This window comes from Oryx dammah, unplaced genomic scaffold (assembly GCF_014754425.2).
Source record: "Oryx dammah isolate SB20612 unplaced genomic scaffold, SCBI_Odam_1.1 HiC_scaffold_3, whole genome shotgun sequence".
NCBI classification, from domain to species: Eukaryota; Metazoa; Chordata; class Mammalia; order Artiodactyla; family Bovidae; genus Oryx; species Oryx dammah.
In genome coordinates this window covers 84,131,370-84,275,548 of record NW_024070187.1, presented here as the reverse complement: position 1 = coordinate 84,275,548, position 144,179 = coordinate 84,131,370, and the positions used below count along the sequence as shown (strand labels likewise).

General features: G+C 37.6%; 1 protein-coding gene and 2 pseudogenes across 3 annotated transcripts; all 3 read left to right on the top strand.

Annotated features, from left to right (window-relative positions):
* Positions 1-32,823: 32,823 nt before the first annotated feature.
* LOC120862205 (UDP-glucuronosyltransferase 2A1) lies at positions 32,824-87,703 on the top strand. 3 transcript variants are annotated; one of them, XM_040238328.1, is made up of 8 exons: positions 32,824-32,854; positions 37,207-37,976; positions 50,087-50,718; positions 69,828-69,976; positions 72,724-72,855; positions 78,953-79,040; positions 79,451-79,670; positions 86,225-87,703. In XM_040238328.1, the coding sequence occupies exons 2-8, from the start codon at positions 37,261-37,263 to the stop codon at positions 86,502-86,504; spliced, it is 2,217 nt and encodes a 738-aa protein (XP_040094262.1). In that variant the 5' UTR covers positions 32,824-32,854; positions 37,207-37,260; the 3' UTR covers positions 86,505-87,703. The 3 variants fall into 3 exon arrangements, with proteins under 3 accessions (XP_040094262.1, XP_040094261.1, XP_040094260.1); XM_040238327.1 differs by lacking the exon at positions 50,087-50,718 and having other exon boundaries at positions 37,207-37,978; XM_040238326.1 differs by lacking the exons at positions 32,824-32,854; positions 37,207-37,976; positions 50,087-50,718 and adding an exon at positions 62,231-62,977 and having other exon boundaries at positions 86,225-86,504.
* Positions 87,704-104,075: 16,372 nt separating this feature from the next.
* Positions 104,076-121,584, top strand: LOC120861606 (annotated as a pseudogene).
* Positions 121,585-129,350: 7,766 nt separating this feature from the next.
* LOC120861604 overlaps positions 129,351-144,179 on the top strand; it is a 17,140-nt pseudogene continuing 2,311 nt past the window's right edge.

Sequence of the window (144,179 nt, the reverse complement as noted above, 5' to 3'; positions counted from 1 at the left end):
ATATTTTTTTGACCTGAATGAGCTTAATCTATAATTAAGGTTTTCATTGTATTATTTTTAACTTAAATAAAAATAACTACTAGTTTTGAATGACATGCAAAGTGGTAGGCCTCTCCTACTTCACAAGAAATAATGAAGTTATTTTAAATGAACTGACTTTCCTCTCCCTACTTTGGAGACTGTATGTGTAAAATGTATAAAGTCAGGTGTCTGCTTGTTTTTGGATGATTAATGCAGTAATTTACTTTTGAAAATAAGATGCTGATTATTGTGTGCAATTAAGTGGTAAAGTAGAATTTTGTGATTGGAATTTGGCTTTTGAAGTGTTTTGTTTGGACAGCAGAATTTTCAGTGCTTTTACTGGTGGGTTTTGTCTGTGTGATCTTCACTTTTTAAAGAATTAATATCTTTAGCTGGGACATATAGTCTCCAGTTCCACATAAGCCCACCTACAGTCTCTTGTTGATTTATGTATTTATGTGATGTGGCAAAGGCCCTAAAAGCATTTTAGTTTTCACTTGTCCAGAAAAGTGTCATCTAGATTTTTCTCTAAGATACATGGTTTCCCTCAAAGTAATATTTTCTGTTTGCACAATTTGGTGTCAGAATTAGTCTGGTATTTGAAGCTAAAATCTATGATTTTTGTTAAACTATCCAGTCTTCTCTGTTATCATTAAACACACACCCATACACACAAATATAAAACAAATAACAAATTGCAAAACAGCAAGATGCAAAAGTAAAATGAATTTAGTCTTTAGATTAAAAAAAAAAAAGCCCCAGGTTAGCATCTGGATGTTCTCAGGTAATAACTACATGACCTTGGCCATCATGACTTATTGAGTGGAGCAGATTTTAAACTTAGTGAATTTAAATTAAATCTTCCTTACTTTACCTTTTCATAGCCCTGAAAGATCTGATGTCCTACAGTGAAACTGGAAGATATCTGAAGACCCTACTCAGTGATAAATGCCTAACTTCTGGGTGTTTTAAATAACATGGTCTTTATCTAATGGTTACCAGTGGGGAGAAGAAAGGGAGGAGGGGCAGTATACGGGTGGGAGGAAGTTTTGTTAAGATATTATATGAAATCTTATTTTGATGCTTTCAAATTGTGGTTCTAGAGAAGACTCTTGAGAGTCCTTTGGACTGCAAGATCAAACCAGCCAATCCTAAAGGAAATCAACCTTGAATACTCACTGGAAGGACGAATGCTGAAGCTGAAGCTCCAATACTTTAGCCACATGATGCGAACAGCCAACTAATTGGAAAAGACACTGATGCCGGGAAAGATTGAAGGCAGATGAGAAGAGGGTGACATGGGATATGATTGGATAGCAGCACCAATTCAATGGACATGAACTAGGGTAAGTCAGGGTATACATAAGGATACATATACATATTTTTTTTCCTTCTTTTTTTCAAAATCCTTAACAGAAAATTATGCGCAAATTATTTTTGAAAAAAATTGAATGGGTGAAATATACTGAGAATATTGCCTTATAATTGTTCTATAAAATTTATCTGTCATATGTATACCAAGGAGTACAAAATTAAATATGATTAATCTGACATAAATACTTAAAACACACACAAAAAAGAAAGAAAAAAAAAAGCAGAGCAAACACAGGCATGCCTAGAACTGGGAGGCAATTATGATCTACCTTAGATAGCATCTCACTTTGTAACTGTGTTAATTCTGCCCCATTCAGCTATTACAGATGTGTTTAGTTCAAAGCATTTACCCAGTGAAATTTCCCAGATAGTGAGAACATTCTGACGTGAGGTGATAATGACATTCTAGGTGACGTGGCTGCCAGGAAAACAACACTGTTCAAGCCAACATTGACACTCACATGGATCTTGCAAAAGGTAATGGAAGTCAAAGAAATAAACAAGAGTCTTATTTTAAGCCAAAACAATGGCTTGTTTATTATAGATGAAATAATTCTTTGATCCTGAAAGCCAGTAAGACAAGTTGGCTATTCTTTCTCCTGAAGTGAGCACAATCATATGTTCATATGAACACAAGCATATGAAGTGAACATAATACAATGTCACTCAAGAGATACAAATGAATTTCAAACTAAATCCACACATATTTTTCATTTTGTCCTGATTTTTAAAGACCATGCAAATTTATTTATAAAGTCATCATACAGTTCAATAAAGGTTTTTTGTAAAAATTCTAAAATGAAAAAAATTTTTTTTCTTCTTTCCCCTCTCAAATTTCCTTCCTCCCACAATAACAGTGTATTCTTTTTCCTTTTATCTTATTATATCTATGTTGGAAAAAATTCCAATAACTTTACTATATGTCCAGATAATTTTGAATTTAGAATCAGTGCATGAAAATCCTACAGACGTGTTCTTTCCTGTGGTTTGGGCTTCCTCATGGCATGGTGACTTCAGTGAAGTTTGACTTATTCCCAGAAACTCAGGGCTCCAAGAACAAGTGTCCTAGAGAACAAGATGACTGTTATATCATATTATGATCTAGCATTAGAAGTTAAAAAGTATCATTTCTCACCTATTCTTTTAATTAAAGCAGTCACAAGTTTATCTATACTCAAGGAGAGGTGACAAAGACCCCTTTTATTGAGAGGGGCATAAAATATTTTACAACCGTGTTTTTTTAAAACCGCCACAATAGTGCTAATGATGAGTGTTTAAACAAAGTTTCCTATTACAGCTGAAATCCTAATTGCCCTTGTTAGGACCAAACGGAAGCCAGGACAGACACTCAGGGGGAGGCTAGGCCGGAGAAAAGCTGAGGCTCTGGGAACTCCCGCAGGCAGTGTAGCTCGACAAATCAGAAAAATCCCCATAGCCCCCGCCTGCGCCAGACCCGAGCCAATCCAGATAGGGATGCGAGGTTTAAAAGTCCCGCACGCGCGTATGGTTTAACCAATCAGCTATGCTGTTACAGAAACAAAGAACCGTCTGTATAAAAGTATATGTGATTCAGAGCTCAGGGCCTTTGTCAGATTCCACTGTGCTGGATGAAACCTAGGCCCTGGCTGGAGCTGGTAATAAACCCCTTTATGCTTTTGCATTGCTGTGGACGTCTTATTCTCTCAGTTTTGGGGACTCGGACTCTGGGCATAACACCCTTAGTTTTATTCATTGGAATAAAATATATCATTTTATTTTAATTTTTACTATTTTTTTTTCTCTATTGGTTTGGTGGTTTAGTCGCTAAGTCATGTTCAACTTTGTGACCCCATGGACTGTAGCCCGCCAGACTCCTCTGTCCATGGGATTCTCCAGGCAAGAATACTGGAGTAGCTTGCCATTTTCTTTTCCATTGTCCCTGTAAAAGAAGGACTGTGGGACCTCTACAAAGGGTATAGATTTCTCCTATGTTTCCTATCTAGTATGTTATGATGTATGTGGTAAACAGTCTTAAGAGAGAGGTATTTGCAAGTAGCTGTAAGACAGCTGATATTTGTGGTTAATAAAGAAAATGCAAAGTCCCGGTTAAAGTATTAGGTGTCTGTTGCAAACATAGGGACAAGAGAGCCAGCCTGTTATAACTAAAATGGAAAAAAAAAAAAAAAAAAGGAAGTAAACAGCTAGAGAATGCCACAAAGTGTAAACTATCCTTCGCTGCTCAGCTCCACCTTCTTCATTATCTGCTAGCCTGGGTTTTCATGGTGCTACCATTCTTTATTTTTCATTCCTCATCTGTCCCCCAAGATCTGCATCCTTCCTCTTAGTCTTACTTTAATTGGAAGAAATATATTCCTGGCTATTATCTGCTTAGAAGCTTTAGAAAGCCATACCCTGGTCCTTGTCTATCTGTACCTCTCTATGGAGTAAGGAGTCCAGGGAGCCAGGAAATCTGTCCTTCCATTTTGACTATGTTTTCACAATCCCCAATCCTGGAGTGGGTTAGTGGGAGCCCTAACCTACTCCCATATCTATGAAGTTTTCTTTCCAGGTCGTTCCTCCTCAGGGCAGACCTCTCTCTATTGCAGGCATGTGTAATCCTAGGCTTGAAAGATGGTCAAGTGGTGACTTTTTGTTTGGAAAAAGGGTGTGGACAGAACTTAAGATTGTGGTTTAGTTTGTCTAAATACATTTATATGAGATACTTTTGGGTGGTAAATGGAGCTAGGTTGGACTCTGGGCCAAGAATTTCATCTGTGCTCTTGTCCTGAACTTGAAAATGTTAGAAGTGGGCCAGTTCCAGCTTGTTTTTTTATTTGTTAAAAATAAAAAACAGTAAAATAAAATGGTTCTCCTTCCTATTCTCTCTTAAGACACACTGACATTTTGACTTATTTTTCTGAGACATGAGTCAGTAGATGTAAATGTCAATATATTTCAGCCTATATGTGTTATTATTTGTTTGAATAAAAGTTACAGGATGTACAATCATCAATAGGGGCCCATACCTAATTTGAGACTACAAGTTGGAACACTGATTACACATTCCAGAGGGTTATTGTTTACAGTGATTAAGACATATAGGATATTTTGTCATGTACAATATTTTGTGAACCTAATTGTTTCTAGGAAGTGTTTTGTGTAGACTGACTGAGAACAGGTCAAAGTATAGAACAGGTAACACTGGAAAATATCTTCCAAAATATATAATCTACAAACGAATTTTTTTAACTGCAATTATTTTTGTTTGTGCTGAGTTTCAGTTCAGTTCAGTCGCTCAGTCATGTCTGACTCTTTGCGACCCCATGAATCACAGCACACCAGGCCTCCCTGTCTATCACCAACTCCCGGAGTTCACTCAGACTCGCTTCCATCGAGTCAGTGATGCCATCCAGCCATCTCATCCTCGGTTGTCCCCTTCGCCTCCTGTCCCCAATCCCTCCCAGCATCAAAGTCTTTTCCAATGAGTCAACTCTTCGCATGAGGTGGCCAAAGTACTGGAGTTTCAGCTTTAGCATCATTCCTTCCAAAGAAATCCCAGGGCTGATCTCCTTCAGAATGGACTGGTTGGATCTCCTTGCAGTCCAAGGGACTCTCAAGTCTTCTCCAACACCACAGTACAAAAGCATCAATTCTTTGGCACTCAACCTTCTTCATAGTCCAACTCTCACATCCATACATGACTACTGGAAAAACCATAGCCTTGACTAGACCGACCTTAGTCGGCAAAGTAATGGCTCTGCTTTTGAATATGCTATCTAGGTTGGAAATGGTCAATTACACTGAAATAGCAAGACAAGTTGACCCCTTAAAATTCTCCTGATTAAAACAGTACCCTTCATTTTTAAAAAAAAATTATTTCTTTATTTTTGTTTGTGCTGAGTTTTCATTGCTGTGTGGGCTTTTCTCTAGCTGCAGGCAACAGGGACCACTCTAGTTACGGTATATGGTCTTCTCATTGTGGTGGCTGCTCCTGTTGTGGAATATGGGCTCTAGTCTAGGGTGCACAGGCTTTAGTAGTTGTGGTGCATGGGATTAGTTGCCTCGTTGAATGTGGGATCTTCCCGGATCAGGGATTGAACCCATATCTCCTGCACTGGCAGGCAGATTCTTTACCACTGAGGCATCAGGGGAGCCCAGTACTATTCATCTTGAATTCATCTTTGTAGAAAAACTCTTCAGAAGACTAGAGTATATAAATGGAGAAAGAAATAATGATATTCAGGTTAAGCCAGCTCATTTAGGTTTGGTTTCTGAGATCTGTGGGAGTCCTTTATGAGAGTCAAAATACTAAGAACTGAATACTTAAAGCTTGTATAACTGTTACTGTCATTACTTGTGACAATAATCAGTTTTTATTAAATTGTTGACTTATCTTTGTGTGATCCTAAATCATATACTTCTTGCAAAATGCTAGAGCTGAGTTTGAGTGATAAAACTTGTTGATACAAGATGATGAAAGAAAGATAATGGGTTTATGTTTAGGAAATTTCAGGGCAATGTTAAATTGTAAAAGAAAGTGCTTTCTCCTTATCCACACTGAAAGATACGATGACAAATATCTACTTCCACTATTGGCACAGGGCATATGCTGTAACTTTTCACTTTTACAAGTGATTTTAACTGAATCTCTTTAGTACTCCAGAACCTATTCCAAGGTGATTGGACTTGATATCTACACTGAACAGTCCCTTGAGAATCCTGAATAAATTTGGACATCTTTACCTGCTACCAGGATGATGAGTAAGAACCTTAACCATAATGTGTATGTCTGGTTTGGTCCCTTGATGGATAAGAAGTCTTACTCAAAGTGCTGACAAATAGCACTAATGTGTATAGTCATTTTAGATTATCATGAAACTCTCACAAAATTGAACTTGGGTAGCCTACACATAAAGGCCATATAAATATACTGGACACATGTTTGAGTTGGCTAAATGTACTATTTAACATATCTGAATAATCTGAATTGCAAGAATACATGCTTAGTTGTGGTCAGCTCTGCAGCTCTATGGACTCTAGCTTGCCAGGCTCCTTTGTCCATGAAATTTTCCAGGCAAGAATACTGGAGCAGGTTGCCATTTCCTCCTCCAATGAGTCTTCCTGATCCAGGGATCAAACCCTCAGTCTCTTGTGGCTCCTGAATTGGCAGGTGAATTCTTTATCAATGCACCACCTGGGAATAATCTGAATAGTGTGGATTAAAACATTTTAACAAAAAGGAAGACCAGAGAGGGAGATTAAACAGTAAGAAAGAAAGAGCAATATGAAATGATTTCATAGAAGATAATAGTGACAGATAGGAAAATACAAAAAGATATCTGGGCTCATAGACATGAGCTTCAATTAGAAGTGAGACCAGGTAGGTACCATGGTAGTGTTGTATTCTCTAGCTTTGTGTAGGCACAAAATAGATGAATTGTTGAACTTAACTATGGTTAGGATTTGGCAAAATAAGTAAGACGGGGAGTGAGAGAGGCAACAAAATTTAGTGAGTTAAAAAGGGGGTGATTAGAATGAAGTGTTTACTGTGTAGGATATGGCTATTAAAATCTTAAATTAAACAATAAGTAAACAGTGTCAAACTTTATTTTTTGGGGCTCCAAAATCACTGCAGATGGTGACTGCAGCCTTGAAATTAAAAGACGCTTACTCCTTGGAAGAAAAGTTATGACCAACCTAGACAGCATATTTAAAAGCAGAGACATTACTTTGCTGACTAAGGTCTCTCTAGTCAAGGCTATGGTTTTTCCAGTAGTCATGTATGGATGTGAGAGTTGGACTATGAAGAAGGCTGAGGTCTGTCTTCATAGAATTGATGTTTGTACTGTGGTGTTGGAGAAGACTCTTGAGGGTCCCTTGGACTGCAAGGAGATCCAACCAGTCCATTATGAAGGAGATCAGCCCTGGGATTTCTTTAGAAGGAATGATGCTAAAGCTGAAACTGCAGTACTTTGGCCACCTCATGCGAAGAGTTGACTCATTGGAAAAGACTTTGATGCTGGGAGGGATTGGGGGCAGGAGGAGAAGGGAACGACCCGGGATGAGATGGCTGGATGTCATCACTGACTCGATGGACGTCAATCTGAGTTGGTGATGGACAGGGAGGCCTGGCGTACTGCGATTCATGGGGTCGCAAAGAGTCGGACATGACTGAGCAACTGAACTGAACATAGATTATTTTCTTTGTGCCAAGCAATGGGCTGATCTTGTATAATTTCATTTAATCTTAAACATTTTCTTTTAAATAGTTACCACTGTTAGCTCCATTTTATAAGTAGACAGACTAAGCAATTAAATACTGTAAATCAGATAATTCATTCATTTAGCTATTAAATAAAACAGTCATAAAAGCTACAGGAAATAGAACTAAGATAAAATCAAGACTAGGTAAAGTTTTAAAATAAATAAATAAGCACAATATATGGGGGTTGCTCACTCACCTAGAGCCAGACATCCTGGAATGTGAAGTCAAGTGGGCCTCAGGAAGCATCTCTACGAACAAAGCTAGTGGAGGTGATGGAATTCCAGTGGAGCTATTTCAAATCCTGAAATATGATGCTGTGAAAGTGTTGCACTCAATATGCCAGCAAATTTGGAAAACTCAGCAGTGGCCACAGGACTGGAAAAGGCCAGTTTTCATTCCAATCCCAAAGAAAGGCAATGCCAAAGAATGCTCAAACTACCGTACTATTGCACTCATCTCACACGCCAGTAAAGTAATGCTCAAAATTCTCCAAACTAGGCTTCAGCTATACGTCAACGATGAACTTCCAGACGTTCAAGATGGTTTTAGAAAAGGCAGAGGAGCCAGAGATCAAATTGCCAACATCCACTGGATCATGGAAGAAAACAAGAGAGTTCCAGAAAAACCTCTATCTCTGCTTTATTGACTATGCCAAAGCCTTTGACTGTGTGGATCACAATAAACTGTGGAAAATTCTGAAAGAGATGGGAATACCAGACCACCTGACCTGCCTCTTGAGAAACCCATATGCAGATCAGGAAGCAACAGTTAGACTGGACATGGAACAACAGACTGGTTCCAAACAGGGAAAAGAATATGTCAAGGCTGTATATTGTCACCCTGCTTATTTAACTTATATGCAGAGAATAGAGCTACAATATGCCACTATTTTCTGTGTATATACCAGAACTTTTACAATCTGTCCTTATTTAATACAGAGAATGAATGTGGGAGAAATGGCTTAATATTTAACAGAAAATGTTGATTTGTCCTTTTTAGGTGAAAAGGGAACCACTCTGACATAACAAAGAGACTTACCAGATTTGGGATAGGTGACAATGACAAGGTCATCTGTTCTTGCCTCAAATTTCTCCACATCATGCCATCTGGTCTTATTTGGGTTTCTCTTACCTTGGACGGCAGCTGAGAGGAGATACCCTGCGTCCGAGGTCAGGGGTGGCGGCAGAGAGTACCAGGCTGCCACAGCACAGGACATGGAAAAACAGACTGGTTCCAAACAGGAAAAGGAGTACGTCAAGGCTGTATATTGTCACCCTGCTTATTTAACTTCTATGCAGAGTACGTCATGAGAAGTGCTGGGCTGGAAGAAACACAAGCTGGAATCAAGATTGCTTGGAGAAAGATCAATAACCTCAGATATGCAGATGACACCTCCTTTATGGCAGAAAGTGAAGAGGAACTAAAAAGCCTCTTGATGAAAGTGAAAGAGGAGAATGAAAAAGTTGGCTTAAAGCTCAACGTTCAGAAAACTAAGATCATGGCATCTGGTCCCATCACTTCATGGCAGATAGATGGGGAAACAGTAGAAACAGTGTCAGGCTTTATTTTGGGGGGCTCCAAAATCAGTGCAGATGGTGACTGCAGCCATGAAATTAAAAGATGCTTACTCCTTGGAAGGAAATTTACGACCAACCTAGATAGCATATTCAAAAGCAGAGACATTACTTTGCCAACAAAAGTCCATCTATTCAAGGGTATGGTTTTTCCAGTGGTTGTGTATGGATGTGAGAGTTGGACTGTGAAGAAAGCTGAGTGCTGAAGAATTGATGCTTTTGAACTGTGGTGCTGGAGAAGACTCTTGAGAGTCCCTTGGACTGCAAGGAGATCCAACCAGACCATCCTAAAGGAGATCAGTCCTGGGTGTTCATTGGAAGGACTGATGCTGAGGCTGAAACTCCAATACTTTGGCCACCTCATGCGAAAAGCTGACTCATTGAAAAGACTCTGATGCTGGGAGGTACTGGGAACAGGAGGAGAAGGGGACAACAGAGGATGAGATGGCTGGATGGCATCACTGACTCTATGGACATGAGTTTGAGTGAACTCCGGGAATTGGTGATGGACAGAGCGGCCTGGCGTGCTGCAGTTCATGGGGTTGTAAAGAGTTGGACACGACTGAGCGACTGCACTGAACTGATGGGGGTTGGAAAGACATATTATAATAAGTGTAGAAAATAGGAATTACAGCAATATTTAGAATACAAACTATTTTTGAAACTAATCAAAGTTTATTTAGAGAATTTGAAGAAAACAGGCAGCCTGATCATCTTAAGTAAGTTGATCCAAAATAACACTTTTGGATATTTACTCTATTCATAAAGGAAGGTGTAGGGAAAGAGCAAATTAGCCAAGTTGGTGTGGTCAGGCTCTCTCACCCCATGCCCTCTCACTCTTTCCCCAAATTTTGTAAATAATGATTTTGTAACAGCTGAGATCACTTATAGCCACTGCACATGCATGTCACAAGGTACTCACTGGGTCACAGGTTGTAAGCAGTACACATATGTGAGCTCCACCTAGAAAGTGGTGGCATTTTACTGCTGTGTCATGGCTGTGTCCATTGGGTCAACCATGAGAGGAGAGAATACAGCATGTCTGCTGCTAGGGATGGTATGTCAGCCAAGAGAGAATACTGCTATGGCTGCTGTGCCACCCAGGAGAGAATAAATGTGCCTGCAGTTCCAATGGCTCCTCCAGTATACTTCCAGCCTCATAGCTCGCACTTTGTGATCCCTGGGTTCAGCAAACAGGGAGGACAGTGAGAACAGCAAGACAATTGGCATCATGAACAGCATGATTAGTGATACAGAAGGTCACATTCACTTCAGTTCAGTTCAGTCACTCAGTCGTGTCCGGCTCTTTGTGATCCCATGTACTACAGCATGCCAGGCTTCCCTGTCCGTTACCAACTCCCAGAGCCTACTGAAACCCAAGTTCACCATGTAGGTGATGCCTCCAACCATGTCATCCTCTGTCGTCCCCTTCTCCTGCCTTCAATCTTTCCCAGTATCAGGGTCTTTTCCAACAAGTCAGTTCTTCGCATTAGATGGCCAAAATATTGGAGCTTCAGCTTTAGCACCAGTCCTTCCAATGAAGATTCAGGACTGATTTCCATTAGGGTTGACAGGTTGGATCTCCTTGCAGTCCAAGGGACTCTCAAGAGTCTTCTCCAACACCACAGCTCAAAAGCATCAATTCTTCAGCGCTCAGCTTTCTTCATAGTCCAACTCTCACATCCATACATGACTACTGGAAAAACCATAGCTTTGACAAGACAGACCTTTGATGGTAAAGTATTGTCTCTGCTTTCTAATATGCTGTCTAGGTTAGTCATAGCTTTTCTTCCAAGGAGCAAGCGTCTTTTACTTTCATGGCTGCAGTCACCATCTCCAGTGATTTTGGAGCCCCCCAAAATAAAGTTTCTCACTGTTTCCATTGTTTCCCCAACTATTTGCCATGAAGTGATGGAACCAGATGCCATGATCTTAGTTTTCTGAATGTTGAGCTTTAAGCCAACGCTTTCACTCTCCTCTTTCACTTTCATCAAGAGGCTCTTCAGTTCTTCTTCACTTTCTGCCATAACAGTGGTGTCATCTGGATATTTGAAGTTATTGATATTTCTCCCAATTTTGATTCCAACTTGTGCTTCATCCAGCCTGGCATTACAAATAATGTACTCTGCATATAAGTTAAATAAGCAGGGTGACAATATAGAACCTTGATGTACTCCTTTCCCAATTTGGAACTAGTCTGTTGTTCCATGTCCAATTTTAACTGTTGCTTCTTGACCTGCATACAGATTTCTCAGGAGGCAGGTCAGGTGTTCTGATATTTCCATCTCTTTCAGAATTTTCCACAGTTTATTGTGATCCCCACTGTCAAAGGCTTTGGCATAGTCAATAAAGCAGAAGTAAATGTTTTTCTGGAACTCTCTTGCTTTTTCAATGATCCACCAGGTATTGGCAATTTGATCTCTGGTTCCTCTGCCTTTTATAAATCCAGCTTGAACACCTGGAAGGTCACATTAAGTACACCAACATGCTCAGTTGTGTTGGACTCTTAGTGGCCTCATGGACTGTTGCCCAAAAAGCTCCTCTGTCCATGGAATTTTTCTAGGCATGAATATTGGAGTAGGGTGGCATTTTCTCTTTCAAGGGATCTTCCAGATCCAAGGACTCAGTCCATGTCTTTCGTGTCTCCTGCATTGGCAGGTAGATTCTTTACCATTAGAGTCACCTGAAAAGTCCAAAATACACCAACAAAAAGATATTATTTACATAATACTAAGAGAAACAACAAAATAGGAAAGTCCTACTTAAGAGAATTAATGAAAAAAGGGGAAATTTTAAAACATTTAAAAATTCTTAGAACTGTAACAAAGAATAATTTAAAAAAATCATACTTTCCAAATTAAAATATTCAATGAAAATGAAAGTAGAAATCACTCAGTCATGTCTGACTTTGCAACTCCATGGACTATACAGTCCATGGAATCCTCCAGGCCAGAATACTGGAATGGGTAGCTTTTCCCTTTACCAGGGGAATCTTCCCAACCCAGGGATTGAACCCAGGTCTCCCATATTGCAGGTAGATTCTTTATCAGTTGAACCACAAATACTGAAACATAAGTAAATACTCACGAAACTGATTTATATTTAAGGATAAACAAAAGAACTGTTTGATAAAGAAAAATGCCAAAAATGGAAAAATATGTCAAGGTAAGGTGTTAGAGAAGTGCAGAACATATCAGAGCACTCTGTAAAGGACAATAAGAGATTCAGAAAAACAGAAGAAAATGAGGAAATGAAACCAATAATCAAAAATTGATTTAAAAAAGTTTTACTGTGATGAATCAATTAAAATTGATTGAAAATGTGCAATAAATTCAAAGTAGGATTTGAGAAACAAAATGCTCACTCTGGGAAGATTTCAGAATTTGAAGAGAAAAACTTTATGTTCTGTCAGATAGAATAAATTAGTTGATTTTATTTCAAAGGGAGAACAATCAGATCGCTACTGGCTTCCTCATCTGTAATAGTGGAAACTATAATGTCTACAGTGTTTTAGAGAAATACATGTTTGTACCTTAAGAATCACATCTACTGTCAAAATACTATTCATGTAGTAAGCCCATGTAAAATATTTGGGGAACATTTAGCAGTTCAAATAGTATTTCATTCATTTACATCTTTGAAAAAATTATTAGAAGTGTTTACAAAGAAAATTCCCTTCTCCTGTACAAATAATAGAATAAATAAAATAAATTAAAAAAAATAGAATAAATTAAAAAAAAATAGCAAGGCCTTTGAGAAAGCCTTTGAAGGTTTTGAGAAAGCCTTCCTCAGCGATCAATGCAAACAAACAGAGGAAAACAATAGAATGGGAAAAACGAGAGATCTCTTCAAGAGAATGAGAAATACCAAGGGAACAGTTCATGCAAAGATGGGCACAATAAAGGACAGAAATGGTAGGGAACCAACAGAAGCAGAAGATATTAAAAAGAGGTGGCAAGAATACCCAGAAGAACTATACAAAAAAAGATTTTCATGACCCAGATAATCATGACAGTGTGATCACTCATTCACCTAGAGCCAGACATCCTGGAATGTGAAGTCAAGTGGGCCTTAGGAAGCATCTCTATGAACAAAGCTAGTGGAGGTGATGGAATTCCAGTGGAGTTATTTCAAATCCTGAAAGATGATGCTGAGAAAGTATTGCACTCAATATGCCAGCAAATTTGGAAAACTCAGCAGTGGCCACAGGACTGGAAAAGGTCAATTTTCATTCCAATCCCAAAGAAAGGCAATGCCAAAGAATGCTTAAACCTCCACACAATTGCACTCATCTCACATGCTAGTATAGTAATGTTCAAAAAACTTCAAGCCAGGCTTCAGCAATACGCGAACCATGAACTTTCAGATGTTCAAGCTGGTTTTAGAAAAGGCAGAGGAACCAGAGATCAAACTGTCAACATCTGCTGGATCATTGAAAAAGCAAGAGAGTTCCAGGAAAACATCTATCTGCTTTATTGACTATGCCAAAGGCTTTGACTGTGTGGATCACAATAAACTGTGGAAAATTCTGAAAGAGATGGGAATACCAGACCACTTGACCTGCCTCTTGAGAAACCTGTATGCAAGTCAGGAAGCAACAGTTAAAACTAGACATGGAACAACAGACTGGTTCCAAATAGGAAAAAGAGTACGTCAAGGCTGTATATTGTCACCCTGCTTATTTAACTTCTATGCAGAGTACATCATGAGAAATCCTGGGCTGGAAGAAGCACAAGCCAGAGTCAAGATTGCTGGGAGAAATATCAATAAATTCAGATATGCATATGACACCACCCTTAAAGCAGAAAGTGAAGAAGAACTAAAGAACTTCTTGATGAAAGTAAAAGAGGAGAGTGAAAAAGTTGGCTTCAAGCTCAACATTCAGAAACTAAGATCATGGCATCCAGTCCCATCACTTCATGGGAAATAGACAGGGAAAACAGTGGCTGACTTTATTATTTTGGGCTCCAAAATCACTGCAGATGGTGACTGCAGCCATGAAATTAAAAGAGGTTTACTCCTTGGAAGAAAAATTATGACCAACCTAGATAGCATATTCAAAAGCAGAGACATTACTTTGCCGACTAAGGTCCGTCTAGTCAAGGCTATGGTTTTTCCTGTGGTCATGTATGGATCTGAGAGTTGGACTGTGAAGAAGGTTGAGCGCCGAAGAATCAAGGCTTTTGAACCATGATGTTGGAGAAGACTCTTGAGAGTCCCTTGGACTGCAAGGAGATCCAACCTGTCAATCCTAATGGAAATCAGTCCTGAATATTCATTGGAAGGACGGAGGCTGAAGCTGAAATTCCAATATTTTGGCCACTGATGCAAACAACTACCTCATTGGAAAAGACCCTGATGCTGGGAAAGATTGAAGGCAGGAGGAGAAGGGGACCATAGGGGATGAGATGGTTGAATAGCATCATCAACTCAATGGACGTGAGTTTGAGCAAGCTCTGGGGATTGGTGATGGATGGGAAAACTTGGCGTGCTGCAATCCATGGGGTTGCAAAAAGCTGGACACAACTGAGCAGCTAAAGTGGCCTCTAAAATATATCCAAAATCAACCTCTTCTCATCACATCTTCCACGATTACCTTTTCCCAAATTTGGGGTATCTATTACTTAGATAATTGCAATAGTTTCCTCAATGATTTTTCAACTTCTCTGACCACCCTATAGTATCTAATAGTCCCCAAGCCATTCCCTTTTCAGTTCAGTTCAGTTCAGTCGCTCAGTTGTGTCCGACTTTTTGTAACCCCATGAATCGCAGCACACCAGGCCTCCCTGTCCTTCACCATCTCCCGGAGTTCACTCAGACTCACGTCCATCGAGTCAGTGATGCCATCCAGCCACCTCATCCTCAGTCGTCCCCTTCTCCTCCTGCCTCCAATCCCTCCCAGCATCAGAGTCTTTTCCAATGAGTCAACTCTTCTCATGAGGTGGCCAAAGTACTGGAGTTTCAGCTTTAGCATCATTCCTTCCAAAGAAATCCCAGGGCTGATCTCTGTCAGACTGGACTGGTTGGATCTCCTTGCAGTCCAAGGGACTCTCAAGAGTCTTCTCCAACACCACAGTTCAAAAGCATCAATTCTTCGGTGCTCAGCCTTCTTCACAGTCCAACTCTCACATCCATACATGACCACAGGAAAAACTATAGCCTTGACTAGACGGACCTTAGTCGGCAAAGTAATGTCTCTGCTTCTGAATATGCTATCTAGGTTGCTCATAACTTTCCTTCCAAGGAGTAAGCGTCTTTTAATTTCATGGCTGCAGTCACCATCTGCAGTGATTTTGGAGCCCAAAATAATAAAGTCTGACACTGTTTCTACTGTTTCCCCATCTATTTCCCATGAAGTTATGGGACTGGATGCCATGATCTTCATTTTCTGAATGTTAAGCTTTAAGCCAACTTTTTCGCTCTCCTCTTTCACTTTCATCAAGAGGCTTTTTACCTTTTATTTTTCTCCACATTATTGATCACCATCTATCATATCATATATTAATTTTATTATTTTCTTAGAGACTGTTTTTACCCAAACAGTGTAAACTCCATAAGGGAAGGGACTTGATCTGCTTGTACAAAACTATGCTTTCAGCATCTAGAATGGTAAATAGCAACACTAAATAATCTGCACAAAATGAATGAATGGAAACAAAAGATGCTCAGCTACACTAATTGGAGACTGCCTACTAAGACAGTAAATATCACTATTAAAATGACAAGAAAAATTATTAAAGCATATGCTGCTGGTAGTGGAAATATAATAACAAACTTTTCAGAAACTGTTATTATAATTGAATTACCATATTTTTAACCCACTAATCTTATTTTTTTGAAATCTCTGCTAATGAAATAGAAGCAGCAGTTTTTATTTGTAGTGGTAACAAACGATGCATTTTTATTGTACAGCTGTATGAATTTGGTGGTAAATCTATACTACAGAATAGGTCGATTGTATCAACCTTGACAATGCTTATGATATGTAGTAAATTTAACACCAAACTGTATGAGGTCACCTATATGTGGAAAATAGAAAAAAAAAAAAAGGATAAAAATGGATGTTTTTACAACACAAATATTATACTCACAGACATAGAAAATGAACTTACGGTCACCAAAATGGAAAGGAGATGGATAAATTGGGAGTTTGGGATTAAAATATACAAGCTGCTGCTGCTGCTGCTAAGTCCATGTCCGACTCTGTGCGACCCCAGAGACGGCAGCCCACTAGGCTCCTCTGTCCCTGGGATTCTCCAGGCAAGAACACTGGAGTGGGTTGCCATTTCCTTCTCCAATGCATGAAAGGGAAAAGTGAAAGTGAAGTCGCTCAGTCGTGCCCGACCCTTAGCGACCCCATGGACTGCAACCTCCCAGGCTCCTCCGTCCATGGATTTTCCAGGCAAGAGTGCTGGAGTGGGGTGCCATTGCCTTCTCCAATATACAAGCTACTACATATTAAATGGATAACCAGGGCTTCCATGGTGGCTTATGGAAGTAATCTGCCCTTGGTAGGTAATCTGCCCTGTTAAGTAATCTGCCCTTCAGTGCAGGGGACATGGGTTCAATCTCTGGTCCAGGAGGATCCCATATGCTTTGGAGCAGTAACTAAGTCTGTTTGTCACAACTATCAAACCTGTGTTCTAGAGCCTGGAAGCCCATGTGCTGCAACTGCTGAGGCCCACCCATCTTAGAGCCCATGCTCTACACAAGAGAAGCTACCAGAATGAGAATGCTATGCACCACAACAAAGAATACTCCCCAATCTCTGAAACTAGAGAAAAGGCTGTGCCACAACAAAGACCCAGCACAGTCATAAATAAATAAATAATTTTTAGAAATAGATAACCAACAAGGAGCTACTATATAGCAAAGGGAACTATACTCAGTATCTTGGAGTAACCTATAAAGGAAGAGAATGTAAAAATAGATTTACATATATATGTATATATATTTATGTATATATATGTGTGTATAACTGAATCAGTGTATTGTATACTTGAAACTAACACACTGTAAATTAACTATATCCCAATAATTAAAAAAAAAAAACTATAGTGTGCTAAAGGCCACCTGTCAGAAAAGTTAGAATTATCATTTACTGAATCAAGAGAGTATTTGAGCTTGTTTTATTGATTTGGGGAAGGGTTCAAGGAAGCTGGAATTTGTCCAATATTGGAAATCAGAAAATGGAAACAATTTGATGATAAATATCTTAATATGTTAACTAGAACATGGGAGGGATAAAATGAGGCTAAAACTGTCATCAGGAAAGAAATATCAGTCACTCATATTAGCAGAGAGAAGGATGTTTAATTACTTTTGTGGTTCCACAGTGTTCTTGTTTTTGTCTGAGCTTAGACATAATTACAGAGTGACCTTGTTTTTGTCTCACTTATCTGGTTATGGAGTGATTTCACCTGATACTGGTGTTCTGTGAAATCTTTTGTATTAAGCAAAAGACATGGTCAAGGTGATAATGCTAAGCTAGCTGCTAGCTGTCAGGGCTACTTTTACCTTTCTCAAGATTAAAATGCATAATGTAATATAATTTTATTTAAAACTTTATAGAGAAAATCAATAAATCATAGCTATATTGTATATATTTCTGTGTGTATATATATATATATACATATACATACCTGTACACATATACATGGGCTTCCCCGGTGGCTTAGCAGTAAAGAATCCATCTGCCAACGTAGGAGATGTGGGTTCAATCCCTGGGTCAGGAAGATCCTCTGGAGAAGGAAATGGCAACCCACTCCAGTATTCTTGCCTGGCAAATATCATGGACAGAGCAGCCTGGCAAGCTGCAGTCCATGGAGCCACAAAGAATTGGGCACAAGTTAGAGACTAAACAAGAACACATATTAAACTATATGTTGGTATATATGTGTAGGAGTGTAGAAATAGGAAGGGTATACAAGTGATTAATGTTAGCTGGGGGAAGGGAGAATAATAAGTTAAGAAGAGAAAAAGAAAAATTACCAAAATTTTCCATAAATAATTTTCATGTCCTTAATGGTTGCCATGCTGCTAAGTCATTTCAGTCATGTCTGACTCTGTGCGACCCCATAGACAGCAGCCCATCAGGCTCCTCTGTCCCTGGGATTCTCCATGATTAGGTATGTGTAATATCGTAAATCTGAATGAGAAAGCTAATCCAATTTAAAGGAAAAAGAAAAAGAACAGTTTTTAGGCCTAAAGAACAATTTACATATAACCTTGGACCAGGAGTCCCCATGTTTTCCAATGAAACCCAGGAGTTGGGAGAGGGGTTGAAAGTGGGAAGGAAAAATTCTCAGCAGCAGAAATGACTCAGGTCTCATATTTCTGGTGTAGCATACTCTGTAAAGCCACTTGTGTGCCCAGGCAATGAATTTAGGTGAGAAATGAAGCCACAACACTTGTTTTTGTATCTTTTAACAGGGACAGGAAACCACTTATTAATGGGGATAAGGAATGGTGAAGTGCAAGCCACAGATTCCTCCCTTTAGCTGAGATAGTAGCTGCTGATTAAAAGAGAAATCAGAGTAGAAGCAGTAGAAGGGCAGTGTGGTATAAAGCAAAGATCACTGAGCTTTCAGTCGGAGGCTTGAAGTCTTGGCCAGTATTATTACCACCTTCCCTTGCTGTTTTGCAGCAAGGTTTTAAGTATATCAATTACCACGCCATAGTTTTAAACTTTCCATTGTTATTGAGAAAACTAGAAAAAGGGTGTTGGTTTTCCAACAACATGCAATTCTCTAGCATCAGCTGAATGCCCTACAATTCAATTCACTTCTTCAACTATTTACCTTCATAGATGTAATTCAGGAGTTAGTTGATCTCGCAAGTTAAGGACTCAGTCCCACAAGCCTACCCTCATTTCAAAGGCCAGCCACAAATGGGGCCCCCAGGCTACTTGCACTTCAGCCCATATGGCTGTAAATTCAGGGGGTTTCTGCAATCCCATAATGCATCCCTCAGGTTTAAAAATTTGCTACAATCACTTGTAAGACTCAGGAAAGCACTCTACTGACAATTACAGTTTCATTATAAAGTCTACAGCCCAGGGACAACCAAATGGAATTGCTACATAGAACAAGGAATTGGGGATGAGAGTGAGGGTGTGCAGAGCTTCCATGTTCTTACTGAGTACACCACCCTCCCAGTGTATCAGTGTGATTACCAACCCGGAAGTTCCCCTAGCCTTGTAGCTTCAAAATTTTTATCAAAGTTCTACCACACAAACATGATTAATTAAATCACTAGTCATCAGTGATTAAACCCAGTCTCCAGCTTTTTTTCTCCTCCAGAGAGGGTGAGGTGGGAGCAAAAAATTTAATCCTCTAATCAGGTGGTTGTTATTTCTTCTGGAAATCAGCCCTATAATAAAGCTATCTAAGTGTGCCCCCATCCCCTCAACAACCACCAAGAATCTCCTTGTAAATAACAAACTCAGGTGTGGTCCAAGGAGGCTCATTAAGAATAAGAAGATATTCTTAACACTCTGAGAATTCCAAGCGTTATTTGGGGCTCTGTGTCAGCAACCAGGGACAAAGTCCAAATGTATACTTTTTATGACATCAAAAAGGGCAATGAACTAGATTATTTTGAAGTCTCCTTCTGGTTCTAAATGTTCTCCTGCTGCTGCTGCTGCTGAAGTCGCTTCAGTCATGTCCGACTATGTGCGACCCCATAGACGGCAGCCCATCAGGCTCCACCGTCCCTGGGATTCTCCAGGCAAGAACACTGGAGTGGGTTGCCATTTCCTTCTCCAATGCATGAAAGTGAAAAGTCAAAGTGAAGTTGCTCAGTCATGTCTGACTCTTAGCAACCCCATGGATTGCAGCCTACCAGGCTGCTCCGTCCATGGGATTTTCCAGGCAAGAATACTGGAGTGGGGTGCCATTGCCTTCTCCGATTATATTTCAGTTTCTAAAGTCAGGTTAGGTTCTGTTGAACACAAAACCACGTAGCTATAGATGTGTGAGGACTATATGAATCCTTACCACCATCATAAAAGACAAGATTCTCAATGCTAACAAAATGTTTCAAGATTAACTAGCCAAGTACAAATAGAAACAAAAATAACAATTTGGGGGTAGGGTGGAGAAAGAAAACAAGTTCATGCAACAAATCTCCTTAATTCTGACTTCTCCATGGACTTTACTGTATCTTAGATTCCAAATAGGCCTTCCCTGGTGGCTCAGCAGTCAAGAAGCCACCTGCCAAGCAGGAGATGCAGGTTGAATCCCCGGGTCAGGAAGATCCCCTGGAGAAGGAAATGTCAGCACACTCCAGATTTCTTGCCTGGGAGAACTCCATAGACAGAGGAACATGGGGACAGAGGAACCCCATGGCTACAGTTCATGGGGTTGTAAAGTGTAGTACATAACTTAGAGACTAAAGAGCAAGACTCTAAATAATAGAAAATGTTTTTTCCCACAGATAATTCAAATAAATAGAACAAATGTATTTTCTGAGAGGGCTGTGCTGTGCTGTCACTTCAGTATTATCCGACTCTTTGTGATCCCATGGACTGTAGCTTGCCAGGCTCCTCTGTCCATAGGATTTCTCAGGCAAGAATCCTGGAGTGGGCAGCCATGCCCTCCTTCAGGGGATCTTCCTGGCCCAGGGATTGAACTCTCATCTCCTACCTCTGCCACATTGCAGGTGAACTCTTACTGCTGAGCTATGGGGAAGCACTCTGAGAGTGCTACTTAAAATGTATTTAAGATAATTAAACAATCAGATTTATATACATAATCATGAACAAAAATATAGATAATGATATACTATGCATAGCAATTTAGCCATTAAAACCCAAATTTTTAGAGTTCTACATTAATCTGTATTTTTACAAATGTAATACATTTTGGGATTCCCTGATGATTCAGATAGTAAAGAATAGTTTCTATAGATTTAATCATTTCTTTTAAATCATAAAATTCCAAATTGTAAAAAGAAAACAAAAAATAGGAGAGGAAAAAATAAACGGGCCTTAGTCCTGATGAATCAAGCACAATGATTCAACATGTTCTCATGTTTTTGCTATACTATCATCTTGTTTATGGGAATTGTTACTAGAGTGTTGTTGCTTCAATATGTACAGGAAACTAAGAAGGATTTTGTTCCTGGCTTTGAGAGAAAAATAGATGTATTTTTCTCTAGATCACTTCCTGTACACTTGTTCTCATGACAAATAACAAGTGATCAGAAAGCCACTGACAAAGACGCTAGTGTGAACTGGCAAGTTACCGCAAAACAGGGTTTGGCTAAACTTCAAGTTATTTCAAAATGCACCAAAGACATCTTATCTTTCAATTGATAAATACAGATCAATTTATAGCACCATCTTGTGAAAAAAATAAGGGACTGGCATGAAAGTAGGAAGCAAAAACAAGTCCTTCCAAACTCTTTAAAGGAAATGATTTAAAAATTAATTTCATTTTAGTTGTCTATTTGTTCTGTCACTATATAATTTTATATATTTATATATTATTCAGGACTTTCCTGGTGTCTCAGACAGTAAACAATCTGCCTGCAATGTGGGAGACATGAGTTTGATCCCTGGGTTGGGGACATCCCTTGGAGGAGGGCATGGCAACCCACTCCAGTACTCTTACCTGGAGAATTCCTATGGACAGAGGAGCCTGGCAGGCTACAGTCCATGGGGTCACAAAGAGTCAGACACAACTGAGAGACTAAGCACAGCACAGCACACATATATTATTCATACACATAAATTTTCTACTTATTTTCATGTTTTCTCTAAGTATAGTTAAACCATTTCCATATTAATCACTAGAACTGCATGAAATAAAACTCTTTATGACACTTAAAAATATGATTTTATATTCAGGAAAAATATTTATTCCCTTCCTGTCTCTCAGTATTCTTTTTTAACCTCTTCTCTTACCCCTCCATAGATACAAGCATACAAGTTTTGAAAGTGAATGAAAAAAAATAGAAGTCATGGAATTCATTTCCAAAGTTGCTCATAGCAATGTATAAATTAGATCAACATAAATCGCGAGCTTCATTTCCAATATTCCAATAAATACTTGTTCTCCAAATTAAAAGTGAAAATTTATGGTTATGTTTCTCATTATGAAGTTTGTTTTCTGAATTTTAGGAGTAAGAATCAATTCTCTCCTCATCAAATTCTGTAAAATGCCATTTCTTTTCCTAATTATTTGCTCTGTGTACCTAGTCCAGTGATTTTTCAGACTTTAGTATGCATAAGAAACATCTAGAGAACAAAGGACAATGACACTTTGGAATTTCTTTGGATTTTTTTTTAAGTAATTGTTTCTAAATCTAAATTTCTCTTACAAACTGCTTTATGTATAGGTTGCACCTCTAACTAATGACAAGGGACTAGAGAAAAAACTACAGAAGATTTGGACATGATTTTCTCGGTATTATTTTGTAGCCAAAATGTAGTGGAATAAAAAATATGTAGCTGTTGGAAATGAGATGTAATTCCAGCTTTCAGTTGTCAGGAAATTCTCAACTACTCTTGAAAGTAGATAGTCATCAGTTAGATCTCTTAAACTATAACTTGCTTAGAAAATAATATGCTGTGACTTTCTTTCTCTGACCCAGCTTGTTTTAATTGTTTTTAAAAATTTCATAAACTGTAGGCTTCACATAGCTTAGGCAATATATTACAAGATTCATTTAATGTCTCTTATAGTAATAAATAACACCTTTGATGCGTGGGTCACTATAGCGACTGTCTTTCATGTTGTTTTTCTGGAACATGGAATCAGTCTTGCCCAATTCGACTTGGTTGAGACCACTGACAATTCATTTGGGCCCATGTGAGTGTCTGATGATCTTTTGACATTAAAGGGCCAGAAACTCCACCCGAGAACATGCTAATCCCATCATTTTCTGATCAAATCTCCAGTGAAGAAGCATGTAACTCAGATAAGTGTGTGCAGAGCAGCTATTACCTTAACTTTTTCCTGCCTCCAGTCACCTTCTCCTGCACCTCCAAACACCATGCCTCTCTGTCCCATAAAAATCCTGAGAGTCTAGCCTTGGAGGAGGCTCATTTGAGATTTGCTCTACCATCTTCTTGAATGACAGCCTCAAGAATAAAGTCATTTTTCTGCTGCGTACTTCTGTGTCTGAGCATTTGGCTTGCTGGATGTTGCACAAACAAACCTGGTTCAGTAACAATCTGATGTTTTCTTCACTTACCAAATAAAGGTCTCAGAACTTTTGTATGGATTTAACAACAAACTCGTGTGATGTGAATATGGATGTGAGAGTTGGACGATAAAGAAAGCTGAGCGCCGAAGAACGGATGCTTTTGAACTGTGGTGTTGGAAAAGACTCTTGAGAGTCCCTTGGACTCCAAGGAGATCCAACCAGTCCATTCTAAAGGAGATCAGTCCTGGGTGTTCTTTGGAAGGAATGATGCTGAAGCTGAAATTCCAATACTTTGGCTACCTGATACAAAGAACTGACTCATTGGAAAAGACCCTGACGCTAGGAAAGAGTGAAGGCAGGAAGAGAAGGGGATGACAGAGAATGAGATGGTTGAATGGCATCATTGACTCTATAGATGAGTTTGAGTAAGCTCTGATAATTGGTGATGGACAGGAAAGCCTGGCATGCTGCAGTCCATGGGGTCGCAAAGAGTCAGACACAACTAAGAAACTGAAATGAGCTGAACAACTAACTTTTTACAAAAGCACGATCAAAACTATAGTATACAAATATACATTATTAGAAAGATATGAATGTTAAGTTAAAGCCAATTCTCATGTATGGCTTCTTTTTCAAGTAGTTGGCAATGGCAAGCCACTCCATGGAGAGGCCTGGTAGGCTGCAGCCCATGGGGTCGCTAGGAATCGGAAACGACTGAGCAACTTCACTTTCACTTTTCACTTTCACACATTAGAGAAGGAAATGGCAACCCACTCCAGTGTTCTTGCCTGGAGAATCCCAGAGACGGGGAAGCCTGGTGGGCTGCCGTCTATGGGGTCACACAGTCGGACACTACTGAAGCGACTTAGCAGCAGCAGCAGTATCTGACTTTAGGATATGCTGCCCCCAAGTGTATCATAGCTTATAACACATGATAAGTACAGATTACTAGGTTTTTCATCATTTTGTTGATGGAGTAAAAATTCAGTTCAGTTCTTCAGTCGCTCAGTCGTGTCCAACTCTTTGCGACCCCATGAATCGCAGCACGCCAGGCCTCCCTGTCCATCACCAACTCACAGAGTTCACTCAAACTCGCGTCCATCGAGTCGGTGATGCCATCCAGCCATCTCATCCTCTGTCGTCCCCTTTTCGTTCTGCCCCCAATCCCTCCCAGCATCAGAGTCTTTTCGAATGAGTCAGCTCTTCGCATGAGGTGGCCAAAATACTAGAGTTTCAGCTTTAGCATCATTCCTTCCAAAGAACACCCAGGACTGATCTCCTTTAGAATAGACTGGTTGGATCTCCTTGCAGTCCAAGGGACTCTCAAGAGTCTTCTCCAGCACCACAGTTCAAAAGCATTGATTCTTCAGCACTCAGCTTTCTTCACAGTCCAACTTTTACATCCATACATGACCACTGGAAAAACCATAGCCTTGACTATACAGACATTTGTTGGCAAAGTAATGTCTCTGCTTTTGAATATGCTATCTAGATTGGTCGTAACTTTCCTTCCAAGGAGTAAGCATCTTTTAATTTCATGGCTGCAATCACCATCTGCAGTGATTTTGGACCCCCAAAATACGAAGTCTGACACTGTTTCTACTGTTTCCCCATTTATTTGCCTTGAAGGGATGGGACCAGAACCATGATCTTAGTTTTCTGAATGTTGAGCTTTAAGCCAACTTTTTCAATCTCCTCTTTTTAGTTCTACAGTCTTTTTAGTTCCTCGTCACTTTCTGCCATAAGGGTGGTGTCATCTGCATATCTGAGGTTATTGATATTTCTCCTGGTAATCTTGATTCCAGCTTGTGCGTCTTCCAGTCCAGTGTTTCCCATGATGTACTCTGCATATAAGTTAAATAAGCAGGGTGACAATATACAGCCTTGATGTATTCCTTTTCCTATTTGGAACCAGTCTGTTGTTCCATGTCCAGTTCTAACTGTTGCTTCCTGACCTGCATATAGGTTTCACAAGAGGCAGGTCAGGTGGTCTGGTATTCCCATCTCTTTCAGAATTTTCCAGAGTTTATTGTGATCCACACAGTCAAAGGCTTTGGCATAGTCAATAAAGCAGAAATAGATGTTTTTCTGGAACTCTCTTGCTTTTTCCATGATCCAGAGGATGTTGGCAATTTGATCTCTGGTTCCTCTGCCTTTTCTAAAACCAGCTGGAACATCTGGAATTTCACTGTTCACATAGTGTTGAAGCCTGGCTTGGAGAATTTTGAGCATTACCTTACTAGCATGTGAGATGAGCGCAAAAATTAAGTTCACCTAGATGTAATTGTGCCTTTCCTGGTGCCTGAAATGGTGAAGAAGCCGCCTGCAATGCAGGAGAGTCAGGTTTGATCCCTGGGTTGGAAAGATCTCCTGAAGAAGGGAATGGCAACCCACTCCAGTATTCTGGCCTAGAAAACTCCATGGATGGAGGAGCCTGAGGGCTACAGTGCATGGGGTCACAAAGAGTCAGACACGACTGAGCGACTTCACTTCACTTCATGTTATATTCACAATTCTAGAAGAAAAGATACTATTTCACATGTAAGAAAACTAACATAAAACAACAGACTGGTTCAAAAAACTGGGAAAGGAGTATGTTGAGGCTGTATATTGTCAATACTTATTTGACTTATATGTAGGGTACATTACGTGAAATGCCAAGCTGGGATGAAACACAAGCTGGAATCAAAATTTCCTGAGAAATGTTAAGTCTAGATATGCAGATGATTCTACTCTAATGGTAGAAAGGGAAGAGGAACTAAAGAGCCTCTTAATGAAAGTGAAAGAAGAGAGTGAAAAAGCTGGCTTAAGAGTAACTATTCAGAAAACTAAGATCATGGCATATGGTCCCATCACTTCATGGCAAATAGAATGGGAAAAAGTGGAAACAGTGACAGATTTTATTTTGGGGGCTCCAAAATCACTGTGGACAGTAACTGCAGCCATCAAATTAAAACATTCTTGCTCCTTGGAAGGAAAGCTATGACAAACCTAGATAGCATATTAAAAAGCAGAGACATCACTGCTGAAAAAGGACCATCTAGTCAAAGCTATAGTTTTTCCAGTAGTCACATATGGATGTGAAGGTTGGACCACTAAGGCTGAGTGCCAAAGAATTGATGCTTTTGAATTTTGAGGCCAGAGAAGACTCTCAGGAGTCCCTTGGACTACAAGGAGATCAAATCAGTCAATTTTAAAGGAAATCAACCCTGAATGTTCACTGGAAGGACTGATGTTGAAGCTGAAACTCCCATACTCTGGCCACCTGATGCAAAGAGCTGACTTATTGGAAAAGATCCTGTTCCTGGGAAAGTTTAAGGACAGGAGGAGGAGAGGGCAACAGAAGATGAAATGGTTGGACTCAATGGGAATGAGTTTGAGCAAATTCTGAAAGACAGTGAAGGACAGAGATGCCTACTGAGTTGCAGTCCATGCGATCACAGAGTCAGACATGACTTGGAGAGTAAACAATGAACAACAAGAATACTAAAGTTCACATGTTAAGGCCTCATCCAAGGATATGTGTGTGTGTGTGTGTGTGTGTTGCAAGGGAGGGGTAGTAAAGGTAAAATTACAGCATTTATAAGCCAACTACAACACATTTTTAAATTAAAGACAATATTCTCTCTTCATACTGAACAGCTACATAGATAGAGAAATGGGCCTAGAAAGAAATGTGTGTGTATGCCTGTGCATGCCCTACCAGGGGTGTGCATTGAATTTAAATTTGATGAGAGTGTTACAGTTCCTTTTAAAAGATATTTGAGTCATAAAAATCAATAGAGCTAGGAACTCTAATTAATCAATTTTATGGGAGATTCCACTATAAAAGCAGTAAAATAATGCTCAAAATTCTCCAAGGTAGGCTTCAGCAGTATGTGAACTGTGAACTTCCAGATGTTCAAGCTGGTTTTAGAAAAGGCAGAGGACCCAGAGATCAAATTGCCAACATCCACTGGATCATCGAAAAAGCAAGAGAGTTCCATAGAAACATCTATTTCTGCTTTATTGACTATGCCAAAGCCTTTGACTATGTGGATCACAATAAACTGTGGAAAATTCTGAAAGAGATGGGAACACCAGACCACCTGACCTGCCTCTTGAGAAACCTGTAAGATCAGGAAGCAACAGTTAGAACTGGAGGTGGAACAACAGACTTGTTCCGAATAAGAAAAGGAGTACGTCAAGGCTGTATACTGTCACCCTGCTTATTTAATTTATATGCAGAGCACATCATTAGAAATGCTGGGCTGGAAGAAGCACAAGCTGGAATCAAGATTACCAGGAGAAATATCAATAACCTCAGATACGGAGATGACACCACCCTTATGGCAGAAACTGAAGAAGAACTAAAGAGCCTGTTGATGAAAGTGAAAGAGGAGATTGAAAAAGTTGGCTTAAAGCTCAACACTCAGAAACCTAAGATCATGGTTCTGGTCCCATCATTTCATGGCAAATAAATGGGGAAACAGTGGAAACAGTGTCAGACTTCATATTTTTTGGCTTCAAAATCACTGCAGATGGTGATCACAGCCATGAAATTAAAAGACGCTTACTCCTTAGAAGGAAAGTTATGACCAACCTAGATAGCATATTAAAAAGCAGAGACATTACTTGACAAACAAAGGTCTGTCTAGTCAAGGCGATGGTTTTTCCAGTAGTCATGTATGGATGTGAGAGTTGGACTATAAAGAAAGCTGATCACTGAAGAACTGATGTTTTTGAACTGTGGTGTTGGAGAAGAGTCTTGAGAGTCCCTTGGACTGCAAGGAGATCCAAACAGTCTATCCTAAATGAAATCAGTCCTGAATATTCATTGGAAGGACTGATGCTGAAGTTAAAACTCCAATACTTTGACCACCTGATGAGAAGAACTGACTCATTTGAAAAGACCCTGGGAAGATGCTGGGAAAAATTGAAAGCAGGAGGAGCAGGGGATGACAGAGGATTTATTGGTTGGATGGCATCACTGACTCTATGGACATGAGTTTGAGCAAGCTTCAGGAGTTGGTGATGGACAGGGAAGCCTGGCGTGCTGTAGTCCATGGGGTTGCAAAGAGTCGGACACAGCTGAAAGACTGAACTGAACCGAACCCCTTTAGGAGAATATTTTAAATCACTTGTTCTTTGAATATTTGATATAAGTTTCCCAGGAATCCATCTAGTCTGGACCTGGAGTGTTTTTTTGAAATTTACTTAGAAATTGATTCAATTTTTTATATGGATACAGGGACAAATAGATTTGCTATTCAGTTTTGGTAACATTTTTCCATTTCTTATTTAACTTTATTATTTAACTTATAAATGTTTAAAATTAATCACTATTTTAACATTTCTCATGCAGAGAAAGTTATCCTGTGGTACTTTAATTCCATTTACCCCCTCATGACTTTATATGCTCTTATTATCAAAATTTTTATTTCCTTCTCTTTTATGCTTTTTTAAATTTCAGGAGTTTTTGCTGTTGTATTTAATTAATGGAGAGATTTAAAACACATTAACCCTTCTTTGCTCTCTCTATAAAATAGATGATCTACACAAGATTAATTCTCTTGGCTCTTTAGCCTTTGGTTTTAAAATTACTTGCATGGGTTATATAATTTTCTGTGTATATATATAATTAGAAGAATTTTCTTTTAATACTTTATAGATGTCACTCCACTGTTTTCTAACTTGTATGGTTTATAATGAGAAGTCTGTTCTTATTTTTTAATTTGTTTCCTTGTTATTAATGTGCTTTTAAAATTTTCCATCTGTTTTTAAGAGTTTCTCTTTTTCACTGATATTCAACATATTGATTATAACATGCTAGAGGGAATTTTGTTTGTTTTTTCTTCATCTTTTATTTTTTAATTTAACCAGCTTCTTAGATCTATATGTATGTGGAATTCATTACATTTGGAAATAGTTTAGCTATTATGTCTCTCAGTACTTGATTCTACCTATAGTCCTTCCATCAAGGACTCTAATTACACATTTGGTAGGCTGCTTGTTCATTTTCTTTTTCTTTTTAAGGGGAAGGTTGGTTAATTTTCTCTGTTTCATTTTGTGTAGCTTCTATTACTGTATCTTCAAGTTCATCAGTTTCTTTTCCTATGCTATTCCTTGCTTTCTGTTAATCTTATCAATATATTGTTACTATTAGATGATAGTCTTCATATTTGGAAGTTTGATATGGATCTCTTTCTTATTTCTCTCATGTACTTATGCTTCTTCTATCGTTTGATGATAAGCTATTTGTGATAGCTTTCTAAGTCCTTGTCAACTAATTTTATTCTCCGTGTCATTACTGTGACTCTATGAATGAGATATATACCTTGTTAAAAATCAGATATTTGTAGTTTTTTTAAATGTCTCTTAACTTTTTATTGTGAGTTTACCTTGGTGAGTGCGGAGATTTTTGTACTCTTTTAAATATTTGGGGGTTTTGTTCTCTTAGATATAAATTTTGAATTTGATATATTAGACATTTGCTATTAAATTGATTTCCTGGAGAAGGAAATGGCAACCCACTCTGGTATTGTCCTGGGAAAACTTGTGGACAGAGGAGCCTAGTGGGCTACAATCCACGGGGTCACAAAAGTGTCAGACACTACTTAGTGACTAAACAACAGTAAAACATCTATTGCTTATTTAATATCACGTTTTCCAATACACTGCTTCACTCTTTCTCCAGGGCTGTCATTTCTTAGAATTATATAATATAGGACAAAACAAGGGTGTTTTTAAAAATAGGATATATAGCTGAGGAAACATGTTTTTAATGTCACAAAAGGGAGGAAATCAAATATATTATTCTGGCAGATATATATGCTTACATTTACGGATGCTATCTGAAGGGAATAGAAAAGCAAAACAGGTGGTTCATTATATGAAAACAGTGAATTAAAGAAAGAATTTTGTCTGCTGAGTTTCAATCTTTTCTATACTTTATATTTTAAATCCATGATTTCAATTTTCCATTGACTATTTTTTATTATTCCACTCTCCAAATCTCAAGCAATATTAATTAATTCTATTAAATGGGCAACAATCTCTTTTTATTCAATATTTAGTACTTATGTACTCAGAGTCAGAGTCTGAAAATGGAAAGGAAAGGAGACTCAGAATTTGAAGAAGATGTAAAATGCAAGTCAAAACTAAAATGAAGTATCACCTCACACCTGTTACAATGGCTACAATAAAAAAATTTTACAAGCTAATAATAACAAATGATAATGAGTGTTGACAAGGCTGTGGAGAAAAGGGATCTCTTGTACACCATTGCTATTAGTGCAAAATGTTGCAGCAGCTATGGAAAATAGTATGGAGAATCCTCAAAAATTAAAAACAGAGCAATCTTGTGATTCAGCAACATCACTCCTAGGTATATATCCCAAAGAATTAAAATTAGAATATCAAAGAAATATTTGTACTCCCATGTTTATTGCAAGAGTATTCAGAACAGTCAAAATATGGAAGCAACCCAAGTATTTATCAACTGATGAATGGATAAATATAATGTAGTATATACATACAAAATTTCCTCATAAATTAAGCTGCTGGCTTATGAGTCATATTAAAAAATATTAATTAATTTCTCTTTTACTAAACATATTGTTTGTAAGTCAGAATTGAGTTTCACATTTCATCAAGTGCTTTTTTTTTTGTAGAGAGACAATTATATAAATTTCTCCTTAGCTCTAGTACCAGATACATAATATTAATGTGTTCCCTTTCAGTGCATCTTTTCAGCTACAAACCCAACTTAACTGTAATGTATTTTTTCAGTGTTTTTACAATATATTGCTAATATATTAAAATGTTTTTATTAACAATTCACATTTCCATTATTTGTCAACAACAGATAGATGTCATCTCATTCTGGCAATAAAAACAATACTTATTGTTGCACTCAAAATTCACAAGGCATAAAAAAGACAAATATTTTTGTTTCTTGTTTTTTGAAAATTACCCTTTAATCACATTATGATTAAGCACTTAGTCACTTTCTGTAGTCAGATGACCTACATTCAAATCCTGGCTCTGTTATTACATCTCTGAATGATAGTGATCAAAAAACACACTTTCCTATGCCTTGAAATTTTTATCTGAAAACAGATAATAACATTACCTTCATCAAAAGATTGTAAGAATTAAATGAGTTAAGGTATGTAAAGTACTTAGAATGACACATGGCATACTGGAAATGCTCAATAAATGTTAAATTATTTGCATCAAATCTAATAAAAGTATATTTTATAAAAAAGACTGGTTGTAACTTGATTAAAAAATGGGAAGAAGAACTGAATAGACATATTTCCAAAGTGGAAATGCAGATGGCCAACAGGCACATGAAAATATACTCAACGTCATTAATTTTAAAGAAATGCAAATCCAAATCACAATGAGATATTAATTACCTTACACCTGAAAGAAGGCTATCCGCAAAAAGAACACAAATAACAAATGTTGACAAGGAAGGAGGTGAAAGGAAACCCTTGTACACTGCTGGTGGGAATGTAAATTGATACAGCAACTAGAGAAAGTAATATGGAGGTTTCTCAAAATACTAAAAATAAAATTACTGTATAAACCAACAATTCTACTCCTAGGCATATATCCCCCCAAAAACCAAAAATACTGATTTCAAAAGATATGCACACTCCAAAGTTCATAGCAGCGTTATTTAAAATTGCCAAGATGTGAAATCAATCTAAGTGTCTAGCTCAGATGAATGAATAAAGAAGATGTGACCTATACAGGCAATGGCATAGTGTTTGGGCATACAAAATGGAGAAGAAAATAGCAACTCACTCCAGTATTCACGCTTGGAGAATCCTATTGACAGAGGAGCCTGGCAGGATACACATCATGGGGTCATAAAGCATCAGACAGGACTGAAATGACTTAGCACACAGGCACAAAAAAATGAAGTTTTGCAATTTGCAGCAACATACATGAAGTTGGAGGACATTATGTCAAGTGAAATAAGTCAGAGAGAGAAAGACAAATACTGTATGCTATCCTTTATATGTGGAATCTAAAATATACAACAAACTTGTGAATGAAACAAAAAAGAAGCAGACTCACAGATATAGAAAACAAGCTAGTGGTTAGCAGCAGCAAGAGAAAAGGAGGAGAGCGGCAATAGGGATCGAAGAGAAAAAAAAAAAAAATGAAAAAACAAAACAAAAACAAATAGTTTCCAGGGAACCAAGGAAAGAATACACATTTAACAAAAGGCTAATCTGCTTTGGTGATGGACAGGGCGGCCTGGCGTGCTGCAATTCATGGGGTCACAAAGAGTCAGACAAGACTGAGCGACTGAACTGAACTGAACTGAATCTGCTTTATAATGTAATGGGTGGGGAATGCAAAGAGTAAAATGATCTGTATAATCTTTTCTCCACTTAAGATCATAGTTCTCATATTTATGGTTACCCAACTAACATTTATCTATTCAACTTCTTCCTAATCAAATGAGTGGTTTTAACGTTGGAAACTTCAGGTAAGAAAATTTTTAAATCTTACAATAAGCAGTACAGATAGCACCCCACTCCAGGACTCCCCCAGGATGGGGGAGCCTGGTGGGCTGCCATCTATGGGGTCACACAGAGTCGGATATGACTGAAGTGACTTAGCAGTATCAGCAGCAAGCAATGCATAATGTATACATGGCCTTTGTATTTTCCTCTAAAAAGTATCAGTCATTAGAAGGTTGATAGTTAATTTCTGGTTTGTTTTATTACTTCCCTTGAACAAATTTTCAGGTTTTTTTGAAATAACTTGAGAGTTCCTCCCTACCTTGACTTCAGTGTTACACTTCACAATAACTTTTTAGATATTGGGGGAATTGTACGATACAGCGCAATTTGTAAGTTTTATCTAAGTGTGAGTTCAAGTGCCTTTTTAGAGCTTCAATCCAAAGTGAAGAGTTTATTTCTTCCTCATTAGCCAACACAAAAGGAACAAATAAGATTTATATTAATGTACGTTGAAGCAAAGGTGATTCTCACAAATGGCTACTTTGTTCTTTAAGGTAAAACATGAATAAAGATTAAGATGTCATCCTTGGTGGGTATTTTATTTTTTTAATATTGTGCAGTGATTTTTTTTATATCAGAAAATATACTCATATCTCAAATAAATCTCAAATGAGGTAAAAGTGGTTAGTACTCAGTCGTGTCTGACTCTTTGTGACCCCATGGACTGTGGCCCTCCAGGTTCCTCTGTCCATGGGATTCTCCAGTCAAGAATACTGGAGTGGTTAGTCAGTCTTCCCGACCCAGAAATCAAACCCGAATCTACAGCTTTGCAGGCAAATTCTTTACTATTTGAGGCATGAGGAAAGCCCACACAAACTTCAAATAAATATGCAAAGTCAAATTTATTTATTAAAAAAGAAAATTTAAAGTTTCTTTAAGAAAATCCTGTTGTGTAAAAAATAAGCAATTTTGGTATTGTAAATACTATGCTTACTTCCTTTATGTGATTAGGTAAAGCACAGATTTTATCATCATCATTTATGGGGGCATCAGAGGGTGAGATGGCTGGACGGCATCACTGATGCAATGGATGTGAACTTGGGCAAACTCTGGGAGTTGGTGAGGGAAAGGCATGGTGCAGTGCGTGGAGTAGCAAAGAGTTGGACACTACTGGGTGACTGAAAAGCAACATGATAAAAATACTTGCATATACTAACCTTTGTTTACATTTGTTAGCTGTTTCTTTGAATTTAATTGATTTGACAAATATATTAATCATATTTTAGCTCTATTTGCTCAAAAATTTTCTGGAAAGAGTCCATTAGCTTTTCAATGCTCTTTAGGTCAGAATAATTAAAATCACATTTTTAGATCTTCACATTGGGAAAAAAAATATTTTTACAACCTCTTTAAATTTCTATGATTAATATAATTTCTTCACTTATTTTGTATTAGCTCAAAAACAGGAACAAATCTAAAATTTAACCTCAATAGTTTGACAAATTTCTTTATGCTTGTCACATTATTTAAAGTCAGAAAGTTTATGACATGAGCAGTTTCTTTCATGTACATTACTTATCACTAATGTCCAGATACTTTTAACTCCAAGATGAGAGTCATATATCTCATCTCTCATAAGACTTTCCTATCTGTATCATCCCATCTGAAAACAGTCTCTACTCTGTATAGCGCTGAAATATTTATTTGATGACCTGCATTGTTTCATCTGAAGATACTCAGCATTTTCCCTAATTAAGAAAAGGAATTCAAAGAGAAAGCTAATAGACTTTAAACATTTTCTCTCCAGGCACTACGCTTGCTGCTTAGTCAGCATCATTTTATTTATTTCAATATGTATTTATCTTATACATTGTATTTATAATTGCACAATTTATAGTATCTATTTTATAGTTCATTTATTATATAGTAAAAATATTTTATTATCTATTTTATTGTATGATTTTACAACACAAAAGCATCTTAAGTTTCTTTTAATTTTCATTTTCTAGATAAAAAATCTAAGTCTCATAAATACTAAATACTGTTATGCTGAGATTTTCTGGCCTCTGTGTGTGTGTGTGTGTGTGTGTGGTGTGTGTGCTCAGTGATGTCTCATTCTTCGGGACCCGGTGGACTACAGTCTGCCAGGCTTCTCTGTCCATGGAAGTTTTCCAGGCAGGCATACTGAAATGGGTTGCCATTTCCTCCTCTGGGTGATCTCCCCGACCCAGGGATCAAACCCAAGTCTCTTGCATCCCCTGCATTGGCAATGGCTTCTTTACCACTAGCACCCCATGGGAAACCCTGTTTTTGGCCTAACTGATTCTAAAATTGAATTTTTTTTAATATATCATGTGGACTTTAATATGGGCTTCCCAGGTGGCAGTAGTGGTAAAGAACCTGCCTGCCAATGGAGGAGACATAAAAGACGTGGATTCAGTCCCTGGGTCAGGAAGATCCCCTGGAGGAGGGCATGGCAACCCACTCCAGTATTCTTGCCTGGAAAATTCGTGGCCAGAGGAGCCTGGTGGGCTACAGCCTATAGAGTAACATAGAGTCAGACAAGACTGAGGCGACAGCATACATGTACAACTTTAAGATGCTACAGCATTTATGTACACAATTTTTTCATGTTCCTCTGAGAGACTGTAAGATGAATGTAAGACTGTAAGTATCTCTTCAATTCATCTTTTGCCTAGTAGCGAGTTCTATGCCTAATAGGTACCTAATAAACACATATAACCTCAAGAAAGACAATATTTTAGTTATCTAAAACTGGATCTGATTCCCTGCTAGTGAATAAAATGAACAAAATAGCAGCACATTGTGACCAGTTGTTCATCCTAATGGATCAACTATTTTAGAGTCTCCAGGCAAGTGACCATGGACCAGGGGGACTCCAGCAGCCAGATATTTTGTACATACCATAAAATCCTACTGCACAGAATCTTGAACTGAAATCCATCCCATGAACTGTCTTATCACTCTGCTAAGCTTTGAATGCTGCTGCTGCCGCTAAGTTGCTTCAGTTGTGTCCGACTCTGTGTGACCCCATAGACGGCAGCCCACCAGGCTCCCCCATCCCTGGGATTCTCCAGGCAAGAACACTGGAATGGGTTGCCATTTCCTTCTCCAATGCATGAAAGTAAAAAAGTGAAAGTGAAGTCGCTCAGTCGTGTTCGACTCTTAGCAACCTCATGGACTGCAGCCTACCAGGCTCCTCTGTCCATGGGATTTTCCAGGCAAGAGTACTGGAGTGGGGTGCCATTGCCTTCTCCTAAGCTTTGAATAACATTTTGTAAAATGTAGCAACTGTTTTAATAAAGCAGTTGCTGTTTCACTACAGATTATCTTTGGTGATGTGGAGCTCAGAAGTGACATCACTAAAAAATATAGGATTTTAAATTTTGATAGATTTATTAAAACAAAATGAGTCACCTCTACTTATTCATAAACATATACATATGCACAGTTTTCATAGAGATCTTTTACTGGGATGACTTGATTCTGCATTATTCTTTGTGAGTTACACAAATTTATATTGCACATTTTATTAATATACTGTCAGCATGTTTGTATATATTACTTGTAAGTAGTTTTTTTAGTAATTTTTTGTCAATGATTCATTAACATAAAATATTTTCCTAAGCATATTATTAAAGTACCAATTAACATTACAGTCACTTATATTTGTTTGTACTTTCCATTTTGTAAGTATTCCTTGCAATAATTTTATCTATTAATGGGGCTTTCCTTCTGACTCAAATGGTAAAGAATCTGTCTACCATGCAAGAGACCTAAGTTTGATCCCTGTGTCAGGAGGAACCCCTGGAGAAGGAAATGGCAACCCACTGAAGTATTCTTGCCTGGAGAGTTCCATGGACAAGCCTGGAAGACTATAGTCCATGGGGTTGCAAAGAGCCAGACACGACTGAGTGACTAACATTATCTATTCGTAATTAAAAACTTCTTAACAAGCTTAATTGTTGCTAGTGACATTATAAAATATATATTAAATATTAGCAAATCTATAGCATTAGCAACTCTACATTTTTTAGTAAGTTCTAGCTCTATCTGGAGTTTTGGTACCTAGGACTGAGTGGAGAATTGAAATACACAGTAGCTTTAAGCAGCCTAATAATAATAATTTAACAATTATAAGATGCAAAGGAACGGTTGAAGGATCAAGTTCAAGAAAAGCGTAAGAGAGCAAGATTCATAACCAAAGCTAAAGCACCAGGCTGAGAAATAACACAATTAATCTGTAATTGTCATAAGATTATGATTATAGAGTTACCATAAGTAATGTCATTTTTATAGAGAAGTTTTGAATAAAAAATGAGAAATAATTTGTCTTTCCTTTTTGTTTAAAAAGCAGAGAAATTCATTTGTGTCACACTTCATTGAATCTTCTACATCAAGCAACAGCATGTTGAACAAGATCATTCTACTCTTGTCTCTTCAGATAAGTCTCCTAGGAACCACTTTCGGTGGGAATGTTCTGATTTGGCCAATGGAAGGTAGTCATTGGCTAAATGTTAAGATAATCATAGATGAACTGATTAAAAAAGGGCATAATGTGACTGTCCTAGTGGCTTCTGGTGCACTTTTCATCACACCAACCACCAATCCATCTCTGATATTTGAAATATATGAGGTACCCTTTGGCAAAGAAAGAATAGAAGGAGTGATCGAGGACTTTGTTTTGACCTGGATGGAACATAGACCATCTCCTTTAACCATCTGGAGATTCTATCAAGAGATGGCCAAAGTCATCAAGGACTTCCACATGGTGTCCAGAGAAATCTGTGACGGTGTTCTCAAAAACAAAAAGCTAATGGAAAAGCTGAAGAAAAGCAAATTTGAGGTCTTGGTATCAGATCCAGTCTTTCCTTGTGGTGATATAATAGCTTTAAAATTGGGAATACCATTTATCTACTCCTTGAGGTTTTCTCCAGCCTCAACAGTGGAAAAACACTGTGGGAAGGTACCATACCCTCCTTCCTATGTTCCTGCTATTTTATCAGAACTCACCGACCAGATGTCTTTCACTGACAGAATAAGAAATTTCATTTCCTACCATCTACAGGACTACATGTTTAATACTCTGTGGAAATCGTGGGATTCCTACTATAGTAAAGCTTTGGGTATGTTACATTTTTATTATTTTTAACAAACAGAGCTTTGTATCACTTCTTCTCTGTTTCCCTATGGCTATTCTTCTTCAACCCTACGTATTGATTACTATCTATTACTATCATTTGCTATCAAAAATGAAGATAAAAGACACTATGTTTTGGAACTACAATGTGCTGTTTTCTAATTTTATGGACTTGAAGATACCAAATAAGTTCTTTTATGGATAACATTTTGTGACAAATACCAAAGTTTAAAAATAGGGCTAAATTCTCATTTAGATATTGTATTGAAAACAGAAACTGCCTAGAAACTCTAGTGGGATGTGGAAAAACCTGGAAGAAATTAAGCTTTCTACAAGCCCATTACCAGTATAAACATTTGTATGTGTGTTTTTAAAAATATTATATGTTTATGAAAATGTTTGATTGTTGCACATAGACTTCCTATTGTGTACTAGACACCCTCTAAACAGAAAGGTTATAACAAGGACTGAGGTCAAGTTCCTGGCTTCAAGGATTTCACAGTCAAGCAGCGAAACCAGACATAAAAATAAATATTTACAGTATAAATGATGTGAGTAATGGAGATATATATAAAGGACAGAGATCATATTAGATTGGCCAAAGAAATTTCTTCAGGTTCTCTAATGTCTTATGGCAAAAATATAAAGGAGACAGGTGGTATGTGTCAAGAGAGTGGTATTTTAAAAACAGAGAAGGCAATAGCAGCCCACTCCAGTACTCTTGTCTGGAGAGTCCCATGGATGGAGGAGCCTGGTGGGTTGCTAAGAGTCAGACACGACTGAGCAACTTCACTTTCACTTTTCACTTCATGCATTGGAGAAGGAAATAGCAACCCACTCCAGCATTCTTGCCTGGAGAATCCCAGGGACAGAGGAACCTGCTGGGCTGCCGTCCATGGGGTCGCACAGAGTCGAACACGACTGACGCGACTTAGCAGCAGCAGCAGTAGCATACTCACCATACTGTGTGTTATATCCTCAGGACTTATCTAAATATTTAATCTGGAAATTTGCACCCTCTGATCTCCTTCACCCATTTCATCTACCCTCTACTCTCATCTCTGGCAGCTACTAGTATGTTCTACTGTATCTATGAGCTAAGGTTTTATTTGCTTTAGGATATAAACATAAAAAGATTTTATGGTATCTGTCTTTTTCTGTCTGACATTTCACTTAGCACAATGTCCTCAAGGTCCAAGGTCCATCCATGTTATCATTTGGGATTTCCTCCTTTGCTTTGCCTAAATAATATACCAGTGTGTGTGTGTGTGTGTGGGGGGGGGTGTGTGTGTGGGTGTGTTGGTGTGTGTGTAGCCAAGACATGAAAACAACATCAATGAATAATTAAAAATGTGATATCACATGTAGCTATTGTAGATGATGCTGCAATTAACATGGGCCATAGATATTTTTTGAAGTTAGAAATAGAGGAAAACAATAGAATGGGAAAGACTAGAGATCTCTTCAAGAATATTAGAGACACCAAGAGAACATTTCATGCAAAGATGGCCTCAATAAAGGACAGAAATGGTATGGACCTAATGGAAGCAGAAGATATTAAGAAGAGGTGGCAAGACATTAAGAAGAACTGTACAAAAAAGATCTTCATGACCCAGATAATCACAACAGTATGGTCATTCACCTAGAGACAGACATCCTGGAATGTGAAGTCAAGTGGGCCCTAGGAAGCATCACTATGAACAACGCTGGTGGAGGTGATGGAATTCCAGTTGAGCTATTTCAAATCTTGAAAGATGATGCTGTGAAAGTGCTGCACTCAATATGCCAGCAAATTTGGAAAACTCAGCAGTGGCCACAGGACTGGAAAAGGTCAGTTTTCATTCCAATCCCAAAGAAAGGCAATGCCAAAGAATGCTCAAACTACCACACAATTGCACTCATCTCACACACTAGTAAAGTAATGCTCAAAATTCTCCAAGCCAGGCTTCAGCAGTACGTGAACCGTGAACTTCCAGATGTTCAAGCTGGTTTTAGAAAAGGCAGAGGAACCAGAGATCAAATTGCCAACATCCACTGGATCATAGAAAAAGCCAGAGAGTTCCAGAAAGACATCTATTTCTGCTTTATTGACTATGCCAAAGCCTTTGACTGTGTGGATCACAATAAACTGTGGAAAATTCTGAAAGAGATGGGAATACCAGACCCCTTGACCTGTCTCTTGAGAAACCTGCATGCAGGTCAGGAAGCTATAGTTAGAACTGGACATAGAACAACAGACTGGTTCCAAATCGGGAAAGGCGTACATCAAGGCTGCATATTGTCACCCTGCTTATTTAAATTATATGCAGAGTACATCATCAGAAATGCTGGGCTGGAAGAAACACAAGCTGCAATCAAGATTGCCAGGAGAAATATCAATAACCTCAGATATGCAGATGACACCACCCTTATGGCAGAAAGTGAAGAAGAACTAAAGAGCCTCTTGATGAAAGTGAAAGTGGAGAGTGAAAAAGTTGGCTTAAAGCTCAACATTCAGAAAACTAAGATCATGACATCTGGTCCTGTCATTTCAGGGCAAATAGATGGGAAACAGTGGAAGCAGTGGCTGACTTTATTTTTGGGGCTCCAAAATCACTGCAGGTAGTGATTGCAGCTGTGAAATTAAAAGACGCTTACTCCTTGGAAGGAAAGTTATGACCAACCCAGATAGCATATTCAAAAGCAGAGACACTGACATTACTTTGTCAGCAAAGGTCCGTCTAGTCAAGGCTATGGTTTTTCCAGTGGTCATATATGGATGTGAGAGTTGGACTATAAAGAAAGCTGAGCATTAAAGAATTGATGCTTTTGAACTGTGGTGCTGGAGAAGACTCTTGAGAATCCCTTGGACTGCAAAGAGATCCAACCGGTCCATCCTAAAGGAGATCAGTCCTGGGTGTTCATTGGAAGTACTGATTTTGAAGCTGAAACTCCAAAACTTTGGCCACCTGATACAAACAGCTGACCCATTTGAAAAAACCCTGATGCTGGGAAAATTGAGGGCAGGAGGAGAAGAGGACGACAGAGGATGAGACGGTTGGATGGCATCACTGACTCAGTGGACATGAGTTTGGGTGAACTCCAAGAGTTGGTGATGGACAGGGAGGCCTGGCGTGCTGCGGTTCATGCAGTTGCAAAGAGCTGGACACAACTTAGTGACTGAACTGAACTGTCTTCATTTCCTTCGATCAATATGCAGAAGTGGAATTTTTGTATCAATTGTAGCACTATCTTCAGTTGTTTGAGGAGCTTCTGTACTGTTTTCTATAGTGTGAGCTGTGCCAATTTATGTTCCTACCAACATTGCACAAGGGTTCCCTTACTTCACATTCTCACCTACATTTTTTTTAAACTTTTTTGATAACAATCATCCTAAGAAGTGTAAGGTAATAGCTCATCATGGTTTTGATTTTCATTTTCTTGATGATTAGTGCTTTTGAACATTTTTTCATGTTTCTGTTGGCCATCTGTATGTCTTTGGGAAAATGTCAGTTCAGGTCCTCTGAGCATTTTCAGTTACATTGTGTGTATTTTTGTAACTAAGTTGCATAAATTTTTATATACTTTGGATATTAGCCCCTTGTCGGATATATGATTTACAAACATTTTCTCCCATTTGATAGGTTGCCTTTTAATGTTGTTGGAACTTTACTTTTTTTGTGTAGAAGCTTTCTAGTTTGATGTAGTCCTACATGTTTATTTTTGCTTTTATTGCCTCTGCATTTGGTAAAAAAATCCAGAAAAGCATCCCCAAGATCTATACCAAGGAGATTAGTGCCTATGTTTTCCTCCAGGAGTTCTGTGGTTTCAGTTCAAACTATAAAAGCCTTTAATCCATTTTGAGTTAGTTTTTGTACATGATGTATGATAGGAATCCAATTTCATTCTTTTACATGTGGCTGTGCAGTTTTTCCAACACCATTTATTGAAGAGACTGTCCTCTCCACTGTATATTCTTGGCTCCTTTGCTATAACTTAATTGACTACGTATGAGTGGGTTTATGGGTGAGAAGTATCAAGAGGGATGTCAGTTATAATTGGTTCATCATTTCTTTTGGGTATGTTAAACAGTTGTCCACAAATTGAAAAGAAGACAGATATTTCTCTCTAAATAAATCTACCCATTCTAATGTTTAGAGAGAATAAGTACAGCTACTGTGGTGATCATGAACTACCCAATGAAGATAAATAGATCGTCAACATCCTAGGGCTAAAACGGGACCTTAAAATTTAAGGAAGAGGATAAAGGAACGGCAATTTCATGAGGCAACAAAGCTGTAAAGATGTTTGAAAACTCTTTAACCCCTCATGCATGTAGTAAACCAACAGTGAAATCTGAACGTGTGCAGCATCTCAGTTAGTGAACTACAGGAATGCACTTCTAGAGCTCCTTGGTCATGATACATGTCTGCATTCTCATCTCATCATTTATGTTTTTTATCAACTACTCATTGTCAAGCTTGGGATAATAATGATCAGGATTATGAGGTTCTTTGTGTTGGTAAAATTATCCCTTGTAAACCTTCCCCATGCTAGCAATCTCAAAATCACATTTCATTATATTGTGTTTGTAAGTTAATACTGGTAATAAAACCACACTATTTTCCTTGTATTAAGACCTTAGAATAATCTTTCTTAACAAATTTATTCATGGGAATGTAATGAAGATTTCTGAAAAGGTTTTTACCCTCTAATTTTGATAATATCATGTTTCTAATCAAATTATACTTTTCCGACTTAGAATGACTATTTAAAGTTCGTTTTACTAAAACACAATATTCTTAAGTCTGGGGACTTGAACAGTCATGTTCCAAAGGTCAGGTAAGAAAGAAAAGTACTGATACGACAAAGTAATTTATTTTTGTGTGGACTTTGTACATGCAGAATGATAAATGAGGATTGTGAACAGAACTCATGTATAAAGAACTTATTTCCAACTTGTAATTTGAATTTATCTTTTACTTTAGCTTGAGTGCTCTAATCAAAATCATTGCGAAAAATACATATCCACTCAGGTCTCAAATTTTCACATCTGGGTAAATAAATGGAGGAGTAAATAAATGGAGTAAAAAAATGTAAGATTATTTTCGGCAGTGGAATGCTGTAAGAACCTCAGAATGAGTCCTTAATCTCTTCTAATTGCTAGAAATTGGATATTATGTGGTAATTACCTCTTTTATTTCAGACATTGGATATTTGGTTCAAACTCATGAATATCATTATAGTAATACCATGGAATATTTGTTGATCTCTTCTGTCTCACTGTACAGTGTGATGAGTGCTTCACATTTAATAGATATCTTAATCTTTAATGAACTTTTGAAGAAAAATCTACAATTACAAATGAGAATATTGAAGCTTAGAAATAGTGAACATGTTAAAATTAAATCATATATCCCTTAGGTTGAGAAAATTTTCAAACAGGTTTTTCTAACACCAAAGCATTTAGAAGGATTTTTCTTTCCTTTAAAATAAATTATCAATCTTTCAGATTCTTTTAAGATGAAACTTTCTTGGGTACTGTTCTTCCTTTCAATGTATTTAGTTTTGAAATCTATTCTATTTCTCTCCTAGTTTAATTTGCTAGATGGAGTTTAATTTGGCCGTAGTATCATGAAGCAGCTTGCTATTCCTTTAGGCATAGGTCTCCAAGTGACTCCATTTGCAAGGGGCAATCTGCCTGAGGATAGCTTTCTGGTCCTAAGAAAGCTCCACATTAACTGAAAGTAAGGAATAGCTCTTGCAGATTTCAGATATATTTGTTTAAAGTTGACCTAGGTAAAGTTTATTTTTGTTTATATTAACAACTGAAAAGCTACCACAAAAACTGGGGAAACATTTAGGGAAATAATAATGTAGCTTTTTTAATTCAGTAAAAATGCTTACTATAATCCATAAATATTACCTATAACTAACAACAGTTTTACTCTGTGGCCACTATAAAAGCAAACAGTTTTTTTCTGTGATCTTTATATACTAGATTTATATAAATAAACAATGTATTTTTATAGATGAATACTTAGGTGGGTAACCTTTAAAAACTAATGCCATCTATAATAACAATAGACAGTCATGCAAATATATTAAGTTCAATAGAAAACACAGTAGACCTTCAAAAAAAAGTGTGACCATAGTACTCAGATCTTCACATGAACAAGGGACTCACTAAGCATAGGTAATTAATGTAAAATAAAGTGCTAGAAATGAGACAAATCTGAGTGTGTAATATCGGTATAGTGATTGATTTCCAGTAGTCATTTCAAGGTAGAAAAAAAAAAGGGAATTCGAGTCTTTTCCCTGAAGAGTAGTATGTTTTGATTTGGATTTTTATTTCTGTTTTTCTCTTCTTAGTCTTTCCTTTGCTTCCCTCTCTCCTTCCTTCCTTCTTCTAGTTTAAATTTCAGTTGACCTTGATTACTTTGAAGTTTTCAAATCACCACTAGTAACATTCCCTTTTCCACAGTTACCCATAAGCCAGATGATAACCATAGGTGTGATATCCAAGATGGAATTTGTTGCGGGACTTCCACAATTCCCAGGAAGAACTTTCACTGTGTTTTGCTCCCACTCAATGTAAGGGAATGAGGGTTATAATCTTTATGGGTATAATAATCTTGAGCTTTATATCTTTGTATTTCTTCAATCATTTTTGAAACTTGGAACGGAATACTGTTAGTGTTAGATCATGTGTGAGGCGCCTGGACACAGCATAACTCGCACTTGTGGAGAAATTTGTAGGTGTTTGGGAACATCTGCATTAAAGCTCAGGTGCCCCAGGCAGCCATTGTCTGAGGAGTAGAGAGAGGAGCTAAGCCTCGTTGATGAGATCTGGTTAAATTCATCACTTTAAAATCAGATTCTCTTCTTACAGCCGGAATATAGCTAACATTTATTAAGCACAAATGCTATTCTTATTCTGAATAATCTACATGCATTTCTTAACTCAGGGCTTCCCAGGTGGCTCAGTGGTAAAGAATCCACCTATTAATGCAGGAGATACAGATTTAATCCCTGGGTAAGGAAGATCCCCTGGAGCAGGAAACAGCAACTCACTCTAGTATTCTTGCTTGGAGAATTCCATGGGCAGAGGAGCCTGGTGTGCTACAGTTCATGGAGTCTCAAAAGCGTTGGACATGGCTTAGTGACTAAACAACAATTGCTTCACTCAGTACTCATAACTACAGAAAATAGGCACTTTCATTTCCCCTTATTTTGTAATGACCCTGAGTAACTTGCCTGAGGTTATAAGCAAGGAAGTGGTGAAGTATTTAATGCCAAACCCAACCTGGCATTTCTTTATAGAGAGCTTTAAAAGAGGTTTATACAGGGTACAACAAAAGGAAAAAAAGAAAGTGCACATAAGTTTAAAATGTCAAGTGAATTAACTAAATGCTAACCAAACAGTTCAAATATAATTGAAGCACTGATGAAAGGCCAAAAACTCTGAAGTTATTGAAGAGATGATTACTCCTATTCCTAAAACAGTGTTAGGACTGGTTTGCAGACTTCTGCGGCTGATGGAGCCACCTCCAAATCTGAGTGACAATGAGAAATAAGTCAGCACAATTAAGTCCTAGCATCCAGAGCAACGTTCAGGGAGCACACAGGAAGGGGAAACTATCAAGCCAGGGCATTTTTGGGAAAAAATGTTGTAAGAAAAACTCCTGTATAAAAATGTTGTCTTAGAGATTTTCAATTCAAACTAATTGCATATTTTAAGATACTTTGATTTAGTTTTATTGGGCTTCCCTGGCGGCTCAGTGGTAAAAAAAAATCTCCCTGCCAATGCAGGAGACACCGGTTCGATACATGGGTCAGGAAGAGCCCCTAGAGGAGGAATGGCACTCCAGTATCTCTTGCCTGAAAAATTCCATGGACAGAGGCGCCCAGTGGGCTCCAGTCCATGGGGTCACCAAAGAGTCAGACATTACTTAGTGACTAAACAAACAAACAATTTAGTCTTATATAGATGACTAACATTCTCCAGCAAGTGTTATATACACACTCTTATTAAATCATATTCTGAGAACTTTATTACTACTGAAAACTTTATTAGTACTGAGAGTCCTTTTTTTCAAAATAGAGAATGAACAGGAGCAATTGATTCTGAAGGGGGACAAAACCTGCCAGCCCCAAAAGTGTCTCTTTGGCTTGAAGATTATCTGGGGCTGAATGTTTTTAATAAGAGACAAAGACTCAGGAAGTCTTTTTTTTTTTTTTAACCTCCCGGTTAACAGCTTAAGATAATTTAGATAAGGTACTCAGTCCCAGAAGAGCCCTTCCACCAGAGAGATCTACAGAGAACATGGGCTGCTGTGGTAGGGAACTCACCAGGGCCTGGGGACCAAAATCCACTCTGTTCCATTGTTGCTATGGCATAGCAAACATTCCTTTACAAAATATTTGATTTTTCATCTCCATGTGAATTTCCTTCCTTCCCTTTAAAACCCCAAGCCCCTGCCTCCTTCTCTCAGGTGGCATGAAAGTGGAAGTGAAAGTTAGTCACTCAGTCCTGTTGGACTCTTTGTGTCCACAAGGACTGTAGCCCACCAGGGTCCTCTGTCCATGCGATTATCCAGGCAAGAGTACTGGAGTGGGTTGCCATTTCCTTCTCCAGGGGATCCTCCTGACCCAGGGATTGAACCTGGGTCTCCTACATTGCAGGCAAATTCTTTGCTGTCTGAGCCATTAGGTGCCATGCTAGCCTCAATTATCTAGCTTGTTCTTGGACCTCTTAGTAGTCTTATGGAGACCCTGCTGCTGCTGCTGCTGCTAAATCGCTTCAGTCGTGTCTGACTCTGTGCGACCCCATAGACGGCAGCCTACCAGGCTCCCCCGTCTCTGGGATTCTCCAGGCAAGAACACTGGAATGGGTTGCCATTTCCTTCTCCAATGCATGAAAGTGAAAATTGAAAGTGAAGTCACTCAGCCACGTCCGACTCTTAGCGACCCCATGGACTGCAGCCTACCAGGCTCCTCCATCCATATGATATTCCAGGCAAGAGTACCGGAGTGGGGTGCCATATATGCCCTTAAATTTGGTTTTTCCCCTGTTTATCTGTCTCATGTTGATTTAATTCTTAGATGAGTCAGAAGAACCTAGAAAAGGTAAAGGGAAATTGTTTTTCCTCCCCTAAAATTCAAAGTACAATAACAGTATTGTAATTGGTACAAATGTTCTATGACTGATCTTGTTTCAGTTGTGGTACTTATATTTCACAGGCATATACTTTTAAAATTATTTCCTGAGCTCATTAGCTACATTTAAGATGCCATTATCAAATATTCACAATTGTGAAATACAGCGTTTTCTAATTTTTACTATTATAAAATGTACCTCAACTATTTCATTTAAAAAGTAGAATATAGAAGAAAAAACATTGGATGGAAAACCAAAATACTTATGTATTTCCAGCATTATGACTTTCAGATTATTGAAACCTCTCTTGACCTGTTTTCTTACATACAAATTGATGGAGTTGGGCCAACTGGACGTATGCTGTCTCCAGAATGACAATTCCACAATGCTATTATTGAAACCTTATTCAGAAGAGCTATTAGTGAACTAATAAAACAAACAAATGTGTTATTGTTTTAAGTTACAAAACTTTAATTTTTCATGAAATTATGCACATTTGGCTTGTTATTTTTTCACTGATGGAAATTTAAATCAGCTTATACTTAATCAGCATATGTCCCCAAACACAATTTATTTTTTAATCTCTTCATAATTTTTGAATTTGCAAATTATGAATAATTTAGACTATAAGAAATTATAGAATAAAAAAACAGACACCTCTATTGATTATAATGAGATTATTTCAACAGTCAAGAATAATTTAATATCTATCTATCTATAAATATATATCAGTTACTAATCAATTTTGTTACCTCTTATTGTCTTTATTAAAATAGATAATTATATTATTGTCCTGAAGAGATCACTTAACAGTGGAAAGCTGACTCCATGAGCTCTTGAATTTTCTTTTTTTTTATTTAGGGTAATTTAGGGCTGTCTACTTCCATTTGATTTTGGGTATATTTTGATAAGTGTTGTCATAGTTATTGACAGTAATCTCTAATTAATTATTATACTATACTTACATGGACTTTGATAATTGGACAAATCTCAGTATTTTACATATAAACTTTCAGTTTATAATTTTTATATGCTCAGTATTTAATATATGAACTTTTAGTTATTCTTTATATGTGCTTTGTCTCCTTTCTATAAGAAGATCATGATAGCAATAGATTTCTTTATGAAGATATTTCAAATTCTCTCTAACGATTACTCATACTCTTCTTTTGCTATTTTTCTTCAAAATCTAATTAATTTTAAAATTGTTGCCACTATAATAAAACTGGGGCTAGCTCTTGAAAGGACACACAGTCCATGGGGTCACTAAGAGTCATACATGACTGAATGGCTTCACTTTGACTTTTCACTTTCATGCATTGGAGAAGGAAATGGCAACCCACTCCAGTGTTCTTGCCTGGAGAATCCCAGGGATGGGGGAGCCTGGTGGGCTGCCGTCTATGGGGTCTCACAGAGTTGGACACGACTGAAGTGACTTAGCAGATTATGAAGATAAAATTAAGCAATTAATTTCCATTCTCATTTCCCATTCTTGTTTCTTTTAATCACTTTATTTGCTCTTATTTTCTCTTTTTAATGGCAGCCTTTAAATATTTTAACTTTTAAAACAGCAATGTTGTATATTAATAGTTGACCTTGTTTGATTTGGTATTCACAAAGAACCTCAACTAACAGATATCATGACATCCATGTCTAGCCAGTAATTCTGTGGCTAGCCCACTGATTTACTGGTCAGTCTTTCAGCAAATTTATTAGACGGCCAGCATTTCTAAACTCTTGCTCTGAGCCAAGCAGTTTGCAAAGCAGCTTTGCAGATATTATTGCTAATGTAATATAGCAAATTAGCATCATCTCTCAAGCTGAGAGGATCTTGGTAATTCACCGGGGTCACAGACTTTATTAAAGGACAGTTTCTGAATGTGGGACTGATGAAGTCTAGTGTCCACCTAAGTTAAGCTACTAAACAGCTCTGAATAAAAAGTGTGTGATTCCTTAGGATGCTGGTCCTTATCTCCTTGATTGTGTGTAAATGCATCATAGGCAAGAAAATAAAAATTTCCCTGTAACAAGGAGACAGTGATTAATTTGCTTTATTACAGAAGAAAAGTTCTCTATCAAATATGTAGTAACTTATTACTCAATTAATCTAAAAATTTCTTGAGGTGTTTTAGCAAACCTCCTCTAAGTGAATCTTGTTTTTAATTTTTTGCTAAATATGAGCCATGAGGAAATGATAATAATGCCCATCACTGGGCATTGCCAAAGTTCCTAAAACTTACAAAGATGAGGCATGACATTGTAAGAAGTCAGAAATGAGTTAAACAATTATCATGATTATCATCCCAGTTGTATTATTCTGTCAAATATGCTTTGGATTATGCAATTCAACATTAGTTTCATTATCCATGAAATGGAGTGAATCACTTCTGCCAAGCAAGCTCTGAAAAGAATCAAATCAGACAATGCATGTAAAAATGTCCTATAGTTAAAGACATCCAACTTGAAAGGACTGTAAGTCTTGACAAAGTGGCCATAGCAGTGAGAACTGTTATTTTTCATCTAACTAATTTGGGGAAAGATACACTAATCTGAATATACATTTTATAAATCACAGTTACTACTGCAGAAAACACAGGCATCAGGCTTATAACCCATCTGCTTCTCTTTCTTTAAAATAGCACCAGATTTCATTTCTTTCGTTGGAATAATCATATTAACACATTTAAGAACTTGAGTTATATTGTTTTCCTTTTAATCTATAGATCAGTTGAGTTATGAAAGAATGTAGCTGTCACAGTAAATATTATTTTATTTGAAAAAAATAATCTACCTAAATACTTTATACATTGAAAGCTTCTTTTCATCTTAAAAGATCTACATTAAGATGGTTTCCATAATGGATGTCACCATACCTAGGAAGTTTTACCATCACCTGATTTTTAATTTGACTCTGATTGAAATTGTTCTAACTGGGAACGTGCTAATTTGGCCAACGGATGGTAGCCATTGGTTAAATATTAAGATAATTTTAGAAGAGTTGAATCAAAGAAATCACAATGTGACTGTACTGACTTCATCAGCGACTCTATTCATCAACTCCAGTTCTGACTCTCCTGTGAATTTTGAAGTGATACCCGTTTCCTACAAGAAGAGCAATATAGATTCCTTAATTGAACATATGATAATGTTGTGGATAGATCACAGACCGACTCCTCTCACACTCTGGACTTTCTACAAAGAACTAGGAAAACTCCTAGATACTTTTTTCCGAATTAATATACAAATCTGTGATGGAGTATTAAACAACCCCAAGTTAATGGCAAGACTTTGGAAAAGTTGTTTTGATGTATTGCTGGCTGACCCAGTAACAATCTGCGGAGATCTGGTTGCTCTAAAATTAGGAATTCCATTTATGTACACCCTGAGGTTCTCCCCAGCTTCAACAGTGGAGAGACACTGCGGAAAAATTCCAGCACCTGCGTCCTATGTACCTGCAGCCCTTTCTGAGCTCACGGACCAGATGACCTTTGGTGAAAGGCTTAAAAACACCATATCTTATCCCCTGCAAGATTATATATTTCAATCCTACTGGGGTGAGTGGAATTCATACTACAGCAAAGTCCTAGGTAAGTCTCTAAAATGTTCTGTTATTAATGATTCCAGATATTTTATTTATTCTTATTGTTGATACAGCAAATGGTTTTCATACCACTGCAAATGCCAAGCTGAAGTAAATATGTGTGGGCTAAGTCACTCCAGTCATATCTGACTCTTTGTTGCCCCATGGACTGTAGCCCTCCAGGCTCCTCTGTCCATGGGATTCTCCAGGCAAGAATACTGGAGTGTGTTGCCATTTCATCCTCCAGGGGATGTTTCCCATCCAGGGATCAAACCTTTGTCTCTATGTCTCCTGCACTGGCAGGCGGGTTCTTTATCACTACTTATTATATATTGTATATATGTACACAATTAAATATTACTTTTGGAAAATTCCTAAACAATGGAATAGTGGTATTAATATGCATCATGTTGTCTCAAACAAATAATCCTGTGCCTGTTTCAGTTCAGTTCAGTTCATTTCAGACACTCAGTCGTGTCCGACTCTTTGCAACCCCATGAATCTCAGCACGCCAGGCCTCCCTGTCCATCACCAACTCCCGGAGTTCATTCAAACTCATGTCCATCGAGTTGGTGATGCCATCCAGCCACCTCATCCTCTGTCATCCCCTTTTCCTCCGGCCCCCAATCCCTCCCAGCATCAGAGTCTTTTCCAATGAGTCAAATTTTCGCATGAGGTGGCCAAAGTATAGCTTTTCAAAGTGCAAATCAACCTTCAAATATAAATACATTCACCAGGATAAATTCAGTTCAGTTCATTTGTTCAGTCATGTCCGACTCTTTGTGACCCAATGGACTGAAGCCCGCCAGGCCTCCCTGTCCATCATCAACTCCTGGAGTTTACTCAAACTCATGTCCATTGAGTCAGTGATACCATCCAACCATCTCATCCTCTGTCATCCCCTTCTCCTCCTGCCTTCAATCTTTCCCAGCATCAGGGTCTTTTCCAATGAGTCAGTTCTTCGCATAAGGTGGCCAAAGTATTGGAGTTTCAGCTTCAGCATCAGTCCTTCCAATGAATATCCAGGACTGATTTCCATTAGGATGGACTGGTTGGATCTCCTCACAGTCCAAGGGACTCTCAAGAGTCTTCTCCCAACACCACAGTTCAAAAGCATCAATTCTTCGGCACTCAGCTTTCTTTAGAGTCTAATTCTCATGTCCATACATGACTACTGGAAAAACCATAGCTTTGACTAGATGGACCTTTGCTGGCAAAGTAATGTCTCTGTTTTGTATGGATAAATTATGACACTATTAAAAATGCTTTTGAAATGATACCCGATTTACTTTCTCTTCTTCATTCTCCAGTTTTTCTTTGTCTTAGGAAGCTTTAAAAATCCTAGGATTAGACACTGGGAACTTGAATTTATACTCCTCAGCCTCTCACTATCTCTCCATCCTGAGGCTTCCCTGGGTGCTTGGGCCAGCATTGCCTCCCGCTTAATTGCTCAGGGATCTTTGGCAAGCCTCAGGGTTTCTTGCCTTACTGATTCTTTATGAAAATCAAACAAAATAAAAAACTGTCAAGGCCAGTTTGGTTTATTGTTTGTATTACTTCTTTTTCTGATCTTCCTGAGTCTTCCTTTCTTTCTTTTTCTATTTTATTCTTTCCTGAATGTGTTTTTTCTCTAGACTTGTTAGTAGTAGCAGGGATACTAATTAACAACAATTAAATGATGCTACCAATGGTACTTTCTTACAAAGGTAATATGCAAGATACTCTTCTTTTACTCTAGAAAGACTGAGGGCATGAGGAGAAGGGGGCAGCAGAGGATGAGGTGGTTGGATGGCATCATTGACCCAGTAGACATGAATGTGAGCAAGCTCCAGGAGATAGAGAAGGATAGGGAGGCCAGGAGTGCGGCAGTCCATGGGGTCGCAAAGAATCAGACACAACTGAGCAACTGAACAATAGCAGCAATGCTATGTCAATTATGAAGGATTACATTTATGTTGAATACTATTTATAACAAACTACACAGAACTGTGCAATGACAATGCCCTGATTATACTATCATGGGACTATGTAAATAGAACAGTCAGTAAATACTTGTAGAAAATAAATGCCTCTGTGATATACAAAATCTCCCTTCTCAAATGGTGTCATGACATGTATAAAGCCTTTGTGATACAGAATGTTCCCAACTTCTCATTTTCACAGGACAATAATCTAGCTGCAAAAATATTTAAGAAATTGAATATCTTATTTACTTAAATCCTTTATGCTCCTCATGTTACTCAATGCAGTTGGACAACAATAACTACCTTGAATATTTTATTTCAAATAGAAGTGTATTTTCAAGAACTGGTAAAATCCAATTTGTCCTCTGTTTGCAATTACATTCATCGAGTATTAGAGACACCTGTGAACTGTAACCCAATCCTGAAACAGATCAGTTTATATGTTTGATATTATTTTCTTTGAACACAAGAGGTTTCATAACATCATGTGCTGCAAAGTGTCCATTTCAATGGCCATTCTTCAGTTCTGTGAGAAAAGCTAGAAAATTAAAATGTAAAAAACAAACAAGCAATAACAAAACCCCTCAAATATCTATTTTGAAAGAGAGAGAAGTAAGTAAATGGGCTTCCCAGGTGTCTCAGATGGTAAAGAATCCGCCTGCAATGCATGAGATCTGGGTTTGATCCTTGGGTCAGGAAGATCCCCCCAGAGAAAGGTTTTGGCTACCCACTCCAGTATTCTTGTCTACAGAGTCCCATGGACAGAGGAGCCTGGTGAGCTATAGTCCTTGGTATTGCAGAGTCAAACATGACTGAGAGACTAATACTCACTCAGCAAGGAAATATCTAATTGCATTGGTTAAAAATTCTGCTTTATTTGTCAGTGAGGATATCTTTTATGAATGAAGTAACTTAAAAACGATCATCAATTCAATTTAAAGTATGCTTCTAACTCCAAATGGGACAGGCCTGTCTGGGAATATAGGCCAATCATTTGTCATACTCAGGAATGAATCTATAAATAAATATTGTCCTGGCCAATTGTTCTGCAAGGTATCTTCAAACTACACTGAGCCTGATTTCTCTTCCAGCCTCAGAGAGTTGCTGTACATGCAGCTCATAGGTAGTTCTCAAGTGGGTAGGACTAGGTACTAGCCTTTGCTATGGCCACAGGAAGGCCAAAGACTTGAATGTTGTAATGAAAATAGTTAAATTGATAAGGAAACTGAATGGTTTCATTTTGCCTGTGTCTTTTGGTTTCCTAGTCTGACTCTATTTTTCCCAGCACTCTGCAGACAGAAGAGAGGAAAGACCAGTACTAATCTATGTACCACTCAGCCAGTATAGCCTGTGTTGACAAAAAGAAAAAAAAAAAAATTCCCCAATATGAGAGTTGCAAGTTAAGTTTTATTGGGGGCAATATGATGCCTGCAGCCTAGGAGACAGCCCCTCAGGTAGCTCTGAGAAACTGTTCCAAAGAGGTAAAGGGGGAAGGTCAGTATATAAGTGACTTTGGTAAAGGGGGAGGACATGCAATCAAACGCATGTTTTTTTGTAGAAAGTTTCTGCTGGTCTCATGAAGATTCTGCTAGTCATGAGAAGCAATTGTCACCACAAAGAAGGATTTTAGTGCTTTTCTAGATATAAGGAGATACAAGAATTGGGCTTATAAAATCAACTCCTGAGAAAATCTAACTATATGAGGACATGCCCTGCCAGTTTCCTGGAGCACAGAGCACCTCATTTCTATTCTCCACCTTGAACTCCTTTAGGGGGTGTTGGAGATCAGCAGCTTCAGCAGGATATTAATCCTTGTAGAGGTAGATGTCAAGCATCCATGGCAAGTGCCAATTTGTGGCTGACACCTGCTTTTACCTGTAAGTACCATATAGGTTCCATGTTGGTCCCTCTTTCCCTGCTGCTAAATTTTAGATGTATTCCCTATAACTAACCCTATCTTTATCCAGAGCATTAAAAAAACAAGATAAAATAAATGAGCCTCATAACATTTCCCTTCTAGCACACTTGCCTGAAACTGTACTAAATTACTCAGTACATTTTTTGCATTTGATTTCTGGCTGCCTTTTGAGGCCCGATGTTTTTTTTTGTTTGTTTGTTTATTTGTTTGTTTTTCTGTTTTCCACTCCCATTCTAATCACCATTGCCAACATATGCTCTTTTCCCTGGAAAATGTGGATCTCTGTTAATCTGCCCTCACATAGGTTTTTAATTCCTTCTCACATATGGCTTTCTTATGGTTAGTGCTGTGTAACCTTTTTAAGATTCTGTGTAACCTTTTTTGCAAGTCAAACATAAGTCATAAATTGTACAGCTCATTGCAATTTCGCAGTATAAACCCATGCAGCCAGAACCCAAACCAAGAAGCAAAACATTATTACACCCATAATTCCCTAACCTTCCTCATATCGGTCCTGACTACACTCATCTGAAGATAACAACTTTCTTGACTTCTAACACCACCAATTTTAAACTGTATAAATGAAGCATGCATTATGGCGCTTTTGTGTTTTTCTCCTTTTATTAACATCATGCTTTTTATATTTGTCCAAGTTGTCACGTGTAGATATAGTGTGTTCGTTCTCATAGCTATACAGAATCGTTTGAATTAATGTAAATTTTACTTATCCATTTTACTGCCAGTGGTCATGTTGGCTGTCTTGGTTTTGGCTATGTTTGATAAACACTGCTACGAACATTCTTGTACATGTCTTTTGATGAATACAAGTATGTTGTACTACAAGGTATATATATAAGAAAGGAATTGCCAAGTCATAGGGTATGAATCTGTTTAGCTTTAGAAAATACTTCTAATTTTCAAGTTCTTGTACCAATTAATAATCTCATCAGCCATTTACTAGTATTCTAAATGTTCTCCATTTTCACTTAACTGGGCATTTCTTTTCGTTCTTTAATTGTAACCATAATGAAGTGCAGTGCTGTCTCATTATTATCTTTTATTAATGAATAATTTTCTTGTATCTGTTTAAAGTACATAAAGGACACAGTGATTGGCATATCAAATGTATATACCTTGGTGACCAACACATCAATCAATCTCTAAGATCCCTTTCTAACATAGCTGCTCTCCAGCCCTTTTCAGACACTTATCAGACTAAATAATTCCTACCACTTAGCTCATTCTTCTTATTCCTTTCCGTCTGTGGCCCTGTTTCTCTTTCTCTATTTTCAGTCATCCCCATGTAGTGGTTGGAGAGGCTTGTGTCAGTTGCCATCAGCACTTGGGTAAGGGGTCTATGAACCAAAGTAATGTTTGATCTCTGGCTCCACTGAAAAGGACCAAACACTCACAGCAGAGGAACTTGTGATCCTTACTTTCCCCAAATTTCATCACCCTGTGGAGACCAAAGACCAAGCCTGTATGTAACTCAGGAGAGGACAGACCCAGCAGAAGCACTCACTCTCCTTGAGCCTCAGGCAGCAACACCAGTGACACAGTGGTAGCAGGGCACCGAGGACTCCAAAGCAGTGACATGCCAGCGCCAGCAACCACCTCTGACAGAGCTAGTGGCGGGTGGAAAGTGCCTACTCTCAAATAGAACTAGAGCGAGCGTATGTAAGGGGAAAAAACCCCCAAACTTGTGCTATCTCGCCACCTACTGGAAAACAATAGAAGGACAGCTAATTTCTAACCCATTGAATCTTTCCTGCTCCTGCTCAGTTTGTTCACTGGTGTCAGACTCTTTGCGACCTCATGGACTGCAGCGCCCCAGGCTCCTCTGTCCTTGGGATTCTCCAGGCAAGAATACTGGAGTGGGTTGCCATGCCCTTCTCCAGGGGATCTTCCCAACCCAGAGATCAAACCCAGGTCTCCCACATTGCAAGAGAATTTTTTGTCAGCTGAGCCACCAGGGAAGTCCATGAAGACCGGAGTGCGTAGCCTATCCCTTCTCCAAGGGATCTTCCCCACCCAGAGATCAAACGGGGGTCTCCTGCATTGCTGGTGGATTCTTTACCAGCCGAGAAAAGAAAGAAGATATTACCTAAAGGAGAAAGGCATTCACTACTTCAAATGTGCCAGCAGAGGAACAACTCAAGCTTCATGAAGATCCACAGTAACATTGTACCACAAAAAGAATATAAAAATTCTCCAAAAACCAAACTTAAAATCACAGAATATCATAATCTGACAGATAATTCAAAATAACTATCATGAAGAAACCCAAAATGTGACAAGAAAACTCAGGCAATTCATTGAGTTCAGGAACAAGATTAATGAATTAATTAACAGAATAATTTACCAGGGATATTTAAACTCTAAAAAGAATCAAGCAGAAAATCTGGAGCTGAAGAACTCAACTGGAGGTACAATGCTCCCTGATTCCAAGCTGTATTACAGAGCTATAGTAATCAAGACAACATGGAATTGGCTGGAAAATAGACACATAAATCAATGAAACAGAATTGAGAGGCCAGAAATAAACCCATAAATATGTGGAGAATTATTTTATGACAAAGTAACAAGGAACATACAATGGAGAAAGGATACTCTAGTCAATAAATGGATACCAAAATTTTTTATAATTTAGAATTTTATTTTATTTTTATTTTATTAAAAAATGAAAAATATTTTACCCAGAAATTTAACTACAATCATGAATTACAATGTTTTATTGAATTATCCATGTTTTAGCTATGTTTCTTATTGCTAATTCTAAATTTGTCAATATTATATATGTGTTTCTAAGTTGACATTGATGTTGCTGATATTGTTGTTTAAAGTTGAATTATATCTATCTATATATGGCTAAAAACACAAGTAACAATGAACATGTCTAATATACTCATCTTTTTTAATATAAATTTATTTATTTTAATTGGAGACACTACTTTACAATATTGTATTGGTTTTGCCATACATCAACATGAATCCACCATAGGTGTACACGTGTTCCCTATCCTGAACCCCCCTCCCACCTCCTTCCCCTTACTATCTCTCTGGGTCATCCCAGTACACCAGCCCCGAGAATCCTGTATCTTGCATCAAACCTGGACTGGCGATTCGTTTTACATATGATATTATACATGTTTCAATGCCATTCTCCCAAATCATCCCACCCTCACCCTCTCCCACAGAGTCCTATACTCATCTTGATTTTTAAGGGCCATTCTCTAATAAAATGAACCAGCATTCCTTGAAGAAATGATCAGTTCTAAGGTTGGAACAGTGAAAATAGTAGATGATCCTGAAACATTTTGTGGTTTCAAAAAGTAACAAGTAATTGAAAATGATGAGGCCACATCAAAAGGATGTAGAAGCCAATGTATGAAAAAGTTTCCAATATCTGTGACAATTTGAACAATAAAATAAATAATTATAATTTAAATTATAATTAAAATATAATTAAATATATAATTAAAATATAATTAAAATTATAAATTATAATTTTTGAGTTATAACAATATAAGTATAAATAAGTTATTGAATAGTAGGAAATTATTTAAATTCTAATTAATAAATATAGAAGGAATCATTGATGTTTTAATTGACTGGGTTTTTAAGATCAATATTTTATATAATCATGATAAAATTATCAAAACTAGAAATTCTTATTAAAAATTATCAATTATCCTGCTGATATCCTTTTTTCTTTTCAGTATACAATCCAAGTTTCCTCCTTGCATTTACTTGTTCAGTCTCCCTACTCTTCAGTTTGTGACAGTTTCTACAAGCTGTCTTTGTTTTCTAAAGAGCACTGGCTAGTTAATTTTTAGAATATCCCTCAACTTTTTTTCTGGTATTTTCTTGTGATTAGGGAGAGATGATGTATTGGGGGTAAGAATACTATAGAAGTAACCTTGTGTCCTTCACAGTGAAATGCATCAGAGGTACATCATATAGAGAGTTTATTACTGGTGACCATATTTTGATCACTTAGTTACGAGTGCGTCTGCCAGGATTCTCCCTTTTTTCCCCTTTGTGATTAACAAGCATCTTGAAGGGAGATACTGTGAGACTGCAAATCGTACTAATCATATGTCGGCACATATTTTTATAATCCTTTACAATAAAATTCCAATGACTAATTCAGCAGTAATGGAAATAGAAAATCACTCTTAGAAAAACATAGTAATAATCCTGAAGGATATACAGAAATCTCTACTTAATTTATAATTGCTTATGTTTAAAATGACTACAAAGTAGTTGGAAGATTTGGGTAAAAGAACAGAAATTTAGGGCTTAGTTGTGCAGTCTGGCTGCATGAAAAATGCACAAGCTCTAAAGAGTAAAAAAAGACTTGAAAGAGGAAGTCCTGAGTAGACAAAACCAGTAACTAGATTCAGAGGCCTTAGTGTATTCTTCATGCATCTTTAACATTCTATTATTGCTTCGATTTTTTATTCAGAACTTAATTCTACATAACATTTTTTAATTTATTTTTTGGGTCACTGTTTATTTGTACAGCTATGCTTAATCTACCCTTCAATCTGTTCATTAACTTAAATCTGATATATTGAATTCTTAAATTCCAGAAATTCACTTTCTTTTGCAAATTTTCACAATTATTCTTTTTAATCTCTTGTTTCTTACCAATATTTTCAGACTTTGCTTTCATACCCTTAATTTTATTGTAAAAAGTAATTTTATTTTTCATTTCATACAATAATATTTTAAATTGCTGAATTCATATTTCTGGCTTCCGCTGCTTTTGTTGGTTCTCAGTCCTGAAGCTTTATTTTAACAGGGAGGTGCTTATTTACCTTGAAATTTTATCAGTGGGAACCTTTGAAGTTAGGTTCAAAGTTTCTTCAAAGAGGCTTTTCTAGTTTGAACTGGAAATCCATATGAAGATTGACTGTTAAGAATTCTAAGAGATTTTTCATCTACACAACACCAAGTCAAAACTAGCAATTATCATTGCTGTAAACTTCTGAGTAAGTGAATTTGTTTGTAAAAGGGAGGCCATATCTTGAGAATCTAGCATTACATGAACATACACAGGGTGTAGGATCTTGACAAGGCTTCAGACTTTCCTTCTCTCCACTCTTGGCACCTACGGTATGTTCTACAAAGAAACAACAAGATTGAACATCAGAATTCCTGCCTTGACTTTGTTTAGGGATTCTGTGTGCTGACTTTTTTCCTTTCTTGAAAATCAGAAATGAATTTTTATGGGGCAATTTTATATTTTAACCTGAATTTTAAATGTTTCAGTTGGATATAAGTGAATATATGCCTATACTTTTAAATTTATGAAAATGAATCATTCTTCAAAATCTGAGCTCTACCTCAGTTTTCTCATATAATAAAACAACCTAGAGATATTTCTCTATTCAGGCAAGAATACTGGAGTGGGTTGCCATGCCTTCCTCCAGGGGATCTTCCCATCCTAGGTATCAAATCCAGGGATCGAGCCCAGGTCTCCTGCATTGCAGGCAGATTTTTTACCAGCTGAGCTACCAGGGAAATCCAATAACATGTATACTGAGGTCAGTTTCTAACCTGTACTATATATCTCTGCTCTCTCTTTGACTTCATTTAAACTTTTTTACAACATGTGAACTTTATCATAGTGATTAGATACATTTATCAATCTTTGTTTAATCACTTTGGGGCTATTTATCCTGTATAAAATGACTTTTATCCTCTAAGATTATAACATTATCTGTTTTCTCTTACTGAATTTATGGTTCTGTTGTAGCCTTCTACTTTCTGATTCTCTTTTGGATTATGTTTTTTACCAGTCATTAGCAGAGTTTATGCAAAGCCTAATTATGCAACGCAACACAACTCTCAATCCTTGATCCTACATTATTCTTTGCATCTTTAAGCAAACCTACTCTGGATTTTTTGTTTTTTGTTTTTTTTTGCCAAACATAAAAGCTCTCAAGGGACTTGAAATTTCAATATGTCTCTTTCAAATTATTGAAATGAATATTATTTTGTAACTGAACATAACCCTTGGTGTAATTATGTCACAATTCTTAGAATACAAATACATTAACATTCTCTTTCACTAATAAGTAATACTTTTCAACCTACTAAGTAGACTCTTAAAGACTTAACTAACTTATAATTTCATTGTTATCTTCCACCAAGCAACCTCCTTCACGAGCTTTGCCCTTCCTCATTTCATCCGTACCTTCTATGATCCATCTCTCTTACATTTGTACAAGTATAACGGAGAAGTATTAATTATCAGGCTAATTTATTTTTTGCAATAATCTATGAGATCATTTTGAATTAGAAATGTATCTTACTTGTTTCTTTAGACCCTGTGCATGGTATAGAATCCAGTATAAAATAAGTGCTAAAAGTTTCTTGTTGAAGGCATGAAATATCAAACGTTTTGAAGAGAAATTGGAATTGGACTGAAATACAGATCAATGATGGGACACAAAATCTGTGCTCCTAAATATTTCCCCTCCCTTGAGAGTCACATACATGTTCAGTCGTTAATGACACATGGCAGGTCAAAAAAATTTTCTGTAACTACTAGTCCTTTAGTGTTTTGTGATTTTACTAGAGTTCTTATCACTCTCTGATTGCTCAGAGTATAAACCAAGTACTTCCTTATTAATGACTGAGCACCTCTCACTTCTCATCAGTCATGACTCTCCTTCTAGACCCTCTATTCACAAACCAATATTATATTCTCCCTGATCAATTCCTGCTGTCTTAACATTTAATTTTAACTACTTATGTATGCTTTTTTTTCTTTGCAACTCAAATAATATTCAGCTGCCAATTTAGGTTTATTGAAGGACATATATGATCATTTTCTGTACCTGATCTGAAAATTTGAGTACACATCTTTTTATGAAGATTAAAACTGAACCCAGTGTATAGCAATTAAGGCTCTCAAAAGTGTCTTATTTTAGCTAATATTTCCCTTTTCTGAAGTTTTGTGTTAGCCTCTGTTCCATACATACTGAACTAACAACTGTATACGTAAATGGCCATGACTTACATATCATTCATCTTTTTATTCTTTTCTTCTATTTAATTTTAAAACCCTTCTCCTGTATCCTTTGCTTCTGAGTTCAGCTTCTGAAATGTATCTTCTGTGTTGAAGCTTTGTCTGATTTTCTTCACATTAGAGGGACAGCATATTCTGAGACCCTGAAATGCTGTATCTTTGTACATTAGTATATTCATATTCCTCCTATATTAGGCAATGTATGTGTTTTATCTACATGCTAGTATGTGACCAACATTATGACAAGACATACATTTTCGTGTTTCCCCAAATTATTAATCATCATGTTCCATGAGATGCACCATATTATTTGCTAGATATATTTAAATGGGTTCTATTATATTTTTAAAATGTCAATAAAACATTATTTTTTTCTATTTTAATCTATGTTTAAAACTCCTAGAAGGTTGCAATCATTTCCTCAAAAATATATAACTATTTCCTGTCTTCTCCTGAACAAATATCATACCCAGTTAACAACTGGCAAAGTTCTCTGCATGTAAGTTACCTAACTCCAGAAATTAATTTTTAACTTGATTGATGTCTAAATTGCCACTAAAATTTTGTGCCCAACAAGCATTCAGTGTTTGCAGAGCAATATGTGAGGGAGCTGCTATCATGATGTCCAAGAAATGGGTTTCAGCAATTCTACTGCTGCAGCTCTGCTGTACTGGCTGTGGATTCTGTGGGAAGGTCCTGGTGTGGCCCTGTGACATGAGCCACTGGCTCAATCTAAAGGTTGTTCTGGAGAAACTCATGGAAAGAGGACATGAAGTGACTGTGTTGGTGTCTTCACAAAATTTTCTCATTGAGAACAACAAGCCTTCCACACTGAACTTCAAGATATTCTCAGTGCCGCAGGACAAAGAGACTGCTGAAAATAATTTAAATGAATTTTTAAATCTATCTGTTAACGTCATGCCAACATTGTCACCCTGGCAATCAGCAAAGAAACTTCAAGATTTTTTCCTTGAAATAAGTGCAGATTTAAAACTTGTCTGTGAGAGTGTTGTCTACAACCAGACAATCATGAAGAAACTCCAGGACACCAACTATAATGTTATGGTTATAGACCCTGTGATGCCCTGTGGTGAGCTGATTGCTGAGATTCTGGGAATCCCTTTTGTGTACACACTAAGACTCTCCTTGGGTGGCACAATGGAGAAATACTGTGGGCAGATGCCATCTCCACCTTCCTACGTGCCTGTTGTCATGGCAGGATTACCAGACAAAATGAACTTTCTGCAAAGGGTAAAAAATTTAATGTTTACCATTTTCTTTGACTTCTGGCTCCAACAATATGACCCTCAGTTTTGGGACCAGTTTTACAGTGAAGTATTAGGTAAGAGACTCTGCTTTTCATTCTAAAGTAATTATCAGAAGATGCTGAGGAGGTTTCAGAAAAGTCTAGGAAGAGGAAAGGAATATATTTTTAAAACTTTCACTTTCACAAAAACTCCACAATTGATATCAAGGAACTGTGGTTTAATAACTAATTGGGGAAGAGATGCAAGAAATTTCTTGCCATAGTTCTTCTTTCTTTACAGTCCTCTATTTATTAGGATACTTCAATACTTAAAAGATTGTTACCAAAACAAAATGAAATATAAGACATGTTAATATATGTCAATCCAATGGAATGTGTATTTTTGTCAGATGCAGGATATCACAAATTGGTCTAATACACTGAGTTTTCATAGAGAAGATGTTTGATTTCTTACTGGTTAAGTGAGTGTAATGTTTGTTAACAGAGGAAGATCATTTTCTTGCCTGATTTTAGTCATAGTCTGGAACCTGAGCCATATTAATGGTGGCATTAAATTTGGTATATAGCTTATTTTGTTTGAATTTTGCTCTACAAATTTTGAAAATCATGGAATATTAGATTTAAAATTTAAACCATCTTCCTTTTGGACCAAAGTACCATGTATTCCTATCTCTCATAAATTTGGGATAAAACTTCAATAAGTCCTGTGAAAACTGCTTCACCATAATGGGTCATACTGAGAAGTTTCCTAGTATGCTTTATACTTTTGGAGGTGTATAATATAGAAAACTGAAAAATTAAGCAGAAACTTGAAAGAGTTTATAACTCAAGATGTTAAAAACAGTATATTTTTCACTTTACTAGTTATGTACATTCTATTTTTAATCACCTGCCTTTTCTAATAAAAAAATGGTTTTGGTTTGCAATTTTCAAATGTCTAGCTCTTATCTGATTGTATCACTGAAGCTGGCTTTCACTCCAAATACTGTTTTGTTTTGTTTTTAATTGAAGTATAGTTGATTTAAAATGCAATAATTTCTGCTATATAACATAGTGATTGAGTTATACATATACATATACAGTTCAGTTCAGTTGCCCAGTTGTGTCTGATTCTGTGACCCCATGGACTGCAGTACGCCAGGTTTCCCTGTCCATAACCAACTCCCAGAGCGTGCTCAAACCCATGTCCATCTAGCTGGCAATGCCATACCAGCATCTCATTTTCTGTCATCCCTTTCTCCTCCTACCTTCAGTCTTTCCCAGCTTTAGGGTCTTTTCCAATGGCGTCAGTTCTTCACATCAGGTGGCCAAAGTATTGAAGCTTCAGCCTCAGCATCAGTCCTGGTTTGATCTCCTTGCTCTCCATGAGACTCTCAAGAGTCTTCTATAACATCAAATTTCTCCAAATTTCAAGGCTTCAGTCACCATCTGCAGTGACTTTGGAACCCAAGAAAATAAAGTCTGTCACTGTTTCCATGGTTTCCCCATCTATTTGCCATGAAGTGATGGAACTGGATGCCATAATTTTCGTTTTTTGAATGTTGAGTTTTAAGTCATGTTTTTCACTCTCCTCTCTCACTTTCATCAAGAGGCTCTTTAATTCCTCTTCACTTTCTGCCATAAGGGTGGTGTCATCTGTGTATCTGAGGTTACTGATATTTCTCCTGGCATTCTTGATTCCAGCTTGTGCTTCATCCAGCCAGGCATTTCGCATGATGCACTCTGCATAGAAATTAAATAGTGTGACAATATACAGACTAGACATACTCCTTTTCCAATTTGGAACCAGTCTGTTGTGTTCAGTTCTAACTGTTGCTTCTTGACCTGCATGCAGATTTCTCAGGAGGTGGTCAGGTATTCCCAACTCTTAAAGAATTTTCCAGTTTGTTGTGGTCCACATAATCAAAGACTTTAGTGTAGTCAACAAAGCAGAAGTAGATTTTTTTGAGGGGAATTTTCTTGCTTTTTCAATGATCCAACAGATGTTGGCAATTTTATCTCTGGTTCCTCTGTCTTTTCTAAATCCAGCTTGAACATCTGGAAGTTCTAGGTTCATATACTCTTGAAGCCTGAGTTGGAGAATTTGCTAGTGTGTGAGATGAGCGCAATTGTGCAGTAGTTTGAACATTCCTGGCATTGCCTTTCTTTGGGATTGGAATGAAAATTGACCTTTTCCAGTCCTGTGACCCCTGCTGAGTTTTCCATATTTGCTGGCCTATTGAGTGCAGCAGTTTCACAGCATCATCTTTTAGGATTCGAAATAGCTCAACTGAAATTCCATCACCTCTACTAGCTCTGTTCGTAGTGATGCTCCCTAAGGCCCACTTGTCTTCGTGCTCTGGGATGTTTGGCTGTAGGTGAATGATCACACCATCATGGTTATCTGGATCACAGAAGAACTATACAAAAAAGATCTTAATGACCTGATCATAGGGGAGTCCCCACAATATTGTGAGATTTCTTTCCAGGAGCTCAATCAATTTTTCATAATAAAAATCAAAGAAATAGCCCTTATTTCCAGTTAGGGGAAGAAGAAAGGAATCATTTTCAAAGAAATCAGAGCCCTCTGTTCTTCCTAACAAGGCTGTCCTCAGGGTAAACTAGTTAACTGGTACACAATGTGCTAGGGATTATCAGAACCTAACTGCCTGAAATGGCAATCCACTCCAGTACTATTGCTTGGAAAATCCCATGGATGGAGGAGCCTGGTAGGCTACAGTCCATAGGGTCGCAAAGAGTCCGACAGGACTGAGCGACTTCACTTTCACTTTCACTTTCAACTGACCTGAGGCAAGAAGAATGCCTGACTCCAAGCCCCTCTAGACTACTGGATGGAAAAAGGATATACCCAACTCCAGACCATCCTGCCCCATATAAAGTGGGAGAAAACACTGAGAGGTAGTTTTGAAGAATACAGAGGCTTAAAGTCAGTAAAATACTGAGACTAATCTTAGGACCATAGAATGCTTCTCTCCCCAACTCACCACCACCTTTCAAACACCTGTTTACAGTAGTCTTTTTTACCCAGTATATCATGTCTTGCTATCAAGTGAAAATTACAAGGAACATCAAAAGGCAAAAACACACTTTGAGTAGACAGAGCAATCATCAGAACCAGAGATGGCAAGAATGCAGTAATTATCAAAATAAGGTTTGAAATCAATGTTGATTAATATGCTAAGGGATCTAATGGATAAAGTAGACAGTATGTAAGAACAGATGTTCTGTATAAGCAGAGAGATGCAAATCCTGAGAAAAACCAAAAAAGAAGAGATAAAAACATTGTAGCAGAAATGAATTCAAAGATAAAATTATACTTACATACTTTACAGTCATTTCTAGAGGACAGAAGCTGAGGGAATAATTTCTATCACATTCTATGAGGATAGCATGATCAAATGGAGAAGGCGATGGCACCCCACTCCAATACTCTTGCCTGGAAAGTCCCATGGACACAGGAGCCTGGTAGGTTGGGGTCCATGGGGTCGTGAAGAGTAGGACACGACCGAGTGACTTCCCTTTCACTTTTTACTTTCATGCATTGGAGAAGGAAATGGCAACCCACTCCAGTGTTCTTGCCTAGAGAATCCCAGGGATGGGGGAGCCTGGTTGGCTGCCGTCTATGGGGTCACACAGAGTTGGACATGACTGAAGTGACTTAGCAGCAGCAGCAGCAGCATGATCAAAATGTAAAAACTAGACAAGGACATTATGAGGGAAGAAAGCTTGTTATAATTGTATAAAAAAGTTTATACACATTTTGGTGTTAACATAGATGCAGAATCTTCAAAAAATGTTAGAAATTTCTGCTCGGTGAAAGACAATGTCAAGAGAAAGAAATACAAGGCACTGAATAGGAGACAACGTTTGCAAAAGACATGTCTGATAAAGAACTAAAATGTTTTTTAAAAACACTTATTACACCCCAAGAAGAAATCGTGAAACCTGATTAAATAGTGGGACAAAGATAATAAGGAACTGTACACAAAGATAGATATTTGACAAGTATATAAAAAATGCTCCATGTAATTTTTTTGGAAAGAGATGCAGATTATAAAAATAATGAGATAACCATGCACACCTATTAGAATGTCCAAAATGCAGATCACTGACAACTTCAAAACCTTGCCAGTTGTGGAAAGGAGCTCTTCTTATTGCTAACAGGATCTAAAACGGTGCAGTCACTTGGGAAACACTTGGTGTTTTCTTATAAAAGTAAACAAATTCTTGTTATCACACTTCTTGGTATTTACTCAAAGGAACTGAGAACTTATGTTTACACAAAATGTGCATGTTTATAGATATTTATAGAAATTTTATTCATAACTGCCCAAACTTGGATGAAACCAAGTAGTGAATGAATAAACTGTGGCAGATCCAAAGGAGGAATATTATTTAGCTCTAAAAAATGAGTTATCAAGTCCCAGAAAAACATTAAACTATGAGAGCACCTTTAGTGCATATTATTAAGGTAAAATTCCAGACTGAAAAGTCTATGTGCTGAATGATTCAAACTCTTCATTCTATAAAGGCAAAACTATGGAGACAACAAAAAGATCAATGGTTGCCAGGGTGTAGGATGAAAGTGGGGGATTAATGCACAAAGCACAAAATAATTTGCAAACAGTGAAAATACTTTGTATGATATCATAATGATTGATACATGTCTTTATTATGTGTCTAAGACCACCCAATTTATACTTGGTGTTAATTATTGCATAAACCATGGACTTTGGGTGATTATAATGTTTCAGTGTGAGTTCATCAACTGAAACAAATGTACCATCCTGTTGGAGATGTTGATAATTGTATAGCCTATGCAAGTGTGAAGACAAGCATATATGGGAAATATCTCCACTTTTCCCTCAATTTTGTTATCATCTAAAATTGCTCTAAAAAAAACAAAGTATTAATTCATAGACTGTGATACAGAAATCATACATGTTCGTTTTCTTGCATGTCTTTAAGAGAAGTCTAGGAAGCCTAATAAGGTTGTCTCTGGATTAATAGCTACAGCTTGCATGAGTTACCACTGAGAGATCTGTCTCATCTGCAACATGGCATTTTGTCATACATTTAGGCTCCCTCTAAGAATTCTTTGAAGCTAAAAGGTATCTCAGTAGACTCATCATGAAGGATTAAAATAATAGATTCAAACAGCAACAGTATTTCTATGGTAATTCAAATTTAGTGGCCATTGATCAATTGTTTGTAAATTTTCTATTGTGTTTATAATTCATTTTGTGTAACAAAATAATAACAGAAAAAAAGATTGGTGGTAACTTTCAATTCCATATTTTTGTTTCACAGATCTTCATCATAACATTTAGAATGTCTTAAGAAATTTACAACTTTTTCATACTTTAGCACAATTTTGTTCTCATGTTGATATGTATTTCATACTGTGCATAACTGCTTCACATAAAGAATTTTAGTATACTAAGGACTTTAGTATACTAAAATACTTTAAGCTATGTCTTTCAAAAATGTTTTGCACAATAATTTCTCCTAAGGACCTAGTAATCAAGACAGGATGTCACACACATGGAGCAACACATCTGAAAAACATAAGCATGTTTGTGGGGAAACTGTGGTGCTTTGTTCTCCTCCAGTCTTTGGCAATTTCAAGCTAAGTGTCCTTGGAAATGGCTTTTTTATTCTCAAGTTAAATCATTGCCTATATAACTTCAACTGAGCAAGTGAACACACACATGCACATAAAACTTCTGACATATATCCAAACACTACAAAATAGTAACAATTCTTTAAAAAGGCTATTCAACATGGAGTACATAAAAGCACCATTTCTGAATAGAATCTTTAAAAAAGGAACATTCTCATCTGAATTTTTCTTTACTTAGATGCAACACGTGATTTTTGTGTATACAAATGATTGACTTAGCAATTTGCAAATACTTGTTCTTTACAAATCTCCTAAAATGAATATTTAGAGTCTGTCCGTTTCATAAAACATCATTTCAAGGTGACACTCAAATGTGTGATACTAGTAATGCATGCATGTGTAATCTGCATTCCAAAGGGGGTCGTATTAGGTTTAAGTTACTCATGGATTTCCTATGGAGAAAATAATAGCAAATCAATGAGATTTGACTCAGGAAGACAAGGTAAATTGATACTGGTGGGATTCTTCAACAAAGAGCGTGAACCCGAAACTGTAACAAGTGGAAAGGCAGAAGGATAGTCCTGATTGGAAATTAGAAAACCCCTGAGAGCTGATTTGGTATTTATGGTGGTTTAATTGCTAAGTCATGTCTGACTCTTGTGATCCCATGGATTGTAGCCTCCCAGACTTCTCTGTCCATGGGACTTCCCAAGCAAGAATACTGCAATGGGTTGTCACTTCCTTCTCTAGGGGATCTTCCAGACCCAGGGATCGAACCCATGGCTCTAGTATTGTCGGTAGACTCTTTACTGTTGAGTCATCAGAGAGGTCCTTTGTGTTAATAGGATGCAGCTAATCTGCCATCTGCCATTTAATTGGAGGGAAACCATGAGTATGAAATCCATCAGTAGTTGTGGTTAAAATTTTGGAGTTGTGGTTAAAATTTTTGATTGAATTTATTCCCTAAAAGAACTTATTTTTGTCAAAGAATTATATTTTTATTTGATTTTATTGAGTTTATTTTATTTTACATACTACTGTTCTTTTACTACCCAAACATTCTTTATCCCTCCATCTCACTTCCCATACCTTCCTCTCTACTTTTCTATCTTCTTTCCTTTCTTCCTTCCTTCTCTTCCTCCATCTTTCATTAATATTTTAAATTTCACTTCCTTTTAACATCTAAATGTGGTAAGTAATCAAGAGTTCCTTCATGGCACATCAGAAAATTAGTGGTGCAATTTTTTTCCCAGCAAATATGTATGCTAATAAGTTCAAGCCTACTTCTTTCATTTTCTCCAGGAAGACCCACTACGCTATGTGAGACCATGGGGAAAGCAGAGATTTGGCTCATCAGGACATACTGGGATTTTGAATTTCCTCGTCCATACTTACCAAATTTTGAGTTTGTAGGAGGATTGCATTGTAAACCGGCCAAACCATTACCTAAGGTATGTCTATTATAGTGGAAAGCTCTTTCGTACTTTATATAATATCCTGATTTTCCTTTAAAGCTTGCAGTATCAATGACAGAGATATGCTTGCTGCTGAATTACTTCAGTTTTCTACTTCAAATCTATTTTCAAAATCATAGGAGAAGTCTCTTAAGAATAATTTTACCTTTTTTTACTTGAATACTTAATTAGAAGGATGAAATCTTCCAAATGGCATATTAAATATATCAGTGTGTCCATAGTGTAGACATTGGGTTGAAAAACAGGAAGCTAGAACCTTGGCTATCACTAAGGAGACTGCTGCTGTCTTCCTAAGAAGCATGATGCAGTTATAAATAGGGATATTTACTATGATCATTTGAGTGATAAAGATGCTTTCATAAAAGCTAAGTGTTAATGGAAGACATGGAATCAGACAGGGCTTCTTGGAGAGCAATAGATTTTACTGAGCCAGGAAGAATTGCTTGAAAAAACTTTTTTGAGATGACAATGATACGTTCAATTTCCAATTCACTTTAAGAAGTCAAAGGAATTTTCAGGTGAAGATTTCTAAAACTCATCTGGTTAATACAAGATTTCAATCTCGGATGAGAACACTGGAAATAAATTTGGGAGTCATTAATGTAAATTACAAATCATATAACTGAGAAACCGAAATGCTGAATTGGCTCTTTATGACCATGATACCAGGAATTTTTTTGGAGTAAGAAAGAAAATCACGCACCCATATTCCAATGTTAGAAAGAATAAATGAGGACTGCCAGAAATATCAGAAGAAAGCAATAAAAAGAGAATAGTAGGTAAACAAAGTAAGAATATTGTACTTGACTATATTCATCAATAGGCAGTGAAGAGACAGATATTTATTTGCTTGTGTTGTAGATAAATGAGCATACTCTTTTGTACAAGAGGGCAGTTTAAGTGATGTTCCCATAAGAGTTCTTGATTTCTTTTTAGGGAAAGATGGATATTGAAGTTTAAAATTTCATGTCCAGATTGTGAATATGTGTTTCATGCCAATAGGTTATAGCTAAAGACAAGCTCCATTGAGTGTTATTACTGGAGATAAGAAACCAATATCTAAAATAAATAAAGGTACAGAAAGATGCATGACATATTCCATGGCTTACTTGCCACATCATTATGTTTTTCACTCCACTCCCACTTTTCACATGGAGGCGATTTCAGAAAAATGGCTCAGACATGTTTCATAAGAGGGGAAATGTATTCCATTCCAAAACCCAGTTATTAATATAGGTATTTCAGCAATATGAATACCAATCTTGGCTCATCTTTCTCATGAAAGAATTATGCCAATCATTGGATACACAAAATAGAAAAGCAATGAAATTAAACTAAGAAACCAAATCAAATGGATAAGTGTATAATTCTTATACACAGGTATGTGTGTTTATGCCTTTGTGTGTGTGTGTGTGTGTGTGATGTTTTTTTATTCAATCATTGTCTATGTAGGGAGATGAATCATAGAGATAAACCACCAATTCCTAGGACATCAGATATTCTCTTAAATTTAACCTAGCTAAAAAGAGTGATCTGCTTTTGTTTATGGCATTGTCCTTCCCTTGGTAATTTTACTAGCCTTTAACTGATAAACACCAGTGATTGCAGGATAACCACAAATAGTTACAAAGAGATGACACATCTCTAGAAGGTGACGGTCACATAGAGAATGAGGAAGACCTCAATCCCAGATTTTGCTGTCCCTAGTTTGTACAACTTCCCAGGTGACACTAGAGGTGAAGAACCCACCTGCCAATGCAGGAGACCAGGTAAGAGATGTGAGTTTAATCCCCAGGTCAGGAAGTTTCCCTGGAAGATGAAATGGCACCATGGTGGGCTCCAGTCCATGAGGTCACAAAGAGTTGGACACGACTGGAGCAACTTAGCATGCAAGTGATCATCAAGAGAATTTTATTTGCCGAGAAATGTATAATTTACTTCTGTTCTAAGACTCACATTTTGGGCATGTAGTGTCACACCCTTGTGAGACAGAAGCACTGTCTCGTAAGTGTTATGATGATTGTAACAGGAATTTCACTGAATTATCTTTTTTTCAAATATATCACTATATACAGCAGTTGTTTAAAATCCTTTTAGCCCTATTAAACAGGGAAATAATAAACATGAGGAAAATATCCTAAATGCCTAACAGGAAGCTAGATAAAGTTACTCAAAAGGTATTGACTGTAAACTGGGATGCTAAAAATTTTAAAAGCCTAATTCAGAATCTTGCTTTGGGCTTTCTTCCAATGAATATTTTTACAAGTTTGCAGACAAGTCTGCTGGCTCATAAAAATAAACTTTGGGAGTAATAGTTCCATGTACCATGAGAAAATCTGCCTTTTATCACCCATTCATTTTATATAATGGTTTGGTTTCATGTTTTTATTGTGTAATCACCCACTGTATATTTAGGCCATCATTTCAGAAATTTATTTCCTCCTAACAAGACTAGATGGTTCTATATGGCAGAAGACAGAATCAGTCTAACAATGTCCCTCACACATCTCTTGAGTCTCCCAGTTTAGAAGTGTAAGACAGCTGTTTTCCCCCTGTGATTGGCACTTATGTAATAAATATAATTTTGTTGATGTGTTCAGTTGTTCAGTCAAATCTGCAACCCCATCCACTGCACTTCTCTATCTTTCACTATCTCCCAGAATTTGCCCAAACTCATGTCCATTGAATTAATAATGCAATAAAATATAATCTTATCTCTGCAGGAAATGGAAGAATTTGTCCAAAGTTCAGGTGAAGATGGTATTGTGGTGTTTTCTCTGGGGTCAATGGTCAAAAATCTCACAGAAGAAAAAGCCAATCGCATTGCCTCAGCTCTTGCCCAGATTCCACAAAAGGTTAGTATAAACTCCAATCCTGGTGAGCAGAGTCACTTTGCAATTGTAGAGAGTGTGGGTGGCTATTAGTATTCTTTCCAGATAAAAGTTGTAACTCATCCTTCATTGAACAAAACTGGCACCATCTTTCAGTAAAAATGTCTCAAAAGATTCAAATGTATTTAGGACATACTTTACCACTTTCTTACTGAACCTTCACATTACTATGAAAATACATATTTTCATAAGTCATTTATTTTCAATGAAATAGAGATGAAATGTTAAGATTCTAGTAATTTTTCCATATTAGTTAACATTTATCAGCACTTATTAAATGCCAGATACTCTGCTACATCTTTTATACACGTCATCTTATTTAATTCTTAGATCGCCCATTATGAGGTAGTGGTTTCCGCTGGTCACATAAACATCCTAGGAAACTGAGGCTTATAGGGGTGAAATAATCTGCTGAGGACCACACAATGAGTATATGGTAGTATTATGTCTGTTGGACTCCAGGGAGCATAGCTTTAATCTCTCTGTTATTCTGCTGGCCATACTGTTCAATCCAGAAAAATGAATACACCATCCCAACCATGGTGGGACAGGAAAGATTCCTTGAAAGATCTGAGAACCAAGTCACCTTAGTAATGGGGAAAAAACACAGAAAGTGCAGTTCCATCTTCAAGGAGCATACAGCCAAATAAAGAGACTAGATCAACATACATACTAATGGGAGAGTGGCCCAGACAGATGAAACTGACTGTCTAGATATGCACTCATTTATTTAGACAGCTATACCTCAGTAAGTTGTTACATGTACCCTATTGCCTTCAGTTCAGCTCAGTTGCTCAGTCATGTTCAACTCCTTGTGACCCCATGGTCTGCAGTACACCATGCCTCCCTGTACATCGCCAACTCCCGGAGTTCACTCAGACTCATGTCCATGGAGTCAGTGATGCCATCCAACCATCTCATCCTCTGTCATCCCCTTCTCCTCCTGCCTTTAATCTTTCCCAGCATCAGAGTCTTTTCCAGTGAGTCAGCTCTTCTCATCAGGTGGTCAAAGTATTGAAGTTTCAGCTTCAGCATCTCAGTCCTTCCAAATGAATATTCAGGACTGATTTCCTTTAAGATGTACTGGTTGGATCTCATTCAAGTCCAAGGGATTCTCAAGAGTCTTCTCCATCACCACAGTTCAAAAACATCAATTCTTCGGCACTCAGCTTTCTTTATGGTCCAATTCTCATATCCATACATGACTACTGGAAAAACTATACCTCTGACTAGATAGACCTTTGTTGGCAAAGTAATGTCTCTGCTTTTTAATATACTATCTAGGTTGGTCATTGCTTTTCTTCCAAGGAGCAAGTGTCTTTTAATTTCATGGCTACAGTCACCATCTTCAGTGATTTTGGAGGCCAAAGAAATAAAAGTCTGTCACTGATTTCACTGTTTTTCCATCTATTTGCCATGAAGTGATGGGACCAGATGCCATGATCTTAGTTTTCTGAATGTTGAGTTTTAAGCCAACTTTTTCACTCTCCTCTTTCACTTTCATCAAGAGGCTCTTTAGTTCTTCTTCACTTTCTGCCATAAAGGTGGTGTTATCTGCATATCTGAGGTTATTGATATTTCTCCCACCAATATTGATTCCTGCCTGTGCTTTATCCAGCCCAGCATTTCTCATGACATACTCTGCATATAAGTTAAATAAGCAGGGTGACAATATACAGCCTTGATGTACTCCTTTTCCTATTTGGAACCAGTCTGTTGTTCCATGTCCAGTTCTAACTGTTGCTTCCTGACCTGCATACAGATTTCACAAGAGGCAGGTCAGGTGGTCTGGTATTCCCATCTCCTGAAGAATTTTCCAGATTTGTGATGATCCACACAGTCAAAGGCTTTGGTATAGTCAATAAAGCAGAAGTAAATGTTTTTCTGGAACTCTCTTGCTTTTTTGATAATCCAACAGGTGTTGGCAATTTGATCTCTGGTCCCTCTGCCTTTTCTAAATCCAGCTTGAACACCTGGAAGTTCATGGTTCATGTACTGTTGAAGCCTGGCTTAGAGAATTTTGCACATTACTTTACTAGTGTATGAGATGAGTGCAATTTTGAGGCATTACCTTTCTTTGGGATCGGAATGAAAACTGACCTTTTCCAGTCCTGTGGCCACTGCTGAGTTTTCCAAATTTGCTGGCCTATTGAGTGCAGCACTTTCACAGCATCATCTTTTAAGATTTGAAACAGTTCAACTGGAATTCTATCACCTCCACTAGCTTTGTTTATAATGATGCTTCCTAAGGCCCACTTGACTTCACATTTCCAGGTGTCTGGCTCTAGGTGAGTGATCACACCATCGTGATTATCTGGGACGTGAAGATTTTGTATAGTTCTTCTGTGTATCCTTGCCACCTCTTCTTAATACCCTATATGCCTTGCACCATGCTAAATGCTTTACATCTGCTTTTTAAAATGTCTTTATTTTATTTTATTTTATTGTGGTGAGACTCTTGAGAGTCCCTTGGACTGCAAGGAGATCCAACCAGTCCATCCTAAAGGAGATCAGTCCTGGGTGTTCATTGGAAGGACTGATGCTGAAGCTGAAACTCCAATACTTTGGCCACCTCATGCAACAGTTAGAACCGTACATGGAACAACAGACTGGCTCCAAATAGGGAAAGGAGTACATCAAGGCTGTATATTGTCACCCTGCTTATTTAACTTATATGCAGTGTACATTTTGAGAAATGCTGGGCTGAATAAATCACAGGTTTTCATTGGAAAAGCCCCTGATGCTGGGAGGGATTGGGGCAGGAGGAGAAGGGGACAACAGAGGATGAGATGGCTGGATGGCATCACCGACTTGATGGACATGAGTTTGAGTGAACTCCGGGAGTTGGTGATGGACAGGGAGGCCTGGCGTGCTGTGATTCATTGGGTCGCAAGGAGTCGGACACGACTGAGTGACTGAACTGAACTGAACTGAAACATACAATTTTAACCGTATTTAGCTACAGTTCAATGGCACTAAGTAGATTCACATTGTTATGCAACTGTTGCCATCATCCATCTCCTGAGTTTTTCACCTTCTTAAACTGAAACTCTGTCCCCATTGAACATTAACTCCTCATTCTCCTTCCCCACCTCCTCTAATAATATTATACTTTTTGAAGTCTTACCACTTGCACTGTCTCTTCCGTAAAGTTTTCAGATATGTCAGCTTCAAGGTCCAGAAAAAGAGAGGTTACACATAGAGTAGAGAGAATCACATTCTCGAATATTCTTCATATTTCTAGGCTTTAGTAGGACTCAGATTGTAACTTGTTTAGAAATAGAAGCCTAATCTTTCTAAATTGAATTTTCTACATTTAAGACATTTAAAAATCCTAATGTTGTTGTCAGTGTATATTTTCTGCTTTATGACATTTAATCAACTTTAATTTTGTTTATTTTAGATATTTACTCTTTATATACTCTCATTCATGAAGCATCATCTCTTTATATTTTTATGTTAAAGTACATAAAACTCTGTAATTGTAAGTGCACTAATTAGCCCTGTTAAAACTCTATATTTTTTAGACTGTTCTGTTAATGAAATTGCCACCAGTTAGCATTTAATCTGAACTTTTTAATACAGAGTTCCCAAAAGAAAAAAAAAATTATGTAAGAAGCGGTTAGCATCCTAGCAAGATACTTTGTTAAATATTGGAATATAAACAAATCCTCTATCTCATCTCTCCTCAGGAATAAAAAAGAGAAAGTGAGAAAAGGAAAGGGAGAGAGAGAGGAAGAAAGACAGAGAGGGAAAGAAAGAGAAAAGAGGAAAGATAAAGAGAGAAGGGGTGGAAAGAAGGATGGAAGCGGGGTGGAGAGGTGAGGAAGACAACAAGTCATCATCTGAAAAGCAGACTTCTTATGATAGCTGAAAGGAACATATCAGTACAAAAGAGGTAGTTTGCAAATATTGAGATGAAGTAAAACTAATTGCCTTTAACTATTTGCCTTTACCTTTTTTAAAAGGGAGTATACTAATAGTCTATTAAGAGGTTTTGGAAGTGAGACTGCAGGTGAAGAAATAGAAAATAAACAGGACTAGGTTAGGAAGAACATGAGGGTAAAACAAACATGATTACTATGTAAATTGACTTGTCATGAGGCCATCCTACCTGGCAATTAGTTTTACTTTATCTCAGTGTTATCAAACTACCTCTTTTGTACTGATATGTTCCTCTCAACTATCACAGGAAGTATGTGGACTACTAAGTATGTGGGGAAATTGAAGTCGCTCAGTTGTGTCCTACTCTTTCCAACCCCGTGGACGGTAGCCTACCAGATTCCTCCATCCATGGGACTCTCCAGGCAAGAATACTGGAGAGGGTTGCCATTTTCTTCTCCAGGGGATCTTTCCGAACCCGAATCTTCTGCATTGCAGGCAGACGCTTTACCCTCTGAGCCACCAGGGAAGTCCACATATGTGGAGAAGTTGCCCATAAATGCTTCCTGACAGGTGGTGCTAGTGGTAAAGAACCCACGTGCCAATGCAGGAGAGAGACACGGGTTCTATCCCTGGGTCAGGAAGATCTCCTGGAGGAGGGCGTAGCAACACACTCCAATATTCTTGCCTGGGGAATCCCATAGACAGAGGAGCTTGTCAGGCTACAGTCCATAGAGTCACACAGAGTCAGACATGACTGAAGCAACTTAGCTTACAGCTATGCACAGAAGAATGGGCAGGTTTTTGTCCCACCTGCCATCCACTGAGGGAAGAGCCAGATGCTCAGAACTCAGCATTTGGAGAAGGACTTGAGCACCCTTCACCCCTTCAGCCTGGGACGTTAGGTCACTCAATAAGTCAATATCTCAGTGCTGATGGCACTAGAGATGCCCATCCATGCCCACTTTCCTGCCTGGGATGTCCTTGGAGCCTTAGCCTGGGGAACAAGAGTCAGCCTTTTAGGCTACCTGAAAAAAATCTCCTATATCCTGACTCTGGGGGCAGCCCAGGTGGTGCTAGTGGTAAAGAACCCACCTGCCAATGCAGGAGTCATAAGATACGCGAGTCTGCTTCCTGGGTCAAGGAGATCCGCTGGAGGAGGTTGTGGCAACTCATTCCAGTATTCTTGCTGGAGAATCCCATGGACAGAGGAGCCTGTCAGGCTATGGTCCACAAGGTCACGAAAAGCTGGACAAGACTGAAGTGGCTTAGTGCACATGCATGCATGCTGTCTTTAGGAAAGAGCTGCTGGTTTCTACCATCAGATTCTGCTCCACTGGATCTTCAGCCTCTCTCTCAGGCACAGACAGCTACAACTTTGCTTAGAATAAAGTCTTTCTTGATCAACTACCATGCAACCTTTGTCATAATCACAAATAACTAAAGCAGACGATGAAAGTGAAGAATATTTGCACTTGTCCCAATTTGAGAACTGAGGTACAGAGTTGATTCCAAGAAAGCAGAGAATATCTGAAGCTGTGCAATACTACAGTCACACCTTAGAGCTCATCAGGGAGGAAATCAAGCTGTGCTTTTTGCTCATTTAGTGATTCCTATCAAAATACAAAGAAATATGGAAGAGCATTATGCCCATGACCCTCTCTATTCAATTATATTTTTATGCACAAGAAAGTAATATGCATTCATGTCAGCAATAAAATATTTGAAAACAAAATAATGGTTATAGATTTAAATATGATATATCTTGAATATAAAAAAATTCTTAGAACACGATCTAGTTTTCTTAAATTAAAAAAACACTTACAAATTATAATTTTAATTTACCCTTTCAGAATATCAAATGGTATTTGCTGATTTCAGACTTTGGTTTAGATTTTTTCTTGAAAAACTTTCTTCATATTTTTTGGTTTTGATTTTTAAGTTAAAGTTAACTGCTGTAAAAGATACACATGAACATGTCCATTGTTTGAACCTTTTATAAACTTCTGTTTACTTCATATAACACCTCAGCACAGGCTTTCAAATAGCAAAAGAAAGAAACAAATAAAAAAATCTGGTATGGACTATGTGATTTCTAAATAGCTCTATAGCCTTAAAATGCCTTAATTTTGTTTGTTTGTTTGTTTTTACTTCACAATTAAAGCACTGTCTTCCACAGGTTTTATGGAGATACAAAGGAAAGAAACCTGCCACGTTAGGAGCCAATACTCGGCTCTATGATTGGATACCACAGAATGATCTTCTTGGTAAGACCAAGGAAATCAATAAACAAGTTAAATATTTAAATTTCCACATTTTACTTGCACTTTTGAAGCAAATATAATTAAAGAATTGGTCATTAATTTTATAGATTGATACTTTCTCTGATTCTCAAAAGGGGATCTTCATTTAAGATTCTCATCATTCTTTAAATCTCAGTTCAGCTATAACCTTTTCAATAAGTCTTTCTAGATAATGTAAAGGGGATTAATTTTGCCTTTTTCAGGGATCATAGCATTTTTGAGGTAGAAATTACCCATGTTCTCAGCTTTCATAGAAAATATTGCCTTCTTCATTGAGTTATCCAAGAGTTTTTACCCCATGTCTTTCTGAAATTCTGTTAATGTTTCATGTATCATGAAATCCTCACCTACATCTTGTCTAATCTCCAATCTAGGTCATCCCAAAGCAAAAGCGTTTATCACTCATGGTGGAACCAATGGGATCTATGAAGCTATCTATCATGGGGTGCCTATGGTGGGAGTCCCAATGTTTGCTGATCAGCCTGACAACATTGCTCACATGAAGGCCAAAGGAGCGGCTGTGGAAGTGAATATAAACACAATGACAAGTGCAGATTTGCTCAATGCCTTGAGAACAGTCATTAACGAGCCTTCGTAAGTACTACTATTTTATTTGTGTGTGTGTGTGTGTTTGGCTGTACGGAGTCTTCATTGCCTCTCACAGACTCAGTAGTTGTGGTCTGCAGGTTTAGTTGCCCCACAGTACTACCACTTTTAAAGGCTTATCTTTAATTATTTTACCTGTGATACTCAAAAATGTCCAAGGTTTCATTCATTTTAAACTAGTGTATTTTCAAATATAAATAATAACTGAAACATTATCATATGAGAACCACTTTATTATTTCCTCTCTCAAACTGCTGAAGCTATTGGCTGAAATTGTAAAACAAAACCAAGATTACAAATATTCTATTAGTGCTTTTTTAAAAAAAAATAATGGCGATTACATAAATTCTCAGATCTTTTCTTGGACAATCTGCTTATGGACTTCCTAGTGGGTATTTTCTCTCAGTAGAGGGTTATTTACAATCTTGATCTGGATTAATTTGGAAACTATAAGTCACACAAGGCCAAAATCCATTCTTGGAAAAATGAGGCAGTTCATTTACAACTGACTTATTCTATCTTTTTTATATGTTTGTGTTTTACCACATTCTGTAAAGAATGTATTTCTTCCACTCCCCTCCTCATAACTCTTAACATGCTATGTGACCAGCAAAGTTCATGTCATAGCAAGAATTAACATTTTTTTTTAACATACCTGTGGCTTTTGGTTCATATAGCATGTGACATGCATCCTATACTTACCTTTTTCTTCAACTGGAAGGAGATTTTTAATACTCAGATAATGAATAGAAGATTACTATATAGATTATTAAAAATTGCTCCTAAAAACTAATAAAAAAATCTAATAGAAAAGTAAGGAAAAGTTTGAACAAGAATTTTGCAGAAAAGGAAATATGAATTGGTTATATGCATTTGTTCATTAAAACCTCATCCATAAATAGATAAAGTCAAACTAAAACCAGGAGATAACATTTTATATTTACCAGATTGGAAAAAATAAAGAAATTAAGAAATCTGGCAAAACTTTTGACCAGAATGTGGAACAACTGGAATCCTCAGAAACTTTTATAAAAGTATAAATTGATGTAACCATCTTGGAAGAAGGCAATGGCACCCCACTTCAGTACTCTGGCCTGGAAAATTCCATGGAGAGAGGAGCCTGGTAGGCTCCAGTCCATGGGGTCGCTAAGAGTCAAACATGACTGAGCGACTTCACTTTCACTTTTCACTTTCATGCATTGGAGAAGGAAATGGCAACCCACTTCAGTATTCTTGCCTGGAGAATCCCAGGGATGGGGGAGCCTGGTGGGCTGCCATCTATGGGGTCGCACAGAGTCAGACACGACTGAAGCAACTTAGCAGCAGTAGCAGCAGCAGTAGTAACTCAGATGGTAAAGCATCTGCCTGCAATGCAGGAGACCTGGGTTTGATCCCTGGGTCAGGAAAATGCCTTGGAGAAGGAAATGGCAACTCACTCCAGTATTCTTGGCTTGGAGAATCCCATGGGCAGAGGATCTGGTGGGCTACAGTCCATGGGGTCACAGAGTCAGACATGACTGAGCAATTAACACACACAGTGACATCAAAGTCATGAACAATGTGAAATTCCACTTCTAGAGAAACTCTTGCTTTTGCTTTGTGAGCTTGAACATGCCACAAGTGTAACATGTGTCTAATAGCAACATGGTGTATAATAGAAAAAGAAACTGAAATAACTCACTGTCTATCAATAGGGTTGCTGTGTAAATCATGATGTATATATCTAATGCAATACTACACAGTAGTAAAAAAATAAACCATGAATAAACCATCAATACAGAAAAACTTCATATACAATATTGAGCAAGAAAAGCAACTTCTTAAAAATACTTATAAGATGATATTTCTTATTTAAAGTTCAAAAGCATGCAAACTAAATGCAAACAGGGCAAAACTACAAAGCAGTATGTGGCAATAATAAACATACATTCAGTCTTTACCTCCATGGAAAAGAGAGAGAAATGTGTTTGGAAAGGAATCTTCAGGGTAAGACTTCTATTTATTTATTTATTTTAAAATTTAAATTTATCTTAATTGGAGGTTAATTACTCTACAATATTGTATTGGTTTTGCCATACATCAACATGAATCTGCCACGGGTGTACATGTGCTCCCCATCCTGAATCCCCCTCCCACCTCCCTCCCCATACCATCCCTCTGGGTCATCTTAGTGCACCAGCCCCAAGCATCCTGTATCCTTCATCGAACCTGGACTGGCGATTTGTTTCTTATATGATATTATACATGTTTCAGTGCCATTCTCCCAAATCATCCCACCCTCTCCCTCTCCCACAGAGTCCAAAAGGCTGTTCTATACATCTCTGTCTCTTTTGCTGTCTCACATACAGGGTTATCATTACCGTCTTTCTAAATTCCATATATATGTGTTAGTACACTGTATTGGTGTTTTTCTTTCTGGCTTACTTCACTCTGTATAGTTGGCTCCAGTTTCATCCACCTCATTAGAACTGATTCAAATGTATTCTTTTTAATGGCTGAGTAATACTCCATTGTGTATATATACCACAGCTTTCTTATCCATTCATCTGCTGATGAACATCTAGGTGGCTTCCATGTCTTGGCTATCATAAACAGTGCTGTGATGAACATTGGGGTACACATGTCTCTTTCAATTCTGATTTTCTCGGTGTGTATGCCCAGCAGTGGGATTGCTGGGTCATAAGGCAGTTCTATTTGCAGTTTTTTAAGGAATCTCCACACTGTTCTCCATAGTGGATGTACTAGTTTGCATTCCCACCAACAGTGTAAGAGGGTTCCTTTTTCTCCACACCCTCTCCAGCATTTATTGCTTGTAGACGTTTGGATCACAGCCATTCTGACTGGCGTGAAATGGTACCTTATTGTGGTTTTGATTTGCATTTCTCTAATAATGAGTGATGTTGAGCATCTTTTCATGTGTTTGTTAGCTATCTGTATGTCTTCTTTGGAGAAATGTATATTTAGTTCTTTGGCCCATTTTTTGATTGGGTCATTTATTTTTCTGAAATTGAGCAGCAGGAGTTGCTTGTATATTTTTGAGATTAGTTGTTTGTAAGTTGCTTCATTTGCTATTATTTTCTCCCATTCCGAAGGCTGTCTTTTCACCTTGCTTATAGTTTCCTTTGTTGTGCAGAAGCTTTTAAGCTTAATTAGGTCCCATTTATTTATTTTTGCTTTTATTTCCAATATTCTGGGAGGTGGGTCATAGAGGATCCTGCTGTGATTTATGTCAGAGAGTGTTTTGCCTATGTTCTCCTCTAGGAGTTTTATAGTTTCTGGTCTTACGTTTAGATCTTTAATCCATTTTGAGTTTATTTTTGTGTATGGTGTTAGAAAGTGTTCTAGTTTCATTCTTTTACCAGTGATTGCTCAGTTTTCTCAGCACCACTTGTTAAAGAGATTGTCTTTAATCCATTGTATAGTCTTGCCTCCTTTGTCGAAGATAAGGTGTACATAGGTTCATGGATTTATCTCTGGGCTTTCTATTTTGTTCCATTGATCTATATTTCTGTCTTTGTGCCAGTATCATACTGTCTTGATGACTGTGGCTTTGTAGTAGAGCCTGAAGTCAGGCAGGTTGATTCTTCCAGTTCCATTCTTGTTTCTCAAGATCGCTTTGGCTATTTGAGGTCTTTTGTATTTCCATACAAATTGTGAAATTATTTGTTCTAGCTCTGTGAAAAATACCATTGGTAGCTTAATAGGGATTGCATTGAACCTGTAGATTGCTTTGGGTAGTATACTCATTTTCACTATATTGATTCTTCTGATCCATGAACATGGTATATTTCTCCATCTATTAGTGTCCCCTTTGATTTCTTTCACCAGTGTTTTATAGCTTTCTATATATAGGTCTTTAGTTTCTTTAGGTAGATATATTCCTAAGTATTTTATTCTTTTTGTTGCAATGGTGAATGGAATTGTTTCCTTAATTTCTCTTTCTGTTTTCTCATTTTTAGTGTATAGGAATGCAAGGGATTTCTGTGTGTTGATTTTATATCCTGCAACTTTACTATATTCATTGATTAGCTCTAGTAATTTTCTGGTGGAATCTTTAGGGTTTTCTATGTAGAAGATCATGTCATCTGCAAACAGTGAGAGTTTTACTTCTTTTCCAATTTGGATTCCTTTTATTTCATTTTCTGCTCTGATTGCTGTGGCCAAAACATCCAAAACTATGTTGAATAGTAGTGGTAAGAGTGGGCACCCTTGTCTTGTTCCTGACTTTAGGGGAAATGCCTTCAGTTTTTCACCATTGAAGATAATGTTTGCTGTGGGTTTGTCATAGATAGCTTTTATTATGTTGAGGTATGTTCCTTCTATTCCTACTTTCTGGAGAGTTTTTATCATAAATGGATGTTGAATTTTGTCAAAGGCTTTCTCTGCATCTATTGAGATAATCATATGGCTTTTATTTTTCAATTTGTTAATGTGGTGAATTACATTGATTGACTTGCGGATATTGAAGAATCCTTCATCCCTGGGATAAAACCCACTTGGTCATGGGGTATGATCTTTTAAATGTGTTGTTGGATTCTGATTGCTAGAATTTTGTTAAGGATTTTTGCATCTATGTTCATCAGTGATATTGGCCTGTAGTTTTCTTTTTTTTGTAGTATCTTTGTCAGGTTTTGGTATTAGGGTGATGGTGGCCTCATAGAATGAGTTTGGAAGTTTACCTTCCTCTGCAATTTTCTGGAAGAGTTTGAGTAGGATCGGTGTTAGCTCTTCTCGAAATTTTTGGTAGCATTCAGCTGTGAAGCCGTCTGGACCTGGGCTTTTGTTTGCTGGAAGATTTCTGATTACAGTTTCAATTTCCATGCTTGTGATGGGTCTGTTAAGATTTTATATTTCTTCCTGGTTCAGTTTTGGAAAGTTGTACTTTTCTAAGAATTTGACCATTTCTTCCACGTTGTCCATTTTATTGGCATATAATTGCTGATAGTAGTCTTTTATGATCCTTTGTACTTCTGTGTTGTCTGTTGTGATCTCTCCATTTTCGTTTCTAATTTTATTGATTTGTTTTTTCTCCCTTTGTTTCTTGATGAGTCTGACTAATGGTTTGTCAATTTTATTCATCCTTTCAAAGAACCAGCTTTTAGCTTTGTTGATTTTTGCTATGGTCTCTTTTGTTTCTTTTTCATTTATTTCTGCCCTACTTTTTAAGATTTCTTTCCTTCTACTAACTCTGGGGTTCTTCATTTCTTCCTTTTCTAGTTGCTTTAAGTGTAGAGTTAGGTTATTTATTTGACTTTTCTCTTGTTTCTTGAGGTATGCCTGTATTGCTATGAACTTTCCCCTTAGCACTGCTTTTATAGTGTTCCACAGGTTTTGGGTTGTTGTATTTTCATTTTCATTCATTTCTATGCATATTTTGATTTCTTGTTTGATTTCTTCTGTGATTTGTTGGTTATTCAGCAGCATGTTGTTCAACCTCCATATGTTGGAATTTTTAATAGTTTTTCTCCTGTAATTGAGATCTAATCTTACTGCATTGTGGTCAGAAAAGATGCTTGGAATGATTTCAATTTTTCTGAATTTACCAAGGCTAGATTTATGGCCTAGGATATGATCTATCCTGGACAAGTTTCTGTGTGCACTTGAGAAAAAGGTGAAATTCATTGTTTTGGGGTGAAATGCCCACCAAACCAGCTCTCCAACAGATGCTAAAGGATATTCTCTAGACAGGAAACACAAAAAGGGTGTATAAATTCGAACCCAAAACAATAAAGTAAATTGCAACAGGATCATACTTATCAATAATTACCTTAAATGTAAATGGTTTGAATGCCCCAATCAAAAGACAAAGACTGGCTGAAGGGATACAAAAACAAGACTCCTATATGTGTTGTTTGCAAGAGACCCACCTCAAAACAGGGGACACATATAGACTGAAAGTGAAGGGCTGGAAAAAGATATTCCTCAGAAACAGAGACCAAAAGAAAGCAGGAGTAGCAATACTCATATCAGATAAAATAGACTTTAAAACAAAGGCTGTGAAAAGAGACAAAGAAGGACACTACATAATGATCAAAGGATCAATCCAAGAAGAAGATATAACAATTATAAATATATATGCACCCAACATAGGAGCACTGCAATATGTAAGAGAACTGCTAACAAGTATGAAAGGGGAAACCAACAATAACGCAATAGTGGGAGACTTTAATACCCCACTCACACCTATGGATAGATCAACTAAACAGAAAACTAACAAGGAAACACAAGCTTTAAATGATACAATAGACCAGTTAGACCTAATTGATATCTATAGGGTAAGACCTTTAATTAATTATTCTTTCTACCTTATGTACACATGTATACTGTTAAGTACAGGAACAATTTAATTTTAAAAAAATATTGAAAATTGTATGTGTAAAGTTCTTTTAGCTCTGAAGGGAGGAGTCCTCCTAACAGACTGTAATGTATAAATTAGAGTCATGACTGTAGAGATAAAGCTTTAGGAGAAAAGCTATGAAATATTACTATACTTACCTTATATGAAATCAAAACTCTATAATTTCTATGTTTTTGCCTGCCAGTTATAAAGAGAATGCTATGAGGTTAAAAATGATTCACCATGATCAGCCTGTAAAACCCCTGGACCGAGCAGTCTTCTGGATCGAATTTGTCATGCGCCACAAAGGAGCCAAGCACCTGAGGCCAGCCGCCCACAACCTCACCTGGTACCAGTACCACTCTCTGGATGTGATCGGTTTCCTGCTAGCCTGTGTGGCAACAGCTGTATTCTTGGTCACAAAATGTTGTCTGTTTTGTTGTCGAAAATTTGGTAAAACAGGAAAGAAGAAAAAAAGAGAATAGATCTTTCTAAGTTTGCCAAAGGCTTGCATGGGCATTTCTGTTTATTCTAGCCACAATGACCTTAAACATATCTTCATCCTATTTCCAAAATTCCATTCCTCTCTACCTTAACATAGATATAAATTCTAGAATTCAACAATAGCATTAACCATGGTCATGTTCCATTCTTTCTTTATCTTTTCCCAGCTGGCTTTACTCTCTTTCTCAGATATTCCTAAGAAAGGTACACAAATAATTTTATGTTTGTCTATTCATAGTATTAGGCTTCCATGGTGGCTCAGAAGGTAAAGAATCTTCCTGCAGTGCGGGAGACCTGGTTTGATCCCTGAACTGGGAAGATCCCTGGACTGGGAAGATCCCCTGGAGAAGGTTAATGGCAACCCACTCCAGTATTCTTACCTGGAGAATTCTTTGGACAGAGGAGCCTGGTGGGCCAGATACAGTCCATGGAGTTGCATAGAGCTGGACATGACTGAGAGACTAACGCTTTCACCTTCATTCATAATATCAATTTTTTCTTTATTTTTAACTTTAAGTTATATGCTGATTGGCAATATATTGAATCCTGAGGAAAATGTAATGTACTTACACAAATGTAAGTCAGAGCTGATGGATGCAGAGAACACAGAGAATAAAATTCACAATATTAGCTAGAACATACAAATTAGAAAACCATGATAGGAGACTAGTCTATTACAAGAAGACTAATGATTTTATTTGTCATAAAAGACTTTCTGCTTGCCAAGTGTTACTGAGGTCAGAGCATGAATTGATAATAACTATGATGGCATATCACACCAGGGACAGTGAAAATCTACAGATTTTCATTAAACACATAGATAACCATACTTATATTTCTGACTTTAGTCAGAAAATATTCTTGTGTACCATTTTGTGCAAGAGACTGAACACTGCCTTCAAGCAAGAGATCTATTGAATTATTGGTTCTTTTTTCTCAGGGACAGAGAATGTCAACAGTATGTTAAGGAAGAACAGATAATTTTTTAGAAAAAATAGCAAGAAATATAGAAAACATTTTAATAATTTTATGAAAATTGTAATTTATAGTACAATGGATAATCTTGAAGTTAAGATCTGATTCATTATATTTAAAAAATGTTAATGCTCATAATCTATAGCCACTATAATCAAAAGTGTCATTTTATGTCAAAAAATAAATACTTTACTGATACAACTATTATACTAGTTTTCAGTCTCTATTTTCAATAAATTTAAATGCATCAATTAGTTGTTCAAGGATATGAGATGTTAACAAACCTATTCAACCAAGGATTGTTGTTGTTGTTTTTAATATAAATGTGTTTATTTTAATTGGAGGTTAATTACTTTACAATATTATATTGGTTTTGCCATACATCAACATGAATCCGCCACAGGTCTACACATGTTCCCCATCCTGAACCCCCCTCCCCCCACCCTCCCCGTACCATCCCTCTGGGTCATCCCAGTGCACCAGCCCCAAGCATCCAGTATCATGCATCGAACCTGGACTGGCGATTTGTTTCATATATGATATTATACATGTTTCAATGCCATTCTCCCAAATCATCCCACCCTCTCCCTCTCCCACAGAGTCCAAAATACTGTTCTTGCTAAGTCATGTCCGACTCTTTTGCAATCCGATGGACCACAGTCTTCCAGGTTCCTCTGTCCATGGGATTTCCCAAGCAGGAATACTGGAGTGGGTTGGGATTTCTTTCTCCAGGGCATCTTCTTGACCCAAGTGTTGAACCCAAGTCTCCTGCCTTGTAGCCAGATTCTTTACCACTGAGCCACCAAGGAAGCCCCTCAACCAACTATATGCTGTAGTAAATATGTATCAATGCAAAGCACTAAAGAGGAATAGTTATACTGGATTCAGCTTTGCATTAATTTAACAAATGCATTAAAGATTTTACTTTATTTATCCATTATAAGCTTAATGACACATTTAATTAAAGTTTTAATTTCAATATTTGATATATAACTGGAAGAAAAATGGCATCCACAGACTTACTGAACTTTTAAAAACTTTTATTTATTTTAATATGGTATATTGAAAGTTACCTCCAATTTAAAAATAATTATATCACTGAAGTATTTCCTCTTGAATATGGGGCCTCCCAGGTGGTATAGTGGTAAAAATCTGCCTGCTAGTGCAGGAGATACAAGAGATTTGGGTTCCATCCTTGGGTTGAGAAGATCCCTGGAGTAGGAAGTGGCAACCTGCTCCAACATTCTTGCATAGGAAATCCCATGGACAGAGGAGCCTGGTGGGTTACAGTCCATGGGGTCGTGAAGAGTTGGATATGCGTGAGCACACGTGCACACACACTCAAAAATGTACAATACTGAAAAGGCAAATAAATTCTATAGATTTATTGTGAAGACTGAATATGTATTTGTTAAATGTTATCTTTCTAAAAAGGTGAGTCATCCTGATATGTTTTGACTTTAAAAATCATGTTTTGAGAACAGATCTTTGTTTGCTCTATTCTCGATTTATTTTTGCCAATTAGAATGTAGCAAACAGTTTAGGTCTCATGAGAGCTGGGCTGGCCATTCCTGGCCAGCTGGCCATGAACACTATCTAAGTGCAAGCACCCGTTTGGTTTCTGAGATTGGATACCCGTTACATATAGGACTAACTTCAGCTCCATAGCTACTACTCACCTGATAGCTCCCTTTCTGACTCTAGTTACCTACAGGTTTCTTCCTTTGCCTGAGAATCTCACTAATCTCTTAGAATGTTACTGCTATCTTTAGTGAGAATTGAAACTATGGAGGAAGAAACAGATGGTCAAAGGTGTAGAAATGGAAGCACAAAGCAATTCCTGAAGACATGGTCTCAAACCAGGAAGAGAATGGTGATGAAATATAATTACTATCTTTCCCCCATTGCCTAAATCCAGCTAGAAGCTACAGAGCAGAATTCAATTAATACAGTACACAGATGTGAGCATCCTGAGATACAAAATTTGAGAATAAAATTGAGGCTATTAGGTCTGGGGAGATAAATGAAGAATAACTAAAGCATTCCAGGATCACCATTATGAGCAGATTCAGAGGACGCTTTGAAGCGAGAATAAGGAAGAATGACTAGTTATTAGGAACAAAACTGGGGGTTCTTTCTTAGAAAACCAGGAGAGGATGATGCTTCAAGAATGAAGGGATGAACAATTATGAAATAAACATTTTAATTGACACATGGTATAAAACCAAGGAACTTGTTAGAATACATTAATTTCAAAGTAAACATGAATTATTAAGAAAGAGACTGATGCATTCGATTTTACAGATACAATCATTTACTTAAAATTTTAAAAGTTATTAATTGAATAATCATGAGAAGTAATAACAGCTCAATAAAATGAACAGCTCTGAAAAATTATATGAGTATTAAAATTCATTGAATATATTTTCTTCAGCTGTTTTGTTTGGTGATTTATGTACATTTCTCTAGTACTTACAACCCTCTCATACAGACATGTTCGCTTTATTAGAATGAGTAAGAAAGTTATATGCATTTAATATAACTTTATGTAAATATATTAATTTAAAACAGTAAGCAAAAAGGGGATGTTTATATATAACTATGCATATTTAGTTACATGTTTGCTTGATATTTACTCAAAATTATGCATGCTAATACAGGGCTTCTCCATAACTCAGCTGGTAAAGAATCCACCTGTAATGCAGGAGACCCTGGTTCAATTCCTGGGTCGGGAAGATCCCCTGGAGTAAGATATGGCAACCCACTCCAGTTTCTTGCCTGGAAAATCCCCATGGACAGAGGAACCTGGCGGGTTACACTCTGTGGGGTTGCTAAGAGTTGAACATGACTGAGCAACTAAAAACAGCACATATATGCTAATGAGCAACTACTAGAAATAAGTTTGAAATCTGATATTTATTTCATTCACTTATTTATTCAGCAAATATGTTTAGAGAAAATATGGAAATATTTTGGAGACTCAGTGTGCTCTTTTAGGGGATGTAATATTTAACAAGATAAACACTGTATTTTTCTTTATGAAAAATTACTGTCTGATAGGGACTTTAAATGGGCACATACTGTAATCTCCATTGCCAATAAATAAATAGGAATAGTCATGTTCATAGCAGAAAAATGCAGAAAGACATGGCAATTTTCCAGACAAAGAACAAAGGAAAGAGTCATAACTTTAAGAAAGCATGGCTATGAAAATAATTTAAGAAGTTTATTATTTATACAGCATAGGATTTTACTTTCACCACCGAACACATTCACAACAGGGCTTCATTTCTGCTTGGCTCAGCCTCTTTATTCTTTCTGGGGCCATTTCTCCACTCTTCTCCAGTGGCATATTGGACACCTACAAACGTTGGGAGTTCATCTTTCAGTTTCGTATCTTACTGCCATTTCATACTTTCATAGGGTTTTCAAGGCAAGAATGCCTTTCTCCTCATCAGTGGATGGTGTTTTGCCAGAACTCTCCACCATGACCCATCTGCCTGGGTGACCCTTCACAACATGGCTCATAATTTCATTGAGTTATATAAGGCTGTGACCTTTGTGATCATTTTGATTAGATTTCTGTGGTTTCCATTCTCTCTGTCCTCTGATGGATGAGGATGAGAGGCTTGTGCAAGCTTTCTAATGGGAGAGGCTCTCATAGTCAACAAGAGTCCAAAATTCAGTACTCGAGCACAGTCTCAAAAATGACGGAATGATCTCAGTTCATTTCCAAGGCAAACCATTCAACATCACTGTAAACCGAGTCTATGCCACAACCACAAATGCTGAAGAAGCTGAAGTTGGACGGTTCTAGGAAGACCGACAAGACCTTTGAGAACTAACGCTAAAAAAAGATGTCTTTTTCATTACAGGAGACTGAAATGCAAAAGTAGGAAGCCAAGCGATACCTGGAATGAGACGTTAGGCCTTGGTGTACAAAATGAAGCAGGGAAAACGATAACAGAAATTTGTCAAGAGAACACATTGGTCATAGCTAACACCCTTTTACAACAACACAAGAGACAATTTTAAACATGGACATCACCAGATGGTCAGTACCAAAATCAGATTGATTATATTCTTCACAACCAAAGATGGAAAACCTCTATACAGTCAGCAAAAACAAGACCTAGAGCTGAATGTGGCTCAGGTCATGAGCTCCTTATTGCAAAATTCAAACTTAAATTGAAGAAAGTAGGGAAAACCACTATGCCATTCAGGTATGAACTAAATAAAATTTCTTATGATTATACAGTGGAATGAACAAATAGTTTCAAAGGAATAGGTAGGATAGACAGAGTGTCTAAAGAACTATGGATGATGTTCACAACATTGTTCCCTAGGCAGTGATCAAAACCATCCCTGAGAAAAAGAAAGGCAACAAGTCAAAATGGTTTTCTGAGGAGGCCTTACAAATAGCTAAGAAAAGAAAAGAAGATAAAGGCAAAGGAGAAAAGAAAAGATATACCCATCTGAATGCAGTAGCTCTTCTTGGCTGCTGCCCTTGACCTTGAACATGGGGTAACTCCTCCCCTCTCCTCCTGTGCCGTCGCAGCCACAGCACTGCTGAATCAAGGAATCAGTGAACCAAAATGGACTGAAATGGGTGAATTTAACTCAGATGACAATTATATCCTTTACTGTGGGCAGGAATCCCTTAGAAGAAATGGAGTAGCCATCATGGTCAACAACAGCGTCTGAAATGCAATACTTGGATGCAATGTCAAAAATGACAGAATGATATCTGTTCGTCTCCAAGGCAAACCATTCAATATCATGGTAATCCAAGTCTATGCCCTGACCAGTAACACTGAAGAAGCTGAAGTTAAACGGGTCTGTGAAGACCTACAAGAGCTTTTAGAACTAACACCCCCAAAAGATGTCCTTTTCATTATAGGGCACTGGAATGCAAAAGTAGGAAGTCAAGAAACACCTGGAGTAACAGGCAAATTTGGCTTTGGAGTACAGAATGAAGCAGGGCAAAGGCTAATAGCATTTTGCCAAGAGAATGCAGTGGTCATGGCAAACACCCTCTTCCAACAACACAAGAGAAGACTCTACACATGGGCATCATCAGATGGTCAAAACCAAAATCAGACTGATTATATTCTTTGCAGCCAAAGATAGAGAAGCTCTATAGAGTCAGCAAAAACAAGACCAGTAGCTGACTGTGGCTTAGGTCATGAACACTTTATTGCCAAATTCAGACTTAAATTGAAGAAAGTAGGGAAAACCACTAGACCATTCAGGTATGACCAAAATCAAATCCCTTATGACTATACAGTGGAAGTGAGAAATAGATTTAGAGGACTAGATCTGATAGACAGAGTGCCTGACGAACTATGGATGGAGGTTCATGACATTGTACAGGAGACAAGAATCAAGACCATCCCCAAGAAAAAGAAATACAGAAAAGCAAAATGGCTGTCTGAGGACACTTTACAAATAGCTGTGAAAAGAAGAGAAGCGAAAAGCAAAGGAGAAAAGGAAAGATGTACCCATTTGAAAGCAAAGTTCCAAAGAATAACAAGGAGAGATAAGAAAGACTTCTTTAGCAACCAGTGCAAAGAAATAGAGGAAAATAATAGACTAGGAAAGACTAGAGATATCTTCAAGAAAATTAGAGATACCAAGGGAACATTTCATGTAAAGATGGGCTCGATAAAGGACAGAAATGGTATGGACTTAACAGAAGAGGAAGATATTAAGAAGAGGTGGCAAGAATACACAGAAGAACTGTACAGAAAAAGATCTTCACAACCCAGAAAATCACGATGATGTGATCACTCACACTCACCTAGAGAAAGACATCCTGGAAAGTGAATGGCCTTAGGAAGCCAAGGACAAGTGGGCCTTAGGAAGCATCACTATTAACAAAGCTACTGGACGTGATGAAATTCCAGTTGAGCTATTTTAAATCCAAAAAGATGATGTTGTGAAAGTGCTATACTCGGTATGTCAGCAAATTTGGAAAACTCAGCAGTGGCCACAGGAGTGGAAAAGGTCAGTTTTCATTCCAATCCCTAAGAAAGGAAATGCCAAAGGATGCTCAAACTACTGCACATTCATACTCATCTCACACGCTAGTAAAGTAATGCTCAAAATTCTCCAAGCCAGGCTTCAGCAATATGTGAACCGTGAACTTCCAGATGTTCAAGCTGGATTTAGAAAAGACAGAGGAACCAGAGATCAAATTGCCAACATCCACTGGATCAACGAAAAAGCAAGAGAGTTCCAGAAAAACATCTATTTCTGCTTCATTGACTATGCCAAAGCCTTTGTGGATTACAGCAAACTGTGGAAAATTCTGAAAGAGATGGGAATACCAGACCACCTGACCTGTCTCTTCAGAAACCTATATGCAGGTCAGGAAGCAACAATTAGAACTGGACATGGAACAACAAACTGTTTCCAAATAGGAAAAGGAATATGTCAAGGCTGTATATTGTCACCCTGCTTATTTAACTTATATGCAGAGTACATCATGAGAAACACTGGGCTGGAGGAAGCACAAGCTGGAATTAAGATTGATGGGAGACATATCAATCACCTCAGATATGCAGATGACACCACCCTTATAGCAGAAAGTGAAGAGGAACTAAATAGCCTCTTGATGAAAGAGGAGAGTGAAGAAGTTGGCTTAAAACTCAACATTCAGAAAACTAAGATCATGGCATCCAATCCTGTCACTTCATGGCAAATAAATGAGGAAACAGTGGAAATTGTGGCTAACTTTATTTTTTCGGGCTCCCAAAATCACTGCAGATGCTGATTGAAGCCATGAAATTAAAAGACACCTACTCCTTGGAAGGAAAGTTATGACCAACCTAGATAGCATATTAAAAAGCAGAGACATTACTTTGTCAACAAAGGTCTGTCTAGTCAAGGCTATGGTTTTTCCAGTGATGTGTATGAATGTGAGAGTTGGACTACAAAGAAAGCTGAGCACTGAAGAATTGATGCTTTTGAACTCTGGTGTTGGAAGAGACTCTTGAGAGTCCCTTGGACTTCAAGGAGATCAAACCAGTCCATCCTAAAGGAGGAGCTCCAATACTTTGGCCACCTGAAGTGAAGAGCTGACTCATTTGAAAAGACCCTGATGCTGGGAAAGATTGAAGGCAGGAGGAGAAGGGGATGACAGAGGATGAGATGATTGGATGGCATCACTGACTCAATGGACATCGGTTTGGGTAGACTCTGGGACTTGATGATGGACAGGGAGCCCTGGCGTGCTGTGGTTCATGGGGTCACAAAGAGTCGGATACAACTAAGTGACTGAACTGAACTGAATGCAGTGTTCCAAAGAAGAGCAAGGAGAGATAAGAAAGTCATCTTAAGTAAACAATCCAAAGAAATAGAAGAAAACAGTAAAATGAGAAAGACTAGACATCTCTTCAAGAAAACTAGAGATACCAAGGGAACTTTTCTTTCAACGATGGGTATAATAAAGGATAGAAAAAGTGTGGACCTAACAGAAGCAGAAGATGTTAAGAACATATGGCAAGAATACAGAGGAAAAACTGTACAAGAAAGATCTTTAATGACCTGGATAAGTACGATTGTGTGGTCACTCACCTAGAGCCAGACATCCTGAAGTGTGAAGTCAAGAGGGCCATAGGAAGCATTACTAAGAACAATTCTAGTGGAGATGATAGATTCCAGCTGATCTACTTCATATCCTAAAAGATGATGCTGTGAAAGTGCTGTACTCAATATGCCAGCAAATATGGAAAACTCAGCAGTGGCCACAAGACACTGAAAGGATGGAAATCCTTTCAGTTTCCATCCAAATCCCTGAGACAGGAAATGTCAAAGAATGTTCAAACTGCCCCCACAATTGCACTCATTTTATATGCTAGCAAGATAATGCTCCAAATGCTTCAAGTTAGGCTTCAATAGTACATGAACTGAGAAATTCCAATGTTCAAGCTGGATTTAGAAAAGTAGAGGAACCAGAAATGAAATTGCCAACATTTCTTGGATCTTGGAGACAGCATGAGAGTTCCATAAAAGTATCTGCTTTTGCTTCATTGACTATGTTAAAGCTTTTGACTGGGTGGTTCACAACAACGTGAAAAATTCTTAAGGGGATGGGAATACCAGACCACCTGAGAAACCACCTGAGAAACCTGTATGCAGGTCAAGAAGCAACAGTCCAAACCAGATATGGAACAATGGACAGGTTCAAAATTGGGAAGAGACTACATCAAGGCTGTACACTGTCAACCTGCTTATTTTACTTATATGCAGTGTACCTCATGTGAAATGCCAGGATGGATGAAGCACAAATTGGAATCAAGATTGCTGGGAGAAATATCAATAACCTCAGATATGCAGATGACATCACTCTTATGGCAGAAAGTGAGGAGGAACTTAGGAGCCTCTTTATGATTGTGAAAGAGGTAAGTGAAAAAGCTGGCTTAAAACTCAACATTCAAAAAATGAAGACCATGGCATCTTGTTCCATCACTTCATGGCAAATAGATGGGGAAAATATGGAAACAGTGATAGGCTTTATTTTGGGGGGCTCCAAAATTGCTGCTGAAGGTAACTACAACCATGAAATTAAAAGATGCTTGCTCCTTGGAAGAAAAGCTGTGCCCAACCTAGAGAGCGTATTAAAAATGTAGAGACACCACTTTGCTGTCAAAGGTCTGTATAGATAGTGAAATCTATGGTTTTTCCAGTAGTCATGTAAAGATATGAATTCCCTGATTGTTCAGTGTTTAGAACACTCTGCTTCTATTGCAGAGTGCCTGGGTTCAATACCTAGTCAGGGAACTAAGATCCCCCATGCCTCACAGTGCAGCCAAAAAGATATGAACGTTAGACCTTAAAGAAAGCTGAGTGCCAAAGAATTGATGCTTTAAATCTATGGTGTTGGAGAAGCTTCTTGAGAGTCTTTTGGAAAGCAAGATCAAACCTGTCAATCCTAAAGGAAATAAACCTTGAATATTCATTGGAAGGACTGACGCTGAAATTCTAATACTTTGGCCATTTGATATGAAAAGTCGACTCCTTGAAAAAGACCCTGATGCTGGGAAAGACTGAGGGCTGGAGGAGAAGGGAATGACAGAAGATGAGATGGTTGGTTTGAGTCACTGACTCAATGGATGTGAATCTGAGAAAACTCTGGGAGATAGTGAAGGACGGGGAAGCCTAGCATGCTGCAGTCTGTGGAGTCACAAAGAGTTGGACACAACTGAGTATCTGAACAACAAATTATTTGTACAATCTGTGAAATAAGCTGGGATGAATAAATATTAGTAGGACAAAATCATGTAAGTCATGTTGCTTTCTCTAATTCTGAAGAAAATTATTTTGTTGAAAATTGAAGGCTTAGACAAACATTTTAAAGCTCTTAATAATAATAATAGGGACTTCCCTCGTGGCTCAGAGGTTAAAGTGTCTGCCTGCAATATGGGAGACCTGGATTCGATCCCTGGGTCGGGAAGATCCCCTGGAGAAGGAAATGTCAACCCACTCCAGTATTCTTGCCTGGAGAATCCCATGAACACAGAAGCCTGGTGGGCTACAGTCCATGGGGTTGCAAAGAATCGGACATGACTGAGCAAGTGAAAAATAGTAGTAATAATAATAATAATAAATTTTACTTCTTTTCTTTTAAGCTGCTAATAGTGTATTGTGGTTGTTCTTCAGTCCCTCAGACATGTCCGATTCTTAGGGACCTCATGAACTGCAGCACGCCAGGCTTCCCTGTCCTTCACTATCTCCGAGAGTTTGTTCAAACTCATGTCTGTTGAATTGATGATGCCATCCAGGCATCTTATCCTCTATTGTCTCCTTATCCTCCTCCCCTCAATCTTTCCCCAGATTAGGGTCTTTTTCAAAGAGTCAGCTTCTTACATCACATTGCCAAAGTATTGGAGCTTCAGCTTCAGCATCAGTCCTTCCAATAAATATTCAGGATTAATTACCTTTAGGATTAACTGGTTTGATCTTCTTGCTGTCCAAGGGACTCTCAAGACTCTTCTCCAGCACCACAGTCCACAAGCATCAATTCTTCCATGTTCAGTATTCTTTATGGTCAAACTCTCCCATCTGTACATGACTAGTTTTGACTATATGGACATTTGTTGGCAAAGTGATATCTCTGCTTTTTAATATGCTATCTAGATTTGTCAAATGAATGCCAAAGAATGTTCAAACGATCACACAGTTGCACTCATCTCACACAGTACTAAAGTAATGCTCAAAATTCTCTAGGCCAGGATTCAGCAATATGTGAACCATGAATTTCCAGATGTTCAAGCTGGATTTAGAAAAGGCAGAGGAACCAGAGATCAAATTGCCAACATCCATTGGATCATTGAAAAGGCAAGAGAGTTCCACAAAAACATCTACTTCTGCTTTATTGACTATGCCAAAGCCTTTGACTATGTGGATAACAACAAAATGTAGAAAATTCTTCAAGAGAGGGGAATACCAGACCACCTTGCCTGACTTCTGAGAAATCTATATACAGACCAAGAAGTAAGAGTTAGAACTGGACATGGAACAACAGACTGATTCCAAATAGGGAAAGGAGAACGTCAAAGCTGTTTATTGCCACCCTGTCTATTTAACTTAAATGCAGAGTACGTCATGCAAAATCCTGGGCTGGATGAAGCACAAGCTGGAATCAAGATTGCTGGGAGAAATATAAATAACCTTAGATATGCAAATGACACCACCCTTATGGCAGAAAGTGAAGAAGAACTAAAAAGCCTCTTGATGAAAGTGAAAGAGGAGAGTGAAAAAGTTGGTAAAACTCAGCATTCAGAAAATTAAGATCATGGCATCCGGTCCCATCACTTCATGGCAAGTATATGAGGAAACAATGGAAAAAGTGACAGACTATTTTCTTGGGCACCAAAATCACTGCAGATGATGACTGCAGCCATGAAATTAAAAGACACTTGCTCCTAGGAAGAAAAACTATGACCAACCTAGACAGCACATTAAAAAGCAGAGATATTACTTTGGCAACAAAGGTCTGTCTAATCAAGGCTATTGTTTTTCCAGTAGTCACGTATGGATGTTAGAGTGGACTAAAAAGAAAGCTCAGCACTGAAAAATTGATGCTTTGGAACTGTGGGGTTGGAGAAGACTCTTGAGAGTTCCTTGGACTGTGAGGAGATCAAACTGCTGCTGCTGCTGCTGCTGCTAAGTCGCTTCAGCCGTGTCTGACTCTCTGCGACCCCATAGACAGCAGCCCAGCAGGCTCTGCCATCCTTGGGATTCTCCAGGCAAGAACAAACTAGTCAATCCTAAAAGAAATCATTTCTGAATATTCATTGGAAGGACTGATGCTGAAGCTGAAACACCAATCCTTTGGCCCCCTGATATGAAGAACTGACTCATTTGAAGAGACTCTTATTTGGGGAAGATTGAAGGCGGCAGAAGGGCACAACAGAGAGTGAGATGGTTGGAGGGCATGACCAACTCAGTGGACACATTTTTGAGTAAACTCTGGGAGTTGGTGATGGACAGGGGAGCCTGACAAACTGCAGTCCATGGGGTCACTAAGTGTCTGACTGTGTGACTGAATTGAACTGAAGTGATATGATATTGAAAAATTTTCTATTAAGCTTTCCTTCTACCTTTAACTCATCTCTCGGTTATGTTTTAAATATTCTCGTTCATCATTGAATCCATTTTGCTCATATTTTGATAAAGACATATTTGTATTCATGAGTGATTATGGACCTAGAATGTGTTTCTCCTTCAGCCCTTTTTAAGGTAAGTTTATATTGTCTTTGGGATTAACGAAATATTTCCTTTTTTCTAATCCTAAAAAAATAAGGATTTATTCTTGGAGTTTTTTGCTAAAGTTTATCTGTAAAATCATGTGGGTTTAGTATTTTCTTTGTGCAAATGTATTTAGTGGCCATCTTGATTCTAGTAAGGGAAAAATTTATAATGCAAATATATATTCTGGTTTTCAAATCTGTTTTTTGCAAATTAGTGTATATACTAGTATGTGTCAAGTCCTGTTTGCAGGAGAGCACTGGAGAGGTGTCTCTGCAGATTTCCTTCAGGTACATAAGCACTACCAGGGGTCCGGCCCCTTCTCACAGGAGTCGTTCTTGATAAACCCCGGGTTCACCATGGACTCGGGCTCATCCACCAAGGCTGTAGCATCTGTGGCCACTGCCATCTCCTCCTTGGAACGATCGCCCTTCTTAGAGTCTCTGCTCTGGGCCATGGCTGGAGATACTGGGTCACTCCTGGGAGTCTGCTGCCTTCTTTCCTGTCAAAAGTGCTAGATTCTCCTCTGAGCTCAGAAGGCTGGTCTGACGATTCAGTGGTGGAACACAGAGCTGTTTTCCGCTTCAGTGTGGGTGGCCAGGTCAGCTAGGAATGGTGGGGAGGGCATCACCCTCAGTTCCAGGGCCATCTCTGGCCCCTTCCACCTCCCTCCCTCCACAGAGATGCATAGCCCTCTTGGCACTGGGCTCTGCTTGGGCTCCATGACCAGTTTAGCACCTACCTCATCACAGTCCTGGGCCCGCTTCTGGTGGCAGGCCTCCTGCTTAGCTGGGGGGGCTCAGGGCCTGGCTCCAAGACAAGGAGGGATGGCTCCTGCCCATTCTCCTGGCACCAACTCCTGGGTCCCTAAAAGTTTCTTCAGCAGAGAGGACCATGTGAACAGAGGCATCTTCTTGTGCAGTGACAGCTGCAGGAGGCCACCTTTGCAAGCCTGCACTTTGGTGCAAGAACACCCCACTGCTGACCACCTGGGAGCCGCACCACACAGCCCGTGTCTGTGAAAGCAGTGTTGACCTCCTCCAGTCCCACGGGACCAATCCTCATATGCAGCTTGACAATCACCTCATCAGCACTCTGCCTCCGATCGAGCACCAAGTCCAGGGAAGCCTGATGTCCTGCAGTCTGTAGGGTCTCAAAGAGTCAGACACATCTGAGCCACTGAAGGACAACAACAATTGAAGAATTTGATGTAAGTAGATTTGATTAAAAGAACATGAAAATAGGGCTGAGTTGTACAGCTTGGTTGCAAAAAAACCCCACAAGTTTTAAAGAGTGAAAAAAGACTTGTAAGAGGAGGAACCAAGTAGACAACCAACAACTAGATTCAGAAGTCTCAGTCTATTCTCCATGCATCTTCACCATTCTATCATATTTCCTATTGCAATTTTTTTTATTCAGAACTTAATTCCACATAACATCTTTTGATTTCTCTTTTGACTCAATGTTTATTTGTATGAAAGTGTTATCTTTCAGTTGTGTCCAACTCTTTGTGACCCCATGGACTTTAGCCCACCAGGTTCTACTGTCCATGGAATTCTTCAGGCGAGAATATTGGAGTGGGTTGCATTCCATTCTCCAGGGGATCTTCCTAACCCAGGGATCAAATCCATGTCTCTTGGCATTGCAGGAAGATTCTTTACCATCTCAGCCACCAGAGTCTACTCTTCAATCTATCTATTCACTTAAATCTGATTTGTTGAATTATTAATTTGGAGAAATTCACTTTATTTCTTTAGCAAATTTTCATAATTATTCTTTTTAATTTCTTGTTCTTTGCACATATTTTCAGATTTCATTTTCATATCCTTAAACATATTGTAAAATCTAATTTATTTTCCATTTCAAACTATAAAACTACTTTACCTCATTGAGTTAATATTTCTGTTACTTCTGCTGGTTCCCAGTCTTGAAGCTTTCTTTTCTTGTAACAGGGAGGTGCTTATTTAACTTGAAATTTTATTTGTGGGAAATTGTGAAGCGTGGGGCAAAGTTTCTTCAAAGAGGTTTTTCTGCTTTGAACTGTAAACCCATACCAAGTCTTATAATGTTAAAAATTCTAAGGGAAGAGTTCTTTTATCCAGGGAGCACTAAGTCAAAACAAGCGATATTCCTTGCAGTAAACTTCTGTATAAGGGAATTAAGTTGTAAAAGTGAGATCTTATTTTGAGAATTTAGCGTTACATGATCTTGGGCAAATCTTCAGATTTTTGATCTCTCCACTCATGCCATATATTGTCTGTTCTACAAAGAAATGGCAAGGGTGAACATCAGAATTCCTGCTTTGGCTTTGATTAGGGATTCTTCTGATTTTTTATTTTCTAACCAAATCAAAAATGAATTTTTATGAGGCAATTTTATATTTTATCTAGATTTTTAATATTTCAGTTGGATATAAGCAAACATACGCCTCCTATACTTTTAAATTTATGTGACTAAATCCTTATTTGAAATCTGAGCTCTGCTTTAGTTTTCTCATATAATAAAATAACTTAGAAATATTTCTCTCCCAGTTTACACAAGTATGTTGAGGTCAATTTCTGAGCTATATTATATCTCTCCACTAAATTGTTTACAACATGTGAACTTTGTCATAGTGATTAGATAAATTTACCAGTTTTTTTTTCTTTTTTTTTTACCAATCACTTCTAGGTTATTTACCATATATAAAAAGACTTTCCTCTTTTAAGATTATATTGTTATCTCAGTTTTCTTTTAGTGGATTCATGATTCTGTCCCATCTTCTTGTTTTGTGATTTTTTTTTTCTTTTTTGGATTCTGATTTTTACCAATTAATACAGAACTTATATAAACCCTAATTATGCAACAGGAAACAACTCTTAATCCTTGGTCAAGGTTTTGTCTTGGCATCTTCTAAGCAAACCTACCCGGTGTTTTCATTTTAGCAAACAAAACAGGAAAAAAAAATTCTCAAAGGATTTGAAATTTCAGTATGTCTCTTCCAAATTATTAAAATGAATATAATTTTGTAACTGAATATAACCCTTCATATAACTATGCCACACTTCTTAGAATACAGATAATTGATATTTCCTTTTACTTCTAAGTGGTGCTTTTCCACCTGCTAAAGACTCTTAAAGACAGCTAACTCCATCATTCCCTTCCTCTACCAAAGAATTCCCTTTATAGGCTTTGCAATTCCTCAGTTCATCTCTACCTTCTCTGATCCTTCTCCCTTAAGCTTGTAGAATAAGTACTGGCTAACTGGCTAACTTATTTTGTCCAATAGTCTGTGAAATCATTTTGAATTAGAACTGTATTTTACTTGTTTCTTTATGCCCTGTGCATAATACAGAATCTAGTATACAGTAAGTACTAAAAATTGCTTGTTAAAAGGTATGAAATATAAAGAATTTGGAGAGGAAGTGGAATTAAATTGAAATTCATGTGAGTGACTGAATATAAAATGAGTACTTCTAAATTCATCTTTCCTTTGAGATTCACAGGCATGTCCTGTCTTTAATTTACACACTGTAGGTCAAAAACACTTCCCGTCGCTACTCTTTTAGTGTTTCATGAATTTGCTAGAGTCATTATCACACTCTGGTTGCTTAAAGTAAAAACCAAACACTTCCTGGTTAACTCTTGGTCACCTCTCACTTCCCATCAATCATAAGACTCATTCTCTGCTCTCCATTCACAAATCAATACTTCAATATTATATTCATATTAGTTAAGACTAAGCCACTAAGCAGAGCACATTCTTACTGATAATCTCATCAAATCTTGCTTTCTTAATATATATTTTTTAAAAAGGAAAGAAAAGTGTGTTAGTCGAAAAGTCGTATCCAATGCTTTGCAACCCCATGGACTATAGCCCACCAGGCTCCTCCATCCATGGAATTCTCTAGGCCAGAATACTATAGTGGGTAGCCATTCCTTTTTCCAGAGGATCCTGTTGACCCAGGGATAGAAACCAAGTCTCTTGCATTGCAAGCAGATTCTTTTCTGTCTGAGCCACCTAATTTTAATCAATGACATATTCATTTTTTCTCTACAACTCAAATCCTTTTTGTTGCCAGAATAGTTTTATTAAAGGATATATATGATCATTTTCTGTACCTCATTTCAAAATTTGAGTGGACATCTTTTTATGGTAATTAAACATGACCCAGAACATAGCATCCAAGGCTCTCCAAAGTGTCCTATTTTAACTAATATTTCCTCTTTCTGCACAGCTGTGTTAGCCTATGACTATATATATGGAACTGATATCTGTATATTTAAATGACCATGACTTACATATCATTCATCTTTTTCTCCTTTTCTTCCGTACACTTTCAGAACCCTTTTTCTGTAATCTTTGCTTCTGGACTCAGTTGAAATGTTCCCTCCATTTTGAAGTTTTGACTGATTTTCTTCACATTGCAGTACAGCATCTTCTGGGGCTCTGAAACACTGTACCTTTGTAAGTATTTAGTATATTTCTCTTATAACATGTGATATTTGTGCTTTATTGGCATATTAGCATATGACCAATCTTATGAGAAACATATGTTTTTATGTTTCCCCATTTATTAAGTTCCATAAAACATGTTATTTAGTAGACTTACTAAAATGAATTTTTATACTTTAAAATTGTCAATTAAAAATATAATTTTTCTATTTTAACCTATTTAAAGCAAGCTCCTAGAATGTCAAAATTATTTCCTCTAAAATGTATACTTATTACATATCTATTCCTGAATAAATACTATACAATACTGTGCCAATTAACAACTGTCAAAGTTCTCTGCCTATAAGTGCCATTTCCGAACTCCAGAAATTAACTTTTAACGTGATCTATGTCTAAATTGCCACTTCACTTCTGGGCCCAGCAAACATTCATCCTTTGCAGAGCAGTGTGTGAGGGAGCTGCTGTTGTGGCATCCGAGAAGTGGGTTTCAGCAATTCCATTGCTGCAGCTCTGCTATACTGACTGTGGATTCTGTGAGAAAGCTTTGGTGTGGCCCCTGACATGAGCCACTGGCTCAATCTGAAGGTTATTCTGGAGAAACTCGTGGAAAGAGGCCACGAAGTGACTGTGTTGGTGTCTCCACAAAATTTTATCACTGACTACAGCAAGCCTTCCACCATGAACTTCAAGATTCTCCCCATGCCACAGGACAGAGAAGCTAATGAAAATAGACTAAATGACTTTTTAGACCTATCAGTTAATGTCATGCCTTCATTGTCACCTTGGCAATCAGCAAAATCTGCAAGACTTTTTTTTTTCCAAATGAGTGGATATTTAAAACTTGTCTGTGAGAGTGTCATCTAAAACTGGACAATCTTGAAGAAACTCTAGGACACCAACTATAATGTTATGATTATAGACCCTATGATGCCCTGTGGAGAGCTGATTGTTGAGATTCTAGGAAACCCTTCTGTATACACACTAAGGCATTCCATGGGTGGCACGATGGAGAAATACTGTGGGCAAATTCCATCCTAACCTTCCTACATGCCTGTTGACATGGCAGGACTAACATACAAAATGACCTTTATGCAAACAGTAAAAAATTTAATGCTTTCCATTTTCTTTGACTTCTGGCTCCAACCACATGACACTCAGCTTTGGGACTAGTTTTAAAGTGAAGTGTTAGGTAAGAGATTCTGCTTTTCATTCTGAAGTAGTTATCAGAAAAAGCTAAGGAGGTTTAATAAAAGTCTAGGAAGATGAAAGGAATATATTTTTAAAACTGTCACTTCCCCCCAAATTCCACAATTAACACCAATGAACTGTGGTTCAACAATTAATTGGGAAAGGGAGGCAAGAAACGTCTTGCTGTGGTTCCTCTTTCTTTACAGTCATCTATCTTGTAGAATACTTCAATACCTAAACGATTGTTACCAAAGCAAAATAAATATAAAACTTGTTGCTGCTGCTGCTGCTAAGTCACTTCAGTTGTGTCCGACTCTGTGCAACCCCATAGATGGCAGCCCACCAGGCTCCCCCATCCCTGGGATTCTCCAGGCAAGAACACTGGAGTGGGTTGTCATTTCCTTCTCCAATACATGAAAGTGAAAAGTGAAAGGGAAGTCTCTCAGTCGTGTCCGACTGTTAGCGACCCCATGGACTGCAGCCTACCAGGCTCCTCCATCCATGGATTTTCCAGGCAAGAGTACTGGAGTGGGGTGCCATTGCCTTCTCTGATAAAACTTGCTAATAAGCCTCAATCCAATGAAAGATGTATTTTTTGTCACATGCAGAATATCACAAGTAAGTCTAATACACTGAGCTTTTCAGCAGTAAAGAATCTCCCTGCAATGCAGAAGATGCAGGAATTGCAGGTTCAATCCCTGGATCAGGAAAATACCCCGGAGGAAGAAATGGCAACCCACACCAGTATTCGTATTAGGAAAATTCCATGCACAGAGAAGCCTGTTGGGCTAGAGTCCATAGGGTTGCAAAGATTCAGACACAACCAAGCAACTGAGCACAAACACACAGCGAGTTTTCACAGGGGAGGACATTGGACTTCTGCTTAGTTCAGTTCAGTTGCTCAGTTGTGTCCAACTCTTTGTGACCCCATAGACTGCAGCACACCAGGCCTTCCTGTCCATCACCAACTCCCGGAGTTCACTCAAACTCATGTCCATTGAGTCAGTGAAGCCATCCAACCATCTCCCATCCAACCATCTCATCCTCTGTTGTCCCCTTCTCCTCCTGCCCTCAATCTTTCCCAGCATCAGGGTCTTTTCCAATGAGCCAGTTCTTCACATCAGGTGGCCCAAGTGTTGGAGTTTCAGCTTCAACATCATTCTTTTCAATGAACATTCAGGACTGATTTCCTTTAGGATGGACTAGTAGGATCTCCTTGCAGTCCAAGGGAATGCTCAGTAAAGGGAGTGAATGTTTGTTAAAGGAGGAAGGTAATCTCCTTACCTGATCCAGTAATAAACTGAAAGGGATTAAATTTGTTATTTGATTTTTTCTCTACAATTTTTGAAAATCACACATTATTAGAATTAAAATTTATACCATCATTCTGTTTGCCCATAGTACCCTTTATTCCTATGTCTCTCTTAAATTTAGGATGAAAATTTAGTAAGTCCTATGTGAACTGCTTCATCATAGCTGGTCATATTGAAAAGTTTCCTAGTATGTTATACTTCTTGTGTGGATGCTCAGTCACTTCAGTCATGTCTGACTCTTTGTAACCCAATGGACTGTAGCCTACAGGCTTCTCTGTCCATGGGATTCTCCTGGCAAGAATACTGGAGTCTGTTTTCATGCCCTCCTCCAGGGGATATTCCCAACCTAGGAATAAAATCCATGTCTCTTGAATCTCCTGCATTTTAGGTGGATTCTTTATTTACCCAGTGAGCCACCTTGGAAGCCTGTTATACTTCTTAGGGGAGTATGATACAGAAACCTAAAAAATTATGTATCAACTTGAAAGAGTTTATAGCTCTAAATGTTAAAAAGAGCTTATTTTTCACTACACTAGTTACATATATTCTATTTGTAATTGTTTGCCTTTCCTAATAAAGAATCATTTTCTTTTGCCATTTTCACATATCTAGGTTATATCTGATTCCATCAACTGAGGCTGGCTTTCATTCCAAATTCTTTTTTTTTTTTTAATAAAGTATAGTTGATTTATAAGGTTGTGTTAATTTCTGCTGTATAGCCAAATGATTTAGTTTTACATAGTATACATTATTTGTCTTCTTTTTCATTATAATTTATCTCACAATATTGAATATATTTCTCAGTGCTTTACAGAGCTTCCCTTGTAGGTCAGTCAGTAAAGAATCTGCCTGCAGTGCAGAAGACCTGGGTTTGATCCTTGGGTAGGGAAGATCCCCTGGAGAAGGGAATGGTCAACTCACTCCAGTATTCTTGCCTGGAAAATTGCATGGACAGAGAAGCCCAGTAGGCTACAGTCAATGGGGTCACACAGAGTCAGACACGACTGAGTGACTATCACACACACCTCTTTAAAGGACCTACCTTCAAATACTCTCAGACTTCAATATATGAATATTAGAGGAACATAATTCAGTCCATAATTTTGATTTTTAATAGATACATTGTTTAATAGAGCTAAGATTAAAAAAACAAACGCTTAAAAATCCTTAGCTTTACACATGATTTTGAATTTACACTGCATTTATTTTACAATAAATAATATAACAACCAATAAGCACTTCCTGGTGTAGACAGTGAGTTAGGTACCTTATTCAAGGTAAATAAGACCAGGGCCTTGACCTCAATTCTTCTTTCAGAAATACATGTAAAACATAGAATTAGAAATATATTCTGATAATTAGAGATACTGTCCTAGTTCCACTCAATAATTTTCTGGGATATTTGTTGTATTACTCATTAATATAGGGAAGGTATATGATTCTGCTGGGCTTCCCTGGTGGTTCAGCAGCAAAGCGTCTGCCTGCAATGCAGGAGACCCGGGTTCAATTCCTGGGTCGGGAAGATCCCCTGGAGAAGGAAATGGCAATCCACTCCAGTACTCTTGCCTGGAAAATCCCATGGATGGAGGAGCCTGATAGGCTACAGTTCATGGGGTCGCAAAGAGTCGGACACGACTGAGCAACTTCACTTCACTTCATATGATTCTGTATGGATATATATTATGAAACAAATATAGTACTTAGTAACAATTGGAAAATTTTAACTCTATTATCTCTAACAGATCTTTCTTTTACTGTAAGCACTGTGCTTCCCTGATAGCACAGGCAGTAAAGAATCCACCTACAATGCTGGAAACCAAGGCTCACTTCCTGAGTTGGGAAGATCCCCTGGAGAAGGGAATGACAATCCCCTCCAATATTCTTTCTTGGAGAATTCCATGGACAGAGGAGTCTGGTGGGCCACAGTCTGTGGGGTCACAAAGAGTCAGACATGACTGAACAACTAACACTTTCACACCATCATTGATTTTCATTGCTGTACTCTATCATGTTCTTTATTAAGCAGTTCTGAATGCACTATGAGTATCATTTCATTCTGATATAATGATAAACATAGCTAATATAAATTGCTAAAAAAATAGACAAAAGCATATATAATGAGTGTAATCAGCTTCATGTTTTTCCTATATAAGAAATTTTAACTTTTCTTGATTTTCATCAAGATATTGTCTATGTATTATTAAAATATATATATATTCTTCTTTTTTACCAATAAGAACAATGACTAATCATCTTTATCTATTTTTTCACTTAATATGGATTTGATATATTTACTCACAACATATTAAAATCTACATTATTCTTTAAATTGATGCAGCAATATTCATAAGAATGGATATAACAGATCATTGAATTGATCTAATGTGAAAGCCCATACTTATATTTTCCAGCTCTGGTGTTACCAAAATAAATTGTTGCCCTAAACTCATTGTACTTATATCTCAGGCACAATGCCCTCTAACATTTTTGAACCATTTAGCTCTTATCCTCAGACCTTTCCGTACGTGTGTTAGTCACTTCGTCGTGTTCAACTCTATGAGACCTCATGGACTGTGGCCCACCAGGCTCCTCTGTTCATGCAGTTCTCCAGAGAACACTGGAGTGTGTTGCCATTCCCTTCTCAGGGGATGTTCCCAACCCAGGGATTGAACCCTGGTCTCTTGTGTTGCAGGCAGACTCTTTACCATCTGAGCCACCCAGAAAGCCCAATTATTTCATTTTCTGATGGGCTGTTTATCTTTTTGGTCCCTAACTGGTCTGATCTGGCATTTAGATAATTTAAAGCCTTTTGTTAATGACATGTATTACAAACATCTTTTTAACTCATTAATTGACTTTGAAATTGTAACTAATTTATATCAACAAAATATTTTATAAATATTTTAAAGTATTATACATGTGATTTCAGATTTTAGAAATATCAAACCAATACAAAGTGAAAAAATACAAGTATATAGTTGAAATATATGAGGAAATAAACTTCTATATATCCTATAAACAAGTTAAGAAATAGTTTGTTTTCTTAACAAGCTATTTCTTATTCCTTAACAAATTTCTTAAGGACACCTTTCTTCCAATAGAAACTACCAGACTGAATTTTGTGAACATTTTCTTAGAAATTTTGTCTATCATTATATGTGATTTCCTCAACACTCTCTGTTTAGATTTTCTAAAATACTATACAAGTGGAATCATAGATGTGCTACTTATGCTGAATACTTTTAAAGATGCAATCGTGTGTTTTCTTCATTTTTTAAGCTCTATGGATAGTGCTCTATTGTGTGATTATAACATGACATTCTGTGGATGGACAACTATTTACAGTATTTTATATGATGTGACTATTATAAACATTCCTGCATATTCCTCTGTTGTAGAAGAGAAATAGTACTAATAGGATATAAACTGTATATTTATATTTTCTCCTACTAGATAATTTTAGAGTTTTCTCCAAAGAAATTATACCCTAACCAAATCTATACAGATTTTTGCCTTAGCCAATACAGCATTTTAGTCCTTATTGTGCCACATCATGCAGTTCAGTTTAGTTCAGTGGCTCATTCATGTCCGACTCTTTGCAGCCCCATTAATGACAGCATGCCAGGGCTCCCTGTCCATCGCAAACTCCCGGAGTTAACCCAAACTCATGTCCATCGAGTCAGTGATGCCATCCAGCCATCTCATCCTTTGTCATCCCCTTCTCCTCCTGCCCTCCATCTTTCCCAGCATCAGGGTCTTTTCTAATAAGTCAGCACTTCACATCAGGTGGCCAAAGTATTGGAGTTTCAGCTTCAGCATCAGTCCTGCCAATGAACACCCAGGACTGATCTCCTTTAGGATGGACTAGTTGGATCTCCTTGCAGTCCAAGGGACTCTCAAGAGTCTCCTCCAACACCACAGTTAAAAAGCATCAATTCTTTGGTGCTCAGCTTTCTTCACAGTTCAACTCTCACATCCATACATGACCACTGGAAAAACCATAGCCTTGACTAGATGGACCTTTGTTGGCAATGTAATGTCTTGGCTTTTTAATATACTATCTAGGTTGGTCATAACTTTCCTTCCAAGGAGAAGCATCTTTTATTTATTTATTTATTTATTTATTTATTTTCCCACTGCTGGGCATACACACTGAGGAAACCAGAATTGAAAGAGACACATGTACCCCAATGTTCATCGCAGCACTGTTTATAATAGCCAGGACATGGAAGCATCTTTTAATTTCATGGCTGCAATCACCATCTGCAGTGATTTTGGAGACCCCCCCCCAAAAAAAAAAGTCTGACACTGTTTCCATTGTTTCCCTATCTATTTCCCAAGAAGTGATGGGACCAGATGCCATGATCTTAGTTTTCTGTATGTTCAGCTTTAAGCCAACTTTTTCACTCTCCTCTTTCACTTTCATCAAGAGGCTTTTTAGCTCCTCTTCACTTTCTGCCATAAGGGTGGTGTCATCTGCATATCTGAGGTTATTGATATTTCTCCTGGCAATCTTGATTTCAGCTTGTGCTTCTTCCAGTCCAGCATTTCTCATGATGTACTCTGCATAGAAGTTAAATAAGCAGGGTGACAATATACAGCCTTGACGTACTTCTTTTCCTATTTGGAACCAGTCTGTTGTTCCATGTCCAGTTCTAACTGTTGCTTCCTGACCTACATATAGGTTTCTCAAGAGGCAGATCAGGTAGTCTGGTATTCCCATCTCTTGCAGAATTTTCCAGAGTTTATTGTCAAAGGCTTTGGCATAGTTAATGAAGCAGAAAGAGATGTTTTCCTGGAACTCTCTTGCTTTTTTGATGATCCAGCGGATGTTGGCAATTTGATCTCTGGTTCCTCTGCCTTTTCTAAAACTAGCTTGAACATCTGGAAGTTCACAGTTTCACATATTGCTGTAGCCTGGCTTGGAGAATTTTGAACAATACTTTACTAGCATGTGAGATGAGTGCAATTGTGCAGAGGTCTGAGCATTCTTTGGCATTGCCTTTCTTTGGGACTGGATGAAAACTGACCTTTTCCAGTCCTGTGGCCACTGCTGACTTTTCCAAATTTGCTGGCATATTGAGGGCAGCACTTTCACAGCATCATCTTTCAGGATTTGAAACAGCTCAACTGGAATTCCATCACCTCCACTAGCTTTGTTCGTAGTGATGCTTTCTAAGGCCCACTTGACTTCACATTCTAGGATGTCTGGCTCTAGGTTAGTGAGCATACCATCGTGATTATCTGGGTCGTGGAGATCTTTTTTGTACAGTTCTTCTGTGTATTCTTGCCACCTCTTCTTAATATCTTCTGCTTCTGTTAGGTCCATACCACTCTGTCCTTTATTGAGCCCATCTTTGCATGAAATGTTCCCTTGGTATCTCTAATTTTCTTGAAGAGATCTCTAGTCTTTCCCATTTTGTTGTTTTCCTCTATTTCTTTGCATTGCTTGCTGAGGAAGGCTTTCTTATCTCTTCTTGCTATTCTTTGGAACTCTGCATTCAGATGCTTATATCTTTCCTTTTCTGCTTAGCTTTTTGTTTCTTTGCTGTTTACAGCTATTTGTAAACCCTCCTCAGACAGCCGTTTTGCTTTTTTGCATTTCTTTTCCATGGGGATGGTCTTGATCCCTGTCTCCTGTACAATGTCACGAACCTCTGTCCATAGTTCATCAGGCACTCTGTCTATCAGATCTAGTCCCTTAAATCTATTTGTCACTTCCTCTGTAAAATCATAAAGGATTTAATTTAGGTCATATCTGAATGGTCTAGTGGTTTTCCCTACTTTCTTGAATTTAAGTCTGAATTTGGCAATAAGGAGTTCATGATCTGAGCCACAGTCAGCTCCTGGTCTTGTTTTTGCTGACTCTATAGAGCTTCTCCATCTTTGGCTGCAAAGAATATAACCAATCTGATTTCAGTGTTGACCATCTGGTGATGTCCATGTGTAGAGTCTTCTCTGGTGTTGTTGGAAGAGGGTATTTGCTATGACCAGTGCGTTCTGTTGGCAAAATCTATTAGCCTTTGCCTGCTTCATTCCATACTCCAAGGCCAAGTTTGCCTGTTACTCCAGGTGTTTCTTGACTTCCTACTTTTGCATTCCAGTCCCTTATAATGAAAGGGACATCTTTTTGGGGTGTTAGTTCTAAAAGGGCTTGTAGGTCTTCATAGAACCGTTCAACTTCAGCTTCTTCAGTGTTACTGGTTGGGGCATAGGCTTGGATTACCATGATATTGAATGGTTTGCCTTGGAAATGAACAGAGATCATCCGGTGGCTGCTATGGACATTGCATAAAATGCGATGGCTGCGTTGGACCATGCAGGAGGCATGGCTGAGAGGAGCTACCCCACAGCCAAAGTCAGGGTGGCGACCGGAGCGCCAGGCTGTGACGGCACAGGAGCGGCCAAGTGGAGCTACCCCATGGCTGAGGTTATGGGCAGCGGCTGAGAGGAGCAACCCCATGTCCAAGGAATGGCTGCACGGGCGCAGGAGGGCAGAGAGGAGCCTCTCCACATTCAATGTCTGGAGGGGCGACTCATCCAAGTAAGGAGCAGCGGCTGCGCTTTGCTGGAGCAGCCATGAAGAGATACCCCACATCTGAGGTAAGAGAAACCCAAGTAAGATGGTAGGTGTTGTGAGAGGGTTCAGAGGGCAGTCACACTGAAACCATAATCACAGAAAACTAGTCAATCTGATCACACAGACCACAGCCTTGTTTAACTCAATGAAACTATGCCATGCCCTGTGGGGCCACCCAAGACAGATGGGTCATGGTGGAGAGGTCTGACAGAATGTGGTCCACTGGAGAAGGGAATGGCAAACCACTTCAGTATTCTTGCCTTGAGAACCCTATGAACAGTATGAAGAGGCAAAATGATACTGAAAGAGGAACTCCTCAGGTTGTTAAGTGCCCAATATGCTACTGGAGATCAGTGGAGAAATAATTCCAGAAAGAATGAAAGGATGGAGCCAAAGCAAAAACAATACCCAGCTGTGGATGTGACTGGTGATAGAAGCAAGGTCCAATGCTGTAAAGAGCAATATTGCATAGGAACCTGGAATGTCAGGTCCATGAATCAAGGCAAATTGGGAGTGGTCAAACAGAAGATGGCAAGAGTGAACGTTGACATTCTAGGAATCAGCGAACTAAAATGAACTTGAATGTGTGAATTTAACTCAGATGACCATTATATCTTTTACTGTGGGCAGGAATCCAGTAGAAGAGATAGAGTAGCCATCATGGTCAACAAAAGAGTCCAAAATGCCACATCATTACTTTTAGCATATTATTGAATGAGTTTTAGTAACAGTCATCTTGAGAAATAATTGACATACCATAAAATTTCCCCAAGAACCGTGATATTTACTACGTTTACAAAGTTCAACCATTGTCTCCATGTTCTAATTCTGTAATCCCCCCAAGAGATGATTTTTTTTTTTAAGTTTTGTTAGTGAGATGGGTCTGAAATGGTATCTTAGGTTTTATTTAGATTCCCTTGGTTATTCCTGAGATTGAGTAAATTTTTATACAGGGGATTTTGCCAGTTCATGAGCCACTTCAAGGTCCACAGCTGGTACTGAGGTCTGGATATTTACTACTCAGCATGGAGGTGGGAATGACTCTTCTTGTGTGCCTTGGCATATGGTGTGGGTGATACAATCAAAAAGAAACAGCCTGTCACTGAGTTCTCAGAGATACAAAGCTTTTTGCCATGTCTGCAGCCAGGAACACACTCTTTGGGTCTGTATCCTTGTGCAAACTTCCCTTCTCAAATGTCATTTTCTGTTTTGGAGTGCACCCAAATTTCACAGTCTCCTATCTGGATCCCAGAGCTCCCACAAAGACACATAGGTCTGTGAATAAACACCAAATCATTGCTGGGGAGAGTACATGAGACACATCTTATTTGGTCATCCTGCTCAAAATATTTGGAAGGGTAATACTCCCTTCGCTTGTATTTCTTCTGGAGTACCTTGATTATTCTTAGCTTTCTGCTCTTTTATTATGGATTTTAAAAATTAAAAACAAAATTCTACAAAAATCATCAAATTTCATGAAGATTGGGGTTTTGAAATTTTAGTAAGAATTACAAAGAATCTGTATACTGATTTGAAGAGAATGGTCATCTTTATGATTTTTGATTTCCTACCAATAAATGTGATAGCTCTTTATTTTACTACAATGGATTTCAGTAAGACATTATAATTCTAATTATATAAAGTTTGCATATCTTTTTTATAACTATTCAGGAATTATAAGTCAAAGTATACATTTTAGTTATATTTTCTTTTATTCATACACAAAAATTGCAGTTGTCGTTTTATCTTTTTTTTTTGTATTCATTGAAATGACAGACTCTCACATTTATTCTAATAACAAATCTGTATATTCTTTTGGAATAAACAGAGAATTTCAGATGATCTAAACAGACACTCAAGAGCAAAAACTCAGGATGGGAAATCATTACAGGAACCAGTGCCTGGGTAGGAACACCTGAAATGTAATTGATGAATTGCTGGAGATTCACTGTGGATAATTCTGAGAGAAAAAATCCATTGGGATCCAGTTCTATGGGGGTCCCCCAAATATAGTAAGTTTTACTTCCAGGAACTCAGGCAATTTCCATATTAAATATCAGAAAAAAATCTCTTGCTTTCAGTGAGGGGAGATAGAAAGGAAGCATTCTGAAAGAAGCCAGAACACTGTTCTTACCAACAAGGTCTGTCCTCAGAATAAATTAGTTAATGGATGCACAACGTGCTGGGAGAATTATCAGAGCCTAACTGACTTGGGGCAAGAAAAACACCATACTCTAGGTCCCTCTAGACTACTTCATAGAAAAGGGATATTTTAACTCTAGACCATCCTGCTCCATATAAAGTGGAAAAAAAAAATTGAGAAATAGTTGTGAAGAGTCCAGAGACTTAGACTAATACTGAGACTAATCCTAAGACTCTAGGATGCTTCTCTCCCCAATTTATCACCACATTTAAAAAAATCCATTTACAGTTCTACCCAGTACATCATGTCTGGGTATCAAGGAAAAAATTACAAGGAACATCAAAAAGCAAAAACACATTTTGAGTAGACAGAGCAATCATCAGAACCAGAGATGCCAAGAATGTTGTAATTATCAAAGCAAGGATTAAAACAACTCTGAGTAATATGCTAAGGGTTCTAATGGATAAAGTAGACAGTATGTAAGAATATATCATCTGTATAAGCAAAGACATGCAAAACCAAAAAAGAGATAAATACATTGTAACAAAAATGAATTCAAGAATGAAATTATACTAATTCTATACAGTCATTTTTATTTTATTTTTCTTTCCAAGGAAGAGCTAAATGCAAGTTTATATATATATATATATATAAATTTTCTTTACTTTACAATACTGTATTGGTTTTGCCATACATTGACATGAATCTGCCACAGGTGTACATGAGTTCCAAATCCTGAACTCCCCTCCCACAACACTCCCCATATCATCTCTCTGGGTCATCTCAGTGCACCAGCCCAAGCATCCTGTATCCTGTATCGAACCTAGACTGGCAATTCATTTCTTACATGATAGTATACATGTTTCAAAGCCATTCTCCCAAATCATCCCACCCTAGTCCTCTCCCACAGAGTCCAGAAGGCTGTTCTATACATCTGTGTCTCTTTTGCTGTCTCGCATACAGGGTTATCATTACCATCTTTCTAAATTCCATATATATGTGTTAGTATACTGTATTGGTGTTTTTCTTTCTGGCTTCACTCTGTATAATTGGCTCCAGTTTCTTCCACCTCATTAGAACTGATTCAAATGTATTTTTTTAATGGCTGAGTAATACTCCATTGTGTATATGTACCACAGCTTTCTTATCCATTCATCTGCTGATGGACATCTAGGTTGCTTCCATGTCCTGGCTATTATTAACAGTGCTGCAATGAACACTGGGGTACATGTGTCTCTTTTTAAAGGATAGAAGTTGAGGGAATAATTTCTAACACATTTTATGAGAATTGCTGTTTTTGTTTAGTTACTAATGCTGTCCGATTCTTTTGTAACTCCATGGACTGTAGCCTCCCAGTCTCCTCTGTCCATGGGATTTTCCAGGCAAGAATACTGGAGTGGGTAGCCATGTCCTCCTCCAGGAGAATCTTCCCAACCTAGGAATTGAACCCATGTCTCTTACATCTCTTGCATTGGTAGGTGGGTTCTTTACCACTAACACCACCTGGGAAGGTCTTAGTGCCCATTAATCAATTATTTATATAATTCTCCACTGTGTTCATAACTCATTTTGTGTAATATAATTCTAGGAAAAAGATTGGCAGTAAATTTTAATTCCATATTTTTTTTACCAGTCCTCAGTATGACATTTAGAATGTCTTAGGAAATTATATAACAAATTTTGCACACTTTTGCACAGTTTTGTTCTTTTCACATTTGATTGACTTTGCATTTCACACTGTGCATAACTATTTCAAATAGAAAATTCTAGAGAACACTTTAAGCTTGGTCTTTCTTAAAATGTGGCCTGCAGTTTTAATCAATAACTTTACCTAAGGACTTAGTAATCAAGGCAGGATGTCACACATATGGAACAAGACATGAGAAGAACATAAACATATTGTTAAGAAAACTAAGGCAGTGCTCTCATCTAATCTCTGACATTTTCAAGCTCAATATCCTTGGAAATTGCCTCTTTACTATCAAATTAAATCATTGCCTATGTTACTTCAGACATATATCCAAACACTACAAAGTAGTAACAATTCTAAAAACAGGTTATCCATCCTAGGGAATATTTGATCACCAATTTTGAATAAAACCCTCAAGAAAGGAGCATTCAATTTTCTTTACTTAGATGTAAAACAAATTTTCCGTGTATATAAGTGATTGACTGGATACTTGCAAATACATGTTTTTTTTCTCCATAATTTTCTAAAATTAATACTTGGAATTTGTCTCTTTCAAAAACATCATTGAGAGATAACACTCAAATAAGTGTGTGATATTAATAATGCATGCATGTGTGCTCTACATTCCAGAGGTGATTGTATTAGGTATAAGTTACTCAGTGATTTCCTACTGAGAAAACAATGGAAAATCAATGAAGTGATGATATTTGACTCAGCAAGTTAAGGTAAACTGATATTTGTGAGATTCTTCAACAATGAAAGTAAACAAACAGCAGTGAAAGCTGAAACAAGCTGAAAAGTAGAAATAGAGGCCGAATGGAAATTAGAAAACCACTGAGAGTTGACTTAGTGTTAATAAGCTAGAACTACTCTGTCATCTGCATTTAACTGGGGAGAAACAATGAGTATTAAATCCACCGGTACTTGGAGTAGTGGTTAAAATTTTTGATTGAATTTATTTCCTGAAAGAACTTATTTTTGTCAAAGAATTGCATTTTTATTTGATTTTGTTGAATTTATTTTTATTTTACACATTACTGTTCTTTCACTACCCAAACATTCTTTCTGTCTCCTTCCCACCTCCCATCCTTGTCTTCTATCCTTTTTCCTTTGTTCCTTCCCTCCCTGAATCTCTTCGTCCTTATTCCTTTACATTTCCTTTCCTTTTAACATCTAGATGTGATAAGAAATCTAGAGAAACCATATTTATTGTTTTCCCCTGTAGCACTTCAGAAAATCAATGCTGCAAATTTCCCCCAGCAAGTATGTACACTAATAACTTGGAGAAAACTTTATTTTCTCCAGGAAGACCCACTGTGCTTTGTGAGACCATGGGAAAAGCAGAATTTGGCTCATTAGGACCTATTGGGATTTTGAATTTCCTTGCCCATACTTACTGAATTTTGAGTTTGTAGGAGGTTCGTATTGTATATATGCCAAACCATTACCTAAGGTAAGTCTATTACAGTAAAGGGATTTTTTTGTGCATCTTTCATGATAAAATCTTTGTTCTTTAAAGTTTATGTTTCAATAACAGAGATATGCTGCTTAATGTCTTCAGTTTACTACTCCAAGTATATTTTCAAAACCATTGGGGTCTCATATGAATGTTGTTACCTTTTTTTCCCCCCTTACATTGATATTTAAGCAAAAGAATGAAGTCTTCCAAGTGACATGTTAAAAAATATAAGTGTGTTCATATACTTGTAGATATTGGATTGAAAGAACCTTGGAAATCACTAAGGAGCCTGCTGTAGTCTTCCTAACAGGCATGATGGACTTCTGAATAGGGGTATTTATTATGATCGGCTGAGTGATAAGTTGCTTCAGTGAGTCTTGAGCAGACTCGTACTACAGACTTTGCTCAGTAAGAAGAAGTTAAGTGTTGCTGGAAGACGTGAAATCAGACAGGGCTTCTTGGAGAGCAATGGACTTTACTCAGCCAGGAAAGAGTTGAAAAAGTTTTCTGATATGACGATGAGTTCAATTTCAAATTCATTTTAAGAAGTGAAAAGAATTTTCTGGTGAAGATTTCTAGAAACTGTCTGGTTAATACAAAGTTTCAGTCTCATCAGAGAGCACAAGAAATAAATCAGGAGTCATCAACATAAATTAGAAAACATAAAACTGAGAAATCTAAATGTTGAATTGGTTCTTCATGACCATAATATCTGGGTATTTTGGAGTGAAAAAAAATTGTATATCCATATTTCAATGTTATTAAAGAATAAATATGAGCTGCCAGAAATATTGGAAGGAAACAATATTTAGAAGTAAAAGGAAATAAGAGGTAAACATAGAAAGAATATTGTACTATGTCAATGGGCAGTGAGGAGACGGTTATTCATTAACCTGGGTGTAGGTAAATGATCTGGTAAAGAATTTGCCCATGATATGGGAAACCCCAGTTCAATTCCTGGGTCTGGAATATTCCCTGGAGCAGAGATAAGCTCCAGTATTCCTGAGCTTCCCTCGTGGCTCAGATGCTAAAGAATCTGCCTGCAATGTGGGAGACCTGGGTTCAATCCCTGAGTTGGGAAAATTCCCTGCAGGAGGACATGGCAACCCACTCCAGTATTATTGCATGGAGAATCCTCATGGACAGAGGAGACTGGTGGGCTGCAGTCCATGGGGTCACAAAGTTGCTCACATGAGTGAGCAACTAAGCACAGCACAGCACAGGTAAATGAGCATAATCTCTGTAGGAGATAGCAGGTGAAGAGGTATTCCCGGGAAAGTTCCTGATTTCTGTTAAGGGTAACATTGATACTGAAATTTAAATTTTCACTTCATTTGGAGGAGAACAGATGCATATATGTGTGTGGCTGAGTCCCTTTTTGCCCACCTGAAAATATAACAATATTTTGCTCTGCTATATTGCAATATAAAATATGACTAATTTTTTAAAAATGAAATTTGTTAACTACAAATTGGCACTTACCAAGAGCATTGCCAATGACTGAACAACAAGGCAGTTGCCATCTGCCTCTACTGAGATTGAAGCCCATGCTGCTATAGCTGTTGACCTTCAACAAGCCCTGAGGGAGTTCAGGGTGGATGAGGCACTCTGTGCTCCAGGGACTCTAGTAGGACAGGTCTTTAGATAGTGGATGTTTTTAGGAACAGATTTTATGATCTCAATCCTTACATCTCCTTATAGCTAGAGAAGCACTAAATCCCTTCATGGTGACATCAGACCCTTATGACTAACAAAAACCTTTTGTAAATTGAGTGCTTCATGATATTGAATTCCCCCTTCACCGAAACCTTATATATTGACTTTCCCCCACTGCCGCTTTGGAGCAGTCCCTCAGAGCTATCTGAGATGCTGCCTCCCGGGCTGCAGTCCTCATTTTGCCTCAAATAAAACTTAACTCACAACTCTTAAGTTGTACATCTTCTTTTAGTCGACAAATTTCACTTCAGGATTCTGAATATGTTTTCATACCAATCAAGTTATAGCTGAAGACAAGCTCTATTGAGTGTTATTACTGGAGATAATAATACATTATCTAAAATAGTTGAAAGAACAGAAAGAGACGTGATGTATTCCATGGCTCACCAGATAATACCATGCCATGCTATTACATTTATCCTTCTACCCCCAACTTTTCACATGCAATTTCAGAAAAATAACAGACATGTTTCATAAGAGGGGGAAATTATTCTATTCCAAACCCAATTATTAATATAGATACTTGCATAATATGAATACCAATCATGGCTTATGTCTCTGATGAAAAAATTATGCCAGTCACTAAACACAGAATAGAAAAGCACTGCGAGTTTAATCAAAACTCCTAATGAAACATGGTATAAGTGTGTAAGTCTTAATATATCTGTGTGTGTGTGTAATTTTTTTTTCAACCACTGTTTAGGGAGATGAATCAAAATGGTAAAACACCAATTCCTAGGATATCAGATATTCTGTTAACATTAGTTAAGCTAAAAATAGCAGTCTACATTTGTTTATGGCACTATCCTTCCCCTAGTAATTTTACTAGCTTTAAATTAAGAAACATCATTAATTGTAGGGTGACTACAAATAGTTGCAAAGAGATAACACATCTTTAGAGGGTGACATTCACATATATTTCATTTCTTAAAAGATCGTTTTTAGCCCTATTAATAAGTGAAGCAGTAAAGGTGAGTAAAGTATCCTGAACTAATAACAGGAAGTTAGATCAAGTTATTTAAAATATATTGCCTATAAACTGGTATGCTACAAATTTTAAAAGTCTAGTTTGAAACTCTTCTTGGGCTTCCTTATTAGGAATATCTTTACAAATTTGCAAATAGATCTGTTGGTTCATAAAATTAAATTTTGAGAGGCAACAGTAAAGAATCTACCTGCAATGCAGAAGACCTGGGTTTGATCGCTGGGTCAGGAAGATTCCCTGGAGAAGGGAGAGGCAACCCACTCCACTATTCTTGCCTGGAGAATTCCATGGACAAAGGAGTTTGACAGGCTACAGTCCATGAGCTTGCAAGAATTAGACACAACTGAGTGACTAAACACCATGAAAACATCTGGCTTTTATCACTTATTCATTTTGGATAATGGTTTGGGTCCATGTTTTTAGGTGTAATTACTCATTATATACTTAAGCCATCATTTTCAGAAACTCATTTCCTCTTAAGCAGACTAGATGGCTCTAGGTGGCATGAGACAGAATCAGTCTAACAGTGTCTCTCACAAATCTCTCAAGTCTGCCTATCTGGAGGTGTAGGAGAGCCTCTTCCCACTAGGATTCTGCACTTGTGTAACAGAGAAATTTATCCCTGCAGGAAATGGAAGAATTTGCTCCAAGTTCAGGTGAATATAGTATTGTGATGTTTCCTCTGGGGTCAGTGGTCACGTACTTCACAGAAGAAAAGGCCATTTGCTTTGCCTGAGCCCTCGCCCAGATTCTAGAGAAAGTTAGTTCAAACTCCAATCCTGGTGAGAAGCCACTTTGCAAACTGGAGAGAATGTGTAGCTAATAGTACTCTTTTCAGATGAAAGTTGTAACTCATCCTTTACTGAGCAGAACTAGTACCACCTTTAAGTAAAAATGTCTCAAAACATTCAAATGTATATGGGGCGCATTTTACCATTTGCCTTCTGAGTCTTCACAATACTATGAAAATACATCTTTTTAGGAAATCACTGATTTTCGATGAAAGAGAGATGAAAATGTTAAGATTCTAGTAACTTTTTATTGTGTGAAATCTTATGACTTGTATTGATTCTTTCCAAAAGTTCTCAGAGGTGTCAGCTCCAAGGTCCAGGAAAAGAGAGGTAACACCTAGAGGGGAATCACACTCACAAATATTCTGTATGTCTCTAGGCTTTATTAAGACTTAAAGTGTAGTTGGTTTAGAAATAGAAGACTAATCTTCCAACCAGTCCATTCTGAAGGAGATCAGCCCTGGGATTTCTTTGGAAGGAATGATGCTAAAGCTGAAACTCCAGTACTTTGGCCTCCTCATGCGAAGAGTGGACTCATTGGAAAAGACTCTGATGCTGGGAGGGATTGGGGGCAGGAGGAGAAAGAGACGACAGAGGATGAGATGGCTGGATGGCATCACTGACTCGATGGACATGAGTCTGAGTGAACTCTGGGAGTTGGTGATGGACAGGGAGGCCTGGCGTGCTGCAATTCATGGGGTTGCAAAGAGTCACACATGACTGAGCGACTGAACTGAAATGACTGAATCTTTCTAAATTGAATTTTCTATAGTTAGAACAATTAAAAATCCTAATGCTATTGTCAAAAAGTGTATATTTTCTTTTTTATTGCATTCAATTAACTTTGTTTATTCTAAATTTCTACTCTTCATATATTCCCATTCATGAAATACCCTATCTTCATATTTTTATACTAAAGTACATAAAACTCTATAATTGTACTAATTAGGCCTGTTAAAACTCTGTATTTTTAATTTTAGCTGTTCTATTAAAAAGTTTGCTACCTATTAGTATTTAATCTGAAATTTTCATGCAGAGTTTCAAAAAGAAAAAAATTATGTAAAAAAAAATTAGCATCCTAATGAAAAGTTGTTGCTGAACCACGGAAGACCCTGGGATTCTTGGCCTCTGGAGAAGAATTCAGTCCAGGGCCAGAGATGAGGCTTGATCGCTCAGAGCTTTTGTGTAATAAAGTTTTATTAAAATATAAAAGAAATAGAGAAAACTTCTGACACAGACATCAGAAGAGGGCAGAAAGAGTGCCCCCCTGCTAGTTTTTAGCTGGATGTTATATAGCTACTGCTGCTGCTGCTGCTAAGTCGCTTCAGTTGTGTCCGACTCTGTGTGACCCCATAGAAGGCAGCCCACCAGGCTCCCCCGTCCCTGGGATTCTCCAGGCAAGAACACTGGAGTGGGTTGCCATTTCCTTCTCCAATGCATGAAAGTGAAAAGTCAAAGTGAAGCCGCTCAGTCATGTATGACTCTTAGTGACCCCATGGACTGCAGCCTACCAGCTACTAGCAGTCTGCTAATTAGAATAAGGCAACGTCTCAAAACTCAGAGACTGGCACCAGTCCCCTCACCCACAACATGCATTTTGTGATAACATTGGCACCAGGTGAGTCGATTGACTCACAAAACGATTGACTCATAAAACGATTGACATGAATCTTGAAGAAAGGCAGGTTTCCAAGTAAATATAGAGTTCCATTAACATAGATTAGGAGAACAATGTATGAGTAAAACATACTGGTTTGTCAAGTTTGTTCTGAGTCTTAGGTGAACTTCAAGTCTTAGACTTGAAGACAAGAGTCTAGGGTAAATACATAGTTCATTAATATAGTTTAAGACAAACATTTCCAAACAATGATTAAGAAAAACACATTGGTTAGCTCAAGGTTTGAGAAAAGTTAAGTTCAAGTGGAGCCAGGTGTCATCATGGCAACACAGAATTTTAAGAGAAACCTCTTTTTAAATTTGTATGGAGAAGCGGAAAAAATCTAACACTTGCATCTTTCCTCCTGCCATTTAAAGTGAAAGTAAAGTCACTCAGTCGTGTCTGACTCTTTGGGACCCCATGGACTATAGCCCCAAGGCTCCTCTGTCCATGGGAATTTCCAGGCAAGAATACTGGAGTGGGTTGCCATTTCCTTCTCTAGGGGATCTTCCTAACCCAGGGATTGAACCTGGGTCTTCTGCTTTGTAGGCAGACACTTTTACCGTCTGCCCCACCAGGGAAGTCAGTCCTGCCACTTAAGAGAGAGATAAAATATGTCTGACACTTGTAGACTATTTCCTCCATTTAGAGACCTCTGGCCTTCCTGCTTGTTACCTTCGTACTAACAAGATACTTCATTAAATAATAGAGTATAAGCAAATCCTCTATCTCATCCCCCTTTAAAAACCAAACTGACAGTATCTGTACAACATTGAAATGGGAGAATAGTATGATTTAAGAAAACTAACAAGAGAATTGTTTTAACAGCTTAAGTCTCCATAAACAGACTTATTAAAATAAGCTTTACCTCTAGTGATTTAAGAAGCACAGATTCAATAAATGATTCAAACATCTTAAAAAGAGAGAGAGACAGGAAGAGACAGAGAGAGAGAGAGGGAGAGAGAGAGAGAAAACAGGAGAGAAAAAGAAGGAAGGAAGTGAGGGAAGGGAAAACAGCAAATCAGTCAAAAAGCAGACAATAAAAATTTTAAGTTAATTATATTTTTGGAAAACATCACATTTGAAACTTAAGAGTTCAGATGCCCTCATGACAAGTAGTAATCATGTTTGTTTTAATGCCTTTTAACACTCACCTTCTGTCTAAACTCATCCTGTGTATTTTCTATTTTTCACTTACAATGCCACTCTCGAAAGCCCTTCAAAAAAAGAAAAGACAAATAGTTTTACTTAATCTCAATGTTTGCAAACTACCTCTTTTTTATTGATATGCTCCTCTTCAACTTTTAGTTCTTTCAAACTAAATGCCTCAGACCGTAAAGCGTCTGTCCGCAATGCAGGAGACCCAGGTTCCATTCCTGGGTTGGGAAGATCCCCTGGAGAAGGAAATGGCAGCCCACTCCAGTACTCTTGCCTGGAAAATCCCATGGACAGAAAAGCCTGGTAGGCTACAGTCCACGGGGTCGCAAAGAGTCAGACACGACTTAGTGACTTCACTGTCTCTTTCACTTTCTCAACTATCCCAGAAAGTAAGACAAGTATATGTGAGCGGGGTTACCCACACAGAAGAAATGAGGGTTTGTGCGCCACCTGCCGATCATTCAGGGAAGAGCAGGATGAATTTAGAGGACATGCATGCTTCTCACCCTACTGGCTGAGATGTTGTCTTCTGTCTGTCAACGCCCCCAGATACTTTGCTCATGGCGCTAGTGATGTTCTGCTCCAGCCATGCCTACTTTCCTTCTGGGCCGTGCCTCACTCCTTGCAGCCAATATGTGTGAAACAAAAGAGTCAGCATTTTAGGCTACTATAGTGAAAAAAAAGAAAAAAAATCACCTTTATCCTGTCTCATCAGATTTTCCTCCACAGGATATTCATCCGGTTAGGCACAGAGAACTGCAGCTCTGCTTAGAATAAAATCCTACTTGATCAAGTACTATGCTATCTTGATCATAATCACAAATTAAACTAAAGAATAAGATGAAAGTGAAAAATATTTTGTATTGTCCCATTTGGGAATTGAAGTACAGAGTCGACTCCAAGAAAGCAGGGGCTATCTGAAGCTGTGGAATACAACCGTCATGTCTTGGAGCTTATCAGGGAAGGAGTCACTCTCAAAATTTAAAGGAATAAGGAAGAAATTTATGTTCATGACCCTCTCTATTCAGTTGTATTTTTATGCACGAGAGTAATTGGCATTCATACCAGTTATAAAATAGCTGAAAATATCTTTTATTACCTCCTATTGTTTCATAATCTGATCTTTGAGGTGTTATTCAACTCTCAAGTTCTCACTTAAACTCTCTTCTTCTTTTGAATTATGTGTAATGCCTAATTACATTGTAAGTTCTTCAGTTTTATGTATTTTTCCCTAATGTCGTGCAAGTTGTTGCTAAGTCACATTTTTCATCTTGCTTTCAGTGTTTGCTCCAAATGTGGATAGATACCATATTTTAAAATGTATTTCCAGGTTATCTCAGACTCAATTGTTTTTATTCAGACACAAATCTCAGAGCATAGTTATAACATTCCATGCACATTACTGAAACATGAACGTCAGGAGGTAGGAGAGAAGGTACACTCAAATGAAATATTGTGCAGCTTTTCTAGAGAAGCTAGTCTGTGCAAACCACCTGCTAAAAGCCCTAGAGACAAGCCTTTCTAGACAAAGACGTCAATGTATTCATTTCCAAAGGAAAGAAACTCAATATTTGCCATGTGTGCATTCTGAAAAGTCATCCTTGTGGTCCATTTCCCCCTCCACCCATATTCTAGTCCAAAGATTTTTGTTTAGAGACATGTTCAAATCATAATTTTCATGACACTGTAAATTTCATTAAGAGCAGGAAAGTGAGTTAAGAAGCTTCAGCAGGCCTTGCTATGATATTTTGTTTCTCAGAAATGATGATCTTGATGTCTAATTGTTTTGCTGTTACCAAGTTGTTAATTGCTGATAATTTAGTTCGTTTTACTGAATATCAGATTGGTAAATTCTATAATTTTAAAAAATTCTACTTCTCTTTATTAAAGGCTTATAATTTTCTTGTTGATTTGGAAGCATTGCTGTAAAAATTATAAATACATGTAGAATATTTCAAGAAAATACTTGAAACTGTTTATTTTACAATGCCTTAACATGAATCCTAAACTTAATTCTAAGTCTGAAATTATCTGATTATAAAAAGTGTTTAGTGTACAGTGCATACATATAATGTATTTATATTCCATTTTTTTATTTAAAAGAATTAATGAATACAAGGATTATACTTAAATACATACACATAGCAGCTTTGAGTACTCATAATATTCTAACATAACAATCATAAAGAAGTAGAATACTGCTGTATTGTTCAGTTGCTAAGTCGTGTCCCACTCTTGACCCCATGGACTACAGCATGGGGCTCCTCTGTCCTTCACTATCTCCTGGAGTTTGCTCAGATTCATGTCCACTGAGTAGGTGATGCTATCTAATCATTTCATCTTCTGTAGCCCTCTTCTCTTCCTGCCTTCAATCTTTCCCAGCATCTGGGTCTTTTCCATTGAGTCAGCTCTTTGTATCAGGTGGCCAAAGTATTGGAGCTTCAGCTTCAGTATCAATTCTTCCAATGACTATTCAGAATTGATTTCCTTTAGGAATGACTGGTTTGATCTCCTTGCTGTATAAGGGACTCTCAAGAGTCTTCATCATCACATTTCAAAAGCATCAATTTTTTGGTGCTCAACTTTATTTATGGTCCAACTCTCACATTCATACATGACTACTGGAAAAATCATAGTTTGACTAAATGGATCTTTGTTGGCAAAGTAATGTCTCTGCTTTTTAATATGTCTAGGTTTGTCATAGCTTTTCTTCCATGGAACAATTGTCTTTTACTTTCATGGCTGCACTCACCATCTGCAGTGATTTTGAAACCCAAGAAAATAAACTTTCTCACTGTTTTCATTGTTTCCCCATCTATTTGCCATGAAGTGAAGGGACCGGATCTTCCCTTGGGCTTCCCTTGTAGCTCAGCTGGTGAAGAATCTGCCTGCAATGCAGGAGACCTGGGTTTGATCCCTGGGTTGGAAAGATCCCCTAGAGAAGGGAAAGGCTACCCACTCCAGTATTCTGGCCTGGAGAATCCCATGTATCCCAAAGAGTTGAACACAACTGAGCAACTTTCACTTTGATATGTCTTCTTGATGGAACAGGATGACATGATCTTAGTTTTCTGAATTTTGAGTTTTAAGCCAACTCTTTCACTCTCTTCTTTTGCTTTCATCAAGAGGCTCTTTAGTTCCTCTTCATTTTCTGCCATAAGGGTGGTGTCATTTGCATGTCTGAGGTTATTGATATTTCTCCCAGCAATCTTGATTCCTGCTTGTGCTTCATCCAGCCTGGCATTTTGCATGATGTACTCTGCGTACAAGTTGAATAAGCATAGTGACAATATACATCCTTGACCTATTCCATTCCCAATTTGGAACCTGTCCATTTTTCCATGTCTGGTTCTAACTGCTACTTCTTGAACTGCATACACGTTTCTCAGGAGGCAGGTAAGATGGTCTGGTATTCCCATCTCTTTAAGAGTTTTGCACAGTTTGTTGTGATCCACACAATTCATGACTTTAGCACAGTTAATGAAGCAGAAGTTTTTCTGGAATTCTCTTTCTTTTCCTGTGATCCAATGGATGTTGGCAATTTGAATTCTGATTCCTCTGCCTTTTCCAGATCCAGCTTGTACATATGGAAATTCTCGGTTCACATACTGCTAAAGCCTAGCTTGAAGGATTTTGAGCATAAACTTGCTGACATGTGAAATGAGAAGACTTGTTTTGTAGTTTGAACATTCTTTGACATTGCTCTTCATTGGGATTAAAATGAAAACTGACCTTTTCCAATCCTGTGGCCACTGCCCAGTTTTCCAAACTTCCTGATATATTGGGTGCAGCACTTAATATTATCATCTCTTAGGATTTTAATTATCTCAGCTGGAATTCCATAACATCTGGTAGTTTTGTTCATATTAATTCTTCTTAAGGCCCACTTGATGGACTACATCACACTCCAGTATGTCCAGCTCAAGTTAGTGACCACACCATTGTGATTATCCAAGTCATTAAGACCTTTTTAAATAGCTCTGTTTATTCTTGGCACCTCTTCTTAATCTCTTCTGCTTCTTTTAGGCCCCTGTAATTTCTCTCCTTGTCATACCCATCCTTGAATGAAATGTTCCCTCAGTATCTCCAATGTTTTTGAAGAAATCTCTAGTCTTTCCCATTGTATTGTTTTCTTGTATTTCTTTGCATTGTTCATTTAAGGAGGCCTTCTTATCTCCTTGCTATTCTCTGGAATTCTGCATTCAGTTGTATACACCTTTTCCTTTCTCTCTTGCCTTTTGCTTCTCTTCTTTCCTCAGATATTGCAAAGCCTCTTCAGATAATCAATTTTCCTTCATGCATTTATTTTTCTTGGTCACTATCTCCTATACAATGTTATGTATTCTCATCCATAGTTCTTCAAGCACTTTGTCACCTGATCTAATCCCTTGAATCTATTCATCATCTCCACTGAATAATCATAAGAGATTTGACTTAAGTCATACCTGAATGGCATAGTGGTTTCTCTACTGTCTTAAATTTAAGCCTGAATTTTGCTATAAGGAGTTCATGATCTGAGACACAGTCAACTACATGTTTGTTTGTTTTTTGTTGCTGACTGTATAGAGCTTTTCCATGTTTGGCATTAAAGAACATAATCAATCTGATTTTGATATTGATCATCTGGTAATGTCCATGTGTAGAGTCATCTCTTGGGTTGTTGATAATGAGTCTTTGCTATGACCAGTGTGTTCTCTTGACAAAATTCTGTTAGCCTTTGCCCTGCTTCATATTGTAATCCAAGCCCAGATTGCCTGTTATTTCAGGCAGCATAATATAATTAACAGTATGGTCTAGGCTGTTGCAATATATTCTCTTTCAGTCTACTTTCTTCATCTTATGTATGTACTTGAGTTTTAAAATAGTATTTGAGTTTAAAATAGTTTGTACAAATTTAAATGAATAATTTTTTATAATCTTCATTTCACATTTACATTAGTATTGTGAAATGAAAATATCTAACTTCCATATTAATAAATAAGAATGTCACAGCCATCAGCAATTTTTGACCTCCAAATGAGAATGAGGACTCCCAAAACTGTGATCACGTGGATGCTGCCACCCTCCACAGTGACTGCTGAGGAGCTGGGGGGATGCAAGAAGCAAGGTAAACCAGGAAAACAGAATTGGCCCAGATAGCTGAGGTGCATATGAAAAGAATGAGTTCAGGGAGCCCAGAGGCTTGCATCTTCCCATACACAGAATGCTAAATTCCTTAGCTTGATACTGATCTTTGATGTTCAGACTGCCTGCACCATTTATTGCAAATTTGTACACAGCTTGACTTCCCCTCCTGCCTCCTTGGAACAGTTTTCTCAGAGCTCCTTAGATGCTGTCTCCTGGGCTTGGAGTCCTAAACATGCCCACCAAATAAAATAGCTCTCTACTTTTAGGTTGTGACTCTATTTTTTTAGTTGACAGTATTTAGTGGGAAATGTTTTGAGCTTTTTAGGGTTAATTTTCATAAAATAGCTCTCTACTTTCAGGTTGTGATTATATTTTTTAGCTGATAGTATTTAGTGGAAAATGTTTTGAGCTTTATAGGGTTAATCTTCTCCACTGTTTCTTTATAAGACAGCTCTTAATAACAGAGAAGTTCCTAAATTCAAATAAACCAGTATAAGTGTTGTAAATATTAAAAATATTAATATGTTAACTAACTTTATTTTAAGGTACTGCCTTTTTAATTTTTAGAATTAAGTAGAACAATTTTGGAATTAATTAGAAATCAGTTTAGAAATGTGTTTTTAATTTTTAGGATTTATTGCAGAAGTTATAAGTGACAATTTGTTTCAAAAAATTAAGAAAATTTCATTATCTTAGCATGATACTCAATGTGCCTGCCCTAAGTAAAATATGTATATTTGAAACACAGCTACAGAGATAGGTTCCTTGCAGTTATTTTTAGGCCACACCATACACTGTGGTTGGAGAAGGCAACGGCAACCCACTCTAGTACTCTTGCCTGGCAAACCCCATGGACGGAGGAGCCTGGCAGGCTGCAGTCCATGGGGTTGCTAGGAGTCGGACACGACTGAGCGACTTCACTTTCACTTTTCACTTTCATGCATTGGAGAAGGAAATGGCAACCCACTCCAGTTTTCTTGCCTGGAGAATCCCAGGGACGGGGGAGCCTGGTGGGCTGCCCTCTCTGGGGTTTGCACAGAGTCCGACACGACTGAAGTGACTTAGCACCAGCAGCAGCAGCAGCATACACTGTGGTATGCAAATAGTTTCTTCCCTAGCAGTGGAGAAAAACTTAGACCAGGAATCCAGTAAGTCATGCAGATTTTCTTAATCTTAAAGCATGTGGAACAATGGTGTTATACAAGAAACACCTGGGCCATTTTGCAAGGCTGGTTTAAAGAGCACAGGAGATAAAGTTACAAAAGGGCTGGACTACTGTAAAAGTTGTAAATATGTAGTTAAATCAATAAAGTTATAAAGGCAAGTTTTGTCATGTAACTTATTTAATATTGGAGAGGCAATGCTGCTGCTAAGTCGCTTTAGTCGTGTCCGACTCTGTGCGACCCCATAGACTGCAGCCCATCAGGCTCCCCCGTCCCTGGAATTCTCAAGGCAAGAACACTGGAGTGGGTTGCCATTTCCTTCTCCAATGCAGTATCAAATATTTCTCTTGACCTTTGACAATAAAAATATCACAACTGACTTAATCCTTTCCTGTTGGAAGAGCTTGCTTTTCCTGTTCTGGATTCTACTGGCAAATATCCTGGTACTTGGAGTTGGTTTGTATGTCTTTAGACTTTAACCACCACCTTAACAATGCAGCAGTCTGAGTATTGTAATTGATTCATTAAGTGCTGATTAAAAACACAGCAAACTTAAAAAAAAAAATCAGAGTTTTTAAGAATTATGAGAGTTTAGATTTTTACTACTATGAAATTTTTAATAAACGTCACATTTATTCCTATATATTTTAAATAAAAAAGTTTCCTAAAAAAGTCCCTCAAGTCAATGAAATAGATTTGTACCAGAGAAAAGTAGTGCTATTTTCTTATATCATCTTAGAGGTAAAGCACCAAGACAGATGTGTTAATGACAGTCTGATATAAAACAGTATAGGGGTAAAGAAGACTAATCAAAAAACTAATAAAATTTCTGGATGAGGCAGTTAGTGAATTCAGTTCCGTTCAGTCGTTCAGTTGTGTCTGACTCTGCGACCCCATGGACTGCAGTATGCCAAGCTTCCCTGTCCATCACCAACTCCCAGAGCTTACCCAAACTCATGTCCATGGAGTCGGTGATGCCATTCAATTAGCACACAGTGTGATTTATTTATCAATTCTCAACAATAGATGGCAGTAAAGAGAAAAGTTTTGTAAAGAAACTGCCATATTGCAGTAAAGCAGGATTTTTTTAAAACGAGTAATAAGAACATCTATATTCTATTAGACATGTCAAAAAATAGCAGAACCAATTTTTTTCCCCAAGTCCTCTCTTAGATAATACTGAGAACCAGAAAAAAATAGCTTACTAATTTGTCCCAGGGTGATAAGATGTGACCAACTAAAGTAGTATACTTATTAAAACACTTAGCTTGCTCAGTAAGACAAGACTCAAGACCTCACTTCACTGTGTGCAGCAATCTAAAGTTATGCCATAAAAAAATAAAATAATAAATATATGTCACAAACCTTGTTCAGTGCCAACCTCTTCCTTACATTACAAAGTTCCCCTCGATTTCACTTTCCAGGCCTCAACACCCTAATTATCTGCCCCAGATTTCCCTGTTCTGAGGCAGCAGTAAAGCCCTGTCAAAATACTTCACACCCTTCCTGTTATGAATCAGATTAGCTTGCCTTTGTTGATTTTTCTATTTCATAAGCTTCTGACCATAGTACATGATAAATGGCTGTTTGCTTTGTATCTCCTCCCATCAAGAGGTGGAGGCTACTTCTCCACCTTTTGAATTTGGAATTGACTAATGGCTTGTTCTAAAACTCAATAGCAGAAGCAGAAGTGACATTGCATGACTTCCAAACTCAGCTAGAACTTTTATGCAAGCTGGTCTAGGATTCTGTTATCATGGGAAAAGTCCAAGGTTGTCTGCATAGAGGCCACAGGAAGGCAAGAATCAAGGATTATTGCTAAACCACAGCCAAGAGAATGATGTCTTCTTTGATCATTCTCCCCCAGCTAAGCTAATGGCTAACTGTATAGTAAAGAATAAGCTCAGGATATTAATAAAGATGGCATTTCCCTGGGCCCAGCCCTAATTGCTGATACAGAGGTTCATGAACAAATACTATGGTGCTATTTTAACTGTAAGTTTAGGATTGTTTGATTATACAGCAATATATAACAGAGATATTATGATTTAGGATAACTGATACATATGTAACACTTTAAAGAAACAAGCCTAAGAAATATTAACATAGTTGATCAATGTCAAATTAGAGCAAGGTCCAAAATCTCAAAGACTTCTAGGTTGCTTGTACAAGCTCTCAATAATGGTTGAAAAACAACCATTAAGAAACTTTCATATTTCTATTTCCTCACCACTCTTCACAAAATATATGTTTAATTTATAATTCATTTATTATGCATATACTACTAGAAGAGTTCAAGGATAAATATCAGAATGATGAGGACCATTGTTACCCTAAAATCATAATCATTTGACACATTTTTAGGCCTGAGAATTTTCAGATCTGATCCATTGACTAATGAAGAGACTGGGTCCATCAGAGGAAGAATGGTGTAACACCCTGTGAAAGTGAAGTGAAAGTGTTAGTCGTTCAGTCATGTCCAACTCTTTGTGACCCCATGGACTTTAGCCCACCAAGCTCCTCTGTCCATGGGATTCTCCAGATAAGAATACCGGAGTGGGTAACCATTCCCTTCTCCAGGGGATATTCCGAACCCAGAGATCAAACCTGAGTCTCCTTCATTGCCGACAGATTCTTTGCCCTCTGAGCCACCAGGAAATTCACAATAATATACTGTAGTCAACTGTCAGGCACTGCTTGGATTCAAACCCTGGATCTCCTGTTTACTAGACAGCTTCTTTAGCATGTACACTACGATGTTACCATCTGAGTCACCAAGGGCTTCCCTGGTGTACATGCTAATGATCTGCTCAATCATTTCTCAAGAGGACGGTAGTATTACAGTCACAACCAAGGATTTTCTCAATTACCAAATGGGTAATACAATAGATACACTTTGTTGTTGGCCCAAACCCAAACTGTATTCCTGGCCTGTGGAAAAAGAGTAGAAACAATCAAGTAGAATACTCTGTATTGGGTTTCTAGGGCTGCTATAGCAAATTGCCACAACCTTGGTAGCTTACTCTAGTGTTTGTTGTTCAGTCGTGTCTGACTCTTTGCGACCTCATGGACTGTAGCCCACCAGGCTCCTCTGCCCATGGAATTCTCCTGTAAAAATACTGGAGTGGGTTGCCATTCCTTTCAGCCACCAGGGAAACCCTGGCTCAGATGGTAAAGTATACTTTAACAGAAATTTCTTCTTTCACAGTTTTGGGAGCCAGAAATCTCAAATCAAGGTGTTGCCACGGTTCATTATTTTTTGTTTTTGAAAGAATCCATTTATTCTGGTCTGTTGACTACTGATAGCTCATTGTGCTCCTTGGCTCTGAGACACTGTTATTTCCCACCATAAACCATCTATCATAGGATAGGCATTAAGCAATAACATAAGCCAAATTACCCAGCCAGGCCACAACAGACAGCCTCTATCATGATCTACCCCAGTGACAGTCCTTAGAACAAATTAACCAAATGGCAGTGGTGATGGTAAGTGAAGCTATACATGGTCCCCAATGTTTGGACTCCTATTTACCAAACTCATGTAACTATGTGCCGGAGTCCAGCTCCAGCAGCCAGGGATTCAACCTGAAGGTGTGTGGGGTGTTGGCAAGAAAGTGAGGCAGCCTCTCATTTTTCTTGGACTGCCTGTTTATTTCAAGCTTATGATTCTCTTTTATACTTTTACAAAAGCATTAGGTCAGAGGTTTGATATTTTTAGTTCCCATTGACCCAGATTTGTTTTTCTCCAAAAATCATTGTTGCCCCTCAAAAGGAGTTCCTTTCTCAGTGATTCTTCTTATCTACTTTTTCTCATGTGTCCTTAAATGTCTGGGCTGCATACCACATTCCTCAGTTTAATTCTTATCTTTCTAAGTCCTATTTGCCCCTACTATCCTAAGCTCACTATTTCTTAGAAAGGGCTTCTAGCTAATAATATCTCTAAAGTCCCTAATTTCTATAAGCTATAGTAGAATATTGTAACATTACAGCAATCCTTAAATCTTTAGCTTCTAACTATTTTAATTATTCCTAAGCCTTAAATTCAGCAAACTCCTTTGCCATAAACACTTTTCTCACAAATGGGCTTCAGATAGCAATCCCTCCCATGGCCTCAAGCTGTGGCCTGTGTGCTCACCCTGGAACACTTTTTTGTAAAAGTTCTTGAACAAATGTCAATGATTAACTTTATGAATTATTCTTTGAGCACAGCTGCAGAAGCCTTTATGCCTTCTCATGCTCCTCTCAAAAACAATAAGCACCTTAATATTCTCTACAGTCAACTTAGCCGAGGAAAGGAAAAAACAAGTCAGAATCACAAAGCCTAACTTCTTCATTCCAGGTCCGGGTCTGTGCCTATGGAACCAAGGGAGGGGATTTAGGGCCATGCCTCTATTTTGTCAGTAATGCCTAATGTGGCTCCCGACAACTATGCCCTAACTGAGTGACAGGAGGATCATATCTGCTAGAGATCTAATTAAACACTGAATTCCTGATATGGCACCATAGTTTGAGTAGATCAGCTGGATACTTGGCACCTACTTTCTAACTGGATCTCTTTCACAGTGGCTATTTACCCTGATAGGAATAGTCACATATACTGGAAGGATTTTATTTTATTATCTGCATGAACTCAGCAAAATGGTTACATACCATTAACCTGACATTTTAGCAATTTTAGCTATTCATAAGACTGGGATATATAAAAGTGATATGAGCCACTGGTTTTCCAATCCCATTAATTGAGTATATTATCCATTTCCCTTTTAGTGTTATTTGACCCCATATCAAATATTAGCTGATGTTATATTTGACACTTTTTAAAATTCTCAATTCTGTTCCATTGGCGTATGTGCATAATTTATGCCAATGTTATACTGTTCTAATTATTATTGCATTGTGACATAATTTGAACAAGAAGTATAATGACTCCAGCTTCGTTCTTTCTCAGGATTGCTTCAACAATTCAGGGTGTTCTGTGGCCTATACAAATATTCAGATTTTTTTCTATTTGTTTAAACATGCTTTGTAATTAGTATATTAATTGCATTGAAAAAAGTCACCTTTGATTAGCATGGACATTTTGACAATATTAATTCTACTCATCCATGAATATATATATATACACACACACACATATATATATCATTGTAACTTTTTATGTTTCTTCTATTTATTTCAAAGAAAGTCTATAGTGTTCAGAACTTTCACTACCTTGTTAAATTTATTTCCAAGTACTTTATTGCTTTTGTTTTTATTTTGAATAGGGTTGTTTCCTTTCATCATTTTTAAGATGTTTTGCTGTTGGTGTATAGAAATGCAACTTATTTTTGTATGGTGATTTTTACCCTAAAAATACTCTGAATCCATTAATTGCTTCTAACAGTTTTTGGTGGAATCTTTGAATTTCTTATATATAAGATCATGTCATCTGAAAAGGAAGAAAATTGTATTTCTTCCTTTCCAATTTAGATATCTTTTATTTCTTTTCCTTGCCTGGTTGTTCTGGCTAGGACATCTAATATTCTATTGAGTAGCACACATGCATTGTTCCTGATGGAATTTTAGAGGAAAAACTTCCGGCCTTCCTTCATTTTGTATGATGATAGCTGTAGGCTTGTCATGCTCAGTCACGTCAGTTGTGTATGATTCTTTGCAACCCCATGGACTATAGCTCCCCAGGTACCTCTCTCCAGGGTTTTTTTTTTTTTTTCCAAGCAAGGATGCTGCAGTGGGTTCTATGCCCTCCTCCAGGGGATCTTCCCAAAAACCTAGGGATCAAAACTGCATCTCTGTGTTTCCTGCACTGCAGATGGAGTCTTTACCACTGAGCTGTAAGGGAAGCCCAGGTTGGTCATAGATGGACTTTATTATGTAGATCATGTTGTTTTTATATCCAGTTTGTTAAGCATTTTTATCATGAAGAGTTTTTATGTTCCAGATTTGTTCACATATATTAAGATGAGCCTTTAATTTTGTTTTTCATTCTCTTAATGACGAGTACCGCATTATTGATTTATGTATGTTGACCCATCCTTGAAACCTATAGATAAATTCTATTTGATCATGGAGTATGATCCAATTTTTGTGCTGTTGAATTTGATTTGCTAATTTTACATCTACATTCATTAAAGATCCTGGTCTGTAATTTTGTACTCAGATTTTGTTTGTCTGACAAAATGTTGATCTCTCTTTTATTTCTGAAGAACATCATTTTCACATAAAATTATTGGGGATAGTGCTTCTTCTTTAAGAACTTTGAATATATGAACCAACTCTATTTTGGCCTGGACTTTCTTCTAAAAAAGTCAGTAATATCCCTATGTATGCAGGCTATATAACTTCAGTCATGTCCGAATCTGTATGACCCTATGGACCATAGCTCTCAAGACTCCTCTGTCCATGTGATTCTCCAGGAAAGTATACTGGAAAGGGTTGTCATGCCCTCCCTCAGGGGACCCTTCTGACCTAGGGATCAAACCCGTGTCTCTTAAGTCTTCTACACTGATAGGAGGGTTCTTTGCCACTGATGCCACCTGGGAAGCCTGAATATCCCTATAGGGTTTTCTTTGTATGAAATGAGGTGTTTTATTTCTTCACAGTTCTTTCATAATTTTATCTTTGGATAATTACTGAATTATCTTTTCCTTATTAGCCAGTTATTCTTAAGATGATACTATTATCATCACATACTCTTATTGATTATTCACTTGAAGAAAGTTTTTTTAAGCAAAAAAGTTATAGATGAAGTTATTGCCCTAAATATCACTGAATCCATTTTTACACTAGATCATGGTTTCCACGTGTAAAAATCTAAGCCCCCCCCCCCAAAAAAAAAAAAAGGAATTCTACATTATAAGAAATATCTTCAAACAGATAGTAAAGGAAATAGAAGCAGATACCCTGGAATGAAGGATAAAATTGTCAAGATATCTTTATGACATACCTTTTCCACTGTGAGATATCTTTTCACAACATAATGTAAATCAGACCTAGAATCTGAACTTTAATTCATATCTATAGCTATAGTAAAAAGATATATTTATCTCTTTTTCATAAAGATATATGTGATTTAGTGAAAAGAGCACTTTATTTAACATCAAAATATTTATTTGAAAGTGTCTCTGCCTTAACACCTCTTAAAGTGGGCATATTCTTTCCTTATGGCAGTAAGTGATGTTCTCTTTTCTATGTGGAATATCTAGTATAATTATCACAAAGAAATATTAGAGAGATTTATACAATTCTGATCAAATGAACATTTAAATAAAGCCAGAGAAAAAGATCCCAAACATCCAGTCTTAATTAAATATGCATACCTGATGATGAATTTTCTTAACATTATTTAAAAGTTATTATGGGTTTATGTTTAACTTTAAGCCCTTTCTTTTGATATTCTCTGAAAGAAACTTATAAACTCTTCTGAGTTTTTTTCTCTTATTTATTTTTTATTGACTTTAATCAACATTTTTCTAGTCAATAACGGCTACATTTCATTTTACCTTTATTGCAAAGTACACAATTCAAAGTTCAGCCCAACCTACTATAAACATTGGGAGGGTTAAGAAGAGATCTTTGAGTTGTGAGTTTCACACACTTGGCTTAAGCCCAAATTTAGTTTGAGCAAGAGTTAGTCACGAAAACTGTGAAAGACTTCTGTGTCCTTTTCATGCTGATTCTATGTCTCTTTGACCCTGGAGAGCTTCCCTCCTAGCTCAGTGGGTAAAGAATTCACCTGCAATGCAGGAGACCCCAGTTCAATTCCTGGGTTAGGAAAGTCTGCTGGAGCAGGGAAAAGCTATGCACTCCAGTGTTCTTGGGCTTCCTTTGTGGCTCAGCTCATAAAGAATCTGCCTGCAATACGGGAGACCTGGGTTTGATCCCTGAGTTGAGAAGATCCCCTGGAGAAGGGAAAGGCTACCCATTCTAGTATTCTGGCTTGGAGAATTCCATGGACTGTATATTCCATGGGGTTGCAAAGAATCAGACATGACTGAGCAACTTTCACTTTTCACTTTGACCCTGGAAGGATGAGGAAAGTACTGGAAGGCCTGAGAATTTTAGTTCATTGGATTAAAAGTTATTCTGGAAGAACTCCACCTTCCTAGACACGAGATACCCTTTCTTGTATGTTCACCAAGCCTTCTGATGGATCATACCAAGATTCCTTTTAATGTAGAGATTATCCAATGGCCAGTAAGTAAACAAACTCTCATCGAAGAGCTCAATACTGATTTCTATACAGTTTCTTTTGAACTGCCCAAACTGTCACTGTGGGACATGAAAAAAATGCAAGTAAACTGGAAAAAACTGATGAATACTTTATTAGCAAAAGCCAAAAGAGTACGTGATAGTGCTGTCACAAATAGGAGTTACCTAGGACGCTACAGGCAGCTAAGTTTGATATCTGTATTGCTGATCCTTTAAATTTTTGTGGGGAGTTGGTGGCTGAGCTCCTCAACATTCCCTTTACATAAATCTTTTCAGGTTTCCTTTGGAAATATCATTGAGCAATTGTGCCCTGGACTTCTATGCCATTTTCATATGTTCCTGCCAGTGCATCAAGACTGACAGACAACATAACTTTTGCACAGAGACTAGTTAATTGTTTATTGTATACAATGAGTGATATGACTTATTCATATGATATATTTCTACAATGGAATGAGTATTACAGCAAGGTTTTAGGCAAAAGAAATTTACATGTAAGAATGATTCTTATTTCATATGTATAGTGTAAATATTTATCTGATTGTATGAAAATTTAGAAAAGATTTTTAAGTGAAATCTCACAGGGTCCTGTTGCTAAATTGTTTTGAGTGAGGAAAATACAATGTTTTTCTTTCTCTTTTTGTGTTTGTTTTATATGATTGAGTACTGAACACATATTAGAGAAGGAATATTCTCTCTATTTATGAGTAAAACCTGCTTGATGCTGCTAAATTAAAAAATATATATATATGGAAAAACCCGAACCTTATAGTGTGCTTACTTTCTATAACCTTGGTTTACTTCTTTCTTGTTCACGTCTCCTTTTTTACAGCCTGCTTTCTTTCTGATTAATCTATTTCTCAGGCTTTTTTTGCATCCTATCTAGACTTGGTTGGCTGGTTGTAGGGCTTGACGTGTGGTGAGCATGAAACTAAAAAATAAATATATCTTCTTTTCATCTGTTCTTGTCTTAGAAAAGGGAAAAGAAAATTATGATTTTTCTGTAAAGGACTATGTTTATAAACTTTTAATCTAATTGTATTTTTCCTTATTCCTCCTGCTCCTGCTCCTGCTTAGTTGCTCAGTCGTGTCTGACTCTTTGTGAACCCATAGACTGTAGCCCGCCAGGCTCCTCTGCCCATGGGATTCTCCAGGCAAGAATACTGGAGTGGATTGCAATGCCCTCCTCCAGGGGATCTTACCAACTCAGGGATTGAACCCAGGCCTCCCACATTGTAGGCAGAATCTTTACTGTCTGAGCCACCAGGGAAGCCCCTTTTTCTTGTTGGTGGTGTTCTATTCATAATTGCATTAGCGGTCCACTAGAGAGCTGTAAGCCTGAGCACATTTTTTTTCCCTCTATTTTAGCATATCTGTTTACTCTTTTGTTTTTCCTTTTGCATAATTGATCTTTTATATATAATTGTGTTAGGAATGATTTTGCCTAAAATATCTTTGACAAAGCAGTTCCCTGCTTATATTGTTTGATGTTTTAAAGATATATTTAACATAACACACTGCATTAGTTTCAGGTGTCAGTGAAAAATTAATCAATAGCCAGTATACAAAATAGATTGAAAATCTTAATCAAGTCAAATTTAGGATTATAACCCAGAAGATAGTCTTTCAGAAAGCGCTGAGGAAATTTCTCTGCCCATTAAAAGTCAAAAACATATTTGTATAGGTTTTTGATATAAAGGGTTATACATCAGCATAATATTGACAGATTCCATAGGCCCAAAAGGCAAGTGGTGTGTCATTGTGACCCTTTACATGATTAAGGAAGGAGCATTATTTTCCGAGGTGTTAACTTTCTGGCAGCAGGAAGAAGTTTTTTGTTTTGTTTTTTGGTGAATAGGCATTTCTGTATCTTCTAAGGGGATTTAGTTTATGTATAATGCAGATAAACTGAAGGAGGGGATGGAGTATTATCACAAATGACAGAGGAAATTTTGTATTAAATTTTCCTTGTCCCGCCTTAAAATCATTTTCCTTTATCACAGATATATAATATAATGATTTTATATGTGTCCTATTGTGAAATGAAGGCTTCCCAGCTGGCTCAGTGATAAAGACTTAGCTTGCAATGCAAAAGACATGGGTTCAGTCCCTGGGTTGGGAAAGTCCCCTGGAGAAGGAAATGACAACCCACTCCAGTATTCTTGCCTGGGGAATCCCATGGACAGAGGAGACTGACAGGCTACAGTCCAAGGGGTCACAAAAGAGTTGGACATAACTTAGTGTCTAAACAACAACACTCACTTCAATATTCTTGCCTGGAGAATCACATGGACAGGGGAGCCTGGCAGGCTACAGTCCATGGGTCGTACAGAGTTGGATGTGACTGAAATGGCTTAGGACACAAACAACAACATTGTGAAATGAACACCATAAGAACTCTAGTTAACACTCATCATTGCACAAAGTTACTTACAATCAACACATTTTTTTGCCAATGAAAAGTAAGTTTATTCCTGTAGCATAAAAATCTTGGAAAACATTTTCTGTATCCTGCTGGTTGTGGAAGCATTTTTCCTGCAAAAAGTCATGGAGATGCTTGAAGAAGTGATAGTCAGTTGGCAAGGATGAATATGGCAAACAAGGCAAAACCTTGTAGCCCAGCTGGTTCAACTTTTAAAGCATTGGTTGTGCAACATGCGGTTAGGCATTGTTGTGAAGAAACACTGGGCCCTTTCTGTTGACCAACACTGGCTGCAAGTGTTGCAGTTTTCAGTGCCTCTCATTGATTTTCTGAGCATACTTCTCAGATTTAATGGTTTCACCAGGATTCAGAAAGCTGTAGTGGATCAGTTGTGCAACAGACCACCAAACAATGACCAGGGCTCATTTTTGGTGCAAGTTTGGCTTTGGAAACTGACTTGGAGCTTCTTCTCAGCCACTGAGCTGGTCATTGCTGGTCATTGTATAAAATTCACTTTTTGTTGCATGTCACAATTTAATACAGAAATGATTCTATTTTGCTGCATAGAAGAAAAGAAGATGACATTTTAAAATGATGATTTTTTTTGACTTGCAGTCAGGTCATGAGGCACCCACTTATTGAGCTTTTTAACCTTTTCAGTTTGCTTCCAATGCAGAACAACTGTGGAATGGTCGATGCAGAGTTCTTAGGCAACTTCTTGTGTAGTGGTAAGACGATCAGCTTCCTGGTCCTTTCTGTTGGTCATTATCAGTTTCTGAAGGTCAGTTACTGTGCTGCTCATCTTCAAGGCTCTAGCCTCCTTCGCAAAACTTCTTGAACCTCCTCTACACTGTATGTTCATTAGCAGTTCCTGGGCTAAATGCATTGTTGATGTTGTGAGTTGTCAACATTGCTTTATGAGCTATTTTGAACTCAAATAAGAAAATCGCTAGAATTTGCTTTTTGTCTAACATTATTTCCATAGTCTAAAACATACATAAAATAAATAGCAAGTAATAATTCATTAGCACAAAATAAAGCAAGAAATACATATTAAAATGATGTATATCATAACCACATTTAAGAATGTATTCCAATATCAAATGTCAAAGGTCAACAATGCAAGACTGAAATTATTTTTCCACCAACCTAATATCTCACTGTGGTTTTAATTTGCATTTCCCTGAATAGCAATGATGAGCATCTTTTTATGTACTTGTTAGCCACTTGAATATCTTCTTTGGAAAAAAATTCTATATTCAGATCCTTTGCTAATTTTATAAAATTGACTTTTGGTACTGAATTGTATTTGAGTTCTTTAGACATTTTGAGTAATAACCCTGAATCAGATACATGGTTTACAAGTATCTCTCATCTATGAGTTGCCTTCTCATTTTGCAGATCATTTCTTTTCCTATGCATAGTCTTTTTTGTCTGAATTAATCCCACTTGTTTATTTTTAATTTTATTGCTTATGCTTATGGTGTTAATTAAAAAAAAATCATTGCCAGGATCTGTATTAAGAAAATTTCTACCATATTTTCTTCTAGGAAATTTATGGTTTCAAGTCATACATCAAAGTCTTTAATCCATTCCTAGTTAATTTTTGTAGTGGAATAAGATTTGTGTCTATTTTTATTCTTTTGCATGAGAATATTCATTTCTTCAGGAAGAATTATTTAAAAGACTATCTTTTTCCATTGAGTATTTTTGGCTCCGTTGTGAAATATTAGTTGACCATATATATATACATGAGTTTATTTCTGGAATTCTGATTGTGTTCTGATTGTGTTCTGTTGGTTCATGTGTCTGTTTTTATACCTGTACCATATGACCTTGATTAGTATAGTTTTATACCATTACTTGAAACAAGAAAGTGTGATGCCTGTGGGTTATTCTTTTTTCTCAGGATTGCTTAGTCTATTGGGGTCTTTTTCAATTTCATATGAATTTCAACATTGTTTTATTTATTGATATTTTTGACAAAAGTATCTCTAATAATATATCATTACTAAAAAACAACAACAACCTATTTCTCAAAAATTAAACTATCAGCACCTGATAGTTGCAACATCTTGTTTTATAGCCATTTCCCTTTTCCATTATTTTGAGTATCTGTTCTAAATTTCCTGTAAGGAATTATTTCTTCAAAGACTCACAAACAACATGAAAGCTTTTAATGAAGTACGCTGCCAAGAAATATGAAATAAGTTCAAAAGGCATATGACCTAATCAAGGTTGACTTGTTGCATTGAGACATTTTCCTGAAATTTTGTGACAGAAATAGGTGCTGTTTCTCTAGTCTTTACCCTAAAAAATGTAGGGGAAAACTGCTGCATCCATTGCTCACTCATGTTTAGAGTCCACGATACAAGAGGCAAAACTGAAAACAGATAACTTAAAATCTCATCCTAGTGACATTTTCTGAGTCATGGACCAACCAGTGACTGACCTATACCTGGATTTAAGTTGTTTACTTCTGGTTCCAGCAGTTTGGTACTCAGTTTTGGAACCTCTTTTATAGTGAAGCATTAATAATGAGATAAGATTGTGATTCTCTCCTAGCTCTTTCTATTCTCCCCTAAAATATTCTTTGAGAAATATGTCATTAATGTGAGAAAGAAGAATACAGTCTTGTGAAATAGAAGAAAAACATTTATTTTACTCTCTTAAATTAAAAAATACTATTAGATATAGATTGTCATTCAGGATCAGTTTAGAATCTTCATTATATAATGTATTCCAAGTATATATTTAAAAATTAAAGATATAAATTATGTTTATATAATTATTAAAATATGTACCAATATGTTCTAATAATTGAGGAAGAAACAAGTAAGATAACATCTGGTTCAAAAAATATTTTGAGGAACTATAAACACCTTGGGGAAA

Bases quoted from the DNA above. Each gene is read 5' to 3' on its own strand.
- LOC120862205 (XM_040238328.1), top strand. From the start codon at position 37,261: ATGTTGAACAAGATCATTCTACTCTTGTCTCTTCAGATAAGTCTCCTA. The intron at 79,041-79,450 runs GTAAGACCAAGG...TCTCCAATCTAG, and splicing joins ACCACAGAATGATCTTCTTG to GTCATCCCAAAGCAAAAGCG. The intron at 79,671-86,224 runs GTAAGTACTACT...TTTGCCTGCCAG, and splicing joins ACAGTCATTAACGAGCCTTC to TTATAAAGAGAATGCTATGA.